This window comes from Podarcis liolepis, assembly GCF_965112155.1.
Source record: "Podarcis liolepis genome assembly, chromosome: 11".
In the NCBI taxonomy this organism is placed as follows: Eukaryota; Metazoa; Chordata; class Lepidosauria; order Squamata; family Lacertidae; genus Podarcis; species Podarcis liolepis.
Genome location: NC_139565.1, coordinates 54491674 through 54601113, shown reverse-complemented (window position 1 = coordinate 54601113; position 109440 = coordinate 54491674). Strand labels below are relative to the sequence as shown.

Sequence of the window (109440 nt, the reverse complement as noted above, 5' to 3'; positions counted from 1 at the left end):
AACGGCCTCGGTCCTGTATACCTGAAGGAGCGTCTCCACCCCCATCATTCTGCCCGGATGCTGAGGTCCAGCGCCGAGGGCCTTCTGGCGGTTCCCTCATTGCGAGAAGCAAAGCTACAGGGAACCAGGCAGAGGGCCTTTTCGGTAGTGGTGCCCGCCCTGTGGAACGACCAAGGCTGTTTAGGGCTTTAAAGGTCAGCACCAACACTTTGAATTGTGCTCGGAAATGTACTGGGAGCCAATGCAGATCTCTCAGAACCGGTGTTATGTGGTCCCGGCGGCCACTCCCAGTCACCAGTTTAGCTGCCGCATTCTGGATTAATTGCAGTTTCTGGGTCACCTTCAAAGGTAGCCCCACGTAGAGCGCGTTGCAGTAGTCCAAGCGTGAGATAACTAGAGCATGCACCACTCTGGCGAGACAGTCTGTGGGCAGGTAGGGTCTTAGCCTGCGTACCAGGTGGAGCTGGTAGACAACTGCCCTGGACACAGAATTAACCTGTGCCTCCATGGACAGCTGTGAGTCCAAAACTATTGTGAAAGGCACAAGAGGAGACAAGGTTTGGGGCTTGTTTGTTTTTTGACTCTAGTGAGTTGGCCCTGCAGGATTCCTAAAACACATACACACCATCCAAGCCTCAGACTGCTCAGGCACAAATTGGAGTGTGCGTGCTCTCCTGCCTTTTTTTAAAAAAAGACTCAGGAGAGAACCTGAGAGGTGAAAGTGACCTTAAGGAAGATTGGGCTCGCTTTCTCTCTTCAGCATTTTCCATTAGCATGAAAATGGTTTCTCAGCCTCAGCTCCTATTACCCAGAAGGAACAAGTTCACCTACACAGCTCTTTGCAGAAGGGTCAGGAAGACTCTGAAATCAGATGGCTGGAAGAGCCTGGTGGGGAGAGATGATAAAGTGAGGCTTAGAGGACTTGCCTGCAATCTAGCAGCTGTAATGAGCTTCCCTTGGTTATTGCTCTCAAGCCAGTGCAAACACCAGACATAGCTAGCTGTGCATGCAAATGCTCCAGCCTTAACAGAAAAACCAATTCTGGAGTGGGAGAGCAATTCAGAGTGTGGAAGGGAGTTCTAAACTCTTTCCCAGCAAAGAAGATTTTGTGTGTGTGTGTTTGCCCTTGTAAATAAGCTGCCGTTAGCGGTTCTCTCTATTTTCTTTACTGCGTTTGTTTTCGCCACCCAATAACATTCCCTTAAAATATTAAAATATCATAAAGCAACTGCAGAACAAAACAGTTCTAACAGAGAGAGTCCTTCGGCCAAAATTCACAGCACTGAAACCCTGAAGCAGGGAAGTTGCAAGGCGAGAGTAGTGGTATTATAGTATTGTATTTTAATATTCTGTTGGAAGCCTCCCAGAGTGGCTGGGGAAACCCAGCCAGATGGGCGGGGTATTAGTAATAAATTATTATTATTATTATTATTATTATTATTATTATTAGTGGGGGTTTCGATTGTTGCAGGGAGAGGAGCAAGACTGAGAATCCCCTGCTACTTCACTGCTCTCAACTAGCCCCTTCTCAGGCTGCATATGGCTCTTACATTTAAAGTACTTCCCCATCCTCCTAAGCCTCATGGGAACTGTAGTTTGTTAAGGCTGCTGGGAATTGTAGCTCTTTGAGGAGGTAAACTATAGATCCCAGGATTCTTTGGGGGAAAGCAATGTGCTTTAAGTGTGTGGTGTGTACACAGTCACGAAGTGCTTTTCCTTTACATAAAAATGGCGTTGGGCTCTAATATGTACCTCTGCATGCAACATTCGTTCAGAGGCTTAATCACCTGCTTCTAAATTTAAGCAAACTCTCAAATGTGGAGAACCCCAAAATATAAATAAGTACTGCTTAAAAATTAACAACATTAATAGCAACAATACTGTAACAATAAGTAAAGACTAATCCAATAGCAGAGATTTACAACAACAAAAATTAACAATGTTTTTACCTTGTTGTCTTTCTTCCCTTTTCCAGAAAGGTCTTTCTTGGGACTCAGCTACATTAGTAAAAAAACAGCATTTTGAATGCGTTATAAACAAGCAACACCAGATGGCACTGTAAAGCACTTGGGAATTCAAAAGATAATTTGGTTAAATTAATATAATTTGCTTGGCTTGGTAAGGAAAATGTGTGTAAAATTGCATAGAAACCATTAGAAATGACTGCCAAGTACTTGCAGTTATATATCATTACCATTAAAATTATTATTATCATTATTAAAATTATTATTATTTAGAATTACCTGACCTTTTCAGAAGGTAAAATTAAAATTCCTTGGTTTTCCGAAAGCAGCTTATGTGCTTCTTCATCAAACATATACTTACCAAGCTAAATGCTTTCCAGTTACAAAAACAACAGCAAATATGAACTCATTGGACTCAAAACCATATTTTAAAGACCTATCATGGAGGAAATTTGCAAAACTTAAATTGCACTCCCTAAAATGACATGCCCTAATGGGGCAGTGTCTTCTCGGTGGTGGCTCCCTGCTTGTGAAACATCCTCCCTTCTGAGGCCCACCTTTGGCTCTGTTCTGCCATCAGGTTATGGCTTGTGTCTGGTGCAGCGTTTAGGAGTTGTTAATTTTACACCTTAACATTGTAATAGCTGATTCTTTTGTTTTAACAATATGTCATTACTTACTGTTTTATCTTACCTGTGTTATAAAACTATCGCTCGAATTAACTGCATAGTCCGTCCAGAGGTCCTTTCCGTACAGGGGAGGCTTTGAATATTTGAATATTTAAATAAGAACAACTCTCTGTGGGCTCAGGCAAGATTCTTCTCCAGGTTTTTCAAAAACTGGAAATACAATGAACTGAACCTGGGGGGCTTTTGCTAAATGACTAAGGGCGTTTCATCCTGATTTTCCTTCAGGGGAATTAAATGATGGTGGCTGCGGGTGGCGCTGTGGGTTAAACTACAGAGCCTAGGACTTGCCAATCAGAAGGTTGGCGGTTCGAATCCCTGTGATGGGGTGAGCTCCCGTTGCTCGGTCCCTGCTCCTGCCAACCTAGCAGTTCGAAAGCATGTCAAGTGCAAGTAGATAAATAGGTACCAGCGGGAAGGTAAACGGCGTTTCCGTGCGCTGCTCTGGTTCGCCAGAAGCAGCTTAGTTATGCTGGCCACATGACCTGAAAGCTGTACGCCAGCTCCCTCTGCCAATAAAGCGAGATGAGCGCTGCAACCCTAGAGTCGGTCACGACTGGACCTAATGAATGAGCATTCATACAAATTTGTGTGTTGCGAGGCTGGGTGGCGTTTTGCATCTAAGCTTTGTCATCCCACAATTTTCAGAGCATTTCTCCATCAGTCTTCATATAAGTCTGATCTTTGGGAAGCTGGTTTGTTGTGGAAGACCTTTCACTTGATTACAATCTCATGACCTGAATTTGCTGGTATGAACCCCACCTGAAAACAGTGACAGCCTGGAAGTGCCTTAAACAAATGTCCGGTATTAAAAGTGGAGGAGCAGAATTGGGGAAAACACTGGCAACCACATGCCTTGCTTCAATAACATGTAGGCCAGGAGAATGAACAACCAGGCGAATACCTTATTTTCCTGCCTGTCCCTCTTTGCATAAGCTATGCCTGCTTTTTTTGGAAGTCCTATCTGCTCGTAGGGTTGCCATATGTCCTCTTTTTCCAGGGAACACCCTCTTTTTCATGGGTATGTAAAATGAGAGTCGTCATAGCGATCCATAGTTAAAAGTAGAAATCGGCAAATGTGTCCTCATTTTTGCTCTTCAAAATATGGCAACCCAAATAAACTGCAGCTTCCTTTTGGTCTGAAAGAGGCCAGATACAGAAAGCAACTCCTCTTGAATTTCCACTATTTTATCAAGACCTTCAAAACACCTTTCTGCCATCTGCTTAAGTCAATGCATTTTTTTAAAAAAAACAACAACCCCTAAAAGAATACAATTTAAAATAATGACATCAGCTTAAACCAGTGGTGGCCAAACTTGGCCCTCCAGATGTTTTGGGACTACAATTCCCATCATCCCTGACCACTGCTTCTGTTAGCTAGGGCTGATGGGGGTTGTAGTCTCAAAACATCTGGAGGGCCAAGTTTGGCCACTACTGGCTTAAACAAACAACACTTCTCTGCATGCTAGGAAAAGCTTCACCTATTACAGTGGTACCTCAGGTTACAGATGCTTCAGGTTACAGACGCTTCAGGTTACAGACTCTGCTAATCCAAACATAGTACCTCGGGTTAAGAACTTTGCTTCAGGATGAGAACAGAAATCGTGCTCTAGCAGCATGGCGGCAGCAGGAGGCCCCATTAGCTAAAGTGGTGCTTCAGGTTAAGAACAGTTTCAGGTCAAGTACGGACCTCCGGAATGAATTAAGTTCTTAACCAGAGGTACCACTGTACATTTTTACGGCTGCAGACCTGAGGACACTTACTTATCATTGAACAAAGTGGGGCTTGTGACTATGTCACTGCATAAGATTGCAGTGATTTATTGAATGGGAGGGGGCAGCGGATGCTTCAGCAGGGGGTATGCCTGACAGCTGTTTCTGTGCTGCACTGACAGGTGGGTCAAATAGCCCATCTATCAAACAGATGGACCCATGGCATCCTACATTTCTCATGCAATCTCTTGCCCTTTGCCCCTATGGCTACTTTTCAAGCTCTGGGGTTCTTCCAGTACACGGTGGGCAAGTCAGACACGCAAGCACACATGCCTGGTTATTATCCTCACATTCTCTTGCTTTCGCCCACCAGCCTCTCAAATATTCATTAAGGCTCCTGCGAAGCCATCCTGCTTAACTGGGACCTTAGGGAAATTATAGCCTTTCTAGAGCAGGAATAGGGTATCCTGTTCTTCAACGAGTGAATAAAGTAATCTTGTGTAAAGAAAGAGGAACCGTCGTCGCTGATACGGTATTTCATTCCCCTTGGGTTGTCAATTGACACACGCAGACATCTATAACCCTGGCCTGGCTTGTTCTTGTGCCTCAAACAGCAGGCTGGATGTGCAGAAGTCAGCAGATGGAGGTTTTTCACAGCAAGGAAATAAACTTGCTAATGTCTGTGCATCAAACTACTATTTAAAGGCACAGATACTGAGGATGACTGAGAAGTTGGGAGCCCGGAACTGAATTTTGATGCTGTCTCTTTGCAGTTTGATGCCGTGTTGCCTAGAGAATACTGAAAAAAGAAACAATACAACCAGATATAAATTTTTAGCATTTCAGTCTTGGAAAGAACTGATGTTCTCCACTCCCCGATCTTTCCCATTCCCTGGTATGATTGCTGTATTTTTGTCCTATATCTGCTCCAGTGCCTATGACAAGCAGGCTGAGAAGCAATAATTAAGCAGCTGAAGCTTTTCCTCCATGCTAGGAAAAAGCTACATTTGCTAAATCTCTGCGCTTGCAATACTTGTGCATGCTTTTCTGTGCAAGGCCCAGCAGGATTTCCTTTCAGCTAAAGACCCATAGGAACAGGGAGCATGGATCAGGGGGCTGCTATAGGCACAGAAGAGCAAGAGAAAGGGGGCAGGATATGGTAGGGAAAAAATGCAAAATTGCATTAGTCACCTGAAGTTCTTCATGTACCCTCTCAAAGGGAAGTACGGAACTGACCTTTTAAGTGGTGGCTCCCTGTTTGTAGAATTCTCTCCCTAGGAAAGCACCCCTGGCACTATCACAGTCTCTTTTTAGGTGCCAAGCAAAAACATTATTAATAACAAGGAGGCTTATGGCTTTTAGTTGAAAGGGTAGTTAGATATGTCAGTGGCCTTTGTTTTGTGCTCGTCCTTTAAGTGGAGTGGGCAGGACTTTTTTCCTAAATATATTATTGCATGAGTATATTGGTCTTGGTTTATTGCTGCTTTTTACCTTGTTTTAATGTGTTTGCTGTTTTCTTTGTACTGCGTAAATCGCTTTGAGGCATTTGAATACAGAAATATGACCAATAAACATAAAACAATAATAATGCAAAGCCAGCTAGGTACAGACATGTTTTTGTTGAATAAATCTCCCATTTGGTTTCATGTATCTTCATCATGTTAAAGCTATGGTTTTCCCAGTAGTGATGTATGGAAGTAAGAGCTGGACCATAAAGAAGGCTGATTGCCAAAGAATTGATAATTTTGAATTATGGTGCTGGAGGAGACTCTTGAGAGTCTCATGGACCGCAAGAAGATCAAACCTATCCATTCTGAAGGAAATCAGCCCTGAGTGCTCTCTGGAAGGACAGATTGTGAAGCTGAGGCTCCAAGACTTTGGCCACCTCATGAGAAGAGAAGACACCCTGGAAAAGACCCTGATGGTGGGAAAGATGGAGGGCACAAGGAGAAGGGGACGACAGAGGACGAGATGGTTGGACAGTGTTCTCGAAGCTACCAACATGAGTTTAACCAAACTGCAGGAGGCAGTGGAACACAGAAGTGCCTGGCGTGCTTTGGTCCATGGGGTCACAAAGAGTCAGACACGACTAAACAACAACAACAACAATCTTCATCAGAGGAAATTGCTCAATGATTTAAGACACCCAGAGTTGCCTCTCCTTCTCTTATTCCATTCTAGCAGTCAGAAGGTTCCAGGTTCAATACCCAGCAAGTCCAAGTAGGGCTGGGAATCTGTCCGAAATCCTCAAGAGCTGATAGCGGTCAATGTAGACAATACTAAGCTTCTTGTGTTTCTGTTTAGGAGAAGGGGTGTAGCTCAGTTTCAAACTGAGGCATCTCTGGGTCTAGGAGAGAACGCTGCCTGAAATCCTGTAGGTAAAAAAAGGTAAAGGACTTCTGGATGGTTACGTCCAGTCAAAGGCGACTATGGGGTTGCGGCGCTCTTATTGCTTTCAGGCTGAGGGAGCCTGCATTTGTCCACAGACAGCTTTCTGGGTCATGTGGACAGCATGAGCAAACCGCTTCTGGCGCAAGGGAACACCATGATGGAAACCAGAGCATACAGAAACGCCGTTTACCTTCCCGCCGCAGCGGTACCTATTTATCTACTTGCACTGACATCAGTAGTGGAGCAAGCCGCTTGGGCACCTGGAGCCAGGGGGGCGATCGGCGTAGCAATTGGCATGCAGAGGGGTGATCAGCGTAGCGATCGGTGCCCTTTGGGGGCGATTGAAGTGGCGATTGGCACCCAGGGGGGCGATTGGAGCAGTGATTGGATCCCAGGGAGTCGGCGTGGCAATCCGCCCAGGGGGGATTTTGTCACCCCCCCCTCAGGGATGACACCCGGGGGCCAACCGCCCCCGCCCTCCCTTCCTACGCCCCTGACTGGTGTGCTTTTGAACTGCTAGGTTGGCAGGAGCTGGGACAGAGCAACGGGAGCTCACCCCGTCGCGGGGATTCGAACCGCCGACCTTGGCAAACCCCAGAGGCTCAGTGGTTTAGACCACAGCGCCACTCGCATCCCAAAATCCTGTAGAGCTGCTGCTGTCAGTGTAGACAGCACTGAACTAGATGGACCAATGGTACAACTCATTATAAGGCAGTTTCCTCAGTTCCTACATGCAGAAGACCTACATTTCCAAGGTACCCCTCCTGCTGCTCCATCTAAAGATGTGACAAGTTGGCTTACAGAGATGGCAACACGTGGTACAACAAGGTCACTTGATCACTCCACAAAATGGTGTCTCCTTCAGCTACATTATTATGCAAGTTATCTTTTTTCCACACTTTCTCTCTCCCCCCCCCCCCCACTTTTGGCAGTTCTAGTTCAATTTAATAAGGAAAAAGAGGGCCTCTCGCAAGAGTTGATATGAAGGCGGTGACAGCTTTGGATATCAAAGACTCCATGCCACGCAAAGTTCTTTTCCAGAAGCAATTTAGCTTTGGATTGAAGGGAGAAAAGCCATCTCTAAGCAGCCAGTGATCCGATTGCATTAATATAGCACCACTCTTCTCCAGGCCCATAGACAGAATGATTTGCGACAAATGTGATGGTTAACATATGCATTGTTAGATGAACAATGAGCATGAGGTTCCAACTAAACGCCACCCCACGATTTCTTGCTGCCTGAGGCAAAGAGCAAAATGGTGTCCTCCATTTAAGAGCTGCTCAACAGTGGAACGGACTCCCTCTGGAGCTAGTGGACTCTCCTTCCTTGAAGGTTTTTAAGCAGAGATTGGATGGCCATCTGTCATGGGTGCTTTAGCTGAGAAGGGGCTAGACTGGATGGCCTTTAGGGTCCCTTCCAATTCTGCAATTCTATAATTCCCTGTACAGAAGTTGACTGGCAGTTGAGTCTGCTGAAACTGAGGCTGCTGAAGAGACCAGAGACCATCTTGGCTGTGAGTCCTGGAAGACCTGCTCCCTGCTTTGCGGGCTTTTCCCATCTGGAGTTGGTAGTTATTCCTGGTAAGTTATCAACAACAAACTTTTTCTGCTCATGAACAGCAGCACCAGTATTGCCATCTGACCAAGTCCTGATTTTTCTTTTAAAATAAAAATAGATCAAAATATATTTTTTTAATCTCACATATTTCTAGACCTCATGGTGGAGTAGATTGTCTTGCATGTAAGCAAAGCTATATAGACACAAGACCAGTGTTTGGAGTGGGTGCTTTTCTGTTGCATGCAAGCTGAGGCGCTGGCGTTGTCTCAGGATTCCTGCAACTTGTACTTGTGGTTCTGATCACATATTTGCATGCAGCGAGAGTAAAAGTTGTATCCAACAAAGTTCTATCCAGAAGAGACCCATAAAAATGAATGGGCGTTACCAGTCTAGGCCCATTAAGTTCAACGGGAATGGTAGTCAGTCCCAACAAATTGTAGCGATGGCCACCAACTCAGATGGCTTTCAAAGAGGACAAGGCAGGTTAATGGAAAATGGAGCCATCAGTGACTACTAGCCAAAAAAGCTATGTTGCACCCCAACTGTTGTGAAGGGAATCACAGGAGAGAAGAGTGCTGTTGTGCTCAGGTCCTTCTGGTGAAATCTGGGTGGCCACTGTGAGAACAGGAAAGAGCTGGCCCACCCAAGAGGCAAGCTGAGGCAACTGCCTTAGGCAGCAAGTGTTAGAATTCCTGATCTATGATTGCAGTCATGGGATTTTTGTCTATCACATGACAGTGTATGTTTTGACTCCACAGAGTGGGAAGTGACAGAGACAGGATGTTTGTGTTACTGTGTTCTGTGAAGTGGGACTATTGTCCTTTGTTCTTTTTCTCTTTGCTGTCTGATGCTAGAGAGAGAGGGAGCCACGTTGCAGTGCTCCGTGCGTCTTTATATGTAAATAAAGTAGATTAGCCAAAATGCTGAGTTGTTGAGGTCTGTTACGCAACTGCACAAACTCTGCGGATCCCTAAGTGTGCCGGTGTCGGTTGGCATCGGTTGCTGTGATGTTCGGGCTGAAGAAAGCTAATGAAGCTCCTGAATGATCGACCAGGAGGGAGGGAACATGCCAGTTGGGCATGTGTCTCTACCAGGGTCCTATTTGGGTGCAGGCTGAACTCCTGACAGCAAGATCCACAGGGACAGGTTATATGGCCTTCAAGGAATGCATCGCCCATTGCTGCAGTGGCACTGACAGCAGCGATGCACCCTTGGATCTGCTCCCCACATGCTACCTCTGTAGGAGGCTTCCTCAGCCTTGGCCCTCCAGATGTTTTAAGACTACAATTCCCAGCATCCCTGACCACTGGTCCTGCTAGCTAGGCATCATGGGAGTTGTAGGCCAAAAACACCTGGAGGGCTGAGGTTGAGGAAGCCTGCTCTTGACCAATAGGAGAGATGCAATGTAGATCTCCCCCCTGTACTTGTTTTGGATGTAGATCTTCACTCACCCCTTATTCCACAGCAGGAAAGGCCGTGCCATTTTGTGGTCTGCCTCAGATGCCAAAATATATTGGGAACAGGATTCTGGACTAGTTGGGCCACTTGTCCAGCAGGGTTCTCCTTCTGTTCCAACCTGCTCAGCTTTCAGCCTTAAGCTTCTCTTACTTTTGCTCTTCTCTTCGCCCCCCCATCACACACACACACACACACACACACACACACACACACAGAGAGAGAGAGAAGGAAGTAGATACCATCTCCAAATTTTGCTGCTGATGTGCCCAAATTTCCATCTGAGCAGGGAACTACACAGCTGGCAGACTTCTCATTTCTTCTGGCCCCCTTTGCACATAAGAGCCTCTCGCTGTTCTTGCACCCTTGAACCAGCTGCTGTCTTCCCTCCCTCCTTCCTTCCTCCTCCCTCCCACTTCCCTGCCTCCAACCGGGGACGGGGTGGGGGCGCAGCTGCGGTTGCAACCAGCCTGAGCTAACAGCAGGTGGCTGCCCGGTGACTGACAGCCCTTCCATGACGTCATGCAGGTGGGCAGGGCGCCGGGAGGCGTTCTTTTTGCATGACTATAGAGGCAGTGGCTGGTAAGTGACAGAGGGGAGCTTATCAGTACACAGAGAGAGTGAGTGGAAGGAGGGAGGGAGGGAAGGAGAGGCAGAAAAGAAAGCCGAGCTCTGTGTGTGTGTGTGTGTGTGTGTGTGTGTGTGTGTGTGTGCGCGCGCGCGCGCTTCTGCCTCTTTATGGCCGGTGCTTTTAAATAGGAAATGCACCTTAGGTGAGGCTTCCCTGCGAGAAGGGAGATAAGAGATCAGGACCATCCTTCCTGCCTGCGCTCATTCAGCTGGCTGGGCTCCCCCCCCCCATAGGTGAGTAGCTCCATTCTTCCTTCCACAGGGATGCTGGTTCCCAATTAGTTCCCAGGAGCCTGTGTATATGTGCGCGCGCGGCTGCCTGATCTGCGCTCAGGAAGAAAAGGAGCATCATAATAATCAATGAAATGAAATCCATAGCCAAGAAGATCCTGGAGGGGCATATAGAGGAAAAGGAGGGGGCGAAGGAAGGGAAGAGATCCGGAGGGGTTTTGCTCGCCTCTGCGCCTCTTTTTATCGGTCCTATAAAGAACGCTCTCCTCCTTCTCATTGTCCTAGAGAGAGGGGGGCGGGGAGCTGGTCCTCCGCCTTTTAGTCCTAGCCGGATTGTTCCAGGGGGGTGGATGGGAGCTGGTGGAGGCATCGGCGGCTGCCTTGGCTGCCTGGGGTTCTTTCAGGACAGGGTGATGGGAGGGAGCGAGCGAGGGGAGGCGAGCAGCAAAGAATGAATGACGAGACGAGTTTGGCTGGGGAGGCATCTTTTCCTCGCTCTCGCTCCCTCTTTCTCTCCACTGCCAGCATCTGAGCCAGGCAGCCCCGATTCTTTTTGCGCGTTTTGGTCGGGAGGAAACCCCTCTTGATTCAGAGGGTCTTGATTTTAATGGAAAGCCCCTCCTAATTCAATGGGACTTCACTCCCCAACTCAAAAGTGCGCAGAATTGCAGCTTTGGGGATTGCTTAACCGTGGACCTGGGAGAGAATGTATTGTTGCGTTTGTGAAAGGCAATGTCTTTCTTTCTTTCTTTCTTTCTTTCTTTCTTTCTTTCTTTCTTTCTTTCTTTCGCCCCTTCCCCTCTTGCTCTGTATTGCACTGAACCAGGAGATTTGCACTGATGTCCTCCTTGCACCAAGTGGGGGTAGGCGCCGGAAGAGGGTTTTCCCCGGGGCCACCTTTCCACTTCGGATTCTGATGCCCGCTTAGCGCTGGGTGAGCAGGTGGGAAAAGAGGCGAGGCGGTGCATCCAAGCGAAAGGGCTGTAGCTCAGTGGTAAAACATCTGATTTGCGTGCAGAAAGTCCCAGGTTCAGGTCCTTGGTTTCTCCAGGTACGTAGATAGACGCATGTCACAGTTCCTGGATAGCCGCTGCCAGCCATCAATAAATATTGATTGGCTTTTAAAAATCACATCACAAAGTCCAGTCTGAATAAGATTAAAATATTATTTGTGCCTTTCACAACCGAAGTGAGAAAGACTGTAGCTCAGTAGCTCCAAGTAGAGCTGGGAATGTCCCCTGTCTGGAACTCTGGAGAACAGCTGCCAGTAGACAATATTGAACGAGATGGATCAATGGTCTGTTTCAATGTTTAATACTAGGAGCCCTAAGGAATATGACCAGGATCCTTTTCACATGGTCTTGCATCCTCCTTTCCTAATTCTTTAGCCTTTACTATGCCATGAAAGCTGGTGATGGATGTTGGCATCTGTCTGTCTCAAGAGCAATGGAGTGTGCCTCGAGGGGTGAAGTCAAACCGCTAATGTTAGCAGCACCAAAGTGACCTTCCTGGGGTGCAAGCCTGGGCAGGGTGTGTGGAGGTCCTGGGCTGCCCAGACGACAAGACCCCACCCCCTGGCCTCGCTGATGTGGTCCAAAGGAAAGCAGAGTGATATGTTTGGCACCAGCTTGGCTTGCAGGAGTTGCGTACAAGGTGCCATCCAACTGCCTTAGGGACTCCACTTCGGATTTGTTGCAGGGTTTACTCCTTTGCCATTTCTTCTCCTGAAGCACAGGTTTAGGACCAGAGTTTTCCTTCTAAATGGACTGCCTTCTCAGGTGGAGGAGCCCCATCTGCCCCTCACTTCCCTCTACAGCACATGCAGAAACCACCCTCCTCTTGACTGTTGGGACTCCACTATGGGTCTCCACTTCCAAGGCAAGAAGGTGACTAGCTGTATGTTTTCTTGGACACAACAATAGTGTATTGCAGGGACTGGGATACACGATAACGACCTGATTCAAGAAAGACTGCTAATGGCTTGGGAGTTAACAGTGCAGTCCTAGGTAAAGGTAAAGGGACCCCTGATCATTAGGACCAGTCGTGGCCAACTCTGGGTTTGCGGTGCTCAACTCGCTTTATTGGCCAACGGAGCCGGCGTACAGTCATGTGGCCAGCATGACTAAGCCGCTTCTGGCAAACCAGAGCAGCACACGGAAACGCCGTTTACCTTCCCGCCGGAGCGGTACCTATTTATCTACTTGCACTTTGAAGTGCTTTTGAACTGCTAGGTTGGCAGGAGCAGGGACCGAGCAACGGGAGCTCACCCCGTCAGGGGGATTCGAACCGCCGACCTTCTGATCGGCAAGTCCTAGGCTCTGTGGTTTAACCCACAGCGCCACCCTAAACCATGCCTATTCAGAAGTTAATTCCCAACAAGTTCAATGGGGAAGTGGGTGTAGGGTTGCAACCTTAGAACAATGTAGCGGTGAACTGGGACTTTGCTGGTTCAACACTAAGCTCTATGCTGAGCATTTTTCCAGAGGTCTGGGGGAATGAGCTGTCTGCCCCAGCGATTCATCTGCACTATGGAGGCAGTTCTAGGTTGCTTGACAGCAGTCTTGCCCAATCTGGGACTCTCCCCAGTCTGTAAAATTCCCCAGTCCTTTCTTCATGTCCTTCTTGAGTGGTTTTACCTGGCTGGAATGTGCCCTTGAACTCGGGCAATGCTTTTTGTTCGCCTGGATGGAGGATAGAGAGTTCTGTTTAGGAATCAGCCTACTGTATGAAGATAACATTTACATTTGCTGCTGCAGTTTTAAAGAAGTCGAGTCACTGCTGCTTACCGGGAGGGAGAGTGGAAGAGGCGAGGTTGCAAGGAGGTCAGCGCTGTGCAAACTCACTGGCAGAACCCCTGGCAATTCCACAGCACCAACCAGCCCTGTCCCACTCTCTGCCTGGTAAGCAGGAGCAAACGGCCTGCCTTGAGGTCAGGTGAGTGTCATTGCCCAACTGCACCACCTGCCGCTGTGTTTGGCTAGAGGTAGCCAACATGGGCGCTCTGTTAAACTGTAGCTCCCATGTCACTCCATGTTGCCCTGGACTAGGGCCACAAGGGTGCCTTAGCAAGCAGAGACAGGGTAGGCACCTGACAGAGTGGGCCCTAATCCATGAAAGCTTCTGCCACCACAAATCTTTCAGATGCCACAAAGGACTCCGTTGTTCTTGCTGCAACAGGCAAATGGGCACCACAGGCTTGCAAGGAATACTGGACTAGGTTGACCTCACTGTGCTCTGGCAAGCACTTCTTATGTTCAGAGGCCAGATTGTTAATGCATTGACTCCTGAGTATGGGACCTTTGCTTTTATAAATGAAATATATATATAAGCAGACCTCATAGGGATTCTGTTTCGTTTTTTAAAACAGACAACATAAGCCATCAACTAGTTTCAACATTGCTGTTGCATTGGCGGCTCCCAGACCACTCACGCCCCTGCCTCTATATATATATGATGTCTAATCCAGTCTCTCTCTCTCTCTCCTCCCTATGCTATAAGTCTGCTTTGCTTGCACATTGTTTTTCCTTTGCTGGCTCTCCTGCACTTTAAAAGCCAGCATTCCTATAAAACCAGACCTGATGCCTACAGCGTACGAATGCTTCTGTTGCAAATAACTGATTTACATTTGTATGAATGAATTCTGTTATGCTGTAAGTGTACGTAGCAGCTCGCCCATTGGCTGAATGCATCCTTTGCTGCGCTCATGCTTTCAGATCTACAAAAGAAGCCCTTTTGGTAGTCACCGCACCTAGTGAGGTCTGTGCTGGAGGGGGCTGTGGGAGTGTGTTCTCTGTGGTTGCTCCACACCTGTGGAATGACCTTTTGTCAGAAGTATATCATGCTCCAACATTGCTGCTTTCATTTCACCAGTGGGTGAAAGACGCAACTCTTTACCCAAGCCTTTGAGGAGTACCAGGAGATGGAGAGTCTGAGACTGCCTCATTTAGCTGCTGCCACCTATGTTTTTTTAGTGTGTTTCCACTGCAATTTGATGAATGTTGTGTTTAGTCTAGCTCAGTGGCGTAGCGTGGGGGGTGCAGGGGGGGCCGGCCGCACCAGGCGCAACATCTGGGGGTTAGGGTTAGGGGGCGCAAATCCATGGGTTAGGGGCCGCAAATCCACGGGTTAGGGGGCGCAAATTACTTGCCTTGCCCCGGGTGCTGACAACCCACGCTATGCCACTGGTCTAGCTTATTATTATTGCCAGTTGTTGGTTTTCAATACCTATGCATTCACCTTCCTAGGACCTTTGGGCCAAAGGTGGATTATAAATGCTTGTAATAAACAGATTCATAAACGGCAGGTTTCCAAGGGAGCAACCTGTTTATTGAGCATTCGTTCTGTTTGATTTGTGGGGAGATTTGACGATGTTGGCTGTTTAAGGAGCATTCATTCTGATTTGTTTCCAGGGAGGTTAGTCAACATGGTTTCAAACCATTTCCCCATGGCTTTCCTTACTGTAAGCTTTTGAGGAAGAGGGGTTGTCGCGCAAGGCCTCCCAATGATCTTTGAGTTCCCAAACCTGAATTTGTTGCCCGGGGTCAGGATCCCACCTGAACATAGTGACAGTCCGGAACTGCATGGGCAGACTGAGAACATGATACCACACTCACCAAACCAGCACTCTTTGCATGCACCCAGGAGCATGGGATTTGGGTGCTGTTGCATGGCTTTCGATGCACAAACTCTATTTATATTGGTGCTCATTGACAAGCTGCCGCATACAAATTTGCCACTTAAACTGATCAAGTTGCAAGGTACTTATATGCACCCCAGACTTAAAAGGAGTTTACTTGCAGCAGATGCATCCCATTTGTGACACACAAATTTATGATAAATTCCTCAATAGCAACTGTGGTGGTCTGCCATGGCAAGAAGCAAAGAAGAAACTTGAGACATTGCCCCCCCCTTAAAGACTGTGATTTCGGACTATAAGATCTAGTGTGGAGTAGTGGATAGCTTGTCACACCAGAATTGGGAAGACCAATTCAAATCCCCTCTTGACTATTGGGTAGCCTTGGACCAGTCTCTGCCTGACCTACTTCACAGGGATGTTGTGAGGTTTAAATTTGGGGGTGTTGAGGAGAAACATATATGCTACCTTGAACTCCTTGGGGGGGGGGGGAAACGTGAGATGCAAAGGCAATAAATAATTGCTAGGCACTTGTAACCGGAGAACGGGAAGCTTAGTTCAAACCAGCCTCTGAAATTTGGGCCCAGGTGCAGATTTCTGCTGCTTACGGCTTCATAGTCCTTGTTGACAGATCGCAGTGCGGAAGTGACAGTGAAAAACATTATGTGCTGGAGTTATGTCAGACTTCAGTAGCGCAGGGAGGTAGTTTTCTGCCTGGACTTCATGCTCTTAATTGTGTCACCTTTAGGCAGGTGTAAGAAACATAGGAAACTGCCTTGTACACAGGCAGAATACTGGTCTGGCTAGCTTGGCATTGTCTCCACAGGCTGGCAGCTGCTGTCCAGAGTTTCAGGCATGGACATTCCCAGCCTTACCTGGAGAGAGGAGGGAGATTGAACCCAGGATCATTTGCTTACAAAGCAGCTGCTTCTGAGCTGCTGTCCTTCTCCACTCCATACGTAACCCTTTGCTTCTGAAACATGCAAATAATATTTCTTTCCATGCTTTGCTACCCTAGGGGAGTTTTACTTGCGTTGCATTGGAAAATATTTTAAGAATTGCTTTTAGGATAGGTTTTTTTAATTTAAAAAAGCTCCACTTTTTGAAAAGACCCCCTCTAAGGGTGATGAGAGGACAATTAATTTTGTTAACATGCCAGCGTTTGAGACTAGGTTGTGTCCAATTCCCACAGAAAAGGTCTTAGCACTAGTATAGCTCTTAGTACTATTGTCCCCGCAACCACACCACACAAAATTGCTCTCCTGTGTTGCCGTTTGGAAGCTTTCTAAGTCTTCAAGTGCCTAAAACGATCCCTGTTCCATGTGTGTGAATAGCAAACAAAATAGCAGATGAAATTGAAATTAACTGGCGTTCTAGTCTAAGCTGCCTAACTATGGTTTTTTGTGTTTTTTTGTTTTGCTTTTTTAAAGTGTGCTAATATTAAGCTGAGTTATCTGGCTTCGGCTTTCACTTGTTTGGCCTTTTTCTGGATATGCAAAGCTAGCGACCAAATCCTCTTAAATAAATCTTCATCAGTGTCTCTTAGAAAGCGCAGCCCAGTTTGCAAGAAAGTCGATTACATCACCGCTCCTGTGAAGGAGTCCTCCTGGACGCTTACATATCAATGCTCGACCGCACGCCATGGGTTCAGAGCTCTGTACAAACATGGATCGCAACAAGGCTCCTGTGACAGCTGTCAGTGTTGCAAGCCTTGTTTTACAGACATTTTGGAAGGTGAAATGTCTTGCCTGAGGCTATACTGGGGGTGGGGGGGGGGAGAAAGCAAAATTGATGGAAGTTAACCACCACCAGTGATTCGCAAGCAATAGGGCAGCCATGGCGGCATGAGGTGTTTAAAAGAGGTAGTTTTGATGTCGCAGGGAAGGGAGAGATCATTTGATGGGGCACGGCAATGCCAAATTTAGCATGCCCACAGCTAGCTCTGACTTACCTCCTTACTTCCAGCCAGTCTGGGAGGGAGGTGGCAATAGATGTCAGCTTTCTCTTCCTCGTCTCTGTAAGTGTTGTCCTTGCAGAACTCAAGAGGGAGTAGGATGGGGAGAAAGCTAGAATTAGTTTTGAGTATGTTGGACTCAAATATATTGGACGCAGGTGGCGCTGTGGGTTAAACCACAGAGCCTAGGGTTTGCCAATCAGAAGGTCGGTGGTTCAAATCCCCGCAATGAGGTGAACTCCTGTTGCTTGGTCCCTGCTCCTGCCAACCTAGCAGTTCGAATGCACAAAGTGCAAGTAGATAAATAGGTACCGCTCCGGCGGGAAGGTAAACGGCGTTTCCGTGCGCTGCTCTGGTTTACCAGAAGCAGCTTAGTCATGCTGGCCACATGACCCGGAAGCTGTACGCCGGCTCCCTCGGCCAGTAAAGCAAGATGAGCGCTGCAACCCCAGAGTCAGTCACGACTGGACCTAATGGTCAGGGGTCCCTTTACCTTTATATTGGACTCCATGACATTCATGTAGGAAAGCCCTGCCCAATACAGATAGGTGTTAAATGTTGAGAAGGCTTGAAGGAACGTAAGAAGAAGAAAATTATAGAGACAGAACTACCTAAAATGTATAGAAATGTATTTATGTATGCTGCTACAGAGGCAAGAATGTTACTTGCCCAAAAGTGGAAAGAAGCAGAAGTCTCAGCAAAGAAAGAATGGATATAAAAACTTATGGAATATGCAGACATGGCGAAACTTAATGGAAGAACAAGAAATCAAGAATTTTTTTTTAATAAAAGAATGGAAATGGTCTGTTAAATATTTACAGATAAAACCACTGGCAGGAGTATTGTAAAAACCTGCAGTTTTATATGAGTGCAGTGGAATCTCGGTTGTTGAATGTAATCCATTCTGGAAGATCGTTCGACTTCTGAAACGTTTGACAACCGAGGCACAATTCCCGGTCGGCAAAATCCATTGGGAAAAAATGGAGAAATGCGCCTTGGAAGCCGTTCGATTTCCGAGGTGCATTCGAAAACGGAAGCATTCACTTCTGGGTTGTCAGCGTTCAACAGCCGAAACGTTCGACTTTCAAAGTGTTCAACAACTGAGGTTCCACTGTATATATTTAAAGAAGATGAACAAATGAGTAAATTAAGTTAATTTGGATATGCAGAAGATATTAAAAACAAATATAAGGAACCGCAGAAAGAGGGGGAGGGAAGTCAAGTTTTGAAATGTCAAAATGATTGTAAAAGTAGTGAAATGTATAAAATTAGTGAAATGTATAATTGCACATCTAGTCTTGCATCGTTTTCTCACAGTGGCCAAGCAGTTGCCTGTGGGAAACCTGCAAGCAAGACCTGAGCACAAAATCACTCTCCCCTCCTATGGTTTCCAGCAACAGGTGTTCAGTAAGATACTGCCTGCACCCATGGAGGCAGGTCAGCAATGTCTAGGCAACATGACAACATACGTAATAGACAACATATGTAATAGACAATCTTTATAGAATTCCTTCAAACCATAACAAGTACAAAATGAAATCTTTAGTCTCAAAGACTATGAAAACCTTTAAACGAAGCAAGGTACCAAACTTTGTACGATGAAAGACAAGCTGTGAAGCTTTGTATATTCAGCAAATATGATGTCCAACACTGAACAGTGATTCCGGATATTGGCTACCGTTTCATAGAATTGCTTCATAAACGGAAAATAATTTTTTTTACAGACGATGACCTGCATGACATATCACTTTACAAAACTTATAAACCATAATGCAATCAGTAATGAAAAAGAGTACATACCCCATCTTCATTTAAAGATTTTCAGAGACTTTGAGACTAAATATTTCATTTTGTACTTGTTATGGTTTGAAGGAATTCTATAAAGATTGTCTATTACGTATGTATATGGTTATCGTGCTGCCTAGACATTGCTGACGTTTTCTTTGCAACACAGGGTTTTGTTTGCCTACTTACCCATGGAAGCAAGAGCATAGCCATCATGGCTAATAGCAATTCATAGTCTTATGCCCCATGGAGTTATCTAATCTTTTTTTTAAAAAAAAGCCATTCAAGTTGGTGGCCATGACTGCCTCCTGTGGGAGTGAGTGCCATAGTTTAACCATGCACTGCCTGAAGTTGCTATCCACATCAATTTTGTATCGGCGCAATCCTTGATAATTGCAGGTGTTCATGTACCGTGCTTTTAAATTATGTTCCTGTAGTCTGGGGGAGTTAATGGGAGGACACCAAAAGTGGACTTTGCAAGCCTTTCTTGTTGCTAAGAGACTTTGCCCACTATCTGTTATGTAATGGTCTGAGGACCTCGCTGCCCTGGCTATATATGTGGGATGCATGTACTGGTAATATTATTACTCATACACTATTTTTATTTTCTTCTTCTTCCCCTCCCTTCCCTTGTTAAATTTGCAAAAATAAAATAATAATATTAAAAAGTTGCACTGAATCCAGTGAGTCAGCAAGGGCTACACTATACCACAATGCGGAAGATAAGGCTATTGATGATTTCTAGCTTTGACAGCTAGGTAGGACCTCCAGTGTCAGGGACTGCCTGCCCCTCTGACTATCAGTACTGGGGAACACAAGTGGGGAGAGAACTGGCTTTGTGAGACCAGGATGTTGGACCAGATGGGCTTTTGGGTCTGATGTAGCAAGGATCTTCTTATAGGTGGCTGTCCAAGTACACTTCATACAGATGAACGACACAGTCAACGTATGAAATGAATACGGCTAATACTCAACTTGAATCGGTTCTCACCACGCTAGTACCTTATCTTCCAAAACCCGATCAGTCACATAGGCCCGCTGAGAGGACAGAAGAAATTCCATTCCCCAAATTTATTTTCCACGTTGATATGCGCAGCAGAAACCAAAACCACAATTCTAGCTGTTTTCATGGTGGATTTTATCTCTTTCTCTTTCCCAGCAGGGAAATGCAGTAAATACAAAACCTATCTAATCTCAATCTCAGTCTCAGTCTCTGTGTGTGCACACTGAGAGAGGGAGAGAGTAGGGTGGAATGCTGTTTTGGATAAGAACATAAGAAAATGCACAGTCATGGATTTGAGCCCCACAACAGGGGCAAAGCAACGGCTGATATATATTTTTGAAGGCCTGGGCCACTCCCACTCCCAATGTGATTGGCTGTCTAAACTTCCAAGCTGCGAATCATGACTCAGACTTTAAGGGCCAATGGCAGAGGCCCAAATCCTGAAATGTTCTGTGATTGGATATTATGTATCAAATCAGAAAACGGGCTCAGAATCCTTAGTCCAGACCAAAGGTCAGCAAACTTTTTCACCAGGGGGCTGGTCCACTGTCCCTCAGACCTTGTGGGGGGTTGGACTATATATATATATATATATGCTTTCGTAGATTTTCACGGGTACAGGAATGCAGGTTTTGGTGTCTTCGGGTGTCTTCCCGTGTAAGAGTTGGGGTGTCTAGGCGACGTTTCGACGAGGTCTCACTCGTCATCTTCAGGCTGGTGCTTTCGGCTTCTTGTTACTGGAACAGAGCAGGATCTCAGTGTTTGAGTTCCTATAAATACTGTTGAGGGGGTGTGGTGTATAGCCTCCAACGTTCTGGGCAGAGAGGAAGTTCCCAGGTTAGTGTGCCTTTTCTTCTTTTGTTCCTTAATTACTTGAGGGATATCTTGAGTGATTTCTTGAGTGATATTCTGAGTACCACTTAGGTGGGTCATTAAGTTTGGATTAGTTGCTAAAGCTTTCGTGTCTTGACCTCTTGAGCTTGTGAAGAGTTTTTCTGAGAAGATGGCTGTACTGCACTTAGTTGTGCTCTGGCTTGGCTTCGTGTATAGGGGCGAGCTGTGGTTTTGTGCCCTGTGCCAGCCAGATCTGTGTAGGGATTGCAGGGGGGTGCAGCATCCGGAGGTGCCACTATGGTTTGGCTACTGGATGGTGTCTGTAATTTATCTGTGGAGAGGGTCTGGGTTTGGGTCTGGTGTGGTTGATTGGTGATGGCGTTCTGTGTGCCTCTGGTTCTGGTGTCGGTTTTTGTGGGGAGGGCTAATTTCCAGATGTCTGGCAGGCGGGACGTGTCGTCACGCTTGTTCATGTTGTGAGGGTGTTTCTCTATCTCGATGGCTTCCATGATTATTCTCTTGTGGTGATGTTCCATGTTAAAGAGCAATTTGGAATCTGCAAAATTAATTTCGTGTCCTGTTTCTTTCATGTGTTGGAAAAGAGAGGAAGTTTTTTCTTCTTTTTTGACGGCATTCTTGTGTTCTGCGATACGTGCATTTATTCGTCTGTTTGTTTGTCCAATGTACGTGGCTGGGCAGACTTTGCAGGGTATTTCATAGACCCCTTGGTTTTCCAACTGGATTTTATCTTTGGGGTTTCTGAGGATATTGGCTATTTTTTGGTTGGTGCAAAAGGCTGTTTTGATATTGTGTTTATGGAGGATTTTGCTAATTTTATCTGTAGTGCCCTTGATATAAGGAAGGAGGGCCATGCCATTGTTTTCTTCTGTGTCTTGGTTTTTGGGGGGTGTTTCTTTTTGGATTAGCTTCGTAACCCTGTTTTGTTGGTATCCATTGGCGATTAACACATTTGAGAGATTCTGTAACTCAGTTGTCAAGTGGTCTTTGTCAGCCAGGCGTTTGGTTCTGGAGATGAGAGTCTTGGCTACGGAGTTTATTTGTGCAGGGTGGTGGTGTGATTGTGCATGTAAGTAGCGGTTGGTGTGTGTTTTTTTCCGGTAGATAGTGTGTCCTAGGGAGCCATCAGGTTTTTTGTAGATTAGGACGTCAAGGAAGGGAAGTTGGTTGTTGGCTTCTATTTCCATAGTGAATTGTATTTTGGGGTGTAGGCTGTTGAGATGTGTGAGGAAGCTATCTAGTTTTTCTTTCCCGTGTGGCCAAATTACAAAGGTGTCGTCAACATATCTGAGCCAAAGTTGACCACTTGACAACTGAGTTACAGAATCTCTCAAATGTGTTAATCGCCAATGGATACCAACAAAACAGGGTTACGAAGCTAATCCAAAAAGAAACACCCCCCAAAAACCAAGACACAGAAGAAAACAATGGCATGGCCCTCCTTCCTTATATCAAGGGCACTACAGATAAAATTAGCAAAATCCTCCATAAACACAATATCAAAACAGCCTTTTGCACCAACCAAAAAATAGCCAATATCCTCAGAAACCCCAAAGATAAAATCCAGTTGGAAAACCAAGGGGTCTATGAAATACCCTGCAAAGTCTGCCCAGCCACGTACATTGGACAAACAAACAGACGAATAAATGCACGTATCGCAGAACACAAGAATGCCGTCAAAAAAGAAGAAAAAACTTCCTCTCTTTTCCAACACATGAAAGAAACAGGACACGAAATTAATTTTGCAGATTCCAAATTGCTCTTTAACATGGAACATCACCACAAGAGAATAATCATGGAAGCCATCGAGATAGAGAAACACCCTCACAACATGAACAAGCGTGACGACACGTCCCGCCTGCCAGACATCTGGAAATTAGCCCTCCCCACAAAAACCGACACCAGAACCAGAGGCACACAGAACGCCATCACCAATCAACCACACCAGACCCAAACCCAGACCCTCTCCACAGATAAATTACAGACACCATCCAGTAGCCAAACCATAGTGGCACCTCCGGATGCTGCACCCCCCTGCAATCCCTACACAGATCTGGCTGGCACAGGGCACAAAACCACAGCTCGCCCCTATACACGAAGCCAAGCCAGAGCACAACTAAGTGCAGTACAGCCATCTTCTCAGAAAAACTCTTCACAAGCTCAAGAGGTCAAGACACGAAAGCTTTAGCAACTAATCCAAACTTAATGACCCACCTAAGTGGTACTCAGAATATCACTCAAGAAATCACTCAAGATATCCCTCAAGTAATTAAGGAACAAAAGAAGAAAAGGCACACTAACCTGGGAACTTCCTCTCTGCCCAGAACGTTGGAGGCTATACACCACACCCCCTCAACAGTATTTATAGGAACTCAAACACTGAGATCCTGCTCTGTTCCAGTAACAAGAAGCCGAAAGCACCAGCCTGAAGATGACGAGTGAGACCTCGTCGAAACGTCGCCTAGACACCCCAACTCTTACACGGGAAGACACCCGAAGACACCAAAACCTGCATATATATATATATATATATATATATATATATATGGGAGGAGAACGAATTTCTATGACCCACAAATAACCCAGATGCATTTAAAATTAAAGCACACATTGTACTCATGCAAAAACACGCTGATTCCTGGACCGCCTGTGGGCCGGATTGAGAAGGTGATTGGGCCGGATCCAGCCACCGGGCCTTAGTTTGCCTACCTATGGTCCAGACTCAAGCTCAGGCAAACACCGACCACTGAATACATAACACTATGAGAAACTGCAAAGGTCCTCACCAGCACCCTTGTGGAGAAAAGTTGTGAGAAACCATAGAAACAGCTTGGTCCTTTGTGCTGCCCACTATACTGTACTCCATGTACCCAAAGATTTATGCTATGGAATGACTACACAGAAGAAACAACAGTTATTACTGATAGGCGACCCCAGTGGACGAGCCCCATCTGCCTCTCACTTCCCTCTGCAGCACATGCAGAAACTGCCTTCTTGACTGTTGGACCTGTTAGAATTCCTGCTCCATGATTGCAGTCATGGGATTGTTGTCTTTCCCATGACAGTGTATGTTTTGACTCCACAGAGTGGGAAGTGACGGAAACAGGATGTTTGTGTTACTGTGTTCCGTGAAGTGGGACTATTGTCCTTTGTTCTTTTTCTCTTTGCTGTCTGATGCTAGAGAGAGAGGAAGCCATGTTGCAGTGCTCCATGTGTGTTTATATGTAAATAAAGTAGATTAGCCAAAATGCTGAGTTGCTGAGGTCAGTTACGCAATTGCGCAAACTCTGTGGATCCCTAAGTGTGCCGGTGTCGGTTGGCATCAGTCGCTGTGATGTTTGGGCTGAAGAAAGCTTTTGAAGCTCCCAAACGATTGACCAGGAGGGAGAGAACATGCCAGTCGGGCATGTGTCTCTACCAGGGTCCTACTCGAGTGTAGGCCGAGCTCCTGACAGGACCCACTATTGGTCTTGTTCACTCAATCTGCCAGAGCCTGTGTTTAGGTGTAGGGTAAGTCCCTAACTTATTGAGGGTTTGAGACCCATCGGCTCCCCTCACCTGGTTTAACTGGCCATTAGAAGCCGTTTCCAAGGTGTGGCCACTGTGACATACTGACAGCTTCTAGGAGCCACAGGTGAGAGCTGAGTGTAGGTATGGAGACCAAAGGTGGACAACCTACCCCAGAAGGAGCACAATGTACCCCCTTATCAGAGGTACTACCCTTCCCCTAACACCCTATAAAACCCTGAGGCGTCTTGGCAGGAAAAAGAACACTTCCCATGTACCTCTACTAAAGAGGGTATTTGGAGCAGGGGTTTCTGTGGAATATCTTAAGAAATGTAATTGCAATTATAAATGGCATTTTTTAAAAAAATCCCCTTTGTCTGCATGCCTGATGAACCCATGGCGAGCATTCTTTGCAAAACCAAGCATGCAAAGCAGATTGAAAATGAGGAAGGAGGAAAATGGTAGATAGTTTTGGATACTGCTCCAGTAGGGAAAGTAATTTTTAGCACATTTGAGTTAATTATTATTGGAAACCTTTCTCGCCACCCCACCCCGCCCTCCTGCTGTCCCTTTTGCTCTGCTAAGTACGGGATTCTTGTACTCTTCGTTTTGTTTCATCTCCTTTTGCGTGCCACCCACTGCGATTTTCACTACTCATTAAGCGAATTTCTCAGGCAGCTGGAACGCTAACTGGCATTTCTGGAGATTCCTTTCTCCCTTTGCCCCCCGAAAAGCAAGTGTTAATTCGTGGCATCAAAAAAGACAATGAATTAATGAGGGCAAAATGATTGAATGAAGGTGAGGATCAAAGATATTGCAGAATGCAAAAGAAAAAATGGGGAGAGAAAGGTATCCTGATAACAGGACTAAGACATACTGCGTGTTTGATCTCAAACTGTTCATCCAAGTGCATTACTCATAGGTTCCCAAACCATAAAATGGTCAAAGCTATAGTATACCTGAAGGAGCATCTCCACCCCCATTGTTCAGCCCAGACCCTGAGGTCCAGCTCCGAGGGCCTTTTGGTGGTTCCCTCCTTGCGAGAAGTGAAGCTACAGGGAACCAGGTAGAGGGCCTTCTCGGTAGTGGCCCCTGCTCTGTGGAATGCCCTCCCATCAGTTGTCAAGGAAATAAACAACTATCTGACTTTTAGAAGACATCTGAAGGCAGCCCTGTTTAGGGAATTTTTTAATGTTTGAAGTTTTATTCCATTTTTAGTCCTCTGTTGGGAGCCGCCCAGATGGGTGGGAATAATAATAATAATAATAATAATAGTTCTTATGATGATTATGATGGTGACTGGTTTTCCAAAATATATGCTCCTAAGTAAAATGTAAAGTTTGAACTGCAACCTTCATGAAACAGCAGGTCGCTTTTCTGTTCGCAGTGAAGAAAATGGGCTATAAGAAAAATCCCAGGCAATTATATTTCTTTAGCAGCCTAGCAAGCTGTGCACATCCTTCCCAGAGCATAAAATAAAAGAGCTCTTATGCATCTGGCCAAGGCCGGGAGCAATAAATTGACATTGGTGCCATACGCGATGGTTGGCGTGTTAGCTTTTGTCCATTGTTATCACTGCACTCTCCGTTCCTTATTTCCATTCACCTATGGCCAAATGCTATTTTTCCCCCCTTGTGCTATTTGCATATATGGACAGTGTCCAGCAAAAAATATATAAAATAAGCATGCATCATTGTGGGAAACAAACAGGTTTGCTGTTAGATTTGCAAAGCAATGGGTTATGGAAGGCTGATCTCAAGGCTCAGCTCAGGCGGATTTGCACAGGTGCAGGCAGTACTTCACATAATGTGCTCCCCAACCAAGTAGGGCTTTGAAAGTCACCACCGGCTGTTTAAATTGGGTCCCGAATCAATCAGCAGCCACTTCATCTGTTTTAGGGTGGCCAGTTGCACATCGTCAAAAAAGAGGGCAAGCAACATCAAACAATAGTACAAAGGGGGATTTATATGGTCATTTAAGGGTATAAAGGTAAAGGTAAAGGTAAAGGGGACCCCTGACCATTAGGTCCAGTCGTGACTGACTCTGGGGTTGCAGCACTCATCTCGCTTTATTGGCCAAGGGAGCCGGTGTACAGCTTCCAGGTCATGTGGCCAGCATGACTAAGCCGCTTCTGGCGAACCAGAGCAGCGCACGGAAATGCCGTTTACCTTCCCACCAGAGCGGTACCTATTGATCTACTTGCACTTTGATGTGCTTTCGAACTGCTAGGTTGGCAGGAGCTGGGACTGAGCAACGGGAGCTCATCCCGTCATGGGGATTCGAACCACCGACCTTCTGATCAGCAAGTCCTAGGCTCTGTGGTTTAACCCACAGCGCCACCCGCGCCCCTCCATTTATGGGTATAGATTCAAATTATTTCTTTACCTATAAATTATCTTATGCAATACTGTAATTTAAATATAATAACTCTATAAAGCCTGTGACTAGGTAACATGTGTGTGTCTGTCTAGTCTGCTGATGCTGCAAACTGTGGATGGAGAACTTTGATGCCCTTCCTGTTCTCCATTTTTATGGTTCTCCAGCTTTAATGGACCAGATAGCCCTTCAAATAGAGGATTTTGTTTGTTTGTTTGTTTGTTTGTTTGTCCATTCAACTAAATTCCTATGCTGCTTGGTTTTAGTAAAACATCTAAGCAGTTTCCCAGAAGAATATAACATTTAAAGATAACTAAAATTAACAGCAATGAAGATTAAAGCATGTCAACAGCCATGTGCCTGGATAGCCTTGCCTAAACAAAAATGTTTCAAGCAGACGCTGAAAAACGTAGAGCAAAGAAGCCTGCCTAGCGTCAATAAGCAGGGAGTTCCAAAGTGGAGGTCCTACCACACTAAAAGATCACTTTCTTACAGCTGTGGAGCAAGTAATATGTGGCACCTGCAGCAATACCGATTCCACTGGGAACTGTTAAGATATGGCATTGTGCGAACCTCCATAAGCTGTTTACATTGGTTAATGGGCACCGTCTTCCCAGCTCCTAAGCCTAGCTCTTGTTTGTATACTGTTGCCTGCTCTTCCACACCTCTCATCCTAAACCCACTGATCATTTAGGAAGCATCTGTGTCTCACTAGAGTGGTGATACTATAGAGTTTCCTAGGAGGTGATAGGAAACCTTGCCTTTGGCCACTGGAAGCTCAACATTAAAAACCCCGAAGATCATGGCCACTGGTCCCATCACCTCCTGGCAAACAGAAGGGGAAGAAATGGAGGCAGTGAGAGATTTTACCTTCTTGGGCTCCATGATCACTGCAGATGGTGACAGCAGCCACGAAATTAAAAGACGTCTGATTCTTGGGAGAAAAGCAATGACAAACCTAGACAGCATCTTAAAAAGCAGAGACATCACCTTGCCAACAAAGGTCCGTATAGTTAAAGCTATGATTTTCCCAGTAGTGATGTATGGAAGTGAGAGCTGGGCCATAAAGAAGGCTGATCGCTGAAGAATTGATGCTTTTGAATTATGGTGCTGGAGGAGACTCTTTAGAGTCCCATGGACTGCAAGAAGATCAAACCTCTCCATTCTGAAGGAAATCAGCCCTGAGTGCTCACTGGAAGGACAGATCCTGAAGCTGAGGCTCCAATACTTTGGCCACCTCATGAGAAGAGAAGACTCCCCGGAAAAGGCCCTGATGTTGGGAAAGATGGAAGGCACAAGGAGAAGGGGACGACAGAGGACAAGATGGTTGGACAGTGTTCTCGAAGCTACCAGCATGAGTTTGACCAAACTGCGGGAGGCAGTAGAAGACAGGAGTGCCTGAAGTGCTCTGGTCCATGGGGTCACGAAGAGTCGGACACGACTAAACGACTAAACAACAACAGGAGGTGATAGGAAACCTTGCATTTGGCCACTGGCATCCCTCCAATCGCTTTCACTTGGAGCAGGCAGAACTCTCCGCTCTTTAATGCCCACTCTTAATTACCGACCAGAACTACTTTGGGCAGAGATGAATAACTGTTCAAGCCCACCAAACACACCCTGGAGATAGTGTTGTGTGGATAGCGTCATTATGCATTCTGATCACTAGGTGGCTTGGGACTATATCCAGATGAAGTCATGCTGGGGTTCTGTTCTTGCCTTCCTACCTGCCCTTTTGCGCTTGAAATGTTGCAACTGTCTGGTCGCTCCTTTGTATATTGAAGGTGTTCCAGGAAAGGGCTTTCCCCCTCATATGCTTTTATCCATCTCTTGGATTCATTAGGGAAACTACAAGATGAGGTTTCTGATGAGGAAGGGAGAGGTGGGGGTGATGAAGAGAGAGCTGAAGCCCCACTTGAAAGCTCATTAACCCTCTACTCTTCAAACGAAGGAAGAGTAGAGGAGGCAGAGGCAGATGCCTCCTGTAATATGCGCAGTGTCCTTTCATTCATCTCCAAAATGCCTCAAATTTAGCACGCTTCAGATTGTGCCTGGAAAATTAACATAACAAAAAAGCCTGAGAGGCAGAAACAATAAAGAAAACACCCTACCTCTGAATTTTTTCCTCCGTTCTTGAATGGGGAAAATGCTATTTTCAACTAAATGCATCATATAGTGACAGTGATAACATGAACGTCTTGGCTTTTCATCTGGTGTGGCACATTTTAAGGAAATTAGTCAAGTCTGCTTCATAGGATTTGTTTCATTTATCACAGAGATATATATTGCATTTTTAAAAATCCTGTCCTTCCACGTACAAACCTAAGAAGAACATTGTTGGATTGGGTCAAAGGCCCACCTAGTCCAATAGCTTGTTTTCACCATGACCAACTAGATGCCCCTAGGAAGCCCACAAGCTAATGCATTTAGGATGCTGTTCAGAGTCTCCCCCTCATATCCTCACATCGACCTTGTGAGGTAGACTAGGATGAGAGAGCGTGACTTCCCAACTATGCTTCTTTAACAGACTGTAACATATCACCCCAATCTCTAAGCTAATCAGCCAGAACCTCCATGGGTTCCATAATTCAGTTTCCTTGGAAGGTCAGCGGAGACTTTGACATATTTAGAATATATGGTTTTATTGACACATATATGCAACCCTGAGTACAGCATGGAGGGGCTCACAGCATTAACACCCCACAGCTTCAACAGTCCCAAAGATCTTCCTTCTCCATTAGTCATAGTTTGGGGTCCAGCATGGAGCAAGCATGTCTCTGTCTCCAGCTTCTAGACTGCATTCTGCTCAGCTCAACTCTGGCTGTTATTCTCCTACCCAGCAACTAGGTGAGGTGTGGTGGAGGAAAGACCCCATTATCCTTGAGGGCACCATCACATAGTTGTAGCTCTTGCAACCTAGCTCATTTTTTTTGGGGGGGGGGACCTGATGAGGACACTTAAATGGCCAGTTAAAGTCATTGCCTTACAAAGAATTTTTTCTGACTAGTTCAGCAAACTTCTGTTAGGCGCTAACCCTCACAAGGGGGTACAGGGCCCTAAGAATTGGAAGGAACGGGGTATCCCCTAAACCAACCCCCCACAAACCCACAACAATATTTACACACCAATCTTTAGCAGAATCGTTAATTAATTAAATTTGTATACCGTCCTATACCTGTAGATCTCAGGGTGGTACACAACACAAAACAACTACTGTATATCACCTGTCTATCTCTATCTCTATCTCTATCTCTATCTCTATCTCTATCTCTATCTCTATCTCTATCTCTATCTCTATCTCTATCTCTATCTCTATCTCTATCATCATCTATCTATCTATCATCTATCTATCTATCTATCTATCTATCATCTATCTATCTATCTATCTATCATCTATCATCTATCTATCTATCTATCTATCTATCTATCTATCTATCTATCATCTATATCTATCTATCTATCTATCTATCTATCTATCTATCTATCTATCTATCTATCTATCATCTATCATCTATCTATCTATCTATCATCTATCTATCTATCTATCTATCTATCTATCTATCTATCTATCTATCTATCTATCTATCTATATCTACCAGTATCTCTCTCTCTGTCTGTCTGTCTGTCTGTCTGTCTATCTATCTATCTGTCTGTCTGTCTGTCTGTCTATCTATCTACCGTATTTTTTGCTCTATAAAACTCACTTTTTCCCTCCTAAAAAGTATGCATCTTATGGAGCGAATGCAGGCTGTGCAGCTATCCCAGAAGCCAGAATAGCAAGAGGAATTGCTGCTTTCACTGTGCAGCGATCCCTCTTACTGTTCTGGCTTCTGAGATTCAGAATATTTTTTCCCCTTGTTTTCCTCCTCCAAAAACTAGGTGCATCTTGTGGTCTAGCGCGTCTTATTGAGAGAAAAATACGGTATCTATCTATCTATCAATCAATCAATCAATCAATCAATCAATCATCTATCTATCTATAATACGTAATAAAACCAAAAACAGAAACAACCCAATAATTGCCCTTTCACAACATTTAAAAGGGCATTGGACGTCAATCAGCCAAAGGCCTGGCTGAAGAGGAACATCTACAGCTAGTGGCTAAGGGTGTATAATGAAGGTGCCAGCCAAACCGCCCTGGGGAGAGCATTCTACAGCTGGGGGGGGCCACTGCAGAAAAGGCCCGTTCTTGTGTTGACACCTTCTGGACCTCTTGAGGAGGAGGCACACAAAGAAGGGCCTCAGAGGATGATATCAGGGTCCAGGTAGGTTCATATGCAGAGAGGCGGTCCTTGAGGTATTGCAGTCCTTGAGTCGGGTAAGGTCAAAACCAGCACTTTGAACTGGGGCTGGAAACGAATTGGTAGCCGGTGCAGGTGGCTCAGGATCGGTGTAATACGCTCAACCTGCCTTTAACCAGGTGAGCAACCTGGATGCTGAATTCTGCACCAGCTGAAGCTTCCGAACCATCTTCAGGGGCAGCCCTATGTATAACGTGTTGCGGTAATCTAGCCTAGAGGTTATCAGAGCATAGATGATAGAAGTTAGGCTATCCCTGTCCAGATAGGGGCGTAGCTGGACCACCAGCCAAAGCGGATGGAAGGCACTCTGTGCCACTGAGGCCACCTGAGCCTGGGACAGCTGAGAAGAAGAGTTCAGATGCTTTGATTTCTCTGTTTTATTAATAGGGAGGCTGTGATTGGGAATGCTAGGAATATACCAGTGCAGAAATAGGTAAAGGTAAAGGGACCCCTGACCATTAGGTCCAGTCGTGACTGACTCTGGGGCTGTGGCACTCATCTCGCTTTATTGGCTGAGCGAGCCGGCGTACAGCTTCTGGGTCATGTGGCCAGCATGACTAAGCCGCTTCTGGTGAACCAGAGCAGTGCACGGAAGCGCCGTTTACCTTCCCGCCAGAGCGGTACCTATTTATCTACTTGCACTTTGATGTGCTTTCGAACTGCTAGGTTGGCAGGAGCAGGGACCGAGCAACGGGCGCTCACCCCGTCACGGGGATTCGAACCGCTGACCTTCTGATCGGCAAGTCCTAGGCTCTGTGGTTTAACCCACAGCACCACCCACGTCCCACCAGTGCAGAAATAGGACTGAATAAACCTTTGTGAGAGGTGACACTGACCAAGCTGATTGATGCCAAGGGCCTGTCGCTGGGACCACACTTGACTGTTCTGCTGCTTGGAGGTCACTTCTTATCTGTCCACCTCGCACGTGGAAGACTATTTAGAGAGACGCTTCCTTAAGTACAGACAGCTGGCTGGAGTCCTCCTGTCTGCTCAGCTCACCATGTAGCACCAAAAATGCAGCACAGATGGGTTACCCATTTTAGCGACGTTCCTTTTTAATTCCCCCCGCCTCCCCGCAAAGATTAATGCTCCTAATCTCATTATTGCTGTAGGTGATTGCTCTGGGCTGCTGCTAAAGCTGGTTCCTTGGTACAACCTTTGATTCCCCCCCCCCCCAGTGTGTCATGGGAACGGTGAAAAAGTCACTGGGTATATACAGTGCGTTCCGTCCTGTGCTATTTTAGGATTTTGATTTATGATGCAGAGCTCTTTTCTTCTTCTAAGAATTTAATTCCTATAAGGAGATTGTGCGGTATTATTTATTGAAATGCACACTGTATGTAGGAGTCTGCTTGGGAAGATAAGGTTTCGTCAAAAGTGTGTTGTTCCATGTTTGTGCCTTCTTGGAAACCATATCCCCTTTTTTCCCTAATCTCTCAAGTATGAGGACTGTCTGTAATTATTTAGGGAGGGAGATATATTCTGCATGTTCTCAGAGGCACCCTTGCCTCTTGTTTCACATGTCAGCGCTGCTAAACTTTAGCCCCACAAATAGCAGCTGGCAGGGGCTGATGGAAATTGGAAGGACTTGTCTTCATTTGAGGTTGTAAAGCAAGGGTTGGGTGGCCACCTGTGAAGGATTCTTTAGCTGTGATTACTCCAATGCAGGGGGTTGGACTAAATAATAATAATAATAAATTTTATTTATACCTTGCCCTCCCCAGCCAGAGCCAGGCTCAGGGCAGCTAACACCAGTAAAATTACAATACAAACATAATGGGGGGACGGACGGAGCCAATTTAAAATACAGGTTAAAATGCAATTTCAAAAGCAGCCTCATTTTAAAAGTAGCCCATAAATCAAAACCGTAAGGGGAGGGAAGACATAAGGGTCAGACTGAGTTCAAACTTGAAATATACTCAGAGTTGAGTGTGGATTTCATGCTCTTTATTCAGCTCATAGTAGTGACGAATGCCAGTTCCCCCAAAGTGTCTGCTTTATATACATTATTTACACAATGGGCCCCGCGTGATTGGCTAATTCCGGGATTCTCCTGTAGGCCAATCAGGTTGCGGATTCACTTCCACCTGGAGCTGGATTGGGTGGCTCCTGTGGACCAATCAGACTGCTGCATTTTGGATCCTAGTCAACTCAGTACATAACAAAACCAAAGGCCAGGCAGAACAGATTGTCAGCCCCTTCCAACTCTTCTATGATTCTGAAGGCCACAGATCCCCTCCCTTCCTTGATTTAAACCCATTTCTCACCACCCACAAAGGCAAAGGGCAAAAAGCAGTCTGGGTGCTATATTGCTTGAGGAAACAACCCAGGAGGATAGGATTAAGAAGCTTTCTTCACCTGCTGTTTTATCTCAGTATATTCCCAGCTGCGGTTCAGTGCTTTTAAAAGTTGGGAGGTGGAATCTTGCATTTTGCTCCTCTGAGTGGGTAGGGTTAATGGCACATTCCGAGACACCGTCTTCCAGAAATATATCCCGATATAGACTCAACTGTTTCTGTAGAGGAACTTTGAAAGTTCCCATTGGTGAGCTGTTTTGGAGCAACGGCTCCAGTTATGTAAAAGTTTACGAGATTACGAAAGACAAAAGAGTGCCTGCTGGCTCAGGGAAAATGTATTTCTGAGACTCTATTGCAATTTAGGTTGAAAGCTCGGTCAGGTTACTGGTGCCAGTTACCTTCTTACATAAGATGGGGGGGGGCAGCGGGCATTTTTTCAGCAGCATGGGCAATCTGAATGTGAACTTGCTGCATTCAGGCTAACTGTACTTTTCCTCTTCTGAGCAGGTTGGCCATTAGAGCAGACAGTCCTATCTCTGGCGGACTCCTCTGTCTGAAGGGCTGTCCAGCATAATAATAATAATAATAATAATAATAATAATAATAATAATAATAATAATATATTTGTACCCCACCCATCTGGCTGGGTTTCCCCAGCCACTCTGGGCAGCTTCCAACAAAGATTAAAAATACATTAAAATATCACACTTCCCTGAACAGGGCTGCCTTCAGATGTCTTCTAAATGTTGTTGTTGTGTAGTCGTTTAGTCGTGCCTGACTCTTCGTGACCCCATGGACCAGAGCACGCCAGGCACTCCTGTCTTCCACTGCCTCCCGCAGTTTGGTCAAACTCAGGCTGGTAGCTTCAAGAACACCACCCAACCACCTCGTCCTCTGTCATCCCCTTCTCCTTGTGCCCTCAACCTTTCCCAACATCAGGGTCTTTTCCAGGGAGTCTTCTCTTCTCATGAGGTGGCCAAAGTATTGGAGCCACAGCTTCACGATCTGTCCTTCTAAATATTAGGTAGTTGTTTATCTCTTTGATGTCTGATGGGAGGGCGTTCCACAGGGCAGGTACCACTACCAAGAAGGCCTTCTGCCTGGTTGCCTGTAGTTTTGCTTCTCGCTGGACCTCAGTGTCCGGGCAGAACGATGGGGGTGAAGACCCTCCTTCAGGTATACTGGGCCGAGGCCATTTAGGGCTTTAAAGGTCAACACCAACACTTTAAATTGTGCATTTGTAATACATTTGTAGGGTTGCCATATGTCCTCTTTTCCCAGAACACATCCTTTTTTTCATGGGTAGAGTCATCAAGCGATCCATAGAAGTTGGCAAATGTGTCCTCTTTTTGCTCTTCAAAATATGGCAACCCTAGATGTGACAAGGGGGACCTTTGGCCCTTTGGGGGTTGCTGAACTACAACTCCCATAATCCCTGGCCATTGGCCATGCTTGCAAAGGATGATGGGAGTTGTAGTTCAGCAACATCTCAAGGCATAGGTGCCAACTCTCTGGGGCCCTGGGTGCCCAAGCACCCACAAAATTCTCCATGAAGGGACTGGGCACCCACAAATCTCGGGGTCAGGGTCATGCATGCCACATGGCACCCATGGCCCCGGACACCTATGGTTGTGGGGCCAAGCCAGCACCCTTTCTGTCAAAGATTCTCCACACCTGAAGTTCCCTCTCAGTCGCTGGAGCAGTTTGTATTTATTTATTTATGGAATTATTTTATCATGCAGAATTGGCAAAGTTAACAACCAAAATAAGAGAACCTAATTCCTTTGTGGAAGAATGGAAGCCCCCTTTTTTTTGGGGGGGTGACTTAAATAAACACTATAGTATCAATTTGTGAGCAGGATTCATACTATGAACAGAAGGAATCTGAGATTTTGTATTGTTGTAAAGGGAAAAAATATATAAGACAGGGTGCAGCAAGGGGAAGAAATAAAAAAACACAACAGAAAATGGGGTGGGAAGTCAACAAAATGAAAGAAAAAAATATATTATGAACAGGTATTGGAGTGTCTATATTAAGCTTTGGAAAATTTAATAAAATATAACTGAGAGTGAGAAAGAAAGAAAGAAAGAAAGAAAGAAAGAAAGAAAGAAAAGAAAAGAAAACCTCCACTCAGAAGGCTTGTTGAAAGGGGAGAGCTTTTTTATTTTTATTTTTTAAGAATCCTTTTAAACAAAAAGGAATATTTGGTGGCTAAGGAATGGCTAATCATATGAGTGTTCTTGGGGGCAAGGGACAATTTTGACTCCTGAACCAATGTCTGATTTGTTGCTATATGTGTCTGCCAGTATTGCCCCTCCCTCCCCACCTGGAGAAGCTGATGAATGTTCACAGAAACATCACAGACATCTTGGCAACAGTGGGGGTCTCTGGGGAGGGAAGGAAAGGTCTTATTTAGGCACCGACTGCCCCAGAAATCTGACTCAGGATTTCCCAGCATGTAACTTTGGTCAAGCTGTTTGTGGGTGTAGTTCTCCTGCCCATCACCTCCAGCCTGCAAAGCTAAGATGACAGGACCTGTCTCACTGGCGCCATCTTGGCAGTTTTCTTACCTCATGGTGTGAAAAACTAGGGCAGCCAACTGACTGAAAGACTTTGACTGCACTGTTCTAGCCATTTCTACTCAGAAGCAAGCCCCATTCAGTTCAATTGGATTTTCTTCCAGGTAAACGAGTAGAGGATGACAACTGCAGTCAGCTGTATCACTTTTTAACAGGGATACAGCTCGGTCCTAATCATGTCTACTCAGAGAAGCAGGTCCTGTTGAATTAAATGAGGCTTGATTTCAGGCAAGGGAGGATCGCAGCCTTGCATACATGGTGTGACACCTCAGTAAAAGTGTTTCTGAGGTTCCCGAATGAAGTCCGATAATAATACTTAAGGAGAAAATGGATCCTCCTTTGCTAAGGGAAATTAAAATCTCCCAGTCTCCATAAAAGTGACATGGATGCCTGTTGCTTTGAGGTGCTTGAGTTAAAAAAAACAACATGTGCGTGGGACCAAACTGCATTGAAACTGTTCTCCAATGTATTCCATTTTATGTATGCTATATTACATAAATAGTATATGATAGGATTTAGGTCAAAACAACATCTTTGATCAACAATTCATGGGTAATTGGCAAAAGGAACAGAGTATATTTACACCGGGGGGGGGGGGAGGGCAGTGGTGAGAGAGAGAGACAGAAAGAACCAATATACAGTGGTACCTCGGGTTACATATGCTTCAGGTTACAGACGCTTCAGGTTACAGACTCTGCTAACCCAGAAATAGTGCTTCAGGTTAAGAACTTTGCTTCAGGATGAGAACACAAATCGTGCTCCGGCGGCACGGCAGCAGCGGGAGGCCCCATTAGCTAAAGTGGTGCTTCAGGTTAAGAACAGTTTCAGGTTAAGAACGGACCTCCGGAACGAATTAAGTACTTAACCCGAGGTACCACTGTACTTCCTTAACAGAAAACCACTGCTCTACTGGGGAGCTTTTCTTGAACACTATCTAGAAGCTGGTTTGGGTAAGGCTGTCATATGTCCAGATTTTCGTGGGAGGAATTTCTGAAAGGCAGTGCTTTTTCCTGGATCTTAGGCAAGTCAATCAAATAATCATGTTCTGAAGGGGGGAGAAAGCTCAACAACTTTTTTGGGGGGGTATCCTGGTTTTTACTTTTTGAAATATGGCAGCCCTGGTACTATTACTTCCCTTGGTCTGGAGAATACACTTCTGCTGATGCAACCTAGAATAGCATTACCCTTTTTTCCACTAGTGGGACTGGTTGGTTGACTCTGGCAGTTTCAGGCCCTCCAGATGTTGCTGGACTTCAGCTCCCATCATCCTTGACGTCAAACTATGCTGGCTGGAACTGATGGGGGTTGGAGTGCAACAACCTCTGGAGGGCCACACTCTCCCTACGCCTGCCATAGAAGGACCCAGGGGGGTATGACCCTGTATAAGGCAGCTTCCTGCGCCAACACCAAAGCAAAAGAATCAGCTGTTGCTTATTTCCGTTCTGCTTGGCTGTTTGCGCTACTCTTGTTTGTTGCATATTGACATGGCATATTGACTAGCTTAAATGAGTGTTGAAAAACAACCTGCCTCTTGGCAAATCTTGACGCTTTGCCTTGAGCAGAGGTCAGTAGTCACTTACTCTTCCTGATGATTTGCAAGTGGTGATTTGTAGGTGCAATCGCTTTGAGCTGTAATTGATTGGATTGATTTTGCTGTTGCAGATGCCTGAGAGCCCCCCCCCCATTCCAAAGCCCCTTTCTTGGACCACTCTGCTTTCCATGCAGTAACAGCAAAGCCTATTTTTATGGCCAGGATAACTAAGGCTGCCATAAATAGCCTCTGAGCATCACTCTCTCCCCCCCCTTTTTTTTTTTGCTGCTTGAAAGCAAATAGTTTTTGCAGGGCTCCTGTTGATGGATAGGGAGCCTTTTAAGTTAATTAAGGGTGCATCCATGAGGCTCTTACTTTCTCAATTAGGGGCACTTAAGCAACTCAGACCATTGCTGCTTTTCCTGCTATCTTCCCTGGTGCACGCTTTATTGCTTGCATTGGTCCTAAAAAGGTAAAGGTAAAGGACCCCTGACCATGAGGTCCAGTTGCAGACGAGTCTGGGGTTGCAGCACTGGTCTCGCTTTACTGGCCGAGGGAGCCAGCGTACAGCTTCTGGGTCATGTGGCCAGCATGACTAAGCTGCTTCTGGCGAACCAGAGCAGCGCACGGAAACACCGTTTAGCTTCCCGCTGGAGCGGTACCTATTGATCTACTTGCACTTTGACATGCTTCCGAACTGCTAGGTTGGCAGGAGCTGGGACCGAGCAATGGGAGCTCAGCCTGTTGTGGGGATTCGAACCTCCAACCTTCTGATTGGCAAGCTCTAGGCTCTGTGGTTTAACACAAAGCGCCACCCGACTGCTTTATATGGTCAGGGGAAAAGCAGGCAGTCTTGGACTATATGCCAATGCAGAATGCAGGTGGGGATGTGGGATGCATGACTGAGTATTCCCCAGCATTAAAAAGAAGAAGAAGAAGAGCCTATTTTCCTCGGCAAAGCTAGCTAGCTTGGCTGGACAGTGATGCTAGCATGCCTACTTCCTGAGTTGCTAGTTTTCAGGTGGAGTGGGTGGGAGGGGGAAATTGTTTTCTTTTCTTCAATGTATCATAGCGTAGGGTTGCATTCAACAAGATCATAACTGGGGCCAGAACTCACGAACAGCATGGAGTGCTCCTTATTTTATTATTTATTCTTTAACAGCATTTATCCGCCACCCCTAGTAGTTTCCCTTCTTACAGCAACATGCAACTGCAAACAAACAAACAAGTCCTAACTGAGCCCATAGAAGGCAATGGCAAGAACTTTCTGACAGTAAGTGCTGTTCGACAGTGGAATGAATGGGTTCCTATGACGGATGGTTGTGGACTCTCTCTCCTTGGAGGTTTTTAAGCAGAGTTTGCATAGCCCTTGGTCATGGATACTTGACAGTGGTACCTCGGGTTACAGACTTCGCTAACCCAGAAATAGGACCTCGGGTTAAGAACTGTGCTTCAGGATGAGAACAGAAATTGTGCTCTGGCGGTGCAGCAGCAGCAGGAGACCCCATTAGCTAAAGTGGTGCTTCAGGTTAAGAACAGTTTCAGGTGAAGACCGGACCTCTGGAACGAATTAAGTACTTAACCCAAGGTACCACTGCAGTTGATATTCCTGCATTGCAGGGGCTTGGACGATGGTTCTTGGGTGTCCCTTCTAAGTCTACGGTTCTGTGATTCTCTGTCATCCAGGGCATCATCAAAGTCCAGCCAGACAATAAACAGTCTACACAGATGTGCAACGAGGCCAATGAGAGGTATGGTTCGGGAGAGCCCATGTGGTTGGGAAGGGGGGTGGTGTGTTGCCTGGGCAAAGCCCCAAGGGCCAACTAGAGAAACCTTCTTTGGCCCTTGAGCTTGAGGTTCCCCACTCCTGTCTTAACACATCCCTTCCTGGTAATGTGCAAATCGGTCCTGAGCTTGCTGGATTTCGTTGTCTCTGCTCTGAGCTTCTGCGGGCTGAAGCTTCCCACTCCTAGACACTGAAAGAGACTCAAGACCTTGCAGAGCTGCTGCTGCGCACATCAGCAGATCTTCACAGATTCTCCTTCCCACACCTGACGGAAATCGATCCAGGGAAGGCTGTTTGTTAACATCACCTTGTCGAGCCCTCGACTGTTGATGCTACGGCTGATTATTCCTCTCTGCCAGTGCTGGATTCAGCATGTGTGTTTTACTCTTCTCCAGAGGAAGCGGAGGACTTGCTTTGGAAAAATGCGACCTTTCCCTCCTCTGGGCTGGGCTTCGCCCTTTGAAAGTGCAACCAGCTATATTGCATGCTGCGTCCTTATAAATTGGAGAGAAAATTGTAAACTTCACACTTGTTGTGGTATTCTTAATAATGCCATTTGGTTACCATAGAAACGTATTTTCCAAGCATTTTCTGGAGAGCATAGGGGGAGAGGAGGCAATGGGAAGAAGAAGACAGGTTTGGCTCAGGTCAGATCTGAAGGATGAACTTGGCACGTCAGTCTACTAAATTATACTCAGAGTAAACCCATTGAAATCAATTGACAATCTAGTTTTAAGAACATTAAGAAGAGCACGCTAGATCAGGCCAGTGAACCATCTAGTCTAGCATCCTGCTCTCAGTGTGGCTGTCTGTGGCAAATCCACCAGCAGGATCCGACCACAAGAGCAATCTCTCCTGTGGTTTCTACTCACATCCCGGGGCAAAGTTCACAACCAGGAGACCTACTTCTGGGTTAGCGGAGCTCACAACCTGAAGCATTCACAAGGAGGACAGTTCGTAACCAGAGATATTAAAGTAAAGGTAAAGGGACCCCTGACCAATAGGTCCAGTCATGACCGACTCTGGGGTTACGCGCTCATCTCGTTTTATTGGCCGAGGGAGCCGGCGTACAGCTTCCGGGTCATGTGGCCAACATGACTAAGCCGCTTCTGGCGAACCAGAGCAGCGCACGGAAACGCCGTTTACCTTCCTGCTGGAGCGGTACCTATTTATCTACTTGCACTTTGACGTGCTTTCGAACTGCTAGGTTGGCAGAAGCAGGGACCGAGCAACGGGAGCTCACTCCGTCACGGGGATTTGAACCGCTGACCTTCTTATTGGCAAGTCCTAGGCTCTGTGGTTTAACCCACAGCGCCGCTAATAATGCACATTATTCATCTTGAAGTGGCAATTCACAGAGCAGTATGCCTAGCATTACTTCAGCATTACTACTGAAGGGAAACTAGTCCTGCAACGTGACAAGAGAAAGACATAAGCATTTGGCCAGAAATGTGTATCTTATTAAAAAAAAGCTCCAGCCTTTCTCCCGTCATGTTGCAGCGCTTGTGAAAATCTATAAAATGAGCATCTCATCAAAAGAATGTCTTCTAGTCCAGACACACATGTAGTTCTCCTTTGTTCTGGTCAGCCTAAGATGGCATCCAGCCTGGTAGCAACAGCTGTGTTGCGGCACATCTGATGTGGCCTTGTGCATCCCCATAGGTTGAGGACCTATGCGCTAGACCACAACCTGCCTACAAATTTCCACCATAGAAATGAGTCGTGTGCACACCAAGAATATAAGAGTCAACAATCTCTGGTTTAAATAAGAAATGGAATGAATGAGTCATAATAATGATAATCTGCTTTTGTATTTTCCATTAAGGCCTTAATGCATGTCATAAACCCAGTTGCGGGATCAAAATGGAAGGGGAGGGGGAACGAGAGAGTGGGTGGAATTCAGTGTTGTGTTTCAGCTTGCCAGACGGGAGTTATCTCCCACTTGGACTACTGCAATGCGCTCTACGTGGGGCTACCTTTGAAGGTGACCCGGAAACTGCAATTAATCCAGAATGCGGCAGCTAGACTGGTGACTGGGAGTAGCCACCAGGACCACATAACACCGGTCCTGAGAGATCTGCATTGGCTCCCAGTAAGTTCCGAGCAAAATTTGAAGTGTTGGTGCTGACCTTTAAAGCCTTAAATGGCCTCTGCCCAGTATAGCTGAAGGAGTGTCTCCATCCCCATCATTCAGCCCGGACACTGAGATCCAGTGCTGAGGGCCTTCTGGCGGTTCCCTCATTGCAAGAAGTGAGGTTACAGGGAACCAGACTGAGGGCCTTCTTGGTAGTGGTGCCCGCCCTGTGGAACACCCTCCCATCAGATGTCAAGGAAATAAGAAGCTGTCTTATTTTTAAAAGACATCTGAAGGCAGCCCTGTTTAAGGAAGTTTTTAATATTTAATGCTGTATTGTTTTTAACTCTCGACTGGGAGCCGCTCAGAGTGGCTGGGGAAACTCAGCCAGATGGGCGGGGTATAAATAATAAATTATTGTAATTATATTATTATTATCAATCCCACTGTCCTCCCCACCCTAGTACTGTTCTGGGGCTTCATCTGCCCAATTTCAGGAAGCACACAGGGAGAAGAGAGGAAGGGAAAGCCCTATTGTGCAAGTTCAGTTTCTCTGATGGCACCATGTCCATTGGCAGACCAACTCTGTGTTGCAAAGATGTTTGTAGACGTGACATGAAGGCTTGAAACATCTACCCCGCCTTGTGGAAATCCCTTCTAGGTGACTGCAGTGCCTAGAGACAGACAGTCAGATCATGCATCCACAGCAATGACCGGAGGAGGAATGACCACTGGGAGGAGTGCAGAGAGAAGAAATTCTGTGCTGCATCTGCGGCAGTGCAACCGGACGCCTCCAGCTGCAACAAAACATGTCTCTCCCACATCGGTCTCTACAGCCACAACAGGCGCTGTAACCTTCCAGCGGTTTGACTTCACCCCCAAAGGCGCACTCCTCCGTTGTCTCCTGAAACAGACAGCTGCCAGCAGTTCTGCTGTCGGAGCTCAAAGTGCGAATCCTACCCAGTGTCTTTCTTGGGGAAGGCTTGCTTTGTGTGCAGGAGTCTTGAGGTTAAATCAGCACCACTTCCACGAAGGGCTGGGAATGTCCCCAATGTTCCTACTAAAGAATATTGTTTCTAGGAGTTTAAAGATTATGCGTGGGATGGATAATTCCCAGCCTTGCATTAGGGGAATTGAAAGCTGCGCATGGCATGATGCTTTTAAAAGATTTTGTGAGATCATGGATGTTTGCAGAAATGTTTGTAAATCTGATAAAGAACATTTTCCCGGCAAAGCAGCTGCCGTTCCTGCCGAGGGCTGCTCTTTACCAATCTAATTTGTGCCGCACACTCTCTGCATAGGCGGGTGCGATATACACAAGCCAATATCTGTGCCAAACCCTCAGTGATAGAAGAAGTCTGGGTGGGGAAACCCAACAGAATTATTTCAAGGAAAGCTTTGGCTTTGAGACCAGTTCTCTTGTCATTGGTTATTACAGTAGTACCTCAGGTTAAGTACTTAATTCGTTCCGGAGGTCCGTTCTTAACCTGAAACTGTTCTTAACCTGAAGCACCACTTTAGCTAATGGGGCCTCCTGCTGCTGCCGCGCCGCCAGAGCACGATTTCTGTTCTCATCCTGAAGCAAAGTTCTTAACCCGAGGTAATATTTCTGGGTTAGCAGAGTCTGTAACCTGAAGCATATGTAACCCGAGGTACCACTGTACCTATATCCCAGTTCTATTCCAAGGCAGGGATGTGGACCTCCAGATGTTGATAGACTACAAGTCCCATGGACCCTGGACCATTGGCGTTATGCTGGCTGAAGTCTAGTAACATCTGGAGGGTGATGGGTTTTCAAGCTCTGCTGTAAGGAGCTGAAGGCAGCTTATAACACCATAGTTTCAAAGCACGTTTAAAGCACGTTCCCCACTCCCCAGAAAAGAATCCGTGGGCTTTCTTTAGATTTGAAGGGTTGTATTCAAATAGCTCCCCCCCCCCATTTTTCTCTCCATTTTATAACGCAAATAAAGAACACAAACAGAAAAACAAACAATGCAAACAAATTCTTGTCATATCCTTATTTTGTATTCAACTAACTTTTACTCAGAGTAGACCCGTTAAAATAAATGGCAGCAACTACGTAGTTAGGGCCATTAATTCTGATGTGTCTTCTCTGAGTAAAAGTTAGTTGAATGCAACCCAAAGTAATTGACATTCTCAGCCTTAGCAAAACACAGTCTCTTCCTGGAACCCTTTTTCTGCAAAGCCATCAGCCGTGATCTCATTAGCAGCCCTGCCTCTGTTTCCTCTTTGTCTGCTTGGCAAAGGTGCCTCAGGCACAGTCTGTCTAAGTAAGTAAGTAAAATAAAGTAAGAAAGTAAAATAAAGTAAGTAAGTACCGGTAAGTAAAATAAAGTAAGTAAGTAAAATAAATAAATAAATATCTGCATGATGTAATGGTTTGGCTTCCCTGACAAAGCCTGCAGGCTTGCAGCCAAGAGTCAGGCTGAAGCGCTGTGCTTTGGGATGATTTACTACTGAACCTTGAATTCAGTGGAAGCTCTGCCTGGTTATTATGCCCGCAATGTATTAGGCCAGACACCCTTTCAAAAAAGCTGTAGGGGGAAAAGCCCAGGATGGACAGCTCGTAATGCAGAGCCCATTAGCCAAGTGTGACAGGGCCTTTGGCTAGAGTGCTTAGAGATTTGGCAATCTCACAAGGCACAAGGACAGGAGATTTAAAAGGCAGCTGAACCTTCGTCAGTTCGACCTGCTTGCAGTCAAACGATGGCCGCAGCCATAAATCTTCTCTGTAGCTGAAGAACTGGCTGGAGAGGTGGAAATGCTGGAAAGGAGATACGTGATTGGGTTCCTCTCAAGGAGATGGACCGTTGCCTCTGTGAAACACTTTCCATCGGTTTCTGTCAATGTCAACAGGTGGTTGTTGTTGACATCCATTTGTCTCGAGAGAACATGGATTGCGCCTCTGGGGGTGAAGTCAAACTGCTGTGTTAGCAACACCAAAGTGACCTTTCTGGGGTGCAAGCCTGGGTAGTGTGTCTGCAGGTCCTGGGCTGCCCAGACAACAAGACCCCCCTCTCAGCCTCACTGATGTGGTCCAAAGGAAAGCAGAGCAATACATTTGGCACCAGCTTGGCTGCAGGAGTTGCTGGAAGGAGGCGTACAAGGCGCCACCCAACCGTCTTAGGGATTCCACTCCAGTTTTACTCCTTAGCCTTTTCTCCCAGTACGTTTCCGAGCACAATTCAAAGTGTTGGTGCTGACCTTTAAAGCCCTAAACGGCCTCGGTCAGTATGCCTGAAGGAGCGTCTCCACCCCATCGTTCTGCCTGGACACTGAGGTCCAGTGCCGAGGGCCATCTGGCGGTTCCCTCTCTGCAAGAAGCCAAGTTACAGGGAACCAGGCAGAGGGTCTTCTCGGTAGTGGCACCCACCCTGTGGAACGCCCTCCCACCAGATGTCAAAGAGAAAAATAACTACCGGACTTTTAGAAGATATCTGAAGGCAGCCCTGTTTAGGGAAGCTTTTAATGTTTAATAGGTTATTGTATTTTAATATTCTGTTAGAAGCAGCCCAGAGTGGCTGGGGAAACCCAGCCAGATGGGCGGGATATAAATGATAAATTATTATTATTGTATTATTATTCCTCTGAAGATACTGTAAGTGTGGTATACTGTATTTTTTGCTCTATAAGACTCACCTTTTCCCTCCTAAAAAGTAAGGGGGAATGTGTGTGCGTCTTATGGAGCGAATGCAGGCTGCGCAGCTATCCCAGAAGCCAGAACAGCAAGAGGGATTGCTGCTTTCACTGTGCAGCGGTCCCTCTTGCTGTTCTGGCTTCTGACATTCAGACATTTTTCCCTTGTTTTCCTCCTCCAAAAACTAGGTGATTAAAATACGGTAATTAAGTGTCCCTTGTGAAAACTGTCCACCTCCTCAAGGGCCTGAATCCAAAAGCCAGCCGCAACCCGTTGGCTATGCTCCCTGGGATTCTCATGTCCAGCCTCTGACTTATTGTTTGGCCTTGGGGAAGTGATAAACAGCATGGAGTTCTAACTCCCAAATGGCTTCTACACTTAGAAGTGTGCTGAGTTCCAACAGTTAAATCCAGTGCTTCCCTAGCACCAGACATCCAGCTGGTGGCTGGGTATTTGGGAAGTGTTGTGCAAAGCAGGAATAGCTTGTCCAAAATGGTCTTGTGGGCCAAATGGGGAGGAAGTCTGGTGGGCCATAAATGGCCTGAGGGATGGAGGTTCCCTACTGTTGGTGTAATAAGCCTGGTCTACTTTGCACCTTGTTGCCTTGCATATCTGCAGCGTTGGTGATGTCTAATGAATAGTGGGACCATAGCTGTCAACTTTCCCCTTTTTTAAAGGGAAATTCCCTTATTCCGAATAGGATTCCTTGCAAGAAAAGGGAAAAGTTGACAGCTAATGAGAGGGACGCGGGTGGCGCTGTGGGTCAAACCACAGAGCCTAGGACTTCCTGATCAGAAGGTTGGCGGTTCAAATCCCCATAACGGGGTGATCTCCCGTTGCTTGGTTCCTGCTCCTGCCAACCTAGCAGTTCGAAAGCACGTCAAAGTGCAAGTAGATAAATAGGTACCGCTCAGACGGGAAGGTAAACGGCATTTCCGTGTGCTGCTCTGGTTCGCCAGAAGTGACTTAGTCATGCTGGCCACATGACCCGGAAGCTGTACGCCGGCTCCCTCGGCCAGTAAAGCGAGATGAGCGCCATAACCCCAGAGTCAGTCACGACTGACCTAATGGTCAGGAGTCCCTTTACCTTTACTTTGCACCTTGTTGCCTTGCATATCTGCAGCGTTGGTGATGTCTAATGAGAAGTGGGACCATAGCGTGTGAAGGAGGACCAGCAGGGAGCGCTCATGGGTAGGCAGTCTGCCCTGAAGAGAGTCTCAAGGGCCAGATAGAAAGCCTTGGTGGGCCACATGCAGCGCCTTGGCCTGACCTTCACCACCCCTGGTGCAAGGGCTTGTGTGGCACCTAAAAACTGGCAACAGTGCCCAGCACCCATCTCTCTTACAGTTCTGCTTGGCCCTGCTGAAATAGCTGTTGCATTTTTCACCCCCCCCTGGTTGGCCTCTGTTCATTTGGCACAGGAATGGGTTGCTAAACATAGCCTGCGCTCAGTCAGTGCTGCAGAAATGCAGAGATCATTATCAGAGGCAGACTTCTAGTTGCATTCGCTTGAGGAGTACACGCCAGAGCGACCTGGCGGTGCCGAGCTTTGGGAAAGCACTTCAAGATGCGGGCGTTTGAATCGATATGTTTTGTAATTCAGCTCCTGTTCCAGTTCAGCTATGGTGAAAACAACAACAACCCCAAAAGGAACCAAGGCTTTGCTTCCGTTCCACTTCGTGTCGCCTGCATTTCTGCTTCAACTTTTTCTCATTACAAGATTCTGTTATGAAACTGGACTGGGCTGGGATGCCCTGAAGTCAGGTTTTATCAGCCTGCTGTCCTGCAAGGATATATATATATATATTGTGGGTAGATTTGGGACTTAGCCATGCCTATCTCCAACACAGGATTGAAGCCTTAATGAGAGAGGTGGCATTTCATGGTTCATTTTGATAAATCCAAGGCCTCGCCTGGTACTCTGGGGAGAAGGAAGAACTGCTGTTGGCACAGGACACCTAAACAGAGTCTAATTCTAGGTGGCTGACATTTTTAAAACAAAACTTTAGGGTGCTTAATTTTCCACCAAAATCTGCAAGAAATGCCTCTCAGTTTCTAATTTAGTGTAATTAAAAAACAAAAAAATACCTTCGTGCAACCTGAACAAACAGGGAACACCAGACCCTCCTAAAGGTAAAGGTAAAGGGGCCCCTGACCATTAGGTCCAGTCGTGACAGACTCTGGGGTTGCAGCGCTCATCTCGCTTTATTGGCCGGAGTACAGCTTCTGGGTCACGTGGCCAGCATGACTGAGCCGCTTCTGGCGAACCAGAGCAGCGCACAGAAACACCTTTTACCTTCCCGCTGGAGTGGTACCTATTTATCTACTTGCACTTTGATGTGCTTTTGAACTGCTAGGTTGGCAGGAGCAGGGACAGAACAACGGAAGCTCACCCCGTCGTGGGGATTCGAACCGCTCACCTTCTGATCGGCAAGCCCTAGGCTCTGTGGTTTAACCCACAGCACCACCCACATCCCTCCTAAATATACCTAAATCTTAAAGTTTTACAGACAGCTTTGCACAATATCCAGAGACTTTCAAATACACCTTACCATTACAGTCCCTTTGAGTTTTATGGTGCTGATAGGGAGGGAAAGAGGATTTCTTCTCCTTTTTCCTAACATGCTCCTACTCATTGCTCACTCCCCTCACCTCAAGCACAGTCCTCCAGAGAGACAGCCATGTCTGGGGGGAAAACTGGAGAGATGCTAGCAGGCATTATAAACAATACTGAGGTGGTCTGGCTTGGTGTAAAGCAGTTTCTTATCTTTCTTTTCTTTTATTTCCACAGTTCAGAGGGAGCCACAGAGAGCCATGCAGAGCAGACCCAATCCATTTTGCTAGCTGAGGTAAAGCAGCAAATATTAACCCCCCCTTCCCAAGTCAAGGTGCAGATTATTTTGGCACCTGAACACAGAAAACTTCACGGATTCCTCTCCCCTTCCCTGCCAGTAAGAATACAACCATAAAAAACTAAATAAATAACAATTTGCTGCTCCTTCAGTGCGGCGGCGGGGCTTGTTATTGAAAACATAGTGTATACATTGGTTAGAAGTTCTTTCTTTCTTTTGTATAGTCTTTGGGTTCATCATCGAATCATAGAATTGTAGAGTTGCATATGCAGGAATCTCGACTAAAGCATCCATGACCGATGGCCTTCCAACCTCTGCTTAAAAACCTCAATTGAAGGAGAGTCCACAACTACCCGAGGGAGTCCAGTCCACTGTCAAACCACTCTTAATGTCAGAAGGTTTTCCCAGCTCCCTCAACCATTCCTTATGAAGCTTGGTTTCCAGACCATTGATCATCTTGGTTGCCCATCTGAATAACAAAACATACGGATTTGAAACTCAGCTACAGGTGGTACCTAACACCAAGAAAACTAGTGCTAATACACCCAGGAACCTCACCAAAATACTGGAGAGGGTGCACCTCCACAGGCACATACCTCCACATGTGATGGGAGTGCCCCAAAATCCAACTATTCTGGACAATAGCCATATGAGAAATATGTAAAATAACTAAGCAAGTATTATAAATCACCCCAGAATTGGCCCTACTAAACATCTTCCAAGACAATAATGCCCATTTACCCCACAAAGAACTCATAACCTCCCTACTTTCAGCAGCCAGAAACATCATAACCAGACACTGGAGAGACCTGTCAGGAGTAAGCATGGACCAATGGTACCAAATAGTATGGGAAACAGCCTTACTAGAAAAATAAACCAATAAACTGAAACGGACACGGGGACAAATAGAAGAAGACGCCTTCACCCCGGTATGGCTCCCCTTTATCACATACACAGCACAACAAGACAATGACAAAAATCCACCAACAGCATACAAATCAATATGGCTAATCTGATCCAAAACACCCACCTACCCCACTCACACATGAAAACAAAGATCACCACAGCCAATCACAAATAAACAACCACACCCTAGGCCAACCCCAACCTCTCTCACCAGCACAGGAACACAAGCGAATAGCAGAGAACCTGCACAAACAACGCTGACACCAAACCCTACATATATTAAGCGCAATAGAAACATCGCCACCTGACTCCACCCCCACTGACCTTCCCCCCTCCACCTCTTCCCCCTTTTCTTCCTAATGTCTCAACAAATGAAACTGATTTGTAAAAAATGTTACTTGAAAAAAAGAGAGAGAGATTGCACATACTTTTGTAAACCAAGAAAATCTTTAATAAAAACACATTAATAACAACAACATACGGATGGAAGTGCTTTTCCAAAGTACAATGCTTAAATTATACGTGGTCATTATTCAGCATTTGTTCTGATTTGCTTGTGGGGTGTTTATGCATCTTCCCATTAATCATTAATTCATCTCCACTCCTTTCAGTGCATTTGACCGTCACTTTCCTAACTGCAAAAATGTCTTTTTTTAAAAAAAGTGGATTTGTTGCACTAGGGCAACAGAACACTATTAATCTGCTTTAATTACATGAATTACACCAACCTAAATTTCCCACAGAATACTGGCAGTCTGGTGGGCATGTCTACAGGAGCACGGCTCTTATGCAGAAAACCTGCTGTTCAGAATTTACCACTATACCAGTGGAGAAGAGATATAGAACATAGAGGTGACCCCAGAGATGGGAGAGCAATTCATTTCCTCTACCCCATTGTGAAGCTCTTTCCAAACAAAGTCTATCCTTGGTCAGCAGTCATGCATCCAATCAGTCATGCATCCAATCCTTTCTAGGAAGGTGGAGAAATTGTTACGATATTGAAGCAATGCTGCCGCGAGCTACTGCTAGCTTGAAAGCAAAACATAATGGGAATGTTGGGACTGTTCCGTGGGAAACAGAGGGACAGTCAATTCACAGTGCAGAGGGCACCGGAATTAGCTCAGAGTGTAATATGAGCTGTACAGGAAGTACAGGAGGAGTTTGTCTCTCGGCTGTTGGAGTTTGAAGAGAGCAGTCATGTTTTCTGTAACGCTGCAAAGACAGAAATAAAGGCATGTAAATATGTCTTTCCCCTGCTTGGGGGGGCAGGAAAGAGTGGTGTGTTCTTCTCACGCTGAGAAGGATCACCTATCGCGACCTCTGCCTGGATCTTGCCGGGAAAGCAGATAGGGAGGTCAACAGGAGACCAAGCCGGGTGCCTGGGAGAGTTGCCAGTTTCTCCTGATAAAGGCTTGATTTCCGACAGAAATATGATTCAGTTCATGTTTAAAGGCTAACCTATCTAATTCTCACTTTTCAAACCAATTCGCAAACCAAGACATACTGCAGCTACCCATCGAAAATTGCACTTCTGCAAATTTTGTAAATCACTTCTCCAGCCAAGGATACTGATATAATGCATCTGTGCATGTTCTTTTCATTAGATGCATATATATTAGTGAAAGGAACATACAGAAATACATTACATTGCAAAAAATGTGTATATCAGGAAAATTGCACACAAATGTGTATATTAGGAGAATTTTGCAGTAAAGTGCTGATGAATTTTAATTATTAGTATTATTAGTATTTATTAAATGTTTTTGCCACCATGTACCCTATACCCACAGGTCTCAGAGTGGTTCACAGGATAAAATGAGGACCACAGGATTTTAATGAGGACCTCTTTTTAAAACATCACAAACTATGTGGAAATGAAGAGAATTGAACTTAAGATTGGAAAAATGAGAAAGAGAAAACCCCAATTTGACAGATTCGCCCACTCCTAGGTGACCGTAATGATGTATTTTCTAACCCTGCGTAACTAAATTTGTATTTTCTTTAGGTGTGTTAACCTTCGAGATGGTAGGGCATGGATAAAAGTAGCTGCAGTAGCAAACTACTTCATTATCTATTTTTCACTTGCAGGAGGAGGGGCTATAACAAGTGAGGATTTGACAGACACGATGAAGACCGAATGGTGATGAAGGAAGGATGTGGGAAGAACTGAGCATGGCTCTTTGTGGACTCAGTTGATGGGGAGCAAGATTCATTGGGGGGAAAGCACTTCCGTCTTTTATCAGGACTTGCAACGGCGAAATGGAAAAATCCACCCTGTGTTTAAGAATGTGTGACAGAAGATTCACCAAAGCCTTGCAGAACTAGAAAAAAAAATGCTGAGTCCACTTCATGGAGAATAAAGGTTTCTGGAGAACCTCTCCATCATTTGCTGTCTGAAGGTTCATGTTTAGATAGCCAACTGAATATTAAAAGCATGTATATGTTGAAGCTTCACTTTCCCAAACTTAAAACGAAACAAGAAGGATGATATTTAAGAACTCTTGGAGCCCATTAGTTTATCAGCATACTGCAACGAAAACCATTTGCTAGATTGGCAACTTTTCGACTCTCCCCTACATGCTTACCCGAACCGAAGAGAGTCAATATTTAAAGTTTGCAAGCTTGTTTCCAAGACTATTCTCGAATCCACTTTATGTACTTGTGTCTATTTTCCTTTTTAACCTCTGAACATTTGACTTGAAAACCTTCTCCTGTACGATTATGGGCTCCAAGCAAAGAACTGCACAGATTCTCATTCGTGGTAACGATGCACTGTTTTCTATTAAACCGTATTGGTGACTGGGAGACAGGGCTCCTCCGCTGCCATTTCATTGCAGACACAAAGGCGGATCTGACCCCACCATGGCGGAGAAGTGCAATTACATCGCGAGCGTGTACGGCTATGACCTGGGCTGCCGCTTCATCAACTTCAGGCCCCTGGGCTTTGGAGTGAACGGGCTTGTCCTCTCAGCAGTCGACAGCAAGAGCTGCCGCAAGGTGGCCGTGAAGAAGATCGCGGTGAGCGATGCTCAGAGCATGAAGCACGCCTTCCGGGAGATTAAGATAATCCGCCGGCTGGACCACGACAACATCGTAAAGGTCTACGAGGTGTTGGGGCCCAAAGGAGCTGATCTCCAAGGGGATCTGTTCAAATTTAACATGGTGTACGTCATCCAGGAATACATGGAGACGGACCTGGCCCGTCTTCTGGAGCAAGGACCTCTCTCTGAGGAACATGCCAAACTTTTCATGTACCAGTTGCTCAGAGGCCTGAAGTACATCCATTCAGCTAATGTCTTGCATAGGGACTTGAAGCCCGCCAACATCTTCATCAACACAGAGGATCTGGTGCTGAAGATCGGTGACTTTGGATTAGCTAGGGTCGTGGACCAACATTACTCGCACAAGGTACGTCCCTCGATTTGTTTGGCCTGATAAAAGCTGAGTGTTCTTTAAAATAACAGCATGCAGAAGTTTAAACAGATACTGTGGCATCTTCACAAGCGGTTCCAAACAAAGTTTCCCATAGAATGAAAGAGCAATATTGATGTGGCTGTGCATTCATGCTAAATTGGCTGGCTTCCCCTTGGAGCCCAAAAGGCATTGCCTTAGCATATCCTGTGAAATCTCGCTGCGTTAATTGGATTACAAACAACCCGGTTATGTTGGAGGGAGTCCAACACTTTCCAGATGTCAGGTAGCAAAAAACGTCAACCTAGAAACTAATTTGCAAGGTATGTACAGTGGCACCTTGGTTCTCAAACTTAATCTGTTCTGGAAGTCCATTCCAAAATCAAGGCACACTTTCCCATAGAACAGGCATCCCCAAACTCGGCCCTCCAGATGTTTTGGGACTACAATTCCCATCATCCCTGACCTCTGGTTCTGTTAGCTAGGGATGATGGGAGTTGTAGTCCCAAAACATCTGGAGGGCCGAGTTCGGGGATGCCTGACATAGAAAGTATTGCAAAGTGGATTAATCCATTCCAGTAACATGAATGTTACTGTCTAACGAGACCATTGATCCATAAAATGAAAGCGATAAACAATGAACTGCAGTAGCACTATCAATCAATCAATCAATCAATCAATCAGAAGCTGAACTGGGTTCCACACAGTCACAAAAACAAAACAAAAAGAGCTGCAAAAACAAAAATGCAAAATAAATAGCAAAACCAGACAGACCTCAGCGGAATACTCAAAACAGAAGTGTGGCACTCAAAATGGAACATGTTTGGCTTCCAAAAAAAGTTCACAAACCGGAACACTTCCGGGTTTGCAATGTTTGGGTTCCAAGTTGTTTGAGTACCAAGGCAGTTGCGAACCAAGGTACCACTGTATTCCATATCCGTGTTAGACCAAGAATGAGCAGCTGGTTACTTCCTTTTCCAGATCCAACCTTGTAACGCATCTGGGAAATGCAGCTGAAAAGTTCACACAGAAATAAGTCCCACCAAATTGTAAGAGTCCTGCTTCCTGGTAGGTCGGCATAGGATGGACCCTTAGAATGCATTCCGGCCCCAATTTGAAAGTACATCTAGGCTGCAATGCAATCCTTGCTTCACTGAAATTTTCATCTGAGTATGTGCATCTGGGATCTGCTTCCCTTTGAATTCTTCAAGTTAGCATGCAGAAGCTTGTCACCTTCAGAACTTTTAAGCTTCAGCTGGACTGCCCTCAAAGGCTAGAATCCAAACAAGCTTGCGTTGTGTTGCTTTCATTGGAAGGTATGACCGAGAAAGCTCACAGGGGTCTGCAGTGGGTTGGAAGACTTGGGACAGGGGTGGGAAATGGTAGGTTGGTGCTTCTTTGGCTATGGAGCAACACTAGAAGAGAAGCAGTCAGAGCCAATGAAGGAGCCAACTCCTAGGCGCTGCTGGGCCCCCACAAAGTTGATGGGCATTGCCATGGTGTGTGTGCACTGTGTCATGTGATCGATTATGCAGGGCGGGGCTTACGTGGCCCCCACAATATTTTATTCAAGTTGGAGCTTCCCACAAGCACAGGCAGTTAGAAGTTGAGTTGAGAACAGAGGCTGGAAATTGGGCCACGCTCACACCAGTACGTTCAAAGCACTATGATACCACTTTCAATTGTCACGATACCCAGAGTTTCCTGGGAAAGAGGGATTTATTGTTAAGCCACCCTGGCCATTGTAGCTATGTGAGTGGAATAAGGGGGGTCTCCTAAAAAGCACCCTTAGCAATCTACAGCTCCCATAATTCTTTGGGGGAAGCCATGTGCTTTACATGTGCAATGAATGCACTCCATGGATGGTTTGGGTCTGCCCTTTGTAGGAAGAAGGGGTAGGAGGGATAGAGTCAGGGAGAGAGTGATTGGGGAGTGGGAAACGTCATGCATGTGATGTCGGGAGGAGCCAGGGGTGGAGCCAAACGTGGAGACCATGAGGCTTCAATGGTTGGTGGCTCCTCCTCTGCCTGGTGCCACTGTGGCAGTGTTGGGATGTGTCCAAGGGAACGGCGGCATCAGGCAGGCCCCCAGCTGGCTCCAGCCCACTGGCCGGCAGCCGGGCGAACTCCAGTCTCCCTTGGAACAGCATCAAAACAGTGGCACACAGCTTCAGAAACTTGAGCACGCCTTAAGTGGCAGGGTGAATATCACGCAACAGAAGTGGCGGACAGAGGCATATGTAAAGCGTATTTATAAGCATTTTATTCAGCATCAGGACAAAGGAAAAACATGTCTGCTCCCCTTCGTGTCCAAGCAGCAGGAAGCACAAAGCAAAAGCAATACACAAATGGAAGTTCCCAGCAAGCTGTGCTGGAATGTAAACAGACATGTGACATACAACAGCTCTACACATCTGTTTAGGTGGAACTAACAGATATCCTAACAGGCAGGAGGAAGAGGAGAAGGAGTAGAAGGAGTCAGCCACTGGAGCCACACAGTGCTCAGCTCAGTTCTGCGCTCAGCTCCGTGCTCAGTCTCCTCTGCCCCCTAAACACTGGGCGAGGGGTGGAAGGCTGGCCCCATCCCAAAAGATATTGAGGGCCCCCCAAAACAGCTCAGGCCCCCAGGAGCTGATGTCCCTGGATAGAGTATTTCACCTGCAGCATGGAAAATTCCACCATGAAAAAGCCTGTTCAGAAAGAATGTCCTATTTCAGAAAACTTTGACCACCCCGCCCCATAAAAGAGAGTTGCGTCCAAAGCGTGGGCTTGGCTCATATGCATGATTTCCCCAGATAAAAGGAACAGATGGACAGAAGGAGGAATTCAAAGTATGCTCAGCAATTTCGCTGCTACATCCCACCCCCTTCCAGCAGCCTGCCTGCCAGCTAGGGGCTTAGATGGGATTTTTGTCTGACATGCCCTTCCTTTGCCAATGAATAATAATAGAGATGCTTGTCCCCCTGTCCCTACCCCACCTTACTAATTATGGGATACACATGACTACTGCTTAGCTTACTTTAGGAAGAAAACAACGTGAAACCTTGGGCTCTTAAGGGGGAACAATTTATTTTTGAATAAGCATTTGCAGTGTCAGAAAACTAGGCAGTGTTTTTCCCCCCTGGGAGCTAGTGCAGCTTACAAAACTTTGAGAATATTATTAAAGCGGTTGGAGTACTTATCCTTTCCTCACGGAAACATAAGCAGGGCTTCCTATTCCTCCTCCCCGCTCTAATATTTTTTTATTCTGACAACACTGCAAGGTAGGCTACAGGCAGAGAAAAAGAAAGGGAGAGAGTGGCTGGCTTAAGGAAACCTGTTAAGTTGTGGGTGAACATATCAGCCGACACAGCGATTCTTCAAACAGCTCTTGTTTATTCAGAGGCCAGAACTGAACTGAGCTGAAGGGCTCAGTCAGCCTGCTTATATAGAGCTCCAGTACAATGTTACTGTAGCAACTTTCTAAAACTATCCAATCACTGAATGTCACTTTCGATCCTTCATTTGCATAACTATCTACAGTATCCCCCTGCTGGCCCAGGGTGAGAACTTCAGTACATAACAAAACCCAAACGTCTTTTCAGGGGCAAACTTCATGTCACACCCAAATACATCTAATGAAACCCCAGTACAGTTCTTGTTTTGGGCTATGTGTGTGCTTGTGTTTTTGGAAGCATCCATGGAGACGAGATGCTTAACTCTGAAGCCTGCTGGTTTCGCTACTCCCTATCAGTTTGGTGACGCAGAAAAGTTTTCAACAGGCGTTTGAAGGTTAAAGCAGAAAGCTCCTGTCAAATTTTCTGTTGGCAGAGCATTCCACAGGGCTGGGCTGATGACACTAAAAGCTAGATATCTTCTTGCCGTCCCATGAGCTGCACCAACTTAGGCAACGATCAGCAATGCTCCTGCAGATGGTCTCAAAGATTGAGCTGGGATATAAGGGATCAGGCTGTTCCTAAAGTACCCTGGGCCTAAGCTGTTCAGGGCTTTGTAAATTAATACAAAGCCCTTGAACCTAGCTTGGTCGTAGATGTAGTAGCCAGTGCAGGTATTTTCACAATGGTGTCACGTGTTATCAGCCATGTGACCCCAACAGCAGTTTGGCTGCCGCATTCTGCACCTGCTGGAGCTAGCAAGCCAGACTCAATGGCAGCCCCGCACAGAGCGCATTGCAACAATCCAGCCCTGAGGTTAGCAACACATCAGCTACAGTGGTCAGGCTACTAATAGGAACAAGCATTTCCAACCAGTAAGAAGACACTCAACTTTCTTTCGTTCAGCAGCATAATTACAGTGGTGCCTCGCAAGACGAAATTAATTCGTTCCACAAGTTTTTTCTTCTTGCGAGTTTTTCGTCTTGCGAAGCACGGTTTCCCATAGGAATGCATTGAAAATCAATCAATGCGTTCCTATGGAGACCGTCCGGGGACAGAGGGGAAGCGGCGTGCGCCTTCCCCTCTGTCCCCGGACCTGTTTAAAGCAAGGGGCGGCGGGGAGAATATTGCTTCTCCCCGTTGCCTGCCCCGCAATCTCCAGGGATAGAGGGGAAGGTGCGCGCGCCTTCCCCTCTGTCCCCGGACCTGTTTTAAAGCAAGGGAAGGGGCAGCGGGGAGAATCGCTTCTCCCCGTTGCCGCCCCTTGGTTCAAAAGGGGTCCGGGGAGAGAGGAGAAGACGCGCTGCGCTTCCCCGCTATCCCCGGAGCTTGCGGGGCAAGCTTCGTTTTGTGAAGCAAGCCCATAGGGAAATGCGTCTTGCGAAGTGGCTAAGAAAACGAAAAACTCCTTCGTCTAGTGAGTTTTTCGTCTTCTGGGGCATTCGTCTTGTGGGGTACCACTGTATAAGAGGCAGGGAGGTGGCGGTGTTAATTTTGTTGCTCCTGTTAATAAAGAATTAGGAGTCGAAATGTTTGCTGATCTACTGTAAATCACCCAGTGGATCCAGATTGAGTTTCTGTCCACTCTGGCCCATCTCACCTATTTGACAAATTCAGGTCTGAGCCTGAGACTTTGGGGGAAGTTGGGTTTTGACAAGGGATTTGAAGAATGTCAAATGTTATTCTTCCCTCTCACTTGTTTAAATGAAGATTTTGGATAACTATTCGGTTCTATGCAGAGTTTTGTGTGAATGCATGTCTGAGCTGCTTGCAAAACCGTAGGCATCAATCCTAGCCTGAAACGGCCATAATCTTAGTTCATTTTGACTCTGGAAAACCTTTTTTCCCCCTCCAGGGTTTTTTGTATTGTTTGGCCAGGCCTAAGATGATATTTGCACACTGTGGTGAGGAATGATGTCTCTCTCAAACGACTTTCAGCTCTGTCTGAAACTAAGGTCTCTCTCCATCTGCACAGACAGAGTCGTCTGTTGCTTCTCTGTTGTGATGCAACTGCAGAGAGGCTTGTGGTCACGGGCTAAGTGACATTTAAAACCTTCCACTCCTTTTCCCCCCTCACATGCTATAGAATCAGATAAAGGTTACCCATTCAGCACTGTATTATAGTGCCCTGCAGGTGAATGGAGGGAGATTTAATTCCACCTGGGCGGCTGAGTATAATTTCTCTGGCACAGTGGCATAAATCACCTACCTCTATCTATTGTTACTGGCTTAAGAGAAACTGGAGAAGCCTCAGCCAGACCTTCCCCATTCAGGATGAGATTAAGGCGGAGAGACAAAAAGATCGCCACCCTCGGTCCCATCCTACAGGGCAGGCTCAAGAGCTGGTTGCAATAGGAACAGGGCAGAATGAGAGGCTACAGTTTCTAACATTTTTATTTCGAAAAGTTGTGCTTGGACAGGACTGAGGGTTCCTGCAGAATGGTTTACTGAGCATTCATCCTGATGTGCTTGCACAAAGCTTACGCAGAGGTTAGATTATATTTGGTCTTCATTCTGATTTGATGTTGGGTTGCTCATCTTGGCTGTGAGTCCTGGAAGACCGGTTCCCTGCTTTGCAAGCCTTTTCCCACCTAGCCTGGGAGGGAGGGGCCCTGACTGACTCCAGCTACAAAAAATGAGGCTGCTGGACAGACTCTTGGGCTGGGGTATTGCTTAGTGGGGTTTGTTGGGGGCGTTGTTGTTGTTAAAAGGTAAAGGTAAAGGGACCCCTGACTGTTGGGTCCAGTCGTGACCAACTCTGGGGTTGCAGCACTCATCTTGCTTTATTGGCCAAGGGAGCCAGTGTACAGCTTCCGGGTCATGTGGCCAGCATGACTAAGCCGCTTCTGGTGAACCAGAGCAGCGCATGGAAACACCGTTTACCTTCCCGCCACAGTGGTACCTATTTATCTACTTGCACTTTGAGGTGCTTTCGAACTGCTAGGTTGGCAGGAGCAGGGACCGAGCAACGGGAGTTCACCCCGTCACGGGGATTCGAACCACCAACTTTCTGATCGTCAAGTCCTAGGCTCTGTGGTTTAACCCACAGCGCCACCCGCTTCCCGTTGTTGTTGTTACTAATCTTAAATTGTTGTCTCTGTATTTTAGATCCAGTTGTGATTTATGTGGCAATTATTCAATTTGGTTGTGTGGTTTTTTGATGAACATAAGAAGAGCCTGCTGGATGAGGCCAATGGCCCATCTAGTCTAGCATCATGTTCTCACAGTGGCTGACTTGATGCCTGTGGGAAACCTACAAGCAGGATTTGAGCACAAGAGCAACTCTGCCCTCCTGTGGTTTCCAGCAGCTGGAATAATAATAATAATAATAATAATAATAATAATAATTTATTATTTATACCCTGCCCATCTGGCTGGGTTTCCCCAGCCACTCTGGGCGGCTTCCAACAGAATATTAAAATACAATAGTCCATCAAACATTAAAAGCTTCCCTAAACAGGTCGGCCTTCAGATGTCTTCTAAAAGTCTGGTAGTTGTTTTTCTCTTTGACATCTGGAGGGAGGGCGTTCCACAGGGTGGGTGCCACCACCGAGATGGCCCTCTGCCTGGTTCCCTGTAACTTGGCTTCTCGCAGCAAGGGAACCGCCAGAAGGCCCTCGGTGCTGGACCTCAGTGTCCGGGCAGAACGATGGGGGTGGAGACGCTCCTTCAGGTATACTGGACCGAGGCCGATTAGGGCTTTAAAGGTCAGCACCAACATTTTGTGGCATTCAGATAGCCACTGATAGCCTTCTTTAGGAATTTGTCTAATCCACTTTTAAAACCAACATTCAGTGTCATTGAATATCTTTTCTCTGTCCACTTTCTTGATGCCGTATGTAATTTTATAAATTTCTGTCATGTCTCCTGTTACTCATCTTTTCCCTAAACTAAAAAGTCCCAAATGCTGCCCTTTTCTGTACAGTTCTTTTCTTCTGGCTCAAAAAGCACAGCAGTTTGGTTTTTCTTTTTTGCAAAGGAAAAAAAAAGCATTGCTGAGGGCACCCCTTCCATTTACACACACACACACAAAATATGTTTTATGGTTAGCCATCATAACTTTGATTTAAGGTAACCGAAGTTCATTCCGTATTTGGGCAAAAATGCAGCGATGGTGTAAGGCAAGGCTGTGTTTCTGCTTTGGGCAGGCTTGTTTAGCCTGGCAGTATCTTGGCAGGTAAACTGTCCTACTGGGTAGTGATCCTGCACCCTGTTCTTTGCTGCAATGGGACAATTTTATCCTCCAGTCTGTCAAAGCACTACTGCATTCCAGTGGATTTTTCCCCTCAAGGATCTGTAGAAAGAAATAGCACAGTGGTACCTCAGGTTACATACGCTTCAGGTTACAGACGCTTCAGGTTACAGACTCCGCTAACCCAGAAATAGTACCTTGGGTTAAGAACTATGCTTCAGGATGAGAACAGAAATCGTGCTCTGGCGGTGCGGTGGCAGCAGGAGGCCCCATTAGCTAAAGTGGTGCTTCAGGTTAAGAACAGTTTCAGGTTCAGAATGGACCTCCAGAACAAATTAAGTTCTTAACCAGAGGTACCACTGTACAGTCATACCTCTGGTTGCGAACACTGCGGATTGTGCGTTTTCGGGTTGCGGACCGCGCTGAACCCAGAAGTACCAGAACGGGTTACTTCCGGGTTTCGGCGCTCACGCATGCGCAGAAACGCCGAATCGCATTACCCGCATATTGCAGGTTGCAAATGTGCCACCCGCACGGATCACGTTCACAACTCAAGGTATGACTGTACTCAAGAAGGCTTCCCCCTCCCCTGGATTGTCTCTTGTATATGACGCTGGCATATTTTGAGCCCCTCTCACACTTTTGTGCCATGTGCAAATAATGTTGAAGGGAACTCAGAAGAGAAAGCTCAGATGGAACCGTTATTAACGCTGTCTGCAGTAGGAGCCGTTTTGAAACAAAGTGGACTTTGCTGTATGAATAGGGTGGCCCTGTGTCTTCCTTTACAGATTACAGTCCTCCATTTGAAGTCCTTCCTCTATGTGAAGGAGTCCTCTAGAAGAAGGGTATTGTAGTTCATTTGTGGTTTAAAGATACCTAAGGAAGGTGAGCAGGAGAGGCCTTGAAGTTGCCCGTTTGGAGTGAGCAGTACCTGGGCATCAAACCCATCAGGCACACAGATCACCAGGTCATTTGTTGTGTTTCTGCTGAAATAATAGTCTTTCTAAAGTTTCATCTATACATATAAGTTAACATGTATAAATCTGTGCCTTTTTCATTCTCTCTCTTTTTGTGTCCTCTCACAGAGCACTGTTGACAAGAAATGACACAATTTTCTTGTGGGTTTTTCTCTCTCCTGAAAAAGGGAAATATATTTGCTTTTGGAATAATTTTCTATTACAGTGGACGCTCAGGTTGCGAACGTGAGCCGTGTGGGATGCACATTCGTAACCCGCAGCAGCGCGTCTGCGCACACGTGGTTTGCGATTTCGCGCTTCTGCACATGCGCGACCACTGAAACCAGGAAGTAACCGGTTCCAGTACTTCTGGGTTTCGGTGGTCCGTAACCCGAAAGAAACACAACCTGAAGCGTCTGTAACCCAAGGTATGACTGTACTACAGTTTTGCGTTTTGGCTTCAGTATATGATACTAAAAACAACCAAAACAAACCAAAACAGATTATTATTTTTTTACATTTTTATCTCACCTTTCATCCAAGGAGCTCAATGTGGTGTATATGGTTCTCTTCCCTATTTTATCCTCACAACAACCTTGTGAGTTAGGTTAGGCTGAGAGACAGTAATTGGCCCAGGGTCACCCAGTGGGTTTCAAGGATGAGCAGGGAATTTTAACCTTGGCCATAAGCCAACAATCTAACCACTATGCCATACTGACTCTCAATACTGACTTTGAGCCCCATGAGTGAAAACTGCCTCATATATTTTCTGATAGACTATTCTTACTATTTTCATTTATTTGTCACTTTCCACAACAAAATGTCTCAAAGAGACTTGCTGATCTCTAACTTGCTCACAAATCTTTAAAGGCAAATGCATCAAGAAAAACAAGTGGAAATGATAGCAACAAAGAAAGCTCCCCTGGATGCGTGATTTACGATGCTCTGATTTGACAGAGTGTTTCAGGGTGAAGACGGATATAGATTTTTAAGAGCAGGGCGCTGTCTATTTGTAATCTACCATATAAACTAGATTCAGAACTTCCTGAACATACAGTAATTCATAAAACAAGGAACCGGCAGAGGAAAGGAGAGGAATCGGATGTAGCCACTGGAACAGAAGGGGTAGAGATCTGCAAAGTTACATGTGCCATAATTTATTAAGATCTGGGTTTCAAGTCTCCAGCTTTCTTGATGTAGTGTGAAATATGGTTTTGTTTTTTCTCTGAAAGAGCTGAATCAGTTTTTCCTGAGAATGAGCTACAGTACATGAAACGCATCATCAGGCAATAAATGATCTTCTGTGCACCTTTTGGACATCTCTTCTGTTTTCATTCTTAACATAATTCATACCTGCAAGTCAAGTACTAGATCAGCCTTGCAGCTTCCCCTGTGCATCTGGCAAACTGCTTTTGAAAGAAAGAAAGAAAGAAAGAAAGAAAGAAAGAAAGAAAGAGAGGGAGGGAGGGAGGGAGGGAGGGAAAGGTAGGCAGGTAGGAGGCACATAAAATCCAAGGGCTCTACCAGACTACCTGTTCATTGAGAATTCCTTCAGATTGGTTCGCAGAGAGATCAAAGCAAGTGTTATCTTATACTTCACAATATATTTTCTTCTCACTTTCCTTACTGCTAAAAGTCAAATCTTTGGAGGAGGAGGGTTTCTTGCACATGACCTCTCAATCAACCATCATTCTACAACCTGAATTTGCAGGTATGTGCTCATAGGTTCAAATAGCAACAGAGGGCAGTTTGAAAGTCTTCCCCTGAACAGCCCTTTGCTCCTCTTTAAGTCTCTGTTATCCCGTTTTCTTTAAACTTCTTTAAGCATCTGGTTTGCTTGCAAAGGTCTTTCAGATAGCTCCATGCTGCACTCTGAAGACTCAAAGTGGCCTTGTCACCAACGGAGCAGGTGGACCAGCCTCCAGATGCATTGGCAAATCCTCACAGTTGCATTGGTGGAACTTGGTTCCCCTGGCATAGTGTGACTGACCTGTGACCCCCCAGATATTGCTGGATTACAACCCCCATCATTCCAGACCATCGACCATGATGAATGGAGCTGATGAGAACATCATCCAGATGGCCACAGGTTAGACACCCCTGCTTTTGCTTCCTAGCTGGTCTATGTCAAGTAAAAGAATGCTCTCTAAAATTAATACTGCTACAGACAAGCACATTAAAGTGTGGAGTGCAGTTATAACAAGCAGGAGAACTTAAAAACACACAGTTGCTGATTCAGTGTACACTTAGATATCTTTGCACCTAATGCTATTAAAGTGCAATTCTAAAAAGATATAAATATCATTCAGTATCGAATATTACAAATATTATTGCACCTGGTGCTACTAAAATAAAATACAGACCGCCGCATGGTTCTGTGTGCCTCGCTGGGCGATTTACAGCTCCTTATGACCAATCAAACCCTGGCATCTGTTTTCTAATTAAGGCTCATCTTCCCTTTTGCACAGAGTGCTGAGAGCTTCCTGGAATCGAATGCAAACATGAGGCATTTGCTATAGCGATGTGGTACGCGGCATTGCTAATTAATTTCAGCGGGAGCTCGGTCTGCTTTGGTGTCTTTGTACCAGCTCAGACTTCTGAGACTGTTGTTCTTACAGTGAAGCCTAATTAACAACCCCCTTTCTGAAACCAATGCTGCTGTGATGCTCTCAGATTTTTTTGGTGCCTGAATGCAGCTGATATTGCGTTGGTTTTTACAACCGACACTCTCCCGTTAGTAGATCAGAATGTGCTGTTCATTTATTTTAGGGAGAGAGGGAAAACCTCCTGTCTTTGGGAGCAAATGTCCGTTCTTTTACTTCGTTGCTTTCTCTGTGAGGGCAGTCAATAATTCTTCTGAGCATCTTAGAATCAGAGGTCTTGTAGAGGTAGCACCAGAGGAAGTGGGACATCACAGACTGACATAAGAAGCCAAGGCAGCTTCTGTGTGATGGCCTGGGATTCGGACTCGAATGCTGAACCTGAGGGATCCCAGCCTGCACAGGATTCCCTGCCTCCAGAACCAGCTGAGCCAGGGCTGGGGCATGAGCCTGAAGGGTCCTCACCTGTACTGGATCCTCAGGTACAGGCATCAGCTAAGTCTGCTCTGGCTCCTGAGGTGATGGAGGACCCATTGCCTACAGGTGCTCCACTCTCAGCCCCGTCAGAGGAAGGTGAGGTTGCCTCTGGGTCCTGTAACCCTCCAGCCTCTCCTGAGCTGCAGAGGCTCAGGGCAGAGAGGCGGAGGGAGCTAAGTTCCTGCAGGAGGAGTGTTCGCCTCCAGGCCAGGAGGGGCGAGTCACCAGAAGATCGGGGCCGCCCTATGCCTCGGGGCAGATAAAAGCCAGCCAGCCCCAGTCCCAAGTTGCAGGAGCAACATTGTTGGTTGCTAGTTCCTGCCTGAACCCTGTCCTGCTTTCCTGCCTGAGCTCCTGACCTGCCCTGGCTCCCTGCTTGCAAGCCTGTTACTGACTTCACCCGGCTCCCTGCCCTGCACCCAGCTTCAGCTACTACGGACTGCCTCCTCGTTGCACCTTTGACCACAGACTAGACTTGGACCTTGCCTCTTGGGTAACCCACGGGACCAGCACATTCTGTCAATCTGTGATGTCCCAGAGAAATCGGGAGTATTGTCACAGGTGTTATATGTTAGGTTTGCCATACGTCTGGAATTTCCCAGACATTGCCAGGATCCGGCCATTGGAAGGGTGTCCGTGTAGGGGAAAAGCTCAACAACTTTGGGCGACAACTTCTTTTGCGTCCGGATTTTCACTTTTTGAAAAATGGCCACCCTGTTATATGCTCAAGCCACCTTGCTGCAATGTGCAATTTGGCCGCCGAATTCTGCACCAGCTGAAGTTTCCAAACTGTCTTCAAAGACAACCCCAAGTATTACGTGTTGGATTTCTGTTTCATGCGTGGTGGGGAATAATCGAACATCTGTAGTTTCTGCTTGTGTTTTGTTGGAATCCTCCGCCATTTCCTGCTTGGCAGGGGGTTTCCTGCTTGGCAGGGGGTTGGACTCGATGGCCCTTGTGGTCTCTTCCAACTCTATGATTCTATGATTCTATGATTCTATGATTCTATCACTCGTCAGGGTCTGCGGCTCCCGAAGTTCCTCTGCTTCAGATGCGGAGGCCACAGAAGTAATGACCTGGTCTCAGAGTAGGCTGCTTGATGTGTGAGTCAGTGCTCTGGGTGCAAGAGTACAGTGCATGTTAAGTTGTGGGCAAACATATCAGATGACATAGCAATTCTTCCAAAGCAGTTCTTTGTTTGTAAGCTGGAACAGAACTAACTGAGGAGCTCAGTCAGCCTGCTTATATAGAGCTCCAGAGCAATTGTAACTGTTGCAAGTTTCTAAAACTATCCGATCACAGAACGTCACTTTTCAATCCTTCATTTGCATACAAACTATCCAATCACTGAACGTCACTTTCGATCCTTCATTTGCATAACTATCTACAGTATTCCCCTGCTGGCCCAGGGTGAGAACATCAGTACATAACACGCCTCCCCACCGAGATAAGGCGTTAGTTACAATCGTAATGGTTTCCTTATGTACAGCACTACACGTAATGCTTCAATTAGGCACAAAAGCATATCGGTTACATTTCACATACTTAGACCAACAGTGATACATGTCTAACAGCATAGTCCTTTAAATAAGTTGGGCGCTTGGAAACTCTGCTAGACCGCTGGGGACTGGCAGCCAAGTCCGGGGGGCCACACAATTCTTGCTGCAACTTTGTAAAACTATCCAATCACTGAACATCACTTTTGATCCTTCATTTACAGTATCCCCCTGCTAGCCCAGGGTGAGAACATCAGTACATAACAGTGCACACTCCGGTCCTAAACCAGAAAGTCAATCTGCACGGCTGCCAGCCTTAGGCTAGCCTTCCCCCAACCACGTGACCTTCAAGTGTTTGGGGCTAGCGTACCCATCAGCTAGCATGGCGGTGGCTGATGAGAGCTGGTCCAAAACATCTGTAAGGCACCAGGTTGGCAAAGGCTGCCTCAGACCCCAGTGGCCATTGGGACAGGTAGAGCGGAAAGCAGAGTATCCTACTGGAGATGGAGGCAGAGCTAATGACAGGCAGAGCCAATGAATTCTAGTTTGTCCCCACCCTCTTCCCTGCTGGGTTCTGCAAGGGCAACACTAAGACTACAGAGGAGGAAGCTGTACTAGCTGTAAGTAAGAAAGCAGATCAGTGGGGCAGATTGGACTTGGCAGGGTAAAGCCCCATTTGCCCTACGATATGATACGACAAGGATGTGGGTGGCGCTGTGGGTTAAACCACAGAGCCTAGGACTTGCCAATCAGAAGGTCAGTGGTTTGAATCCCCACGATGGGGTGAGCTCATCACATCAAAGTGCAAGTAGGTAAATAGGTACCACTCTGGCAGGAAGGTAAACGGCGTTTCCGTGCGCTGCTCTGGCTCGCCAGAAGCGGCTTAGTCATGCTGGCCACATGACCCGGAAGCTGTCTGCGGACAAACGCCAGCTCCCACGGCCAATAAAGCAAGATGAGCGCCGCAACCCCAGAGTCGATAATGACTGGACCTAATGGTCAGGGGTCCCTTTACCTTTACCTTTATGATACGATAATCTTTATTGTCATTGTCCCATACAGAACAACGAAATTGAAAAGATCTACGTCAGACATTCAAAAACTGACAAGCCTGCTATCCCAGCCTGGTTAACCCCCTAAAAACTCTGATACCCCATAATTAAATACAATATACTCCCAGAGAGACTTCCTTACACTGCGTTTAAAACCGAAATCAGCAAAATTTCTCAGGCGGCTAGTCCTAGTCTTTATAACCCTGTACCTTCTTCCAGAATGCAGAAAGCTGAAAGAGATCACTTCCGGGGTGCGTACTATCCTGCACTATCTCTTCAGCTTTCTTATGGCACCTGGAAGCATAGATTTGATCCAAAGTGGGAATTATTCTCTCTGCAGTTTTTACAACCCTGGACAGCATTGTTTTTCCCCTGACCGTGCAGCTCCCAAACCACACACAGAGACTATAAGTTAATAGACAAGCCTCCACTGGCCTCAGACCATTTCAAATGAGGAGGTCAAATTCTGGCCTTCCCTTTCTAACCCAAGGCATTTCTCCCTCCACTGGGTTCCGTCCTAGCATAGGCTTGGGAGAGTTGAGGTAGAGCTGCCTTCCAATTTGAAAACACTTTCTAGTTTTGAGTGGGCTTAGAATCACAGAATCGTAGAATTGGAAGGTTTACCTAGTGCAATCTCCTGCGAGGTAGGAATCTTTTGCTTGAACCCACGATCCCAAGATTAAGAGTCTTATGATCTACCAACTGAGCTATCCTTCTTAAGGAAGCTGTCAGAAGAGCAAAAAGGTGTTTTTCATTTTTTAAAAAATGCAACCAATCGTAATAATAATCCCAATTTTGCTGCACGGGCACAGAAGGCAATGGCGTTGAAGGATATCATTATCTCATCAGGGAGCGAAGATGATGATAGGAAATGTCTACACACTCCTGCTGGTAAACTGCTGCTATTTCCAGGGCACTCGTCCATTGGATTAATAGCCAGCAGCACCGCCAAGGAGATGTCCGACCAGAATCGTCAGGAATGGCTGCCATTCTGTTCTTAGGGCACCTTTAGCAGAATGCCCCATATGTGTGTTGACCTAGTGACTGCAGTTAGCAGTCTGGGAAGTTCGCAGGACGAAAGGAATATGGAAAAGAGAAGGCAGTGTCAGCATGCCTTGTCCTTTTACCAGGTCTGGAAAGGTCACACCCACCCACTAGTCACATGCAAGGAAGGCCTCTCCAGGCCAGGAGGAACAGGAAGTTTGACTGGCTGGACCAAACATTCCCTTGCACGTCCACTCTAGCAAAACAAGGAATGTTGTACTTGACTGCTCTCGGTGGATTGCATCCCACAGATTGGTTGGCGGGGCATGTTCCAGTAGGTGTGGCCAGAGCTAGCCACTGCCACAAAAGCACACATTAACACACACAGTGTGGAGCGACAGACTTTTCTCCCCTTTGTGGCCAAGCCATTATGAGGTGAGTTTTCTTGAGGGCGGTTGTCAGGCTTCGGAGAATCAGATCCCTCCCACAGTGGCAGCCAAGAAGCAGAGAAAAGATAAAAGTTATTACCAAGCAATGTATTCAGTAATTCACAGAAAGCGACGAAGGAATGCAGTCTTCCCTAAATAATGGCGTTGCTCCAAGTAAAGTCCCCACCTGTGCTGGTCCCGGGGGAAAGGTTACTGTTACCGTAGTCAAAGTTCAGTCCTAAGCCACTAGCCTGGAGATAGTCCACAAAGTGCGAGGTGAGGTCCGAAACAGGGAGCCGGGCGGGGACAGGAACATTCGAAGATCAGAAGCAGGAAGCCGGGGGGGAAACAGGAACACTGGAGGAACAGGACTGGATGCTGACCGAAACAGCTCTTCAATGACAACATTTCTCCTGCAACCTGGGACCGGGCTGACTGCCCTTTATCTTCTCTAAGGCCAGGGGCGGTCCCGGCCCCCAGGAGCCCCGCCTCTCCTGGCCTTAAAGCGAGCACTCCGCCTGGGAGAAACCAGTTCCCTTCGCCTCTCTGCCCTAAGCCTCTGCAGTTCAGGAGAGGCCGAAGGGTTACTGGGCCCTGGGGAAGGCTCACCTGTAGACACTGAGTCCTCAAGCACCTCTGGGGCCAGAATGGTTTCACCTGGTGCCTGCTCCTGAGGATCTGGCACAGGTGCAGGCTCCTCAGAATCTAGGCCTTGCCCCAGTTCAGCCGGCCCTGGAGGCGGGGACTCCTGTGCCGGCTGGGATTCCTCCGGTTCACTCTCAGAATCAGAATCCCAGGCCATCGCACCACCCCACTACATTTCCCCTGTTCGACGTCACTCCTCTGTTGGTTAATCTGAGCTTTCTGCCTCTGAGCTCTCTGTTCTACTACCCTCAATGCACGCCTGGTCCTGGGAGAGGAATGCTTTCCAAGGACACTGAGTCTGTCAGCTGTCTCTCCCCCCCCCCCCGGTGCTTCTTCTTCCTGCTGTTCCTTTCCCAATATTTCCCAGCTTTTGCCCTCTGAACTATGCCCTTCTGCAAACCACTGTTCTAAATCTAGACTGTCCTCTTGTTCTAGGGAAGGTTCTCAGTCCAGCTCCTGACAACAGTCCTGTCTGGTTCATATCCCTGCAATGAATGGGCCTGCTCAATGGGGTGGGGATGTCATTGCCCGAGTGGCTGGTTTTTAGCACCTCCCCAGACAGTAGAGAATTATGTGTTGTTGTGCATAGTTTGCGGCTCACAACCTGCTGTGTGGAGGAGGCCCCCGAGCCCACCCTGAGAAGAAATGATACACCCCGTGAACAAGTATTCGTGACTATAGCCATGCAGAATGGTACCACAACACCCACCAGAGAGTCACCAACAACTACCTTTCAGCCTTCCGCCACCCACTGAGTGTATGGGAGATGGCCGTGAGTAATGGGTTCAGGTAGGCAGAAATAATGAAATCATAGGATTGTTGGAAGGGACCCAAAGGGTTCCTCTGTGTGTTTCTATGCACCCAAGAGAAGGAATGAGAGCGGGTGGTTGTTACTGTACATTTGATGCAGTGGGCGGGCTGATTGGACCATGTGGTGCCATTTTACAGCAGCTCCGAGTACAACTCTTGCCATATGGAATGGGAGTTCCCAGCTCACAAGTCCTGCTTCTTTCCCTCCTACGGCCAGATGTCCTAAGCTAGCAGGAGGGTGCTCCATCTTTTGCCTCGTCTAATTTGAGGGATGACGCGTCATCGGTAGCAGGCACCGTTCCCAGCGTTGGCTCAGCGATGGCTCAGATCCTCTTGTCTGTTTTCTGTTGAAAAGCGCGGAGTGAAAACAAGGGTGTTTAATTGAGACCTACAAGTAATGCTGTCATAGATCTATGGTGCTAAATGTTTAGGTTGGTAAACATTAGGATTTAATCAGAACTTGTATGTTATGAGGCGGTCTCAAATGTATATTAATGTAACGGGTTTGAGGTGTTTAAGTAGCGTTTATGTGTAAAGGCTGCGTATCAGACCTTGAGGGTGTAATCAAGATCCATGTGTATTGGAATATGTGCATGGACCTACTTCTGAGCACCACCTATAATTAATTGATTGATTGATTAATATCTGGTCTGCAGATCTGATTAGGCTCACCAGGTCTCCCCATTTGGTCTGCGAAGCTGTTTTGACCAAGCCATGCCCACCAACTGTACACCTGGTGCTATATATGATGTCGGATGCGATGATGACCAGCTGATTGCTGGGACTTGTAAAGCACTGTGTATGTGCTGTTGTCGTTTGATTTCAAACTGTGCAGGCAAAAACATCAGATGACTGACAGGTGGGTAGCCCTGCCCACTTGTCAAACCTGGCCTGGGGAGGGGGGGAGGTCCACTTCTCTGCCCCCGGCTTAGTGTTATGAATGATCCTTGTGGGGTGTTTTAACTATGGTTTGTTTACTGCCACCAAGCCCACAATCTGAATCCATGGTCTGCCGTTAGCTTGCAAAGCGTGGTTTGCTTTAACTGTACAGTGGTACCTCAGGTTAAGAACTTAATTCGTTCTGGAAGTCAGTTCTTAACCTGAAACTGTGCTTAACCTGAGGTACCACTTTAGCTAATGGGGCCTCCCGCTGCCACCGCGCGATTTCTGTTCTTATCCTGAAGAAAAGTTCTTAACCTGACATACTATTTCTGGGTCAGTGGAGTCTGTAACCTGAAGCATCTGTAACCTGAGGTACCACTGTACTTTGTGCAACCAACACACTCCCCTGCCTTAACCTGCTGGATTTTGAAACAACTTTGACATGGCAATTGCTTGACCTGATATCGTATAATCTACCTGAAAACAAATCAGAATGAATGCTCAATAGTCTCTTGGAAGCAACTGGTGTTGGGGTGGGGTGTTGAGGAAAAATTCATGGGTGATAGAGTTAGCCGTCATGTTTTAGGTTCCCTCTCCTTAGTGTAGAGATCGAAGTATACATCTGTGCATTTAAAAATAATAAGTTTTTTATTTGAAATTACAAAATTTAAACATACAACAAACAACAATTCGCAATCTAAAGAATGAATTACTCTGAATCTCCCGACTTCTCCCCATCCCTTCCATGGCTCCTAATGAAAGTATTTACAACTGCATATCAATATTTATCCAAGTATTTTTCCTTCTGAATTATCCATAGTATCCGTTACTTTACAAGTGTGGTTAAAATCCTGCCAATGTTTTAACCTGCTTGCAGTGGTCTCTTTTGTAAATTATAAACTTTCCCCATTCTTTTTTAAAGTGCTTGTCTTCTTGATTTCAGAGCTTCTCAGTTGGTTTTGCCATTTCTGCACAGTCTACCATCTTGATCTGCCATTCTTCTCTGGTCGGGGTTGGCTCTTCCTTCCATCTCTGGGCCAGTAGTATCTGTGTGGCCATCTGTGCATTGTTTTAACTCTTCTGCCACAATTATATTCTTAGTCTGATGTTCTTAGTCTTAACGCTTTATCTGCAAAACCTTGGAACTGAAAAGCTTTGGCTCAGGCTGAGGGTGCTGCTGCCATTTCCCCCCTTTTTTTAAAAAAAAGAAAAAGCAATATTAAACAGGCTTAATAACAGGCATTTCCCACCCTGCCTATTGTTTATATGTATAAGCTACAGGGAACAGCCACCTAATTAAGATAATTGTACTTTGGCAAGGAGATTCTTGATTTATGCTGGATACTCACTCCCCATGCTCATTACTGAAAACCATGTGGGTGCTTTCCTAGTTGAAGAAAGCAGAACAGGGAGAGCAAGCCAGTTACCCCTCCCCCTGGATTGGGATGAATCTACGGAAAATGCATCCACAGTATGAAACGTCGATGGTATGTGTGGCGATCACACAGGGTCCCCGGATGTTTGACGGTCTATTGATCCCTGTGCCACCACTATAATCACTTCCCTGCTGCCACCAACCCGTTTCTCTCAGGTACGCACTGAGTCCAGACAGTTGTTAACATTAAAACAAATAATCAAGTTTATTTTATAAGCATGAACAAGTTTATGGTTTCAGATAATTTTTCTTGTCAGTTTCTTATCCTTAGTTTCTATACCGGCCTATACCTTCCTAATAACAGCCTCGGTCCAGTATACCTGAAGTTGAGTGTCTCCACCCCCATCATTCTGCCCGGACGCTGAGGTCCAGCGCCGAGGGCCTTCTGGCGGTTCCCTCATTGCGAGAAGCAAAGCTACAGGGAACCAGGCAGAGGGCCTTCTCGGTAGTGGCGCCCGCCCTGTGGAACGCCCTTCCAGCAGATGTCAAAGCGATAAACAACTACCTGACATTCAGAAGACATCTTAAGGCAGCCCTGTTCAGGGAAGTTTTTAACGTGTAATTTTACTGTATTTTTGGTTTTATGGAAGCCGCCCAGAGTGGCTGGGGAGGCCCAGCCAGATGGGCGGGGTATAAATAAATTATTATTATTATTATTATTATTATTATTATTATTATTATTATTATTATTATTATTACTTCTAACTGATCATCCCAACTGTCTATCTGACTCCTCCTAACAGTTTCACTCACTCTCACATCCAAACTAGCCCAACCCACAGACTTATCCTCCCTCTTCCTTCTCCAACTCCCAACTGACTCCCCAACAACTCCAACTCTAACGCCTCCCCTTGGGTTCCCACTGGCCAATCACTTCACCCTCATTTAACCCTTTCCTTATGACCCACCTAGGAGGGCAAACGTCACAGTATGAAACTTCGGTCCATCCTTGGGCTCCTCTGAACAACCTATCCGCTGAGCATTCATCCTGATTTGCTTGCACAAAGCTTATGCCGTAGTTAGACCAGAGGCCCCTCTATAAACATCCTCCCCTCTCCCCTTTTTGGTATACATTTTTATTTATTTCAATACAGACAGAAGAAAGAAACATATCACAGAGCTGCGCTGTGGATCAATGTCAAATATAAAGCTTTTAACTTAAATAGCGGGGAGAATGAAAAAAGGCACAAGATACAGATTAGGAAACACAGGTATCCCCAATATCAAAGGTTTACAATTCCGAGCTAATTTATTTAATCTGTTAGGGGGAAGAGACATCAAGAGGCCTGCGGCGCATGACATCTATTGAATCAACCAGGTGGAGGAGAATGTCCGTGTGTCATTGACAAGCATAACAAAACTGTGCCACACTGAAGGAAATCTGTTTTTCTTGCTTTGACCTTTAACAATTCACAATTTATATGCTATTTTTTTCTAAGAAGGCTATCTCCCAAACTTTCAAATACCATGCTTGGAGGACGGCACCAGCAAGGTCTTTTCCCAGCAAACATCCTTTTTATTGTACGTTGATGTTGGTTTGCGCTTATAATGGTATTTGGGAAGTGACATGTGACCCCACTTTCCATACTGTTTGCGGCTGCAAATGTTCCAGAGCGGACATACTACTTCCTTTCTGATCAGTGCACATCCCATAACTTCCTAAAATCCCACAACTTCTCATTTCACAATTGTTACAGGGCTTGTTTGTTTAGTCCCAGTTTTGTTGCTGCTCCAGGCGGCAATGTTGCAAATAATATGCTCTCCCAAGTCCACATTCCCAGCATGTTCACACTCCTGGCTTTGTCATGTCCACAAAATGGAAGATGGCAGGATCCTTAAGGATGTTCTCTACGGGGAGCTGGCTTCAGGCACCAGGCCCATTGGCAAACCAACTCTGTGTTACAAAGATGTCTGCAAATGCGTCATGAAGGCTGGCAACATCAACCTTTCTCTTTCCCCACAACACAACAGTAGCGATGGGTGAATCTCTCTATTTCAGTTTCTCATTTGTCCCATCTAAAGTTCAGTTCTCCAAATTTCCACATTACAGTTGTCCGTTGTCGAACATAATCTGTTCCGGAAGACCATTCGACTTGCAAAACGTTTGACATCCGGGGAACAAAGGGTGGTCTCCAAAGTCAATGGAGAAAATTGAAAAACACGCACCATTCGACTTCTGAGGTGCGTTCAAAAATGGAAGCAATTACTTCCAGGTTTTCAGCATTCATAAACCAAAACTTTTGGCTTCCAAGATGCTTGAAAACCGAGGTACCACTGTAGCTTGTGGTTGTTTTTTTTTAAAAAAAAGCCCTCAAGAAAATACATCAGCATTTTAGTGTGACTTTCTCCTACTACACAAATGTTGTGTGTGTGCAGTTTTCCCTAATACATTCATTTTTTGCAAAGCAGTTCCTCCCCAATATAATGCGTTATTGTTTCCATTAATATATGCACTTCAATGTACACTTCACCCTAGCGTATGCATTTTTGAATACATTACTTGACTGGGGAATGGTGCAGCAAAATTATGAGAAGCACAAATTTTGAGGGATGGCTGTTTTGGGAAAATGTGAATTAGGCAGGTTCGCCTTTAAATGCAAACTGAATCCCATTTCCCCCCATCCTTACTTGACAACAAAACTAGGGCTTCGTTCTCGTTTGCAAAGCCCAGACTGCAAGGCTCAGATTTCTTGTGCCATAGCAATGTCTGGAATCTGGCAGGGTGATCAGAGAACAAATTACCTAGAGGAAAGTTACATAAATGTGCCGCAGCTGAATATTTTCATTTTACTGCATCACCTCAGTTTCTAGGATGGGACTACCCTGCGGGGCTGGATGCGGGTCCTGGAAAAGTACAGACAGAGTGATGAGGAGGTTAGCAGTATTCTTGCCCCCCCCCCCCTTCTAAGGGTGCTGGCTGGGTCATAAAGCAACTGTCACATTGCATTAGCCTGCGAACTGCTTCTCTTCACACATGCCAGCGAAGGCAACTGCAGCACTGTTTGTGAGCAGTGAGAGATCCGTGCCTGTTTGTTCATCAGGCAACGCTCCCTCCCCACGAGACCCGCACGCTCGCTTCTTTCGCATGCAGAACGAGGTTCTCGTGCACAGCAACCACCCGGTCCCTTGTGGGTTTGTGATCTTGTGCAAAGAGATTCTGGAACACGTGCGGCAACTGCGCATTAAATTACCCTAAATCCAGGCTGTTTCTGCGCCTACATTTCAGGAAGGTCTCCCTGCTGCTTGCATATTGAGAGGCAATGTGGTGTAATGGTCAAAGAATCAGACTAACGTTGGGGAGAACTGGGTTCAAATAGTCACTCAGGCAGGGGTGCCAACTTGAATAAAATACAGGGTGGGAGCAGGCAAGTCCCATCCTGCATAATCAATCACAAGATGTGGCCGCGAACACCATTTGAATGGTAATGCCCATCAACTTGGAGGAGGGGCTCAAATATTTTATTGGGGAGGGGGCGAAGGGACCTTGGCCCCCCAGGAGTTGGCTCCTATGCACTCAGGGCACTTCCAGACTGTCGACGTTTTCAGCTGGGATTCCATCATCTTCCAGCAAATTACAACTGATGGGATGGTTGTGCACAACAAACCCACTTTCCTGAAAGTTCTTTGCAAGAAGGAAAGTGGCAGGAAAATATACCTGGGAAAATATGAGATAGCACCTGCTTGGATGCAGCCTCATCTAACCTCCCCACAAACAAATCAGAATGAATGGTCATTAAATAGCCAGTCTCATCTGATCTCCCTGCAAACAGTCAGGATGCTCAATAAACAGGCCAGCTGATGTCCCAGGAGAAAAATGGATCTTCTATTGCATTATGTGTGTGACAAGAAGCATTTCTACCAAATCACATTACTGGTCTGCTCAGAGTACATACTGGGAGAGATGGAGCATGCAGCCCTGAAGGCAATGGTGACTTTGGGGCTTTGTATTCATTCCCCTCCTCCAATACTCATTGGTTGAGAGGTCCACTAATAGCCTCTTACTGACAACCCCAGAAGATCCTGTGTCAAGACCTAGGCAATAAGTCCCCCCCTCCCTCCCTCCCTCCCTCCCTTCCCTCCCTCCCTCCCTCCCTTCCTTCCTTCCTTCCTTGTGTTTTATTCTCAACAAAGGAGAGAAGCTCCATGGAAATGAATTAATTGTAGAGTCTGTCTGGAAAAGGACCATCTCTGATGGAGTCTTCATAATCATCAGCAGCATTAGCAATAAGACAAAAGCTGTAAACAAGCTGGTTGCAAAGGAGCTCAGCAAATTGGTCTCAATTACTTGCCTATCTTGGGGAGAGAAAAATTAAAGTGGCCTTTTAAGTGCAGAGAGACGTGTTGAATAGAAATCCATAGTTATAAATTAGAACAGCAGCACATGGTCGCAGAGAGAAAGCAAAGAGGTAATATGCTTTGTGTGTCCCTTGCATTGCTTAATAGAGCCTGTAGCAAATTGCATTCCATTCTACAGGTAAATGGTGTTTCTTTTTCTCCCCTTCCTATTTTTGCTCACAAGCATTGGAGCCAATCTGAGACTGTTGCTACTTTGTGGGTGGGATTCAGTAACGTAGTGACAAATTTAGGTTCCTCGGTTGAAGTGGCTTTGGCGCTTTTGCATATCAGACAAGGACCTTTTGCAATAAGTAAGGGGGTGAAAAAATGCACTACAAAGTGAGGTATAACCATCCCTTTGTGTTGTATTGTAGCACCCTGCTTGTGGTTAACGCTTAGCTGGAATGAAATATTCAACGCAGCAATAGAGAAATTAAAATAATTATTTATTTGTCAGACAAATAAATGAGAGGCACAGTGGTATATGGTTACCAAGCTCTGGCCTGGCCCCTGCCATTATGGCCAGCCCTTATATTCCCTTAATCCAGCCCCCTTTGCTCCTCCTGTGGCTGCCTCTGTCCAATCAGCCTGGTTGGATTTCCTATTGGCTGATTGCTATAACCAATCACAAAAAGATACACCCATATCCTTCTGTCCTTATAAGGAACACAAACAGCTATATATTGTTACATCTATAAATGACAAATAAGTAGTAATATATCTTACATGTGTCTCAACAAGGAATCTTAATTACCAGCTCACCTCTTGCCCTCCTTGCCCTATTGCCTTCTAAAACAAATGGTTAATCTTAAATTTTTATCTTAAACATATGTCAAGGATCTTGAGTTTCACATCAACATTGAAAGATATCCTTCATTTGAAGGTTTCTAAACAAATGTCTGACAGCTAATATATCAGGACAGCATTTGATGGCGTCTTCTTGTCTGGCAAGAGGCTGGACTGGTGGCTGACTTAATTTCAAGATAAATACAACTCTTCTAGCATTTGTTAAATCCTTTGCATAATTACATTTAAGCCAACATATTTAATACACAACACAGATAGCCTCTTAAAAGGAATAAGGCCTTTTTAAAGTAGAGAGAGAAAGAAAGAAAAGGACTCAGTTTAAAACAGTTTCAGAAGAAGCCTCCTCCCCTTCAGCAAGCTGCTTTTCCCATTATCTGTTTAAGGAAGAAACAGCTTTAAAAGACTTCCCAGCTAGATGCTTTAAAAAGACTTCCCAGCTAGATGCTTTTTTTCTCCCATTTGCCTCTGGCCTTAGAAAATACAGCTCAAGGTTTAAGAGAGGCCCATGGTATCATTTTACTATTTGCCCATTCCTAATTATGTTTATCTCTGCTTTTTTATCTTCTGTAACATGTAGGGTCAATGTCCTGCTTTTAGTCTGTAATTTCAGCTTTTACGACTTTGAGAATTGTTTTCTGCTATAAATCAAAAGGGGCCCCTTGTCTAGGAAAACAGTGCCAGTGTTTTCTTAAGCAGCTAGCCTTCTTGCCTGGCATGAAACATTTGAAAATCTTTTAGGCTCTCTCTAATATACAAGTCCTGATCAAACATTAATAAAATGCAGGCTTATGCCTGATGCCTCATTCCCCCCTTTCAAGCTCAAGGACCTTCATCCCAAGTGTCCTTGATAGCTTGACCTTCATCATATTCCTGAGGTAAAGCTCTGTATAGGGCCATGATATGAGGTAGAGTTTCATTTGAAACCATCTTGCTAATTGTACTTCTAAAACATGAAATGATACATGGCATCATACATAAAACCATTACCACTACTGTCAAGAAAAACAAGCAAGACAATAGTATCCCTTTGAGTCCTGTGACATTAGGTAACCAATTGGTGAGCCATCCCATATCCCATCCTTCCCATGTTTGTACTGGGACATGTGCTATATTCTCCATCTTTGTGGCCAACACACGGATTGCCTCACCATTATCTGAAATGTTAAAGCAACAGGCATTCCCTGTCAAGTTCAAGACTCCACATAGGCCTCCCTGCTTGGCAAGTACATAATCCATTCCCATTTTCAGCTGCAAAATGGCGGCTCTACTTTCATCCAATTGTTGTGCAATAAGTCTCAAACTCCGGGCCGTTGCATTGGTTACAAGTTCCACTACTGCTTGCAATCGAATTATTCTGTTTAGATTATAAATAGGATCCCGTGCCCCTTGTATGAGCTCACCAGGATTCCAGGAGGCAGGATCATAATAGGCTATAATGCGCTCTGGTGGCCAATCATCAGTACCGCTCCAACTTTGGGTACTTCCTCCTGCTATATGAGAAATATCAGCGTTTCTTCGTGTTCGCTTGGGCAAATTAGTAGGCATAATCCACATTGGTGGTAATACCCATCCCAGGAAACAAGTCCCACTCCATTTGGAGGGGAGTTTCTTGTATGCCCATTCTCCACATATCCACCACAACCATCGGGTCTGAGGTCTTTGGTACGTGGAGTACAGAAGGCGAAATAGCAAAAGAGGTAGAGAGTTCACAGTGCAGTATGTTAGATTGCCTTTTTCTGTCACAGTTATGTTCCATACCACTTTCCATGCATGAATAAAAGGAGGTGCACAGGGCAAGGCATCCCGAGTTCGATAGGTAGTATCGTGTGCCCAGGTATTCTTAATATTATCCCAAGTATAGTGACAATGAGAAGAGCCTATCATGGTAGAATCAGCTGCATCTGATGATTTATGTACACAGAATTCCCCTTGTACAGGTATAACTCGTAATGGTTTAGTTGAGTTCCATCCGGGGAAATTCTGTACTTCTGTTTGGTGTGGTATTTCGCTTACCATACCAATGGCATCTAATGGTATCGGTAATAAGGGCATACCTCCCTCTGAATCATCTGGCCCGAGAGAGCAAACAAGGCAATTGGTCCTATTTGCAACATTGGCTACCATTTCAGCTAAACCTACCCACATATTGTGGTCATGGTGGAATCCATATTTAGTCAATTTGGCCAGATTCAAGGACCCTTCCCCTTCCCAAGGGATCAGGATTAATAATAGAATCATGTTGATGTCTAGCAGATGCATTCCTTCCACAAAAGATTACCTTATAGTGATAGCAAATAAATATTAGTCCCAATATAATTCCCCCAGTGACAGAAATGGGGAACCACCAAGACCAAAACATATATCCCGAGGATCCCCAATGAGTAATATCTCTGATAATTGTTCCACAAGGGGGTGGGCAGTCAATTAATTGTATAAGAGAATCTGTCCTTTCACAATCGCTGGTTCAGATGCTCCTCAAGCTTCAGGCGTGCGCAGGTCAGCCAGCTTCCAGGTTGTGGCTGCAGCAGGCCGGTCGTCTAATGTTGCCCGTGACCTAGCCCGTTCCCGGTAGGGCTAGATACAGGGGTTTTTGGAGAGAGTCAGTTTAAGAGGATTAGAGGGGTCACCTTTGCACGTCCAACTGCCTTCGGACTTCTTCAAACGGGAGTGATGAATCCAGGGGGTCACCTCAGCTACCTTCACCGCTGTTGGAGTAGAGAGCAAGACGGTGTAAGGTCCACGCCACTTAGGTGCAAGTGGATCACGTTTCCACTCTTTCACCCATACGCTATCGCCAGCCTGGAACTGATGAATCGGCTCGGCAATGCTGCACGGCGTGCGCTCGAGGACCCACCTGTTAAGAGAAACAAAAACACGGGAGAGAGATTGCACTTGTCCCTGTGTCACATGGTCTCCTATTTGTTTAAGATCAGCTGGAATATCCTGAACAAAGGAGGGCGGTCTCCCATACAGGAGCTCAAAAGGTGACAACTTAAGTCTTTTTGTGGGTGCACACCGAACACGAAACAGTGTTATGGGTAACACATCTACCCATCCCAATCCCGTTTCCTGGGTTAATTTTGCCAATTGGGTTTTCAGAGTCCGATTCATTCTTTCAGTTTTCCCTGAACTCTGAGGCCTATAGGCTGCATGCAGTCTCCATTTCACTTGTAAGACTCGACATACTTCTTGTACTACTTGATCAATGAACGCTGGCCCATTGTCACTTCCAATGCATCTAGGTAATCCAAACCTCGGGATCAATTCAGTGAGGAGTCTCTTAGTTACCTCTCGTGCCTTTTCAGTTCGGGTGGGAAAAGCTTCAACCCATCCGGTAAGAGTATCTACAAACACAAGGAGATACTTGAATCCCTTAGAAGGGACCAGTTCTGTGAAGTCCACAATTAGGCTTTCCATGGGGACATATCCCACATGTTGGATTCCAGGAGGTTGTACCGGTCCCTGCCTGGGATTGTTTTTAGCACAAAGAACACATTTCTGTGAAATGCAAGTTGCTAATTGTGATAGGTTAATAATATACAACTTCCGACTGAGACTCTCTCTGGTTGCAGTACCGCCAAGGTGAGTAGATTCATGATAATTTCTTACAATTGTGCCTGCTAGATGATGAGGTACATAAATCCTATTGTCTGGCAGGATCATCCAACCGTCCTTCACAACTGCTCCTTCCTGTTCAGCCCACTTCCTCTCTTCTGGGGTATAGTGAGGTTTAACTTCTTCTGGAACTACCTCTGGTATGAGGGCTGCTATAAATCCTCCCACAGGCTTTTGGGCTGCCTCTCGGGCTGCTTTGTCAGCAGCATGATTTCCTCTGGTTATTGGATCCCTTCCTCGTCCATGACCTTTGCAGTGCATTACAGCAATCTGTTCTGGAGCCCATACTGCTTCTAACAGGATTTCTACTTCAGGTCCATATTTCAAGGCCTTCCCGTGGGCTCCTATTAGACCTCTTTCTTTCCATAGAGCACCATGTGCATGCAGGGTTAAGAAGGCATATTTAGAATCAGTATAGATGTTTGCCTTACATCCGGCTGCCAATTGCAGAGCTCTAGTTAAACCTATAAGTTCAGCTTTTTGTGCTGAGGTGCCAGCAGGCAAAGCTTCAGCTTCCACAACTTCCTCATTGGTGACCACAGCATATCCTGCTCGTCTGGCACCTTCATGCAGGTAGCTGCTACCATCAGTATAATATACAACATCTGGATTTTTCAATGGTTCATCTTTCAGATCGGGTCTACTGGAATAAACTTCATCCATTATTTGGAGACAATCATGTGATTCTTCATCATCTACCTCTGGTAGGGGCAGCAAAGTCGCTGGATTGAGCATATTCACTACTCGTAGATGAATCCTGGGATTTTCACACAATAGGCCTTGGTACCTAGCCATCCTTGGGTTCGTTAGCCAATAACTACCCTTATATTCCATGAGTGTCAGAACAGCATGAGGTACATTCACATACATCGTCTGGCCGAAGGTAAATTTATCAGCTTCTTTGACAAGGCTGGCAGTGGCCGCTACTGCCCTTAGGCATGGAGGCCATCCTTTTGCTACTGAGTCCAATTGTTTTGACAAATAAGCTACTGGACGGTTCCAACTTCCTAATCTCTGGGTCAGGACTGCCGCTGCAATCCCATTCTGTTCATGTACATACAGCTGAAAGGGTTTTTCCGAATTAGGCAGTCCAAGGGCTGGGGCCTCCATAAGTCGTTGTTTGATAACTAAAAAGGCTTGTTGCTGCTCAGGTCCCCATACAAATGGGTCCTTTTCTGCACCTCGAGTGCTTTCATGTAAGGGTTTGGCCAGACTGCTGAAATCAGGTATCCATAGTCTACAAAACCCTGCTGTTCCCAGGAATCCTCTGAGTTGTTTCCTTGTGGTAGGTTCCTTGATAAGGCAAATAGCTTCTTTCCTCTCTGGCCTCAATGCTCGTTGTTGGTGTGAGATGTCAAAGCCCAAATATTTGACCTTTTCTAAACATAACTGTGCCTTTTTCTGGGAAACTCGGTAGCCAGCTTGCCAGAGCAAGTGGAGCAGTTCCTCTGTACCTTCTTTACAGGTCTCAAAATCCTTTGCTGCTAGTATAAGGTCATCTACATATTGCAGAACCACCTTTTCTCCAGGTATTGAGGGGTAACTTGTTAGATCCTTCGCCAAGGCAGTGCCAAATAAAGTTGGGGAATTTTTGAATCCCTGGGGCAATCTCGTCCAAGTTAGCTGGCCTTTTGTTCCTGTTAAAGGGTCTTCCCACTGGAAGGCAAATATAGGTTGGCTCTGTGGTGCCAGCCGGCAACAGAAGAATGCATCTTTCAAGTCCAATACAGTAAAAAATGTTGCTTCTGGTGGGATCAAACTCAGCAGGGTGTATGGGTTTGGTACATTTGGGTGCAAGGTCTCGATAGCCTGGTTTACGAGCCTCAAGTCCTGCACTGGCCTGTATTCATCTGTCCCAGGTTTTCGAACAGGCAAAAGGGGTGTGTTCCATTCTGATTGGCAGGGCTTAAGCAGACCATATTTTAATAGGCGGTCCAAATGTTTCTGGATGCCCTCTGCTGCTCGCCGGGGTAAAGGATATTGCTTTACAGATACAGGGGTAGCCATAGGTTTTAAGGTTACTACAATTGGAGCTATATTCTTGGCCATTCCTGGTGGGCTATTTTCGGCCCATACTCCTGGTGGCACCTGTAGAGTTCGGAGGAGCTTGTTTAACTCTGTATCCAATGTAGGTTGGACTTGCAGGGCTGACATTAGGCGCCATGATTGTTCCTTAGGTACTGAGAGGGAAATTATTCCTGCTGCCTTTGATGGCAATTTCATTTCTGGACCTCGAGGAGTGAAGGTGATTTGGGCCTGCAATTTGGACAGCATATCTCTACCTAAGAGAGGTATTGGACACTCAGGTATATACAAAAACTGATGGGTTAAACGATGTCCCCCAATCTGGCATTCCAAAGGTTGGAGGAAAGACCTCTTAGCTGACTGACCAGTGGCACTTTTAATGACTACACTTTTGGATGCCTTTTTCTGCAATAGTTCTGGGAGTACTGAGTATTCAGCCCCAGTATCAATCATAAAGTCTATTAAATGGCTTCCTAATTGGATCGTGACCGTGGGCTCCTGGAAGCCTAACTTTATGGAGTCCGGTCGTTCCTAGTCTTGGGTAAAATCCTCCTCTGCCAGTCCAATGACATTGTCCCTACTCCGTCCTTGTCCAGGTCTCTGATATCTTCCATTTCGGATCATTCCCCGTCCCCGTCCCTGGTTTCTTGGGCCGGAGCCTGGGCCTGGGCCTGGGCCTGGGCGTACTTCTTCCAACCTCAGGGGTTCAGGACACTCCCGCTTCCAATGACCCTCCTTCTTGCAATTTGCACATTGATTCCTTCCCAGTGGTGGATTCCTTCCCCGCCCTCTTCCTCCATTTAAGGGGCGGTAGTCTTGCTTCACTGCTGTGGCTAGCATTACCATCTTTTCCTTCTGCCACTTCTTCTTCTCTTGTTTCTCAGCCTCATCCCTATTCCGATAAACTCGGCGTGCAATGGCCATAATTTGGCTCATCAGCATCCCTTCCCATCCTTCTGATTTCTGAATTTTCTTACGAATGTCAGAAGCGCACTGGGCCACAAATGTAGCAGTAATCATTCTGCTGTTTTCAGGGGCTTCAGGGTCAAAAGGAGTCCATATACGATAGGCTTCTTGCAGCCTCTCTAAAAAGTCTCCCGGACTCTCATTTGGTTTCTGTTCTACTTCTGAGACTTTAGACATATTAGTGGGCTTCTGGCATGCCCTGCGGATACCTTGCACAAGCGTCTGGCGGTAGGTGGTAAGTCTGGCCAGGTGAATTACATTGTTTGGATCCCAATTAGGATCTTCCAAGGGAAAGTTGTCTTGGAGATGACGGTCAATATTAAAAATATTTCCCACTCTGGCCTGCTCACGCAAATATATCTGTGCCTTTTCAATTATGTCTCTCCTTTCCTCAGTGGTGAACAGAGTATTCAGGAGCTGGCGGCAATCTGTCCAAGTAGGACTATGAGTATTTATTATTGAAGTCACCAAGTCCATCATAGCCTGAGGTTTTTCTGCGAAAGATGGGGTGTGTGTTTTCCAATTCATCAGATCCGTAGTTGTGAATGGAATGTACTGGAGGGTCGACGTTCGAGGTGGCCTTGGTCCAGGTAGCCCGTTAACCAGCACAGGCTCCTCAAGTGCATCAAATACTCTTCTGAGAGGGGCTACTACGTGATCTTTCTCTTCGCTTTGCTCTAGGGGCCTTAAATCATAGGGGATGGTATTTGTCCCAAGGCGTTCTTTTAGCAGCTTTATACGCCTGGCTGTATTGCTTGCTGACCGATTAAGGTCTCCCTGTAACTTCTGTAATAATTCTCTAGGACTTGGATGTACAGGGGTTTGGGGTAGGCAATCAGTTGTTTCACTAAAAGAGACTGTAGATGGAGTTCTACTGGGACTCACAGATGGAATAACCACTTCTGCTTGGGCTTTATTATAGGCCTCCAATGCCTCCTGAAGATATTTATCATAATCTATCAAGGAATCAAGTTCTGTGACTCCAGCCCCATTATTCATTCCACTTTCTTGCCTTGGGGTTACAACTGGTGGAGTGTTTGGATTAGGCTCCCTTCGATGTGGAGCATAGGGTGGAGGTGGAAGCAGCTCTTCCTCTGGTCCCTCAAAAATGGGTTTGAGTTTATTTGGCAAGATTCCTTTCCTGGCTTCGGCTTTTACAGCCAATAATTTGCATCGTTGGACTTTGCATTCCCTTATCCATGGAGGATTTTTATTTAATGTGCTCAGCCAGGAATCTATATATGAAAATTGTTCTGGGCACCCTCCAATTTCTTTGGCAATGTTAGACCAAAGTTTGCTTACTAAATTTATATCAAAAGTTCCCTGAGATGGCCATTCAGTATTTTGCTTCGGCCACTCTAATTCACATAACGTTCTCAAGCGTTCTGGCGTCATTTTGACTCCATATGCCCCTGAGAAGGCTTTCTTAAAATTATTTAACATACATTCAAGAGGTGTATTTCCCCCCTTTGAACCCCCAACTCCCATTGTATGGCCCTGTGAAGTATCCACTCAGTCACTCACACACACGCTTCGTGGGGTTTCTTGCCCAGATGGAGTCGCCTCACTGGGAACCGAAGTACTACCCACTCCACACTCAGGTCAGCTACAGATTGCTCTGTACTTTCTCACACATACAATGCGCTGGATACTTCACCACACACTACCTCCCATTCTTCCCTTTTCCCCCACCAGACCACCATCTGATATACCCAACCACCTAGCGTACTCAGTTCCCACTTACTGAGACGCAGAAGTTTGATCAAGACTTCTCTTCCTCCCAATTAATTGGAGGGCCAAAAATCCCTTTGTGCACTTACCCCTGGTTGGTTCCGTTTCCCCCCGGTCCGTCGCCGCCAGTGAGCAGGGTATCAGACAGACGAGACTTCTGCGTTCCCCCTGGAAAAATTTACCAGTGCGCGCTTGGGTAAGCAGTTTAGAGATCCTCTCTCTTGTACCCTGCTCAGTAGAGCGAAGGGGCTGCGTTCCAGCAGACCACTTATCCGAGTCACAGGGCACCATAAAATGTAGCACCCTGCTTGTGGTTAACGCTTAGCTGGAATGAAATATTCAACGCAGCAATAGAGAAATTAAAATAATTATTTATTTGTCAGACAAATAAATGAGAGGCACAGTGGTATATGGTTACCAAGCTCTGGCCTGGCCCCTGCCATTATGGCCAGCCCTTATATTCCCTTAATCCAGCCCCCTTTGCTCCTCCTGTGGCTGCCTCTGTCCAATCAGCCTGGTTGGATTTCCTATTGGCTGATTGCTATAACCAATCACAAAAAGATACACCCATATCCTTCTGTCCTTATAAGGAACACAAACAGCTATATATTGTTACATCTATAAATGACAAATAAGTAGTAATATATCTTACATGTGTCTCAACAAGGAATCTTAATTACCAGCTCACCTCTTGCCCTCCTTGCCCTATTGCCTTCTAAAACAAATGGTTAATCTTAAATTTTTATCTTAAACATATGTCAAGGATCTTGAGTTTCACATCAACATTGAAAGATATCCTTCATTTGAAGGTTTCTAAACAAATGTCTGACAGCTAATATATCAGGACAGCATTTGATGGCGTCTTCTTGTCTGGCAAGAGGCTGGACTGGTGGCTGACTTAATTTCAAGATAAATACAACTCTTCTAGCATTTGTTAAATCCTTTGCATAATTACATTTAAGCCAACATATTTAATACACAACACAGATAGCCTCTTAAAAGGAATAAGGCCTTTTTAAAGTAGAGAGAGAAAGAAAGAAAAGGACTCAGTTTAAAACAGTTTCAGAAGAAGCCTCCTCCCCTTCAGCAAGCTGCTTTTCCCATTATCTGTTTAAGGAAGAAACAGCTTTAAAAGACTTCCCAGCTAGATGCTTTAAAAAGACTTCCCAGCTAGATGCTTTTTTTCTCCCATTTGCCTCTGGCCTTAGAAAATACAGCTCAAGGTTTAAGAGAGGCCCATGGTATCATTTTACTATTTGCCCATTCCTAATTATGTTTATCTCTGCTTTTTTATCTTCTGTAACATGTAGGGTCAATGTCCTGCTTTTAGTCTGTAATTTCAGCTTTTACGACTTTGAGAATTGTTTTCTGCTATAAATCAAAAGGGGCCCCTTGTCTAGGAAAACAGTGCCAGTGTTTTCTTAAGCAGCTAGCCTTCTTGCCTGGCATGAAACATTTGAAAATCTTTTAGGCTCTCTCTAATATACAAGTCCTGATCAAACATTAATAAAATGCAGGCTTATGCCTGATGCCTCAGTATAACCTTTGCTGATTGTTGTGGCGATCACACAGGGTCCCCGGATGTTTCACCGTCTATTGATCTCTGTGCCACCACTTTATTTCTCGCTGCCACCACCCAGGCCCTACCTGGTACAATACTGAGTCCAGTCAGGGTTAAATTGGAACATAAACTTTTGTTTATTTATTGCAGTTTAACAAGCGTGTGGTTTCATAAACAGTATCAGTCAATTACATTCATGGGGTGCCTATCCAGACCTAAAACTTCCGCTACCTGCTCTCACTCACTAAACCACCTCTCAGGTATTTACTTGTCTTCCTAGCCCCTAACTGTTCCTGAGTCAGCTTATTTCGCTACACTAACTCAACCTACCCACAGACTCCGTCCCAATTCACTCCCACTCCAACCAACCACCCAACTCCCAACGAACTCCTCCCTTTGCCCCTCCCAGAGCTGGTTTTATAGTCCACCCCCCGGGTCCTGATTGGGTAACCTGTTTAACTATTTCACCTCCAGCACTCTCATATATTAACGTCACAATTGTTAGCTTCAAAAATGATGCAATTAGTGATCTTAGTACTACCAGTGGCAGCACCAGAAAAAAAATGGGAGTGGGGCATAGAACTGGCAAAGTTGGAAGGGACCACAAGGATCATCTAGCCCTCTGCAATGCAGGAATGTTTTGCCCAAAGCGGGACTCGAACCCACAGCCCTGACATTAAGAGTCTCATGCTCTACCAACTAAGCTATGCTATCCTTCCTCCTACCTCTCTTGTGTCATATTAGGTTTTGCAGCTGAGCTCTGGGAAGGGCTGCTTTCACTTTGGGGTAGAGTTTCTAATCAGCAAAGAGCAGTACGAATCTCCCAGGGTCGCCATCCCGCTGGTCCAGTGACTGAACCAGCCTGAGGCTCATTATCTTAGAGTCGGCTCTCTTGGGTTCCAGTTTTCCTGCGTTTAGAGCTGTGTAAGTGTCCCTTTTAAGGACCTGCTGTCTAGTACAAGCTGGGAGCTGGAGTGTACCTGCTCCTTTCATGAACGCATCGGTGCATGAAAGAGGATGCCTCCAGCCAGCTGTTGAGTTGGATTAAGTTATTCATCCCTAAGACGTCAGATAGGCAGGCTGTTTAGCAATTAATAATGAAAAGGGATTGCGTGCATTAGAATAACCGCTATGGTTCTGCAAGGGAAAAGAAAGATGCAAGAAGTATTATCTTAGCAAATGCCCTACAGCTTTGTGGAGGAGCAGGAAGAGAGAATCTCCCTGGAGCTCTCAAATCAATACCCACAGTAACAATGGCAGGTTGTGCTCTTTGAATGTTCAGAGTTGCTCACTTCTGAATTCTGCGGTTTAATACAGAGGAGATATTCTGAGCACCCATCTGGTCCAGTTTTGTTGGATGTGTTTCAGTTATTGGGGCTTGTGGAGAAGGTATTTGGTCAAGGCCAGCTCTCCATCTTTGCCTCTTATGGCAACTAGCAGTGAAAGGGCAGTTGGCTGGGCCCAGGGGGCTGTAAATGTCTCCATAAAGAAGACATTTCTTTTGAGTACTCAAAAGATGTTGACAACTATGGTCTGGTGGCTAAAGGCTTCTCTAGATGTCCTCCATATTGTGCTTTCATGACGATTGGTTCTCATGATGCTATAGGGACATTCACACGTGATGACGCTTTCAATACTTGTTGCACCTGCAGAGGTTTTGGGCTGGTCCTATTGCTTCATTTCCAAACAGTGCATGTCCTATAAGTGGGCATGGTGGGCATAGGTGCCCTGGCCCCTTTGCCCCTCCAAAAAATATTTAGGTCCTAGAGCCAGTGTGCCAAGGGGACCTTGCCTGTGGAGCAAGGCTGAGAGCTTAAAAGCTCTCTTTGCGCCGGGTAACCCCAAGTGGACGAATGCTTGGCCTTGCTCCAGCAAGGCCTGCTCAGTGTGCCAGTTCTGGCCTCCCTCTCATCGTCCGCCTTATTGAAAGCATGCTGGCTAGCTGCGAGGTGGCTCCAAGAGCAACGTGATTCTGATCAGATGCGAATTTTGTGTGTCCGTGTTACCCGTGGAACCGAACCCCCATGTAAGATGCTGGTGTGCTGTGCAACGTGCCTGTATAAGGTACCTTAGGCCAAAGCATCGTTTCCATGATGATTTATATACGTGTGGGTGTAAAAGAATATTTCTTTCTCTTGCAGGGTTACCTCTCAGAAGGGCTGGTGACAAAATGGTATCGATCTCCTCGCCTGCTGCTTTCACCAAACAACTACACCAAAGCAATTGATATGTGGGCTGCTGGTTGCATTCTAGCAGAGATGCTGACAGGAAAGATGCTTTTTGCTGGTAGGTCTTCAGTTCTTGCTGGTAGGTCTCAAATTTTCTTTCTTTCTTTCTTTCTTTCTTTCTTTCTTTCTTTCTTTGGTGGAAAGAAATGCAAATAGCTCAGCCGTGGACATCCATTTTGGCTGAGTGTAAAATGCTGAGCGTTTCAGTTGGCTTTCAGACTGCCAGGTATTTTGCAGGTATGATTCAGTTGTACACAGTCGTACCTTGTTTGTCAAATGGAATCAGTTCCAGAAGTTTGTCCAACTTCCAAAATGTTTGCAAACCTGGAAAGGAATTGCTGAAATAATTAACAGAAGTGGAATACAAAAAGGGAGGTGTGAGGAGGTCGTGGAAATAAGTGAATGAAAGATGGGATAACGAAATTGTTTGATTTATTTTATTTTTGTTGTATTGTTTTGTTAGTTTAATGTATTGTATTGTATGTGTTTTTTCTTTTCTTTTAGTGTTTAATTTTTTTGGAAAAGTAATAAATATTATTTTAAAAAAAAATGTTTGCAAACCAAGGCGCAGCTTCTGAATGACCCCGGAAACAATGCCGACAGCGGAAACAGATGTTCAGCTTCCAAAAACCGTTCGCAAACCGGAACACTTACTTCTGGGTTTGTGGCGTTCGGGAGCCAAAACATCCGAGTACGACAACCAAGGTACGACTGTACTGGTGAATTTAGGTTGCGCAGTTGAATCCGGCAGTCTTGTGCAACAAACCACTTAAGAAACCAAAACACCCTGGGGTTTTTTTGCAGATTAGGAACGTGATGGGAAAATATACTGGAAAGTGTGGGATAATGGTAAAGAGAATTGAAAGTGGGATTGCGAATAACTGCCTGGATAGCATCACAAGCACAAATCATCAAGAATGCACAATAGGAAGGATGCCTGGGGGGGGGGGGAGTCCAAAGTGCTTATAAAAAAATAACCTGGCGAGAACAAGAAGTTTTCCCACCTGCTGGAAGGCTGTTGTCCGAGTCCATTGCCAGCAGCTGGAAACGGGGCCATCCATATTTGTTCAGGAATCGAGTGCACCCCCTGATGCTACTTAACAAATAAACATCCCTCCTTTTCGGTTGACCCAACAGCCTTTCTTTCATCTCTGCTTTCCTGGTGGTTATTATTATCCTATCCTTGCCCATTATTTGTTTTGCAAGACTGCAGGATTTTGACACTCTGGGTAAGCTGGCTGCATGCAGCTTTCTCTAAATAAATAACAAGGTTCATTAATAATGGATTCTAACGCTTGGCCGTCCAAAATATTTCTGCTCTGAAGACCTGGTAGCGTTGGCTGTGCATAGACTAAGGCCTTGTCCACACTCCTGTTTGCCCTGCACCTTGGGGTTTTCCACTGGCCCTGTGCGTTCTAGGCATGGGTCTGAGAGGTTTTGCCTTTCGCTCACCGCTCCCCCCCCCAAAAAAAACCCCACTTATATGGCGATAGTTCCATATCTTCCGAGTTCCCTGTTTTAAGAGGGATGGCCCCACTTTCTCTGAAGATGCCCTGGGCTCTGCCTTAGTCCTGGGGCACCCAGGTTTTGCATGACAGGTGGGAATTATTACATGTTCTGGGATTTTTTATTATTATTATTTATTTAATCGTTTTTTCAATACAAACAACAACCAAAAAAACCCATATACAACAAAAACCACAATAACACTAATAACACAATTTAACAATTTAGATTTGAGTACTGATATATCTATAACTACACCTTTTTAACAATATTTCCCCACCTCTCCTCCCCCTACTTCCCACCACTGTCTGCCTTATCACTTTAGTATTCCTTCTAGATTTCTTCATATTTATCCATTCTTAATTTGCGTCGATATGCAATTCGTTCTTGGGTAACTAGTCTGTCCATATTGTCAATCCATGTGCTCAATGGGATCTTTTTGTCCTGGGGCACCTAGGTTTTGCGTGGCAGGTGGGCTTTATTACATGTTCTGGGATGTGTCTTTTGAGTACAGGTTAGGTAATTATGACTTGACAATGTGGGAATGTTCAGGGAGGCAGGAGAGGTCATGTTGTTTACTAATATCCTTCCTAACTTTCGTTAGCAAGTTCATTTACTTTGCAGAGTTTACATTCCCCTTTTACATGCACAGCAGATAGCTGGCTGCTGGCTTGTGTAAGCCTCTCACTATTATACAATTCAATCTGTCTGAGATTGAATTGTACATTCCTGGTAAGCTCGCATGAATCCCTCTTAAAAGAATAAAGACGCCACAATCTTATTTAAAGTCAATAAAAGAAGTTTGCTTACATCAGGAAGAGCACAGTGTGATCCCTGAAGGCAGACTTAGTTACAAATAAGTACATGTGGATCTACCCCATATGGGGGAATAATCCCAGGACTTCTGCTAGCTGAGAAGCTAGCAGAGCATTCCTAGCTAAGAAGCTGGTCCAGCAAGGAAGGAAATGAAAAAGAGAGAGGTGTGCTGCATGACTCGCCCTTTTGTTACCTGGACAGGTTAGGTCACGCCCACCTTCTATCACATGCAAAGGAAGGATGCTCCAGCCAGGAGGAACAGGAAGTTTCGACTGGCTGGACCAAACATTCCCTCGCATGTCTTCTCTAGCATTACAAGGAATGTTGTGTTTGGACTGCTCTCAGTGGGTTGCATCCCACAGAGAGAAGAAATAACGTCCTTTTTAATTTCAGTCGTCTTTCATGTAATCTCACCTGACACATTGATCTCATTTTCAAAAGGCACCACTGAACGGCGTAAACCACTCATGAGAGAAAACAAAACCAATAGCTGAGTGCCAAATCCAATGTTAGTAATATTCAGAGCAGACTCATTGAAATGAATGGACATGACTAGCTTATTTCCATTAATTTCAGTGGATCTACTCTGGGTAAAACTATGTTGTATACAACATAGGAAAAGAGGAAAAGAAAACAGAGAGATACCGGTAAATAAAAAAATAACGTTTGTAAAAAAAACACAACAAAAAAACCTAGAAGCTTTTCTCTTGGGAATTATAGGAATGAACTACCTAAATTGTACAGAAATTTACTTGTGTATTTCACTTGCTCCAAAATGGAAAGAAGTCCCAGCAAAGGAAGAATGGATACAAAAACTTATGGAATATGCAGAAAAAGCAAAACTTACCAGAAGAATAAGAAATCGAGATAACAAACTTTTTATAAAAGAATGGAAATGGTTTATTGAATATTTACAGATAAATTGTAAACAGATAAAAATACTGGCAGGATTATTGTAATAACCTGTAGCTACATAAGAGAGAGAGAGAGAGTGTGTATATATATGTGATAAATAAATGAGTATGTTAATTTGGATATGCAGAAAATATTAAAAATAAATTTAAGGAACCACAGAAAGAGAGGGAAGGAAGTCAAGTTTTAAAATGTTTGTAAAATCAATGAAATGTATATATCTGAAAAGTATAACTATTTTTTTAAAACAACAACAACCAGAAATACAAATTCCAGCAGCGTCATTAACAATAGGCTTCCTGAATAAGGAGATTTTTCATCTGATGGTGGAAGCTAAAATGAGCAGGTGCTGAGTAGAATCCTAGAACTGTAGAATGAAAGGGAGCCTCAGCGATCATCTAGTCCAGCCCCCTGCAATGCAGGAATTGTAGCTAAACAGCTGAGGTCCATGAGTGGCCAGGGCAGCCCAGAATGCCCTGCCCAGGCTCCTGGCATGAAGGTTGATTGTATGGTCACACAGTTCTCCAGGCAAATATTCCCTGTACCTAGAAAAGTAGCTTGCCATGCTAGTCTAGAATCTGTCTCTGACACCTAGTTTTGTATGTGCAGGTATTTTGTGGAGGAGCATTCAATCTTGTGAGCCACCGCTTTTGACGTGCCTTAAGTGGTGCAGTCCAAACGCACCACTGGGAACAGCGAGTGCAAAACTCGGGTGATGGCTTCTGGAGTGGTAGATCAGAGTTGCCACTGGTCTGCCGCTTCATAATTTCACTAAAACTGTTGCAGAGAGAGTTGTTTTGAGCTAAGGGATAAAAGCATAGCTGTCAAGCGTCCCTTATTTGGCGGGACAGTCCCTTATCCCAGCGCCAAGGCCCTCTGCTGTCCCTTATTGATGATGTCCCACCAAATAAGCTACTGAAGGTAATGGGGCCCTTTCTATATCCAGCTGTGCTTTGTCAACAACAAATTGTTGCTGTTTTTGGTGTTGAATATATGCTATATGGTAATTTATGGACCTAATAGGTATCTAAAGCCATTTGCACGCAACAAAATATGTATTTTATCAAAGTAATTGTTGATCCCTTATTTGGCTGCTGATCCCTTATTTTCGAGGTTGCTGGTTACTTATTTTCAAATTTGTAAGTTGACAGCTATGGATAAAAGAAGAAGAAGAAAGTACTGCTAAATCTATTCTGGGCGGGATGTGGTTTGTTTGGGGCCCGGGGAGAGGGAGACAGCGTGTCCACACATTCTTCCACACCCCTCCTTGCAACCCCCAGCTAGGACACGTACAATTTGAGCTGTTGTTTTAAAATAAATAGTCAAGTGCTTTCCAGTCGTGCTGAAGATGTGCTTCTCCACCCAATTAAGCTATGGGAAGCAGGGGAAGAGGGGTAGGGATGGAAAATGAGTCAACTGATTCTTTGATCACAACATCGGTTCCCTCCTGTGAAAGAGCGAGGGGGGTGGGTTGGAGAATGCAAGACATAGCAAGGCGATGCGTTGACCTGTGTATCAAAATACTGACCTGACCAGACTCCAGGATGTTAGTGCAAATCTGCAGAATATTCTTATGCAAGAACTGATTTGCTCCCAGCAGTTTCTTCAGACGATAAATAATGGTGAACACGCACAAGTGTGGCCGCGCCATAGATGTGTCCAAAGTTCTCCAGACTTACTAGTGTCTGAAGATATATGTAAATAGTAGACACGTTTCTCTTCTAAAGGGCACACCAAAATTAGGTACATGTTATGAGCATTCCCACCAGGGACGTGGGTGGCGCTGTGGTCTAAACCACTGAGCCTAGGGCTTGCCGATCAGAAGGTCGGCGGTTCGAATTCCCGCAACGGGGTGAGCTCCCGTTGCTCGGTCCCTTCTCCTGCCAACCTAGCAGTTCGAAAGCACGTCAAAGTGCAAGTAGATAAATAGGTACCACTCTGGCGGGAAGGTAAACAGCGTTTCCGTGTGCTGCTCTGGTTCGGCAGAAGCGGCTTAGTCATGCTGGCCACATGACCTGGAAAAACTGTCTGTGGATGAACGTCAGCTCCCTTGGTCAGTAAAGCGAGATGAGCGCCACAACCCCAGAGTCGTCCGCGACTGGACTTAACTGTCAGGGGTCCTTTACCTTTACCTTTTATGAGCATTCCTACCTTTATAGCACCTTGCCTCCTGTGGCTGGTGTGGGCATATGCGAACCTTTCAAATGAACAGTGCAAGGGGGTTTCTAGATGACCTGTTAAGAAGACATTCATTCTGACTCATTTGCACCAAGTTTGCAGAAGATTATACAACATCACGTCAGGCAATTTTTACCCTAACCTTCCAGTCACTTTCTTTAGAGCAGAAAGTCTTATTGTTTTTGGAAGCAAGTTTCTTGCATGTCAAATCCATTTTGGTTGGGCAACCCAAATTTGCTGACGTGCAGCTGAAATTCCACCGGCAAATTAGCCTTGATGTGGCCCAAGAGGCTATTGTCATGGTGTTCATTGGCAGAGTGTGTACTTTGCAAGCAGACAACCACAGATTTAACCCCCAATGTCTCCACTAAAGGATTTTGTGACTCTGAGTATATTTCAGATCTCTAGGAGGAAAGCCAGGACAGTGTCTATAATGGCTTTCAAACACATGCATAGGTACCATAATTTTCACACATGACGTTACCACGTGTACCGCTCCCTCACCTGATATATTGGAGTCAGACCTATTGGGTGGTCAAGCTCAGCATTTTCTACACCTATGGGTAGTGGCTCTCTGGGATTTCAGGCAAGCCCTATGTGGAGATGTCAGGAACCTGGGACCTCCTACCTTGAGATCTACTGCCAATCTGTCTTGTCCATACTGAGCTAGATGGATCAGGTTTTGACCCCAGCAAAAGATGGCATCATTTGTTCAGAAATTCAATATATCAGCACATACATGGGTCCCTAACATTGTACTTACCTTTACCAGTGATAGTTATTGCCCCTTATTCCATATGCATAATTGCTGCTGTGTATATGTCATGGTTAAAGGGTCTTAATAAAGCTGGTCCATTTTAGCCTGTCCTCATGAAATCATAGAGCTTGAAGAGACTAGAAGACTATCAAACCCAACCCCTTCTTCATGCTTCATTCCCCCCATCTTCAATTAACTCACATAATCCACTTTTTAAAGAGGGCAACCTCATTCGCTAGCATGCGAGAGCGGTGAGCCACTTTCAAGAGATGAGACCCCAGCCTAATTCCTGCATGGCTGTTGGAAGCAGGCAATTTCAGCTGCTAAAATAATCATGAACGCAGATCTGGAGTTTGTTAATTATTTAGGCAACGTTAATGAGACTCCAACAATAAAAAACAACAACCCTCTGTTGTGGTAGTTATGCTCTCAGTCTGACCTGGACATCTCTGGCTAATGGTCCTCAGAAATAAATGCACAAAGTGATCTAATGAAATGCACCCTGTGTTAAATTCTTCTGTTTTTGCTGTAAACCTCCTTGCTTAACTTTTTGTCCTTCAGCTTTTACTTTTAGCCAATTCTGATAGCCAATTCTGAACATTTGGTGTGGTGGGGGGGGGGAGAGAACATACATAGATTGTCTTCTTCGCAGCAGGTGATTGTGGACTACACAGTGTCCACACAATGTCACCTTCATCAAAATGCTATCCTGTGATTTCCCCATCTGGACTTATCATTTCTCCAGAAAATCCAGCAAACAAACAAACAAGCCTGGGCAACGTTAAATCCAGATAAAAGGAGTGGGAATGGAATGGCATTTTTATGAGGATGATGTTGTGTGGATGATGTGGAAAACTTGCAGGCATAAGCAGCACCAAATCCACAACAAGTTGCTTTGTGGAAGCACCCAAAGGACCCCCCCCCCCCATTAGTTATCTCCCTTGTTACGGAAATTACTGGGGAGGGCACATCTTTAAAGTTAAATATTACAAATATTATGCCTGAATGTATCCTTTCAACTTGACAGCTCAGGGAAGTTACCTAGCTTTAAAAATAATATAAAATCATCTCCTTTCCCAGTTTCCTCCATTCCAAAGCTATTTTCCCCTTGAAAAGGGACTCCAGGAAGTTCCCAGAGGTGACAATTGCTGGGCTCATTGTTAGCCAAAGGAAGCCAAATCTCATCACCTGACTCGCCTCAGGCTCCAGACATGCAAAGGAACTTCCATTGTACTTTTGGGTGGTGGGTACTTAAGACATATTTGTCTATGCTAATCTTATACCTGAGTCTTGCCCTGCCATGTCTGCTTATGCTAATCTTGTACCAAGGACTTGTCTGGACATATTTGCCAAGGTTAACCCCTCCCCTTTTGGGACATGTCAGTGATGTAGCAATGATGCTGTACGAACTGTATTCTGGGATATGGTGGGAAAGTTTTAAAAGTCTTTGTCACCCCATCCTCGGGTTTCAAATTTGCTCTTTGAACCTATTGCGCAATAAACTTTGGTCTACAGCTATTTGCTCCGGTTGGCTGGAATCCTTCCTTTATTCCGCAGGGACCTGCAGGCTCTGCCCGATGAGCTGGGTGACTGAGCAGCCTCGCACCTAGATTTTTTCCATAACACACTTAACAAAGCCTCTCTTCTGAACCACCAGTGGTGACTGGTGCCCATTGCATCTTGTAGGGCAGATGGAAGGGAAACCAACAACAGGCAGAGCCACAACTGTCCTGCATAGAGGTGCAAGGCACAGAAAGAAGTTATTCATTGAATTGTTATGGAAGTTGCACAGCCAATCGGTGGATTGTGCTTAGATCTCTTGACTGTTTATTGTGGCACAAAAAACTGTTGTCTTCTCCCACCTAGTGGCAAAAAAGAACCATGAGCTTATAGTCCTTGTCTCTGAGAGTTCTTATAGAGCATTCATCCACATTTATTTCCATTAAGTTTGTGGGGAGGTTATATGATGCCTGCTGTTTACTGAGCCTTCATCCGATTTGCGCGTAGGTTTTAAGACACAGCATCAATAGATTGTTATGTCACACATTATAGTATATTTTTCTGCCACTTTCCTTACCTCAAAAGAACAAAAGGAGCAACAACAATTTTGGGAGGCATGAGTTTTTTTGTGAAAGAGCACCAAACCCACTTTAATCATGCCACTGAACTCTGCTGGTATAGACCTGAATCTTGAGGGCATAGCTACACTCCAAGTTTTGTATTATTATTTTTAAAATAATTTTTATTAACAGACCAATCAAATCAAATCAGATCACATAAATTCCAAATTACAGAGCCTAATTTTAAATTTTTGTTGGGGGTACCCGTATTTCAAGTTCCGAAAGGGATCCAATCTTCTTGTTGCTGCTGCTTTAAAAGTCCACAAATCTGTCCAAATAATGTTCACAATTCTGTCCAATCCTTTCTTGCTGTTTTCCACATCTCTTCTAGTTGTTTTCATATATTTTTCCTTTCTCTTTGTCTATGTGGCCTCTGATAGTCTCCATAAGCGGGTTGAAACAAATTTGTATTCCTGTGTGGATTTTTCCGTTCGTCCAAGGGTCATATTTCAGACAGTTACCGTATTTCATCGCTTCCATAAAGAAAAACATTCTTGCTGTCTACTCTTAACTTTTCACAGGTCTGTCCTCTCTTTCTCAGTCCTCGAGGAGGTTCTACCAGGAATCCAATATGAAAACAAAGCTTCCTCCTCCCGATCATGAATCTTTAGACGGAACCTGTCAAAATGGCGACTCCCTTTTTGTTGCTGCGCCATCAAAAGCCCTTGTTCTTTTTCTCGATCTCACAAGCCAAACTTTTGGTAGTAAATCATTTCCACACAGTTTTTAATCATCCTGCTTAGGTTGGTTATGTGACGGTTATTTTGGGGGAGGGGTTATTGATTAATCACATAGAAGAAAAGAAAAAAAGTCCCCCCCATCCAGTCCCGCTCCGGCATACTGAACCTGGTGTATTTTCTTCATGTTGTATTCCATTAAATCATTTCACAGAGGTCACTTCAGTTAGCAGTCTTCACTCCCATTCTTCACTTGAAATATGTGCATTTGCTTCTTTTCCAATTATATATTTCAAGCTGATGCAAACCAGTGCGTGATCAGAGACAGCGTCCGGGAGAGCCGGACCCACTCGAGGGCTTTGTGCCTAGTGCCCTCACCCCCTTCTTTCGAATCTGGGGGTGAATTATGGACACAGCAGGCAAGGCAGCATTCCGCATTCCCTTGGGGCAACGAAGGGAGGCTGCATACTCCCATATCAGCCTCTTAATTACCTCGTGTGGGTCGGAGAGATGTTATTGTCGCCCATCTTCCAATGCGCCCCCCTGGTGGCCCCCCACTCCAAGTTTTGTATTGAATTAGTCTCCTTCTGACTCCTGCTTCCAAGGAAGCTGAATGCTGGAGAATTTCAAAACAGATTTTTTAAAAAGCACATATTCACGCAACACATAGCTAAATTGTGGTACTCACTCTGAAAGGAGACAGCAATGGCCACCAACTTGGATGGCTCTAAAAGAGGATAAGAAAGTCATGGGGGAGATGGCTATTGATGGCTACTAACCATGATGGCTAGACTTTGCCTCCACAGCTGGAAGCAGTAATGCTTCTGAATATCAGTTGCTGAAGACCATAGGAGGGGAAGGGGCCATGTGCTCGGGTCCAGCTCATGGGTTTCCCACTGGCATCTGGTTGGCCACCATGAGAACAGTATGTTGGACTAGATGGACCGTTAGCGTCATCCAGCAGGTTCATCTTAAGCTCTTATAGTATACCTGAAGGTGCATCTCCACCTCCACTGTTCAGCCCGAACACTGAGGTCCAGCTCCGAGGACCTTCTGGTGGTTCCCTCACTGCGAGAAGTGAAGCTACAGGGAACCAGGCAGAGGGCCTTCTCAGGAACGCCCTCCCATCAGATGTCAAGGAAATAAGCAACTATCTGACTTTCAGAAGACATCTGAAGGCAGCCCTGTTTAGGGAAGTTTTTAATGTCTGATGTTTTATTGTATTTTTAATATTTTGTTGAATGTTGCCCAGAGCGGCTGGGAAATCCCAGCCAGATGGGCAGGGTATAAGTAATAAATTAATCATCATCATCATCATCATCATCATCATCATCTTATGTGCTGGCCTGGTTGGTAAACGTGCTGGCTAAGCAGACACCTGCAGTCAGCTGGACTGAAACCTCCGCTCATCAGTTGGTTCCCTGTGGAAAATGAGCTCTAGTGAAGCAGATCCATCCACCCACCCAGTTTGACTTTGAGAGGTGGGCAGGACTGCCCTCTTCTCAGTCACCAGACACCGTCATGCAGTCAGATGATTGACAGGTGGGTGACTTTGTCCACCTATCAAAGTTGGCCCATGAGGAGGGGGCGATAAAGATCTGACATGCCAGCTCCCAAAAATTCTGTACTTCTCCTGTAGTACTAAATTTCTGTTCAGCATTGCATCCTCCCCAGCCCCATGTGTTTTGATATGACTACGTCATGTTTGCTCTGTGGTGGCTCATTAGCACATGCCAAAGCTATCAAGTGGTGGAATGCACGCGTGAGGAAGGCCAAAGGCCCCAGAGGTCACAATGTCACCCTTCTGAGCAACGTTCTTTTTGTTCATTTAGGAAGCCACGAGCTGGAGCAGATGCAGCTCATTTTGGAGACCATCCCTGTTTTCCACGAAGAGGACAAGGAGGAACTGCTCAAAGTGATGCCGACGTTCGTCAACAGCACCTGGGAAGTGAAGAAGCCGTTGCGGAAGCTCCTTCCTGAAGTGAACAGCAAAGGTAGAGTTACAGATAGGTAGCCGTGTTGGTCTGCCATATTCAAAATAAAAAAATTCATTCCAGTAGCACCTTAAAGACCAACTAAGTTAGTTCTTGGTATGAGCTTTCGTGTGCATGCACACTTCTTCAGATACACTGAAACAGAAGTTGCCAGATCCTTCTATATAGTGAGAAGGTGGGGTATTACTCAGAAGGGTGGTGGGAATGGGAGATTGGCAGATAGCTGAGATGAGCCTGTTGATGACTCTTGACGACTGCAATAGGTCTTACAGCAAAGGTAGAGACTCGGTTCCACATCTGCTCGGATCCAAGCGTGGGCTCCTTTGCTGGAAAGCATTTGGTTCCTAGTGGGACTGTCCCAGAAAAAATGGGGCATCCTGTTTTCTCCTGTGAGAGAGCATGGCGGCCATTTTGGGCACTGTGCTCTTGTGTGATTTCAGGCTGAGCTCTTGCCCTGAAGAAAGCACATTTTCTTGTACAGCATCCCAAAATGTGTTTTTTTGGGTGTCATACTGGAAAAAAAGAGGGATGCGGGTGGCACTGTGGGTTAAACCGCAGAGCCTAGGACTTGCCGATCAGAAGGTCGGCGGTTCGAATCCCCGAGACGGGGTGAGCTCCCATTGCTCTGTCCCTGCTCCTGCCCACCTAGCAGTTCGAAAGCACATCAAAGTGCAAGTAGATAAATAGGTACCGCTCCGGCGGGAAGGTAAATGGCATTTCTGTGTCTCTGGTTTCGCCAGAAGCGGCTTAGTCATGCTGACCACATGACCCGGAAGCTGTACGCCAGCTCCCTCGGCCAATAAAGCGAGATGAGCGCCGCAACCCTAGAGTAGGCCACGACTGGACCTAATGGTCAGGGGTCCCTTTACCTTACTGGAAAAAAGTGCTTGGGGGGGTGCCCTCTCATGCGGGTCATGTGACTCGTGTGGGACTGCAGCCCTGGAAGATGGCATCCTGTTTTTTTGTGGCAAAAGCCTTGGAGGATATGCTTTCTCAAAATTCCAAATGTGCCCACTGGCTCAAAAAAAAAGAAAAAAAGAAAGAAAGAGAAAGGAAAGGCAACCCCTGGGTTAGGGACGTTAGGGCTTACTTCTGAGTCGACATGTATAGGATTTCTTTCTCTCACGCTTGTTAGACCTGACTTTCTTCGACTGTGACTCCTGTCCTTTCTAAAAATAAGTAACATCCCCAAGACTCACTGTCCTTCCAAAGCTTGCACAACACTCCCATTAAATATAATTAAGAGCTTTACTTCTGAATCAAGGACAATTACATTCAATAATTAAATAGAAATGGAGCTTAAAGGTGAAGTCTTTTATCTGATTTCAGAATGACTGTTCTTATCGTGCATATAAGTGTTCCCAGGTGACTCTGTCTTGGGGACTAAGAACTGCTGACCTGATTGTAATAACTTGCCCCTCACAGCCATTGATTTTCTGGAGAAGATTCTGACATTCAATCCCATGGACCGGCTGACCGCAGAGATGGGTTTGCAACACCCTTATATGAGTCCCTATTACTGTCCTGAAGACGAGCCCGTTTCTCAACACCCATTCCGGATTGAAGACGAGATTGATGACATTTTGCTGATGGAAGCGAACCAAAGCCAGATGTCCAACTGGGACAGGTACATTTATTCATGTTATTCATGTGTTCTGCTGCTGAGCTGCTTCTTTTGCTCCTTTGAGACCAGTTTCCGAGATTCTCAGGCTGCCATCCTGTATTGAGCTTCCTTGGAGAGTAGGGTTGCTGGAGAATTCTAATGGAAATGGTAGTAGAATGATTAGCTGGTGAACTTTGGAATAGCAGTGGCAATTTGCCCTTGCAAGGATAGTAAGCCCGTTTGGTCTTGGAGACCGATGGAAACTGAGGGGTTCCTGACTGCTCTGGAGGATCTTCTAGTGGAAAAAGTTGGTGGTTCTGCTGAAGATGGAGTGGGTGGGTGGTAGAACCACTTCTGAGTGTCTTCTCTGGCTTTGTGGAGCCCTGATAGCTTCTCAGTATTCTGGAGAGCTTCAGGCTATGAAGCAAGCTGGACAAAGACTAGTACACAAATGATGCAAGTCTCACTCCAAAGCTAATAGAACGCTGGTTAGTGTACATAATTGTCAGAATAGAAGGCTCATTTTGCAGCTTGCATTGTATTCTCTAGTAGCTGGCCAGTTGGAGTTATTTCAGATGGTCCAAAGGTTACTGACTCCCAATGAGGGACAAAGCAAAGCAGGGAGCTAGGGCCCTTCCCAATTTCTGGGAAATGTATTCAGTGAAAGTAAATAAATAATTTCTAAATTTGCTTAAATCGGAGTATGCGCCTGACCCTTCGTTGTGCGTCTAACGTTGTTGTCACTTCGAACAAACAGGTACCAAGTGAGCTTATCCTCGGATTTGGAATGGCGGCAAGAGAAGTGCCACGATTTGGAGGAGGTGCAACGAGATCCCAGAGCGGGGTCGGAATCCATTGCTGAGGAGGCTCAGGTGGACCCGCGCAAATATTCCCAGAGCAGCTCCGAGAGATTCCTGGAGCAGTCGCATTCCTCGATGGACCGAGCGTTTGAGGGAGATTACGGGCGGTCGTGTGATTACAAAGTGGGGTCGCCTTCCTATTTGGACAAGCTCTTGTGGAGGGACAACAAGCTCCATCATTATTCAGAGCCCAAGCTCATCTTAGACTTGTCCCACTGGAAAAGGGCATCCATTGCACCCACGGCGGAGATCGCCTTGGAGGAGGAACCATCCAACCTCTTCCTAGAGATAGCGCAGTGGGTTACAAGTACCCAGACAGGACTCGAATGCCCAAATCCTCTCCCAGAGATCCAGGAGAGGAGCTTACCATCTTCTCCTCACCATCTCCACAAAGAACCCAAGGAGGTCAGCAGCGAAAGCGACCCCCAGTTTGACTTGGACGTCTTCATTTCCAGGGCATTAAAACTTTGCACAAAGCCAGAAGATCTGCCTGACAACAAGCTCAAAGACATCAACGGCGCATGCCTAACAGAACACCCTAGTGAGATTGTACAGACGGAGGTGTACCATAAAGAGAGGTGGTAAAATAATAATAACAATAATAATAATAATTAAACGTTGCTGCTGGTATTCGTGGCTGATTCCTTACAAATTCTTCCAGTCTTCGTGCTAATTACCCAATGCTGAACAGTAACCAAGGTTTGATCGAACGTGCTCGGTACCCGATGTTACTGAAATGCCTTTTTTGTTAAGGGCAGGTAGAAAACCAGGTCCCCTTCTGATGCCTTGAACGGAAAAGGAATCCAGAGGTGTGAATGAAATTTTAGGGGTTTTACGCTGCCTTAACAATCTTGCCTTGTACCTCCAGGGGTGTGTTTCGGACACGAGTCCCCCATTGTGGAGGTGTTCTGGATGTTAAACTCTTGATCTTACAGAGAGAGGCTGAATTGGCATTATTTTGAGAGCCGTAGGACTTGAAGCCCCCTGCTCCTTTGATAACCGGGCAGCCCGGTTTTTAGTGACCTCATGATTTACATTGGTATGACACTTTTCCTGAGAGCCCAGAGCATTTAAGGGAAGGGCCGTAGCTCAGTGGTAGGACACCTGTTAGGCATGCAGAGGGTCCCATCTCCGGCACCACCAGGTAGGGCTAGGAATGACCCCCTTTAGACAATACTGAGCTAGATTGACTTGGCAGCTTCCAAGTTTCCTCTGTTCCACAAGGTTCCTCTCGTTCTAGCTTGGCCAGGTAGGCTGATAGTACTCTCATGATATTACAGCTAGACTTTGCTTCCTAGTTAATTGGTGACTGAGCTGAGAGTCGGAATGGGGATCTCTGGCTTGTAGCTCATGCTTGCAACCACCACACACCCTCTTTGTCACACTTAACGAGTGGAAAGGTAGGGCTTCTCCTGAGACATATTTTACCATCATTCCTTGGAAACAAGACCGCCGTACAGCTAAATCAGTTTGAACATCTCAACCTTAAGAACTTTAGGGCACAACGTTTATTTGCTTACGCGTTGCTCTTTGTCGGATCAGGGCAAAGGTGTCAAGTTGCTTGTCAGGCCTCTAACCTCCCCTTGCCCTTCACATAGTACCCTTAAGTCCCCTGTTCTTCCCAGCTCTCTCGCTCTCTCTGTTTGCTTTTTGCTTTTTTTTGCAGGGCGTGTGTGCCTCATTTGTGTGTGTGTGTTTATTTGTTTTGGGAGATATGTCTGTGTTCTGCCTGGGCTTTTTTGTGTATGTGCGCACAGGGGGTTGAGCATTGCCAGTTTGGATTCTGGGTCTCTTATAGTGCCCACAACACTTTCTTAAATTTCCAAATGTGCCCCTGGACCTCAAAAAGTTGAGGAACCCCCACCTAGGCTATCAATTTCCAGACTATCAGTATGCATGTTTCAGAAGCAGGTATATCACCCCAAACAAGCAGGCTGTCCTGGCTGAATACAGTGGTACCTCTGGTTACGTACTTAATTCGTTCTGGAGGTCCGTTCTTAACCTGAAGCACCCCTTTAGCTAATGGGGCCTCCTGCTGCTGCGCCGCCGCCGCCACACGATTTCTGTTCTCATCCTGAAGCAAAGTTCTTAACCCGAGGTACTATTTCTGGGTTAGCAGAGTCTGTAACCTGAAGTGTATGTAACCTGAAGCGTATGTAACCCGAGTTACCACTGTACAGCGGTGAGAGAAAAGGACTAGGTGTTTAGGAGGATATCTCAGCACACAGTGGCTTGCTGGCATTGAGGCCTTTATGGCATCCCTGAAGCACAGAACCAAGTTATCAGGCTTGCCCTAGTGTTTCTTAGGAGGCATGGCAATGGAGCCTGGCTGTTGGGAACCCCAGTTCAAGAACCCCTCCCCAAGCGCCTTACAAGCATAGTGAATTTATTATGCCGTTGCCTTAAAGCCCACCAGGAAGAGTTAATGCCAAAGTCAGATTTCAAAAGCGAAGCAAGGAAAGAGACTAGAAATTCTGAAAGTTGAATCTGAATTCTGAGGTGCCGTCAAATGTTGGAACTTCTGTGGAATTTAGTTTCGCATATACAGTGGTGCCCGCAAGACGAATGCCTCGCAAGACGGAAAATTCGCTAGACGAAAGAGTTTTCCGTTTTGGAGGTGCTTCACAAAACAAATCTCCTATGGGCTTGCTTCGCAAGACGACAATGTCTTGCGAGTTCCTGCTGGTTTTTTTCCCCTCCCCCCTTTTTCTAAGCCGCTAAGCCGCTTATCAGCTGATCCGATCAGCAGATAAGCCTCTAAAAGCCTCTAAAAGCCTCTAAAAGCCTCTAATAGCGCTAATAGTGCTAATCCGCTAATCCTTCAATGGGCTTGCTTTGCAAGACGAAAAAAACCGCTAGACGAAGAGAATCACAGAACGGATTCTTTTCGTCTTGCGAAGCACCACTGTACCGTTAAACCATGTGCTCAAACTTAGTAGTGAAGCTGAGGGCTTAAATGTTAAGTGATGGTCTTTTGTGCACAGACTCTCCCGCAGACAAGAACAACAACCCCCAAACAAAAGACCCCACCCTGAAAAAGAATGCTAACAAATCTGGGTGGCATTCAGTTAAATAATTGCTCAAGCAGAATTTCTTGCACTTGTGCAATGGGACTCCCACACCCAAACTCTTCCCCTAAATATATTCTGGGTTTTGCCCTAACCCCCTGGAGCAGATATGGGGATGTGTAGGGTGAAGGCGGGGGAAGATTATTACACAAATTTGTGTAAAGTTGTTGAGGCCAAGGGTTGTAGGCCTTAACATCTGGAAAATGACACTCACAAAAGTTTCCTGGGATTAGCCAAGACTGAACTCCAGCTCTTCTGCCACAGTTGTTTTTGCACTGAAGTGTCCTTGGAAGGAAAAGGAGTAAAATGAAAACTCAAAGAAGCTTTGTAAATAAATAAAAATTACACACCATGGATCTGCTGTAGGCTCTATTTTCATTCACATTTCTGAGCACCTTATTAATGAATCGCTTGAGTTTGATTTGTATATTGAAGAAATGTTATGAACTTCTATGTAATCTGCCTGATCAATTTTTTTTTTAAAAAAAAGGAAATACTGAAAATGTGTAATTAGCATGCGCTTTTCTAAAAAAAATTAATAAGAATTACCTTCTTTGCACCATTTTGTTCACTGGATTATGTAAATTTCTTCTGGGAAATTCATCCTGCTTATTATTTAACACTTGGAAAGCTGGTATATGACTTCTGCTGAGATAGTTATTTTATTAGTGGCATTCAGAACGTGTGCAAGCTTTTGAGTTCCACGGAGATCTTTTAAAATGTGCATTGCATTTTCAGCTGACAGATCTCAATAAAAGGCATCTTCTATCTTGCTTGCTCTATGGTTCGACCCTCCCACTTACTGTTGGGCCAACGCTTCTACCAAGAGTTTGCATCCTAAAAAGCTAATTCTGCCATTTAGTAGCCAAGTTAGTAAACTATTGCCTGCGTGTTGTGGGGAGAGGAGAGAGATGGAAGATCATTCTGTCTAGCAAGCAGAATGCTTGCGCTAATGATTGTTTGTATTAACATGATGCTGACGTTTCTGGCAACGATGGGCTTGGAATTTGGCTACAAGATTAACTCCAAGGTAGAGGTTGCAGCAGACCTCAGCATTTAGTTCGGCAAAACTCAGAACACTGGAATTCACAGATGTGCTGCATATTCAGAAAAGAAATACAATGTAGTGCAGTCCTTCGTGGAGGAAAGTGCTCCCCCCGCACACCCCTCCACTTCCCTGTACTTAGAAAACTAGCGTGTCAAGAAGGCTAAGCTGGAGACAACTTCCTGACCAGCTTGTTTTCTGTAAGCAGGGAGTTTTTCTGTGGCAGTAAAAGAAAAATTAAGGTATATTCAGGTGAGTCTTTTTCTACAACGAACAAAATGAAAGAACCAGGAGCAGAGGGGTTCCAAAGAACTGGTATACCTCAAAAACAAAAAATTGGCATGTCCTCTAGCCCAATTTAATCTTTGATGTAACAGGCCCAGTTGTTTTCAGTGAGGCTATAACTACGTGGATCATAGGTACAGTATGAATTTTACGCTGCCCCACCAAACTCGTACAAATATTATTGATGTTGTCAGCGCTGCCTCAGGTCCTAGCTCACAGAGGACCAACGCCAGTTGCTCTTTATAAACAAAAGTCTTTATTGTGGTTCATTGTTGGTTTGACATCCGTGGCGCGCAGCGCTACGTCTGAGTCCTTAGACCGGCGAAGCTCCGTCTGACTCCTCCCCGCCCATACACCAGTTCAAGACCCGAGCCTTGCTCCACCTTTTCCTCTCCTCCTTCTGCTCCTTTCTCCTCCGGGTCCTCCTGCCCTCTGGGGTTACCTCCTTCCTACTTTCTTCGGAGGCGGATTCTTCTGACTCCTCCCCACCCTTCCGGCGGGCTTTAGGACCTGGCTCCCAATCCGGGTTTTCTGCTGGCCCGCGCGCCTCCACATTTGAACTTGGCGCGCGCGCCCAGCCGCCTACTTTCCTCCTCACGGCTACACTGCTCCCCCCACTGCTTTCTCCTTCAGGGAGGCTGGCCGGACCTGCTCTTCCCTCCACCCCTCCACTCTCTGACGGAGGCGTGGTCAGTCCAGCCTCTCTCTCTCCTCCTGCAGGAGGCTCTTGTTTTAACCCTTGGGATTCTTCCCCCCCACTACGCTCTGGTGGGGAAGCTACCCCTGATTTCCAGCTGCCGCTTGGAGACTCCCCACTGGCCCCCCTTGCCCTGCCTTTGGGGGCCCCTTTCTGGGAATCCTCTGATTCGCTGGAGAGACTCATGGAATCTCTCTGATCACTGGCATACCCTCCTGAACTCCCCTCAGATTGTTCCCCTTTGCTCTCCATCTCCTCCTTCCCCTGTGGCTCAGCCCCTGAGCCCATGACAGATGTATTTATTAGTCTGCTATAGGCTGCAATGAATTCAGAGTTTTTCCTGTGTGTGCCCTCGTAGTTTAATGGTAACAGGACCAGTTAGCTCCCCCCCTTTGGGATGAGCGTGATCATGCAACTGTTTTCTTGTTGTGCCTGCTTTACCTCTTCGCCATTTCCTGCCCTCCTACTCACCTGGTGGTTCTGGTTTGTCAGAGCTGGTGCCAGGGTTTGGCATTGTGAAACACCTGTCAAGGCCCCGCAGCTTTGCAGGGGACCCAAATGTTTGGTACTCTACAGCAGAGCATCTTATCTTGCCAGGAGTTTTTTTTTTTAATCTTCCTTTCAGGTTTTATGCAACCCTCTAACGGCCTTGGTCCAGTATACCCGAAGGAGCGTCTCCACCTCCATCATTCTGCCCGGACACTGAGGTCCAGCACCGAGGGCCTTCAGGCGGTTCCCTCGCTGTGAGAAGCCAAGTTACAGGGAACCAGGCATAGGGCCTTCTCGGTAGTGGCACCCACCCTGTGGAACGCCCTCCCATCAGATGTCAAAGAGAAAAATAATTACCAAACTTTTAGAAGACATCTGAAGGCAGTCCTGTTTAGGGAAGCTTTTAATGTTTAATAGGTTATTGTATTTTAGTGTTTTGTTGGAAGCTGCCCAGAGTGGCTGGGGAAACCCAGCCAGATGGGCGGGGTATAAATAATAAATTATTATTATTATTATTAGGACAAATCAAAAGCTGATGAACATTTGAAGCATCATAACCATAAGGGAAAGCACTAGATATTTTATGTATTTATGTGTTTATTTATTCGGAGAAGTTACCCCGCTGTTCCATTGAAAGAAATGCTCATAACAAACGATAGCTTTAATATTGATTCTCTCCCTAGACGTATCTGCAGTATCCCACATAACTGTTTTATGCCAGCTTCACTGCTATGGCTTCCTCCAAAGAACGCTAGGAATTTTAGATTGCTGAGAGTTTTGAGACTTCCTTGTTAGAGATTCCTATCTTTGCCCCCTGAGAATTGACTTGCTTGGGGGGAATGACTACTAACCACGTTTGTAGCATAGATCTGGCTTTGTTCGCTCACTGTACGTTGGATCTGACACCACACCAGTGGCCAGCTTGAGAAAAATAAGCAATTCCACATGAGTTCATGTCTCAGATCTTATGCTGTTCACCTGCGTAGACAGTTTGTGTGGACCAAGTTTGTTTTCAATAGCTTATAGCTGGTTACTGCTGTATCACTAGAACTTATGTTCCTGTATGAACGCACATTGGAAACTGAGAAACAGAGAATCCCCTATGGTCAACCCACATAACAATGTACCAGTTGCAAAAGTATCCATGGTGAGGCGCATGTTCTAGCTGAAAGTTAAACACTTGTAAGTCTCTACCACTGAAATCAGTGGGAGTTAAAAGCACTTAACTGTGGCCAAACCATACCCATTCTCATAGCTGTCAACTGTCCCTTATTTGGTGGGAAAGTCCCTTATCCCAGCGCTGTGTCCCGCAGCTGTCCCTTATTGATGATGTCCCTTAAATTTCCCGGGTTTCAAAGGAAGCAGCTCCTCTCCCTCCCTGCCGACCCGGTAGGCTCCTCAACTGCTTTGCTCGGCTGCATTGCTCACCAATAAGGAGTCTGAGAACGACTGGGGGGTGGAGCTTGCATGCCTTGTGCTGATCAAATCGGCCGCATTGCCTGGGGACTCACCTTTGCTCAGCGCTTCCCAGCGGAGAGATGGCGTGGTTTTCCTTGCTGCACCCCTTTGCCAGGTTGCTGTGCTATGGGAACCACCGCTTGAGGCTTCGTTTGGCTGTTGGCTGGGCTTTCTGCCTTTGGCTTGGAGGGGCTCAGAAGTTGAACATACCTGTGTTCGGAAAATCCCTTATTTTGGCTGCTG

General features: G+C 45.8%; 1 protein-coding gene across 4 annotated transcripts; it reads left to right on the top strand.

The window, feature by feature from the left end:
- Nucleotides 1–10362: 10362 nt before the first annotated feature.
- MAPK4 (mitogen-activated protein kinase 4) lies at nucleotides 10363–102785 on the top strand. Of its 4 annotated transcripts, XM_083466027.1 has the most exons (7): nucleotides 10363–10631; nucleotides 47757–47916; nucleotides 50812–52131; nucleotides 88646–88790; nucleotides 99531–99692; nucleotides 101118–101319; nucleotides 102053–102785. In XM_083466027.1, exons 3-7 carry the CDS (start codon nucleotides 51586–51588, stop codon nucleotides 102738–102740), a joined length of 1743 nt encoding a protein of 580 aa, XP_083322153.1. In that variant the 5' UTR covers nucleotides 10363–10631; nucleotides 47757–47916; nucleotides 50812–51585; the 3' UTR covers nucleotides 102741–102785. The 4 variants fall into 4 exon arrangements, with proteins under 4 accessions (XP_083322153.1, XP_083322152.1, XP_083322150.1 ...); XM_083466026.1 differs by lacking the exon at nucleotides 47757–47916; XM_083466024.1 differs by lacking the exon at nucleotides 47757–47916 and having other exon boundaries at nucleotides 88646–88811.
- The last annotated feature ends 6655 nt before the right edge of the window (nucleotides 102786–109440 follow it).

Bases quoted from the DNA above. Each gene is read 5' to 3' on its own strand.
- MAPK4 (XM_083466024.1), top strand. From the start codon at position 51,586: ATGGCGGAGAAGTGCAATTACATCGCGAGCGTGTACGGCTATGACCTG. The intron at 88,812-99,530 runs GTAGGTCTCAAA...TTGTTCATTTAG, and splicing joins TAGGTCTTCAGTTCTTGCTG to GAAGCCACGAGCTGGAGCAG. The intron at 101,320-102,052 runs GTACATTTATTC...TCGAACAAACAG, and splicing joins CAGATGTCCAACTGGGACAG to GTACCAAGTGAGCTTATCCT.